This window comes from Sphaeramia orbicularis, chromosome 16 (genome assembly GCF_902148855.1).
Source record: "Sphaeramia orbicularis chromosome 16, fSphaOr1.1, whole genome shotgun sequence".
Classification (NCBI taxonomy): Eukaryota; Metazoa; Chordata; class Actinopteri; order Kurtiformes; family Apogonidae; genus Sphaeramia; species Sphaeramia orbicularis.
Genome location: NC_043972.1, coordinates 37,328,417 through 37,472,595, shown reverse-complemented (window position 1 = coordinate 37,472,595; position 144,179 = coordinate 37,328,417). Strand labels below are relative to the sequence as shown.

General features: G+C 38.8%; 2 protein-coding genes across 3 annotated transcripts; one reads left to right on the top strand and one right to left on the bottom strand.

Annotated features, from left to right (window-relative positions):
* The first annotated feature begins 34,824 nt into the window (after positions 1-34,824).
* LOC115436062 (CXADR-like membrane protein) lies at positions 34,825-39,504 on the top strand. Its single transcript, XM_030158776.1, has 7 exons — positions 34,825-34,942; positions 35,153-35,308; positions 36,781-37,122; positions 38,133-38,235; positions 38,580-38,611; positions 38,712-38,767; positions 38,928-39,504. Exons 2-7 carry the CDS (start codon positions 35,245-35,247, stop codon positions 39,051-39,053), a joined length of 723 nt encoding a protein of 240 aa, XP_030014636.1. The 5' UTR covers positions 34,825-34,942; positions 35,153-35,244; the 3' UTR covers positions 39,054-39,504.
* Positions 39,505-45,402: 5,898 nt separating this feature from the next.
* grik5 (glutamate receptor, ionotropic, kainate 5) lies at positions 45,403-141,357 on the bottom strand. Of its 2 annotated transcripts, none has more exons than XM_030158749.1 (22): positions 140,989-141,357; positions 140,553-140,707; positions 135,090-137,127; positions 87,846-88,007; positions 84,795-84,959; positions 80,131-80,228; positions 79,605-79,770; positions 74,709-74,887; positions 71,417-71,470; positions 70,251-70,409; positions 69,766-69,918; positions 68,050-68,154; positions 63,875-63,982; positions 61,902-62,105; positions 59,273-59,386; positions 58,567-58,676; positions 58,142-58,315; positions 56,386-56,551; positions 55,021-55,246; positions 52,126-52,254; positions 49,668-49,834; positions 45,403-48,391 (listed from the first exon to the last, which is right to left on the bottom strand). In XM_030158749.1, exons 4-22 carry the CDS (start codon positions 87,955-87,957, stop codon positions 47,759-47,761), a joined length of 3,222 nt encoding a protein of 1,073 aa, XP_030014609.1. In that variant the 5' UTR covers positions 87,958-88,007; positions 135,090-137,127; positions 140,553-140,707; positions 140,989-141,357; the 3' UTR covers positions 45,403-47,758. The 2 variants fall into 2 exon arrangements, with proteins under 2 accessions (XP_030014609.1, XP_030014610.1); XM_030158750.1 differs by having other exon boundaries at positions 49,713-49,834.
* Between the last annotated feature and the right edge of the window lie 2,822 nt (positions 141,358-144,179).

The window sequence follows — 144,179 nt, the reverse complement described above, 5'->3', positions numbered from 1 at the left end:
GATAAGCCACGTAGATGATAAACCTGCATGGTGGTTTTCCTTCAATGACAAACCTGATGATTAAAAGAAAATGACTGTACTGTACTTAAAGCTCAGGTATGAGGGGAACAGATTGTGAAATGAAAAGGCAGTGTTTGACTGCTTTTTCATCCACTCCTGTTGTTTGGTCTGTAAATAGTACAGTTTAATGTTTAGGCTGGAAGTTTTTCAGTTTAACACATAAAGATCCAGTGCTACTTTTATGGGAGTTCCCAAATTATTTTTTCTCTCTATTTAATCTTTCATAAATGGTTTATCTCCATTTATTACGATATTCTGCTCTGCATTTTACATTTTTCACTGTAAATCATGTATTTTCTTATATTTAACCCATAAAGACCTAGTGGTACTTTTGTGTCAGTTCCGGACTGAATTTTTCTCTCTATATATAACCTTTCTTAAGAGATTTATCAGTTTATTATGACATTATCCTCTGTATTTTGTGGGGGGGGTTTAGTGAACATCGGGTATTTTCCTGTATTTAATTTGTCATCATGTGGATGTTCATAAAAGCTCAGATGAAAGTTGAGGGTTATTGTATCAAAACAGAGAAAACTGAAGAATAAGTGACTTTTTCAATAAAATCTATCATTAACTGAACATAAACCCGGTGGGTCCATCCACTGTCATTGATCCAACTCCATGGGCTTTACCGGTGAATCAGTGTTGTAGAAGATGACGGGGTTTCCACGTTCACAACAGAGCCTCAGAACGTCCAAATGGGTCATATCTGATGACATTGAAAAGATAACAAAGTGCATTTTACTCCAATTATTTACATGTATAGGATGTTAGTGGATATTAGTGGATCAACATGTATTAAACATTTACATCAGTAGATGCTTTTGTTGCCGGTGGATGTTTGGGTGTTTATGGGTTAAAGTTGATTAAATGCAGTTTGAGAGAAGTAAGATTCATCGTATGTATGAATAGTGATGCAACACAGGTAAGAAATGTACAGACAGAGCTATCATTCAACAGTGCTGGATGAAAGTCTTAGGTCAGGAAGTTATAATGACCACACATACGCAGAATTAAGATAGACCAGGATGGGTGGAAACAGGACAAACCAAAGTGGCATGTATTTAGTGTGATCTGCCTTGTATTTAACTCTTTTGTTCACACAATATGAAGTTTACCGCATTAATCATCTGGTGTTTCACTCCAGGTTTTATTCAGCACTTCAGATATTTGTTTTTGTTTGAGCTACTGGGAACATTTAAATGCTTGGACCTACATCATTTATTTCAGATTTGTGTTTTTGTGTGGTGTGCATATATTTCCTGTGTTTTGTTGGTGTGTCTGACAAAAATAGACTACTTATTACAGTCCTACAAATGTAAGAAAGGTAAATGTGGGCTGAGACTTTTTCATAGTACTGTATAACCACGAATAAATATAAAAACATAAATACAGGAACACAAAAAACATAGAAATACAAACCTAAAACAAACTCAGAGGGGACAAACACAGTTAGTTCTGTTTCCAGCTTCATGTTGTGGAATGATTTGTGGAAGGATGAATGGATTAGCTCAAATTTCAGTTCAACATTTGTTTTTAGCTTACATTCTGAAGTCTACAAGGTCCAAGTGACTCCTGAATGATTTGTGAGTCAAAGAAACATTTACACAGGTTACCAAAATTAATTTCAATTTTAAGTCGTGTTGCCGCAAGTCATGCAAGCAATTAATAATTTACACATGAAAGAAAATAAAATATACAAAGGGCTAAAAATCAGAAACCCTTAAATGACTTTAAAGCACAAAACAATAAATGACAATACGGTGCTAATCCTTTTACCATTGTTAATTAAAAAAGCATTTTCTCTTTTATTTAAATCATAACACAGATCTTAAAGAACAAACAGGAATTTGCTGAAAACCTACAAAATTACAATGAGTGGAGAACCTCATACAAGTACAGCTATAAACTTCAACAGTTCCTCCTACAATAGCCCACCACATATGACACTTATTTATTGCAATGGCATATTATGTTATAAATAAATCATATAAATATTTAATAATTACCTAGAGAACCATGGGAAAATGACAAAGTCTAAATCTCAACCATTAAACATATTGACAAGAAAAGTCACAACACTGTAAGTGAATGAATGGACATAAATATAGACTAAAATTAAGATAATTTATATATTTATTCTGCAGTTGTATTACTCTTTAGTCACGTCTATCTGGTCTCAGCACATGAAACATTTGTGTCATATATAAAGGTTTTTCACACTAAACAATGTGAATCATCTATCTCATCTTGTTTTCCACATCAGATCATCAAACCATCTGGATCAAACATCTAGAACAGTTATAGTCTCTTGTAGTTTTTATGCTTTCCACTTAAATTAAAATTACAAATGAAAATGAAGAATGTTTTGATCTGTTTAATGAAACACAGCAAAGCTTTCAGAATCCCATGGAACCAAAATATCACACATACTAACTTCCCTCTGTCATGTAGTTGTTTGTATTTGGACTGTTTTAAGTGACATTATTAGGAGATTATTAAGACTGTGTGTACAGGTTTTACTTTATGGTGAATTTTTATGACGATTTTGTTGTTGACTGATATGAACATAAAGTACCAAAGTGAGTTTATTGATCTAATTTATAACAACTAATCAGATAACAGCGCCCAACCCTCTTGTGTTCTGTCAGGTATGTCCAGACCACTAAAAGACTCAAGTTATAACAGGTGAAGGAGTGCACGTTCCCCCCTCCTAGTCATACATATTTACAGTACCTGCTCTCAGAAAACATTCCCTACACATCTGCAGGAGAAATGGAAACATCTGTGATCCTCTTCCTCATCCTCACAGCCTCAGGTGAGCTCTTTCCATTTCAGTTTTTTTAAAAAATATATTCGCACTTATGTCTCTTCTGTCAGGTCATGATCATTTAAGTTACTTATATCGATAATTTTACTGGTTTTGTTTTATTAAGTTTAAACCACGATATGAAACCTTTTGTTGCTCATGTGTCCCCTGTCAATGCAGGCAAGAATTATATCAATTTAACTGTTGCAACTGCAAAAGAAAGATTCAAGTTATAATTATTTTGTGAACTGATTACAGCATGATTCTGCCATGACTTGGATAGTGCAAAAAACAATCCTCTCCTTATCTGATTTATTAATGTCAGAAAGTGAAGACACAATTATGTACATATAATTTGTGTGGTATATCATTTTGACAGCAGGAAAAAATTCATAAACTCTTTTCATGTTAGTGTGATGTCTGAGATACACAAGATACAGTAAGCATTTAAAGACTCAACACCTAATCAAGATTTAAGTGTACACATATTAAATGATTTTTATTAACTCTCTGTTTGCACTAAAGAAGCTTAGAATCGTTGTCATAGTTTACCATATTTTATTCCTGTTTATTGATAGTGGTGTCTCATCTGTTATTGATAATATATTTAATCACATTGGCTCTTAATTCTTGTGATGTTCTTACATATTTTGGTATGGATTTGGGGTTGTGCAATAGTTTTATTTATTTATCTATTGGTGCTGTATACTGTTCCATGCTTCAGGATGCCATGTCATAGTATGGTTGGTGTTATTTATTGCTGTCATGTGTCTGCACTGAGATGTCTTTTTGGTTGTGTTTTTTATATGGTGTTGCAGCCCCCTTGCACTATAGCCCACAATGAATTTCCCCCTGGGGACAATATAGTATATTTTATCTTAACTTAGTTTTGGAGGCTGTAATCAGTAGTTTGTTTCAAAGCAGATTAAATCCTTTTAATTAATTCTACTGCCGCAGCTGCACTATACTAAACATGTAACTGTTCTTTTCAGGTTTGTGTCATGGAATAAAAGCTGTGCTACCAGGTGATTACACTGCAGCTGTTGGGGAGACAGTGACTTTCACTACAACAATGTCTCCACCACCAGTACCATTCCTGGCTATCACCTGGATGGGACCTTCTTCAAAAAATATAATAACGTCAGGTACAACGAACGTTTCTGATCCAGAATATACAGACAGGATCACCCTCTACCCATCAACTGGATCTCTGGAGTTAAGGAACTTGGCTCTCAGCGACACTGGAGACTACAGTCTCACCATTATAACACATAACGTAGAAACACATCGTGGAAACTGCAAACTAGTGGTATTGAGTAAGTTAATGCATCATTCTTTCAACAGTTCTTTACTGCTGAATACAAAACATACTGAATATGAATGTTTTAAAACACCAATCTTTTCAAAACAATGTCATTACTGGAGCCCTGAGATGAACTGGTGACATGTCCAGGGTGATGTTATTGATTGTTAATATACTGTTGTTTCCAAATCCAGTAATACATATCAAAGAAAGAGGCTTTTTTATTGTAATATTTGGAATATTTTTTAAGAATGGCCAAATGTTGCAATATCCTCTTAAAATCTGAAAATAACTAAAATATCTTTGATTGGATTTCATCTATGTTTAAAATGTTATTTCTGCATGGGCCCATACATTTCTTTGAGTGATCTACCAGGTGCAGTATTGACAAGGACTTCAGATCTATAGTGAAGCCAGTGCTTGAGTGTCTTAAAGTTGTAATACCACTGACGGCCACTGGGGTTGGCTCAGGCCCTGGCTCCTACAGACACTGAACTTCTTTCAAATAAAAATACCAAGTCATTTTTTTTCCAGTTGCCACTTTGGTCTCATCAGGTTTATTTAGTCCCTGTTGAGCCGCATTATGTAATAAATTCCCATTATGTAATAAAACTTCAAAATGTAATAAGAATGTAACGTCACCTTGTATTAAAGCCGCATTATCTAATAAACAGACATATTTTGAAATAAACTACCTCAATGCATTATGTAGTAAATTTTTTCACATTACATAGTAAGTTATTACAATTTGAGAAATATATTACAAAATTCACTTGACACTTTTTTATTTTCATCTTTAAACTGTGTGGTTAAAGTTCTGAGTACATTACCTGTAGCTCCTGTGACTAATTTCTTCTAAATTGCTCTGAAATTATATTAATTTGGATTGTTGTTACATAACGAACCATGTTATTACATTTTTTTTTAAATAAAAATGTGTCAAAATGCGTTGATGTAGTTTATTACAAAATGCGTCAGTTTATTACATAATGCGGCTTTATTACAAGATGACGTTACATTCTTATTACATTTTGAACTTTTATTACATAATGGGAATTTATTACTTAATGCAGCTCAACAGTCCCTCTAACAACTGATCTGGTGGTCCATCTTTAAATTTCCCCTGTTGATCTGATCTCAGGTTGAATAGGAGGCTCTGACGTCTGTCATGTCAGGTTTTGACTGACTACTCGCTCATATGCTGAGTCAGTTTATTTAATAAAACACTTTTTTACTGACAGACAGCTCCACTTTAATTGTGGTTAATAAGTCTCAATAGGAAGAAAATAAAATGACTTCGTTAAACAGTGTTTGACGAAGTTTACCACACTACCATGTTAGTAAGTTAACATTTAGCTTTAGCTCATCTGTGACCCCTTGTAAATGGGTTAGAGTTGAACCCTCATACTTCTGTAGCTAGGCCAATTTGGTCTAAATTCAATCAGACCTAGTTCCAAAAACCTGATGAATAGTCACTTAATAAATCACAGTCTTTAAAATGGCAGTTCAGAAACCAGTGGGTGACATCATTGTTCACTCTGTCCACTAGAGTCCATGGTCAATATAGAAATTAATTCACTTCATTCTATCATTTTAGTAATTGAAAACAAAATGAAAAAGTATAAAGGAACTGATTTGTGTTTTAGTTTTTCTTCTTTATGACTCCTGATGTATATTTTTTTAATCCCCAGTGTCAGTCTCTAATGTGATAGTAACCACTGCCAGCACAGACTTGGTGGAGTTCAACTCTGTCCGTCTGTCCTGCTCCTCCTCTGGATCCTCCCCATCTTTCCGGTGGTTGAACGGCAGCTCTGAGGTTACAGCCGACAGAGTTCAGATCACAGATGAAGGATCCACTCTCACTATACTCATCGTGACTCGCTATGACCTGGGACCATTCAGGTGTCATGTGTCCAATGCTATCAGTGCTGGCACCAGTCAGCCATTACACTTCTCTGTGAGCTGTGAGTTACAACCCCACACATTCAGCATTTTAACCTAAGCATGTTCACGTAGACCTCTACTTTTACATTGTGTTTTCAAGATTCATTTCAAGATTCAAAGTGTTATTGTCATGTGTACCGTAAAAAAACAGGTTTCCCTGGACAATGAAAATCTTACTTTGCCGTCCACACTGAATGCCACAAGAATTTAAGATAAGCATAAAAGTATAAGTATAAAAATTGAAATATAATAATTTAACTAGGAAATTACAACTAAAACAAAGTGGCATTTAAAAAATGGCATGCAAGAGAAAAAGAGCATAAAAATATAAACTACTATTAGTAAGAGAAAAAAAATTATATTTGCATAAATTTGCAACATCTGGTTAATTGTACACACTGTTGGAGGTTTTTGTTGCTTTACTTTGCTATTATAATAAATATGTAGTATAGTTTAATAATAATAATGCAGGTTTAATTACTGTATTGGTTTGTGTTTGCTCTCCATGTGCCGCACACTGAAGATGGCCCAGAAAATACTCATTTGGTAACATCTCCATCACAAGAGGTCTATACAGAGGGTTCAGACATCAGCCTGTCCTGTTCAGCTGTCTCCAGACCTTCAGCTCGGTTTACATGGATTTTTAATGGAGGAAAGCTGCCTGATACTGGACCAGTGCTCACACTAACTAACATCCGCATCAGTCAGAGTGGACAATACATCTGTGAGGCCTCTAACAACAAAACTCTGAGAAACGATCAGTCTCAACCTTCGTCTGTGACTGTACTAGGTGAGTAATAGCAAAGAGATGAGATAAGATGTTCTTAAAAGTATGCACGTAAAAGCAAACCACCACCATTTCCACAAGATCCACATAACTAAATTAACCACAAGTGATCATTATTTATAGATTTAAGAGTTTTAATCTACTCCATTAGATCTTTAAGGCAAATATTGCAATGTTTTAAAGAAAAGAAATGTCATTTATAGTGGCATATCTTAAGTTTACTTCTGCACATATTTGTTGTGTTCACACGTCTTCAGCCCCAACTTCCACAATAAATATGGAGTTAAAATGTCCAGCTGACCTGTATGAGAGACATACGCTGAGGATATTATGCTTCTTTATTCATTCCTTCACCTATGTAGAGAACTCATTGAAGCCTAGTGCAGATACTTAAGCAGGAAAGTTTTAAAGAGTTGTGTTTGTTCATGCATCAGCATTCTGTGAGGTCTATATATTTTCCTGTGTAGTCGATATTTCATGCTTTATTAGCTCTATTAAGAAATGATCTGAACTTAAATGCTAAAGGGCCTTTCATTAGATAAGCTTTTTTTTTTTTTTTTTAACATATATTTATTGAAATTTTGAATGTTAGAATCCCAGTACATACAGTGCATCCGCAAAGTATTCAGTCACTTTTATCACATTTTTTTATGTTTTTGCCTTACTCTAAAATGGATTAAATTCATTTTTTTCTCATCAATCTACACACAATATCCCATAATGACAATGTGAAAAAAAGTTTTTAGAATTTTTTTGCAAATGTATTAAAAATAAAAAAAAATTGAAATGAGGCTGTAACATAACAAAATGTGGAAAAAGTCAAGGGGATTGAAGACTTTCACTGTAGATACAAAGTGAACATAGACATACAATATGAACTATAGTAACCCCAGTTCCAACCCACCTACCCCGCATTGCATCTATCAAGGTTTAAAAAGAGGAGAAAGTAAAAGCATAAATAAAACAGGTAAGAAGGTAGTTACAGGGTCAAGGGTATGTTTCAGATCAGTATTTTTGAGAAACTTTAAAAAATGGCCCCAAATTTGACGAAATTCACCAGGCTTCTGTTTAAGACTATAAATCCCCTTCTCTAATGCAAGACTTGAAGATAATTCTTTAAGCCAATAACTAATAGGAGGACATGATACATTCTTCCAGTACATTGCAATGAGATGTTTTCAATGGGCAAGGCAAAGATTTATCAATTTGATTTCATGAAATCTTAGGGAGAGATTTTCAAGGTAGAGGCCTAAGATACAGAATTTGGGAGAGATAAGGATGGGTATGGAAATTATTTGGGAAATTATAGACATTATTTCTTTCCATAATTTTTGCATTTTCTCACATTCCCAGATACAATGTATAAGGGTGCCTTTATGAGTCTGACATTTCACACAAGTGTCTGGAATGTCCGGATTAAATTTATTCAGTTTACTGGGGTAATATAGGTCCTCATTATCCAGTTATATTGAATTAATTTAATGGCGGCCGTGGCTCAGGAGGTAGAGCGGGTTCAATAACCAAACAGTTGGCGGTTCGAATCCCACTCTGTCCTAGTCATGTGCTGTTGTGCCCTTGGGCAAGACACTTCACCCTCCTTGCCTCCAGTGCTGCTACTCACACTGGTGTATGAATGCGTATAAATATTTGGTGGTGGTCATTTGGCAGCCACACTTCCGTCAGCCTGCCCCAGGCCAGCTGTGGATACATATGTAGTTTAACACCACTAGAGTGAGAATGTGTGAGTGAACGAATAATGGATCCACTGTACGCGCTTTGAGTATGCGTTCATTCTATATTAATCTAATCCAATTGACAGGCTCTGTAATTAGAAAAGGTTACACAAACTGATATTTGAGTCAACTTTATTGTATATATGCTTTATTAAACATTGGATTTTTAGACCTCATTTTGTTCGTTCCTAATGTGGAAGTAATATGAAACAATATGGTTCCAGATATTCACACTCAGTCAATGTGCATAACAGGTTTTATAAAGATTGATGCATCTGTTTGTGAGTTCACTGATCACACCTGCTGATAGACACATGCAAAAACAATATCCACTTTGTTTTTCTTGCACAGAAGATAATATTCATAGGACTTTGAGCATTCTAAAAAGAGTTTGTTTTTTTTTTCTGCAATTTATATGCTGCATAATATCAGTCATGGTCCTTAAGGAGGGATGAGAATTTTTTGCTGCTTCAGATGAACAAAATCATGATCGGTGTTTTCTCCTCCCACAGCGTCCATCTCAAATGTAAAGCTAAACACCAGTACCACACACATATCTGAGTTCCACAGCTCTGTCCGTCTGTCCTGCTCCTCCTCTGGATCCTCCCCGTCTTTCCGCTGGTTCAACGGCAGCTCTGAGGTTACAGCCAGTGACAGAGTTCAGATCACTGATGGAGGATCCACTATGACTATAATGAATGTCAGCCGTCACGACCAGGGACCGTTCAGGTGTTTTGTGTCCAATCGTGTCAGTAATGAGACCAGCGACCCGGTAAAGCTCTTCATCATCTGTGAGTCACACACATCATCTTAATTCATATCTTATTAAGCTGAAGATATTCACCATGACACTATTCACTGACAAAACTCGGATGCTTTTTGCTGTTATTTTCTTAATAATTACACCACATTAATACATTTCTGAATTTTACTGACTCATACTATAACTGATTTTATTTCTGTTACTCTTCTCTCCACATATGTCCCACAATGCAGTTGGCCCTGAAAATATTGATCTGATTGTATCTCCATCACAACAATTCCATGACGAAGGGGCAGATGTCACCCTTAAGTGTTCAGTAGCTTCCAACCCTGCCTTATTTCAGTGGTTTAAGAATGGTAACCCGCTGACTCATACCGGACCAGAACTCAGACTGACAAACATCCAAATGAGAGACTCTGGAAACTACAGCTGTCAGGTCTTTAACAGTGAAACCGGAAGAAATGAAACCTCCCAGCCTTTAACTATAACTGTACGGAAATGTAAGTTGGAATGAATGACATCTCTTTGGTTTTAGTCAGAAAAGATGAACTTGGTTTTCTACAGGGTGGGGAAGCAAAATTTACAATATTTTGAGGCAGGGATTGAAAGACAGTGTATGACCAATTAATTTATTGAAAGTCATGAGAATTTATTTGCCACAAGAAAATTTACATAATAGAAAATGTTTTTATTCTATGTGTCCTCCTTCTTTCTCAATAACTGCCTTCACACGCTTCCTGAAACTTGTGCAAGTGTTCCTCAAATATTCGGGTGAAAACTTCTCCCATTCTTCTTTAATAGTATCTTCCAGACTTTCTCGTAATAGTTTTGCTCATAGTCATTCTCTTCTTTACATTATAAACAGTCTTCATGGACACTCCAACTATTTTTGAAATCTCCTTTGGTGTGACGAGTGCATTCAGCAAATCACACACTCTTTGATGTTTGCTTTCCTGATTACTCATATGGGCAAAAGTTTCTGAAAAGGTATGGATAATAGTGTTAGGTATGACTATGACATCAATATATGTTTGGTTTCAAAACAATTGACGTAGTGCCTGCTGAGAAAAAACAACTAAATGTTCATTGTAAATTTTGCTTCCCCACCCTGTATTTTACTTAAAGTTACTCCAGAATATGATAAAATAACTTGTGGCAACTGTTTTTTTAAACATCCTAGTCATGGGAAAAATATGTTGTGCATTTCTGCATACAATAAACACATATAATATCAATGATTTTATACAAAAAGTTTCATAGCATCTCAACATATATTTATCCTCTTAAGACTCAGGAAAGTATAAGTTTCTGCTTTTTTGCATGAAAAAAATATGAGTAAAAACAGTGTGATGAAACAATCTTTTTTTTTGGAAATTAATTTGTGAAACTCTTGTCCCCAAAAGAGGACAAAAAACTCATAGCTGGATCTCAGAGAGTTACATCAGTGTAGCATCATTTTAATGGTTCATGGCATTTTTCATATGTTTTTAACAGAATTTATGTTCATATGTATTTTTTTATTTTTATGAGACAGACACATATGGAAAGATATAGACCTTGGTTTGACATAGAAAAAATAGTGAATTAAACAAAAAAATCTTACTATATTTACTACTATTTCAAAGCTGCAGAAACTCAGAAAAAAACTCAAGACTAAAATTTTCCACTTTTCCAAGCCTCCATCGAGACACAGAGTGGAGGAAAAGAATCATGTTCAGTTTGAGTCTGACACAATCTGATCAGTGATTGATATTTACAGCTGTCACTCACATGTGTAACCCTCCTACCTGTGACTATACAGTTGTCCACCTGAATTATAATACACTGATGCAAAAAACACTACTGAGGACTGCAGCTTTGAACCAAACCTTGATCTTGACCAAACCCAAATGTCCTTTGGTTCCAAAGAGTAAAAAACAGGATTTTATTCATCTGCTGTCCAATGCACTTCTTTCAAATTCAGATAAAGTGCAACAGTTGTGCATCCTTCAATGATAAATTATGCTGAGATTACGCCATCTACAGTTTAAAACAACATACAGTCCTGGAAAAAATTATTAGAACCCCCTTGTTTTCTTCAGTTTTTTGTTCATTTTAATGGCTGGTACAACTAAAGGTACATTTGTTTGGAGAAACATAATAATAACAACAAAAATAGCTCATAACAGTTTAATTTCAGAGCTGATATCTAGCCATCTTCCATGGTTTTCTTGATAATAACCAAAATCCCTTCAGTTCTTACATCAATAGCTATGGCATTGTACTGATAAAAACAGTGCTTTTAGCCATTCCATGTTTTCATTTCTGTCTGTTTTAGTCACATGATACATACAGGAGTTAGTACTTGATTGCATAACCATTGTTTTCGATGACTTTTGATGGTCTAATCATGTTTTCCATGACTGTACCATGGCAACAGTTTTTTGGAAACCAAGATGCATTTGAGTGATCACAGTATGAAAAGAAATGAATACATTCTTTAGTCTACTAGTTCTATTTGTGGTACATGTTGAAATGCAGTGCTGAACCTTTTGCTTTACTTGTAGACGTCATATCGCTGCAGGGAAAGAAAGCACTTAATTTCTGCATTTCCACTGATAACCCCAGTGACTTCGAACTCCTCCTGTTTTGTGTTTATCTACCCATAGCAAATATCTCCAATGTGGTGATCACTCCCAACAGCACAGACTTGGTGGAGTTCAACTGCTCGGTCCGTCTGTCCTGCTCCTCCTCTGGTTCATTCCCGTTTTATGTCTGGTTCAACGACAGCTCTGAGGTTGCATCTGGTGACAGAGTTCATCTCACTGATGACAATGCCACTCTCTTTATAATTAGTGTGACCCGCTATGACCAGGGGCCATTCAGGTGTCACGTGTTTAATAACTTCAGTAATTACACCAGCGAGCCTGTGCGCCTCTCCGTCAGCTGTGAGTCACTATCCTGCATGTTCAGTCTTTGATGTCTGACAGAATTTGCATGCAAATGCAAGCCATGAATCATGATTATTACAGCCATTATGGCATGAGTTGTTCTCCCTAAATTGCTTTTTATTGTACTCCTTGCTGTTTAATTTTTGCAGTGTTTGGTTTGTAAGATGTGTTAGCGATAGCTGTACTTAATATAATGATCTAGTTCTGCATTTGAATGGCGTACTTATAATCAGTAATGAGTTTTTCCACGCTGAGCCAGTCTGAATGTAATGTCAAGCTTTTCTTTTTCTCAAGCTTTTACAGATTTTTAATTGGTAACTATGTCATTTATGTATTTTTTTTCCACAGATGGGCCACAAAATATAAATTTGAAGCTATCTCCACCAGGCGGATACTATGAGGAAGGAACAGACATCATTCTGTCCTGCTCAGCTGCATCCAAACCTCCTGCAATGTTTCAATGGTTTCTCAATGAAAAGGCTTTGTCTCATACTGGACCACAGCTCAAACTAATGAACATTCATAGGAATCAAACTGGAAAATACAGCTGTCAGGCTTTTAACAACAAAACTCTGAGATATCAAACATCTCAGCCTTCACTTGTTGCCATACAGTGTAAGATGGAGTAAATGTTTTGATGCCAATGGATCACTTCCATTTTACGTCAGATGACAGTGTGTCTGTTTGTTCACTGACCATTTGACCATTTTCTCCGCCCACAGCACTGGTTTCTGATGTGACTGCGACCTCAAATGTCACACAACTGTATGAATTTGGTGGTTCTGCCAGACTGTCCTGCTCCTCCTCTGGTTCCTCTCTGTCTTTCCTGTGGTTGAATGGCAGCTCTGAGGTTACAGTCAGTGACCGGGTCCAAATCACAAACACAGATGTAGGATCCACTCTCACTATACTCAACGTGACCCGCTATGACCAGGGGCCGTTCAGGTGCAATGTGTCGAATGGTATCAGTGGAGAGATCAGCCAACCCATCAGTCTTTTCATCAAATGTGAGTGTGCACCAAACAGTCTTGGACCACAAACCTTGTCTTGGTTAAGATGAGAACCATTATAGAGCCCATACAAACTGTGTTATTCAACCATAGCTTTAAGGAAAAGGCCTGCATCTGCATTTCCCAAACTTATGGTCTGGATCCATGAGATTGCAGAGCTGTTGATAAAAGTGAATTGATTATCTTAACAAAAATAGAAGTCAATCAAAACAAAATCAACAATGAAGGAAAGGCCTCATTTAAGCCTCAGCCAGTACAAATAAGAAAATGAAAATGATTTAAGAGATGAAACAAACCAAAAATGATTCAATGTACAAAACAAAATGAAACAGACAAAAATGACACGCAAGGCCTAAAAAGATTTAAATTATCCAAGAGATACAATGACTTGAAAGACAAAACAAGACGAAAACAAAGTACAAGGCGGAACAAGACAAAAATGATGCAAGAGACATGACACGCAAAAACAATTAAAAAAAAAAACAAAAAAAAACAAGAGGAAGTGTGAAAGTGCATCATTTCTGCATTTTTATCACTGATAACTCTGTGGCAAAAAATGATGACAAAAATGATGTAAAAGATGCAACAAGATGAAAGCAACCCAAGAAAACACCAAGACAAAAATATGTATTTAATTTAGCAAATTTTGATGGTCAATAAAAATGTAGAAAAAGACATTATAGCAATTCATGATATATTTTTTGAGGTAGAATTTCTGGGATTCAAACTGAAAAAAACTGGGAACCAGTGTCTTAGTTCCTTCCAACCTCAGACTAAATGTAATGTATAAAAGAATAAAGAATGGGCTGGCTATGTTTTAATAGTTTATATTTTACAATTTATTTACAATCAACCTGTTTTAGACTACCATTATAACAGGCCACCTAGGTGTCTTCATGTTTTCTTTGCAATAAAAGTGTCAGAAAATGCATTTTTGCCAATTCTTTGGCACCTTTGTTTTCAGGAAGAACTTAATTTCTATATTTGGCCATTAATTATCATTATTATAAATAATAAATGCTTAAAACAGTGTGTTTTAGTACAAAAGAAAAGACAGACTTGATGTTTTCAGCATAATTATTATCAGAAACAACTGAAAATATCCATAACAAAACTTTTTGAGATTGCAAAAATAAACTTTCAACTATTTTGCATCTGCTCAAACATGCTTTTTGGTCTTGAACATTCAGTGTCCATATTATGGCTTCATCATTTTTGTTATTTTCAGGCATTTTTTTTAACCTGTGTGGAAGTCTCTGACACAGTTCCTTTCTACTTGTGTCAGAGTCCCATACTGCTACCGTAAAGTGTTATATAGTGTCAGAAAGCTCAGGATCTCAGATTTCTGATGCCGTTTTGTGGATAGCGCAAACAGTGCAGGAGTTACAGTAATTTGAACACTGTAAAATGCAACGAGAGAGATTGCTGTTGTTAAAGGGTTAACTGTTGTAACAATTGTGGTTAGTGTTTAGAAAAAAGTCAAATACATACAGTACATTAATTCTCAGGTGCAAAAAACCTGGGATGAATAGAGTCAATTTCACCCTTTATAGGTCACTCATAGAAATACTCAGAAATTCAAAATTTCAACCTTAGTGTGTTATTAGAGGACATAACAAGACTTTATTGCTTTTGTGAAATTTTGTAATTTCTTTTGTTGTCATGTAGAAAATCAAGGTCAATGAAGTTATCGTATTTGGTTCCTCTCCTGTATGTGGCAAAAAAAAAAAAAATCCATGAAGTATGTATAAAAGAAAAACACATGTAATGCAATTGTACTTCATCGAAATTGTAGAAATATCGCTTTTATTTTGCAGAATACTGCAATGGAAACCCAGCTACTGTCACAGTGAATGTGTGTGAAAATTACCAAAAACAGTCACTTGCCCGATAAAGGGTTAATGCAACGATATTTTATTTTTTGACAATGCACCTGTGGTTTTACATTAACATTTAAATGACAGTTTTTTGCTGATGTTACAGTGAAATGCATTAACTACTTACATTCCACACATGTGTTTGTTGTGTCATATTTCAGACGGCCCTGACAACACGGTCATCGTAGGACCTGACTCAGTCCACGTTGGAGATTTCACTATGCTCCACTGCTCTACTGAGTCTGTGCCTTCAGCTAAGTTCAGCTGGCTTTTCAATGGAAACCCGACCGGTGACGAAGGAGCTGTTCATGTCATAGAGACGAGTCAAAGCTCTGACAGTGGGAATTACACCTGCACTGCTGTGAATCTGGTCACAATGCAGCATCAAACCATGAGCCATCAGCTGACTGTTATAGGTTGGTACTGCACACAGCACTGTACACGTGTGAAGCCTATGAAGAGACTGAATAAATAATATATGATTTTCTGGATTTCAGATTTCTCAGACCGTGACTGCTCTGTTGTTGCTTCAAAGGCGATACTTATAACAGCTGTATGTTGCCTTGCTATCGCAATTGTGTGTGGAATAATTGCTTGCTGTTTTGTAAGGATTAAAAGGTGAGCAGGAAACATGGTGTGAGATCTGCTGAAAATTACTCATAGTGGTCATATACGGGAACGCTGCATTAACCCTTTCATGCATAGTGGTCACAATAGTGGACAGTTATTCTACAGCTTTTCTCTTGTATATTCATGGATTTTGCTGTTTTAGTTCCATATCAACCAACACAGTGGACGCTTATGCATCATCCCAGACACTAGTATTTATACCATTACTGTAACTTTCCTGTTCTTTTATCTAAATTAATTGCTAATTGTTATTAGACTGTAATTAACAGAGTTTTTTTTTTTTTTGCATATTATCTGAGTGAGTAATAACTAGTATTATAGTATGTTCAAATGTGAGAAAACATCAGATTAGCAGCAATAACCTCCTGAGACCCAGGAAAGTGAAAATTTTAGCTTTTTTCCATTAAACAATTGTCTCGATTGGAAGCCGCATAATGCAACGGTTTTTTTGTTTGTTTGTTTGTTTGCTTGTTTGTTTGTTTTTTCAGATACATTTTTTTTTTGTTTGTTTGTTTTTTTGTTTATTTTAATGGAATGTCCTTTACAATGGACAGCATTTTTGTAAGTGAAACTGTCACACTTTTGTCCCCTACAGAGGACAAAAATGCATCGCTGGGTCTCAGGAGGTTATAAATGTTTTTTATTTCATATTTTTTTACACAGTATGTCAGTAAATGCATGTTTTTTTGCTTCAAAAATTAAACGCATGGTGTTCAGCTGAGTGGACATTTTTGTAACTTCATGAAAAATAGGTTAATGAAAAAAAAAATCAATCACATTGTTTTTTCTTTTCATGCCTAAAGAGGAATAAAAACACTCAGGAAAAAAACACTTGATTAAGGTCCTGATAATTCATGCATGAAAGGGTTAAAGTATGTGCAAAAGTCTATGGGCCACCTTTAGTTTTGTTGTTTTTGCAGCGTTGTCAGTCTTTTTTCTTCAGATACAACAAGAAAATGAAGGAATATGTGCACAGCCTTAAATGACACACAAAAAAATTGAACTATATGGGTTCCAAAGGTTAAGGTCCCTGTTTAGTGTGACCTCTGACCTCATGAAAAGAAGCAGCACAAGCAATTAGAAACATCGAACACATGTTGAATGAAACCATCAGACAATTAATGAAGAAAAAAACCTCATATTGTTAAAGCACTAAACACTAAATACAGCCACTTTGGTTTATACAGGCTGTTTTACCTTGAAGCTTTTGTTTTTGATGCTGTACATATTTCACATATATCCACATTAGATCTCAATACAGAGACTGAGGAATGCACACGTGTAGACATTAGAACTTTACTAAAGTAACAAACCTAATGTTGGCCTATGACTTTAACACAGTATTGCATACTATAAATATGTCCTACTATAATGATTTAAATGAAACTATTACAGCAGAAAAAATATAAATGACAAGGATGTTTTCGAAATACTGCTGAGTTCAGTTACTGTCTTGGATAAACTCAAGGTGTAATTCGATTCTAGTGAGAAAAGAAATGTACAGACCATTTGATTTATTGCAAAATCTCAAACATTTCTGTGAGTGTCATCAGCAACCAAATATGATATTGTATTTTATCAGATGGTTATAAAATTTGGGTTAAAATGCAAAGGATTCTTTTTTTTTTTTTTAGGTAATTTGGTATACTATTGAAATCACATAAGTAATATCAATACCCTTAATGATTTGTTGAATTCGGCTGTAGAACAGTAAAGTGTGACTCAACTTGCAGACTTGTGAAATCTGATTCAGATATTTGGTCGAACTTTGAGTAACACCCATTTCTAATGATGCCTCTTTTTTTTTTTTTTTTTATTACTCAGAGTCAACAACAATTATCCAGCACACCATAAAGGTTTGTATCAGTCTCACAGAAATATAATGTGTGCATTATTGTGTGATGTAAAACAACCTCAAGAAGCGATGGAGGGTACTAAACTACTGTTTTGACTCTGTAGAAAAGTTAAATGTGAGGGACCATTATTCAGAGAGTTATAAGATGAGGCCATCAGCAGCGACAGTAGCGGCTGACTTGTATGCTGTTCCAATGAAGGTGAGTTTTTTTATTCTGTGGCTGATCTGCATTTCATGACAATTGTGTGTTTTTGCATTTTACATATTCTACAATCATACATTCTAACAGTTTATTCCTTAAATCCTGTTTTTTAATCTAAATACAAGTGTACTCGCTTTAACATAAACTTTATCATTTTCAGAAAAAAAAGAACAGTGAAGACGCCAAGTAAATAAATCTTCCACACGTTTCTGGATCAAGAGTCTCCGGAGACATCTGTGTTATTGTTTTTCTAAATGTAAAATGTATTTATTCATTCAACCTATTCTTTCATTGTGCTGAGTTTTCAGTCGTTTTCATCTGATAAATGTCCAATATTTTTGACCAAAATGAAATAATTCTACACCTGTAAATGTTTTAGTAATTATTATTTGATCCTAAATGAGCATAAGAGAACAGATTGATGATGTATATATGGCAATAGGATGTGTACATGTGTATATTTAATAAACATTTAAATACTACCCACTACAGACCACTTCTGTCTTCTTACATATGTAGATATATTTAGTTTTTGTAGTGACCATAGGACTCAAACATAATATTGATAAACCTGTGCTCTGAGTCTTTTCAACTAGGCCAACCCACCCTCAGTTGAAGACCATTTGTCATTTGTGCACAGTCATTTTTCCACTCGAGTGTTGCAATCCACACCTTATCTGAAGCAACTGTCCCCATCATTATCCCAGTATCGTTTATACAGTTATCTCAAGTGAGAACATGATAAACCGATTGTCTCTTAAAAATGGAATGAATTGCCCTTTAAGTAAAATGTAACTTAACTCATAAAGACCCAAAAAGCCACCGGTGACACAAACCATACTAATCTAAACTGTTTAATACCAATTGATCCACTAATTCTATCAATACGTGTTGATAATTGGTGTAAAATACAGTTTTTCATCTTTTCATGGTCATCAGATATGACCCATTTGGACGTTCAGAGGTTCTGTAGTGAACATGGGAACACTGTCATCTTCTACAAACCTTGATTCACTGGTAAAACCCATGGAGTTGGATCAATGACAGTGGTGGTTGCTTATTATGTGTTCAGTTATTGATATCTTTGCTTCAAAAAGTCAAGTCCACTTCTGTTTTCTCTGTTTTGATATAATAACCTTTGACTTTTCTCTGAGTTTTCATGAGCATCTAAATTAAATATGGGAAATTACATATGAGAAAATACATGATTTACAGTGAAAATGCAAAATATAGAAGATAATATAAAAAGATGTTGATAAATTGCTTATGAAAGTTAAATAGACAGGAAAATAATTTGGGAACTGACACAAAAGTAGAACTGGGTCTTTATGGGTTAAATCACAAAGTCTGACACATACATACTGTCATACATAACTACCTGTCTCATGTCCCAGTATGCATCATATTATTTATGGGGTTTGTGATTTCAGAAATAGAGTTTGATCAATAACAAAGGATGGAGACACTTCATTTATGTTCAATTAATGATATATTTTACTGAAAAAGTAACTTTTTCTTCAGTTTTCTTCGTTTCTGATATATTAACCCTCAACTTTATTTGAGCTTTTATGAACCTCTACATGATCAGTCAATTAAATACGGGAAAATACATGGTTACAAAAAAAAAAGCATGAATACAGAGCATAGTAATATAATAAATGGTGATAAATAACTGAAGAAAGGTTCAAATAAAAGGAAAAAATTATTTGGGAACCGACAGAAAAGTAGCTCTGGGTCTTTATGGGTTAAAATCAGAATGCAAAAGAATGCAATGCAAATCCAATGAATTTATATTTTATTCACAATAGAACACAGAAAACATATCAAATGTTTAAACTGACAAAAATGCAGAATTTTATGAAGAAAAAGTAACAAGCCAGATCCCCCTTTTCTTTAGCCTGGAGGACACACTATGGTTTCCAAAAAGAATTTTAAATCTTAATTTGAGCAGATCCCTTCTCCACATTGCCACAGTCTATTTTAAATAAGCTTTGGCCCAGAGAAGGGTTTCTGGATCATGTTCACATATGGCTTTTTCTTTGCATGATAGGGCTTTAATCTGCCTTTATGGATAGCACAGGGAAGTGTGCTCACAGACAATGACTTCTGGAAGTGCTCATGAGCCCGTGCAGTGATTTCCATTTCAGACTCATGCCTGGTTTTCATCCTGACAGCCTGCACATCATAGGCATCCAGTATTGATTTTCAGCCTCGTCCCTTACACATAGAGATTTGTCCAGAGTCTTTTATGTACTTTGCATGATGGGATAGTTGATGCCACAGTCACACTCTGCATTTCTCTTTTTAAACCCAGCCATGTTTTTGGCCTGTTTATCAGTTCAACTAGTTATTAGTTCTAAGTGTTCTGTTGAATGTGTCACTACCATCAAACTCACAATTACCTTTTTTTTTTTTTCTGCAAAAGGTGCATTTTCTCAGGTTAAACATTTGATATGTTTTCTGTGTTTTCTATGCTCTACTATGAAGCGAATATGGGTTTAAGGCATTTGTATTCTGTTTTCATTTGCATTTTACAACATAGAAAAATAACTTTGTAGTGAACTGGTGTCTAATGGTCAGAAAAATTATCTAAAAACCTAAAAGAAGAAAAATGTCATTTTACAAACTAAACATAATGTGTAACAGTATGTACTATTCACAATACAATACAATGTAAACTCATCTATACTTAAACACCTGATGCTTAATCTTTGTCCAAATGGAAAACCAATAAACCATCCACCGTGTTAATTATTATTATTTTAGACTCCATAATTCACATACTGAGTTCATCATTTATATGTATAATAAATATTTTATGATGTTCATAAATGGACTTCGTTCATTCTTATTGACAACAATATGTTTTGACCATTAAACAGATGTGAAGATGTGCACGGATACAGTTTAGAACATCACAAAGAGAGTCATGGAGACATCTGTGGTCTGATGAGATCTTATCATATTTATTACTATTACACAAGTTAATAATTGATCTGCAAGGTTTGGGCCAAGGACAGGTGATTTCACATTATGTCAGACCAGCTGATCAAAAGGAATTAATCACAAGGTTCTTTGATTATACAGTAAGTTCAACAAAAACAACTGTCAGACAAACAGTTACACTCATACAGATGCAAGAAATATGTAATTACTTGTTGCAATATGATGTAGTAATGCAGCCAACAAAGGAATTAAATAATGCAAAGTTGGAGTTTTGGATTTTGCAGAATGTTTTATTACAGAGGCAGCAGAAGAGGTAATGGGAGACATGAGAGAAAGAGGAAGAAGGGAAGTATTGGAAAACAGAGCTTCACAGTCGATAGTGGTTCTTCAGCTCCACATAAAAAGCTGAATATGGGAGTTGAAGCTATGAAACCAGAGGGAGATGCACAAAATACTGCACAGTTTACTGCATGGAGTCAATAAAATGTACAGGGTAGGGAAGCAAAATTTACAATATTTTGAGGCAGGGATTGAAAGACAGTGTATGACCAATTAGTTTATTGAAAGTCATGAGAATTTATTTGCCACAAGAAAATTGACAAAACAGAAAATGTTTTTATTCTGTGTGTCCTCCTTCTTTCTCAATAACTGCCTTCACACACTTCCTGAAACTTGCGCAAGTGTTCCTCAAATATTCGGGTGACAACTTCTCCCATTCTTCTTTAATAGTATCTTCCAGACTTTCTCGTAATAGTTTTGCTCATAGTCATTCTCTTCTTTACATTAGAAACAGTCTTTATGGACACTCCAACTATTTTTGAAATCTCCTTTGGTGTGACGAGTGCATTCAGCAAATCACACACTCTTTGACGTTTGCTTTCCTGATTACTCATATGGGCAAAAGTTTCTGAAAAGGTATGGATAATAGTGTTAGGTATGATTATGACATCAATATATGTTTGGTTTCAAAACAACTGACATAGTGCCTGCTGAGAAAAAACAACTAAATGTTCATTGTAAATTTTGCTTCCCCACCCTGTACTTCTGCTTCTGTAAACACCAAAAAATTCTGTTCACACCTGAACACACACACATGAAATCCTATGCTTTTGTGGCAGGTCTAACTGGTGTTATCATATGTGTAGAATTATGTAAGCAATAGTATGATTAGACTGATATATGTATGTGGTATCAGTCATTTAGATAAGACTGACTTAATCTCTAACAGATAACACTAGTCAGTAGCTTCACACTAACCTGCCCTTTTATGACATGGATCTGAATGGATGAAGCTTTTTTTTTTTCTGTCCTGTTAGAAAAGTATCATAAAGTTGACCCACAGACTTGAACAGTTTTAATGGATTAATTCCACTATAGAGAACTACCCTTATAAAAGATTTATGAATGTATATAATTAGCTCATTCATTTGGTTGTAAACACTTTTTGAATCATTTATAAGATCTTACAACTCATTACACAAACAGGACCACAGAGACTTGTTTCTTGCCAAATAGTGAGCCCACATGTACATGTACTATTAAGTCTCAGATCTCCTTACTGAGGCTCCTTTGGCTCCACCTCCAGCATTTATACCTGACAGCTTTGTCTAAAATGTATTAATAAATCACTACAAAAGCATACTATAACACACAATTTTAACATAGCATTAAAATAGAGCATATGACCAAATTATTAGATTCCTACATTGAAGCTACCAAATGACATTATGTACTCTACGTGGCTTAGTAACTCACCGATGACAAGTTAAATGTCCTGAATGTTAAAGGGACCAGATAAAGTATGATCAGCTACCAGTAAGGTTCAAGAATTAACCTAAAAAAAAATTCTGCATTTAATTGACTTTGCCAAATAGTGAGCCCAGACTTATTAAGAAATTCTTTAGGTTAGACTCATTATACAACAGTAACTCTGCATAATTTAGTCTCTCTGTGTATTTATGTATGTCACCATTATACATCACTAACCTTTCCATGGTGTACCTTTTCCCATTTTGTATTCTTTTTCCTCTCTCTCCTCTCTCCAAATATCTCTGGTTCTGGACATCTATGTTCCTGATGTGTGGTTCTGATCCAAACTGCTTGGTGTTTGTCTGTGTTGTTGGTTGCTCTTTCTCTGCTTTTTTTCCTCTTACTTTTCCACTCACCTGAACCAGTCAGGGCCGATGGCTGCCTACTTGGAAGAGAGGTGATCGACACGCACATCCAAAAAATGAGAGGTGTGCAGGATCCCAAAAAAATTGATGAAAAAAATTAAAAAAAATTAAAAAATTGTTTTGCCTACCTGGAACCCCGTTTTGCTGGAGGTTGTTCCCCCAGGCTTGATAGGGTTTTTGGGGGGCTTCCTCTCTGTACAGTGCTCACAAAGCCTTGACCAGAATTTGTGAAATGCCTTGAAGTAATCACATATTGTGACGGTGCTGTATTAAAAGAGAAAGGGATTTAACCTGATTCAAATTGAACTGAATATGTAGTTGTCTATGTTTTTTCTTTTTACATATTTTTTTACTGGGTTTATTCAGTTGACCTACATTGTCTTGTAAATCTAAATAATAGAATAAACTGCATACATTAAATATTGTCAGTGTGTTGATAAGACATTAATTCGAAAGCCTGCATTGCTGCATGGTTACAAAATAAATAATATAATATTTCCATTTACGTGTGTGTGTGTGTGTGTGTGTGTGTGTGTGTGTGTGTGTGTGTGTGTGTGTGTCTATGGTAAAGAGAGAAATTTAATCTTTTGTTAGGCATTTTGCAAGGCAAAATATGTAGATGTCACATTTGTCACAGTATTTATTCAGAAAACCCAAGGTTTTTAATCCAGTAATCCAGTGTTAAGCCATGTTAGGTTTATAAGATACAAAATGGAACTGACTTAACACGTAATTCTTTAGTAAATTACACAGACTCGCAGTGTGCTCGTCATCAAAGCTGTATTGTATTGAATAAAGGGGATTGGTTTCAGACAAGTTTCTGTTATCCTGTGACATTATGTTTACATTACTGTATATTTACTGGCTTGGTCAAATGGTAAAGGGTCCAGTCGGAGCTCATAAAACTTTATGGAGCTCTATCACGTCTCCATATTGCAGTAATGTACATGAAACGACGGCACCTGAATTCAATCACACTCTAGATGTTTGTATGATGCTGCAGACAGGAATCATTCTATTTTCTTTTTCTAATAAAACAGTTTTCATTATTTTCATCATTTTTTAACCCCTCAGTTCTCTGAAACTACCAACTCAGGGTCACAAACATACATTATTTTATGCCGTTCTCTATGACTGCAGAACCTCCAAAGGATGTGGTCCTGTCAATCAATGAAGACCTAATGGGCTGTATGAGTTCATTCCCAGTGTCTTGTGAAAGCAGAGGTTGAGTAAATTCACATTTACACCAAATGCCACCAGAAGAAGTCATACGTTACACATGGTGACACATGTCTGACTGACATTTCACCTCCTATCCCTTCAAACACATGTGACACATTGTCATATGTCATAATTGTCATAAGATTTCATCATTTCAGTCTGTTTGATCTCCACATCACAGTTTTTGTCTATATATCAGGCTGTTATTTAATGTGAATGTGATTAATAATGAATACTCAGCTCAGACATGCATACACACTTATGAATGAGTGATGTGCAGACGTTAAAGCCAGCGATCCATTTGTAAAGCCATCTGAGTGATGAGGCTGAAGGTTTCCTCAACAGCTTTGATCCTCCTCCTTAAAGAATGCAACATCGTGTTCCCGCTTCTCAAACAAAACTTTGTGGGAGGCCAAAACCAAAACCATTTACTTAAGAGCTCATAAAACTGATGCAAACACCCCCCTAACCCCACCAACAGCATGACTTCTGCCACATATTAGCTCCTGTTTACCTTTAGGAAAATGAAGTTTCAGGTAAATGCAACTGCTCTTACATCATAGCTTGAAGAACAAAAGCATTTTCTCACATGATAAAATCAGAGTGAACATGCAGGTGCATTCATTCCATACAGCTAAAAGAAGCATGTGTTTACTTCAGTTTGTAATTTATTCTTTTACTCTTTATTTATCCAGGAAGGTCCCACTGAAAAACAAGATCTCTCCAGGATGTACTGATGACTAATTTCACATAGAGACACACAATATACATTAAAAGTAACGTAAAGGATGAATAAAAAAAGAGAGGTGAGGAGATTAAGAAGAACTAGTTATATCCATAATTTCTACATCTATGTAAAACAGCAGCATGAGTCTCTCACACCAGCACATTGTATTTTTACATATATTATTGGTTTATTTTACTTAATTCTCTTTGTTACTTCAGTATCACAAATCCAAAATGCTTGAGAAGAAATAAGTACAATAAAGGTTTTGTTTTTTTGCTTCTCTGCAGGTGACAATCTGTGTATTTTGCTAAAGTGAGGTCAGATATTCTCAAATATAACCTAATTATAAGCTTGCATTTAACAAAAAGAAAAACTACTGATTAGGTATGCACACTTTGCTTGACTATGATTTCTTAAAACTAGAATAACTGTCGAGCCACTGACATACCAAATGGGAAAAACAAAAAGCCAAAAAAGTGCAAACTAGAACTATTACAGTTAATTAAAGATACAATTAATGTTCTGAACATTGTGATTGGTGGTTCACATGTAACAGTACTGAAAAAGTCTCAGGCAGCCTTTAGCTTTATGTTTTTGCAGGGTTGTAATGGGTGTGTGTCTTTATTTCTAACAAGTATGTAGCACACACATACAAAATCGGAACCAAACTTCTGCAGGTACAGTCACTATTTATTCTGACCTCCATTTGGATTCAGTAAATCTTCAGCTGTCTTTGGTCCACTGTCTGGATGTCGTCTTAAATAATCTTGTGTTACATTTCACTCCTTCACATTGTCCCAGAGGCTTTCATGCTCTTTATCCTTTTCTCTGTCCAGATGGTCACATACAGTTTCTATAATGGTAGGATTTTTTTAAAAATGCATTTGTGTTTTTAATACTGTTTACATATTTACTGTATATTCTACTTATACACATATTTCTACAAAGACTGAGACTTGTGTGTGTGTGGTCATAATCTTGCTCAAACAACAAACCTTGTTGTGGCCTCAGGCTTTTGCACAACAGTGTAAGTTAAGGGGAAAAAACTTGTTCCTGTTAGGATGTGATGTACACAGTTTGGCTTTTTATTGCTTAAATCTGTCTTAAATTAACCGGAATATCTTAAATATAATATAACTTAACACAAAGTTGTAAATATTTTCTTAATGTGAGATTATCTTTTTCTTTGTTAGAAAAAAAAAAATTTTTTTTTCATTTCCTTAAATTTGCTTTTTTGCAGTGAAAGTACATTCTTTTGTTTTGTGTAGTCCTATATATCAGTCTCTTAAAATCCATATTTGGTTGAACAAATTAAAAGAATGTATTTAAGCAAATGTTAATATTTTTACAGATTATGTAAAAGATGCCTAACTACCATTTTCCTCATGTGGAGCTGTTAATGTCTGACCAACTTGATGGCTTTGGTTTTACTGGTTTGGTTTATTGGAACAAGTTCCAAAACCAGTGACTGAATCCAGTCCATCAGAGTCCATCAGGACCAGCCTCTGTAACCTCTGACTGCACAGATACCCACAGGCATGTTGGTTTATGGACACAGTGGCATCGTAAACACTGTTTGTGCTTTTCATCACTGAGTTAGGGGATGGAGTTGGTTTTGTGCTGTGGGTGTGGAGGGGAATAAAAGAGCAGGACACTCGGGACTCGACAGGTTTTTGAGTGAGGAGAGAACGAAAACAAAACTGTGTTCTTCAGCATTCAAGATGCTCACAACTGCTGTGCTGTTTGTGTCATTAGGTAGGGTGAATTTCAGCCTCTTGTTATGTGTTCTCGTTATTTTACCTCTTTTCTTGGTGATAGTATGTTTAACCTTCTCTCTGGGTGTCATTAGGAATGTGTGTGGGTGAGGGGATCTTACCCCAGGGACCCCTGAGTGGAGCTGTTGCAGGTGCAGTGAAGTTCACCACCAACCTCCGTCCTGCTCAGAAGCCTTTCCTCTCCGTCAGCTGGAGCTTCAAAGGGACAAACATCCTCACCTCCACCAGCGACAACATCACTACCCCCGGATACGCCAACAGGCTCTCATTAGACCGAGCCACGGGGTCCCTGGAGCTCAGAAACCTGGCTTTGGAAGATAACGGAGAGTACACTGTCATCATCATACCTGACGGAGAGCAGCAGAAGCAGGGGAGGATCACACTGAATGTTTATGGTGGGTCGAAATCACATAAATAAAAGAAATCCTTTAAATTATATAATATAGTCTGCCCCTAAATCATATTATTGATGAAGATTTTAGTGCAAAACCTTCATTTCATCCATCTTTTTTTACCTATTTATAATCATCCTGTCTCTGTCAAATGAAATTATTGGAATCTTAACGCAGTTTTCATTTGTGCACATGAGACTTAAACACAAATAAAACACAGATGTCTTGTAGTGACATATTATATAACAGTGAATCTAGTATGAAAGGTTATTGTTCACTCTCTTTTATCAATCAGGGGAAAAATAAAAACAGGAGAAATATTGAAACTACACAAGGTGCATAAAAGAAAGTTTCACTCAGGCATACAATACTTCCACAGCAGTGAAACAGTAACAATCAGAAACTCATTCCCTTCTGTACATTGGATGAGGATGTTTTGTCAATTTTAAAAAGTGTCTCCCATGGAAAAAAAAAACAAAAAAAAGTCAGGGAAATACTTCAAGGATTGTTTCCTTCCAATTGGATTCCCTTTCTTCTATTTTTTTTTTTTGTATTTTAGAGCAGGTACTATTAACCCATCAAGACCCAGAGCTACTTCTGTGGCAGTTCCCAAATGATTTTTTTTTTCCCTCTATTTCACCTTTCTTATGTGATTTTTCATCATTTATTACAATATTATCCTTTATATTTTAAGTTTTTCAGTGTAAATCATGTATTTTTACCTATATTTAATTTACTGATCATGTAGATGTTCATAAAAGCTCAGAGAGAATTCCAAGGTTATTATATCAAAACAGAAAAAAAAGGAAAACGTGACTTTTTCAACAAAATGTATCGTTAAATGAATATAAACCAAGTTTCTCCATCCACTGTCATTGATCCAACTCCATGGGTTTTACCTCTGAATCAATGTTGTAGAAGACGACGGTGTTTCCATGTTCACTACAGAGCCTCTGAATGTCCAAATGGGTCATATCTGTTGAACATGAAAAGATGACAAACTGCATTTTACACCAATTATTCACATGTATTGATAGGATAAGTGGATCAACAGGTATTAAACATTTTAGATAACTACATGATTTTGGTCGCCAGTGGCTGTTCGGGTCTCTATGGGTTAAGCATGAAGGTATGTTTGTATGTGGACCAGAGTTAATCTCAGAACAGACAAAACAAACACTGACTCCAACATGGGTCTTTTGTTTTTTTTGGGGGGTCACTGAACATCCTACACCGAACCTTTATTAACATACACTTTTGCATCTGCAGTAGTTTAACCAGCTGGAGAAAAAATGAATATGGATGTTCATATAGCTGTGACAACGCAGTGTTTAATGTGTGATGAAATCAGACTGTTCTTACCATGTTCTGACCCTCTTCTTCACTCTTAATTCTTCATCCATGTTTGACAGCACTGATAACCGGAGCCACCATCCACAGCCCTGCAGCCGTCCTCATAGAAGACAGAAGCTCCACTAACCTCTCCTGTGAGGCCTTGGGCTCCATCAGCTCCAGACTGTGGATGAAAGACGGTCATCCCCTGCAGACCACCGACAGAGTCAGCTTCTCCATCAACAACAGAACAATGTTCATAAACCCTGTTGACAGCTCCAACCACGGCACCTACCAGTGTAAAGTCAGTAACCCAGTCAACACCATGACTGCAGCCTATAATCTGACTGTCAACTGTGAGTACTGCTCTCCAAAACCCATTTTGTGGGGAATTTTTCTTTTTTTTTTGTTTTCAAGAGTAGACATCTATATTCTAATGTCTTATTACTGTGTTTGTCTTTTCTGTAGATGGACCACATAACATATCGATTATTGGACCGTCAGTAGCATCACCAGGTCATAGAGTGACACTTCAGTGCACGGCAGAGTCTGTCCCACTCGCAAACTTCAGCTGGATGTTTAATGGCAATGAGACACACGTTAAGACCTCTGTGTACATCATAGAGCGTCTGGATGCAGAAAACACAGGAAATTATACCTGCACTGCCAGAAATATGGTCACAATGCTGCAAAACTCCACAGTCCTGGATCTGCGAGGTGAGGATACATTTAGAAATCAGTGATGTCTGTTTTATTTCATTCACATATCTTTGAAATGACTTTGTAATCATTGTCTTCTTTCTTTTATAAAGCATCCTGCAGTGGTCTCTCCTGGTCATATTTAGTGATAATGATCAATTCATTGACCTTGATAAGGTTAATGTAACTGGGCAAAGTGACAGGTGAGATATGACTTTATTAGAATAATAATTAACTACTGTGCCAAATAGTACACACTTAACCTCCTCTCACATGTTCTCTGTTACTGTCACATTTATTTATAGTGTTCTTTTTTTCTTGTGTTTTCAGATCAGTCCTTGCAAGAGGTATTTTGATTGTATTGGGCAATCTTATCAGTCAAATAAATATCTACCTGCTGTATATATATTTTTGGAGGGTAATCACCTTCTGTATGGCAGTTATGAGGAATATAGATGTATTTTTTCTGTTTCTTAAAAACAAAATCAGTGACATTTGTGTATGTTTGTGTGTTCTATATAAAATGTATAAGCAACTTCCTCTGTAACCATACATATACATATAGATTATACATATACAGCCTCATTATTCTCCCCTATTTTCCAGCAAATTGTTATCTAAATGAAACCATAAATTGTTTTAATTCAATAAAAGTACATCATTACCTCACTCGTTACTGCACCACAATCATTGTGATTCTGAACCTGTCCTACTTTTTATTACCTCCACCTAGGAGGTAATGTGATCACTTTGCTTTGTGTGTTTGTGTGTGTGCGTGTTTGTTTGTTTGTTAGCAGGATAACTCAAAAAGTTATGGATGGATTTTCATGAAATTTTCAGGAAATGTTGATACTGGCACAAGGAAGATATGATTAAATTTTGTTGGTGAGCGGGGGTGGGGGGGCCATGGGGGCCCACTGATCTGCCTTGGCGGAGGTCTGCGCTCTCTGAGTGCTTTTCTTGTTTGTAAATGTTCCCACTGAATATCAGTATAACATGCAGATAATAATCACAGACTATAGATCTCATAAAATGATTACATTCATTACTGTTACTCTTTTATGTATCCTGTCAAGCACATTGTGCCATATAAGTGCTATATAAATAAACCCACCCTTGGAGTTTTAGTTTATTACTCTGTCCACCGAAGGGGATGCAAGGGGTATTGTGTTTGGTTCAGTTTGTTTCTTTGTTTGTTTGTTCTTTGTTTGTTACCACTATAGCAGCAAAACTATTGACTATATTCATAGCAAATTGGGTTTATAGATTGCCAGAGACCCAGAATAGATCCGATTACATTGTGAGAAAAGTAGGTCAAAGTTAACTTTCTTTTTTTTTTTTTTCTCCCATTTACTTATAATGCATGAAATTTCAAATGTCCATAAACAATCAATTCTGTTTCAATTTACTATAAACTTGGCACATATATAGAGATAATTCATATGCTGACATCAGCACATGAATAGACATGATGACATGAGCTGCATCGATGCCAAAATAAGCTACAACATCTGTGAGGGGTGGGGTTTGTTGTGCCTGGCACCACTTTTTTTTTTTTTTTCATTTTATTTTATTTTCAGTCTTGCTCCCACCATAACTGACTGTATAGAGAAATAGTAATGTCCTTCTTGGTGAATACGCGGAGCAGCCAATCAATCTGTAGGCATAAGAATTCAACTGGAAGCTCCACCAGCCTCATTTTCTCCTGCTGTATCTGGTGAGCAGCAGGTCTGCAATCCAAACTCATCATTCAGGATTTGTCTTGTCCAGGATGTTTGGAGAAGCTCATCTCATTTGGCAGTGTTTTACAGTCAGAGTCTGGTGTGACAGCGGTGGTAATCACTTGGGTGATCTTTGGTTTTGTGGTTTGACCTTCAGGTCTCAGCGGCATGAGGCAGAGGATGAAGGATGCTCTGTAACACAATGAGCAGCAGAAATGACCATGACAACACCTGGGTCCATTCATCCCATGAGCTCTACTGTTTACTGTTTTTGCTATAGATCATTGGTGAATAATACATCTCATCCTACTGTGTTGAGCACTGAATGTAGTAGAAAATGTTCCTGTTATTTTAATTAGTTAGAGTTATAGTTTTTTCATCATCTGTCTCACCTCAGGGCATCATTAAGACATTTCCTTATTCACCTCATTAAATAGTTGACAGCAGAAAAACTGTAATTTGTGGTTTGTTTACTGTCAGGGAATTTTTTCATCCTATTTTCTTGTCTCTTTTTTTTACACAAACACCATGTAAGTGACATTTTGACTCTTTTAAAAACACAGACAGGTTGTATAATGAATATTAAAGTATGAAAAACATGTGTTCTTACATTGAGTAAAGGATTCAGCCAAAGTTTCACATTCACCAAGTGTTTCCACAGCAGCAGCAGGACTCATTAGTAATAAAAGTAACAGTCTAAAGTATGCATTGTCAGACATTTAAAGCAGTCTTTGAGCATGTTTTCCATATTAAATGCACCAGTCTCTCTGTTCAGAAAACATTTTGCGTGCATTGATTGGTAGGAGTGTGATTTAAGATGCAGAGCTGTTACCGGAGCTCAGCTGTTATTCCTGTCATACCCTGTGGACCAATCATTGACATGCAAGGAACAAGCTGAGTTCGACCAACTGAAACAGGCAAAGCTTTGCATCTCTGACCTGATTACCCTTTGGAGCACCTGGGGCTAATTTTACCTGGGACTCTGATTGGTGGAGATAATTATACATCGCTTTTCTGAAACACAGCTTCCTTCAGGGGGCTTGACATGGGGTCACTGGTGCGAGGCTCTGAATTAATCTACTGCTTGGGTTGATGCTCTTTTGTTTCTTCACACCAGCATCTCACCTGAGACTGTGAAATCACGTAAGATGCACTTTGGACCGACAGCGAATACAGGCGGGGGGTAAAGTATTCACAGTGTCTTCAATCACACTGTCATTAACGCTCTACATAAATATCTTAGTGAGGCGCTATTACACGACATAAAAGTACAATACCTGCAATAATGTCATGAATCAACACTCTGCAGTCATCATAAATGGTATTGCTACATCTTCTTATCTCATCTTCTTTGATTCCATTGGAAAGAAACAGTGAATAACCTTGGAGAAAGTAATACAGCTGTGGCAACACATAAATGAAGCCAAATAACATTTAGATCATCGTGTGCTAGTTGAACTCCAAAGCAGAAAATGTGCTGAGAGGGCTGTGGAGATCAACTGTGAAGGTCTTTATGGCTCACAACACTTGAAATGAATTCACAAAGATGAAATGATCATTATGTACAGTGAATCAACAGCAATGGATTGTGTCCTATTGATGTATGTGTTAATGACTCACAAACAGAGCTTAAGTTGGTTTACAGTAGTTGTTTATGGGGTGTTTTACAGAACATTTGCTTCATTACTCTATGATGTATCAGATTCACAACATCATATAGTAATGATGAATTTAATGAGGTATATATTGTGTCTAAAACCAGTTTCTTAACTGGTGGGTCGTGATCCCAAAGCGGGTCATTGACTCATTCTAAATGGGTTTCTAAGTATGTGGTTGGTGTGTGGAACTGCTTTTTTTAATGCTTTAAATGAGATTTTTTTGTCAGAGTTTTAGTGTAGTGGCCTTACATGAAACATGTGTAGTAGGAGGACATTCTGTTGCCATGGTAACACTGATATTAGACTTACATCATTATTTTTGGTAAGATGTAGTGTATGTAGTACAAGTATAAATGTGTTATAGATATGAAGTTTTGGGGTTTTTTTTTACTTATTTTGTGTACGAACACAGCTGCTATAGTTGCATTATTCACTTGAGAGTCTAATAGATTAATGTGCTCTGATTGTAGTGGTGAAAATGTGTACATCTTGTTTAATAAAAAGCTTCCAATGACACTGAGCAGGTGTTTATTAGCTGAGTTATGCTTGAAAAACACATTTGCTTGGTTTTAATCCTATTAAAGTGTGACAGAGTTTGATGACTATGGGAAAACGCGAGTTCCAAATGAAGACAAGTAGATAACCACTGCTCTGAAATCACTGAAGATACAAGTTAGAATCTTTTTTTTTATTTTTTATTTTTTTTTAATTAATCATCAACATTTACAACTATTTGCAACTAAATCAATTATGTTTAGCCTAAAATTCTTTAGAATTAAAAAATGCCTGTATTATTTTCAATGGATTTACAAATAAAATCCTTGGTCAAAATGTATATTTTGTCGCGCAAGTTGCAATTGTGTTTTTTATTATCCATACAACAATTTTTAGCTTCCTTCAACACTATTGTTTTTGTACAGTTGTAATGAACATGTCTTTATTTTTTAATGTTACTTCAGTGACACTACAATAAAATACAGTATTAAAACATAAAAGGCAGAGCTAAATGTTTTCTATGGGTAAAGGAATTAGTGTGACATTTGTTTGGATTTAGAAACTACAAGTCTGATGATGGCCTATAGTGCAGGTGTGTCAAACATGTGGCCCAGGGCACAAATGCGGCCCGCCAAAGGTTCTAATCCAGCCCATGGGATGAATTTGTGAAATGCAAAAATTACACTTAAGATATTCACAAAAATTGTAGTTCAGGTTCCACATACAAATCAGTAAAATATTATTATCATAACCTATAAATATTCATAACTCCAAACTTCTTCTTTTTGTAAACGTAAACATTTTCATGTAATTTTCTTGTATTTAAACTAGAAAAACCCCTATCATTTCACAAAAAACGAAAATAACCTAAATAAATATGAACAACCTGAAATGTCTCAAGAGAAGTAAGTGCAATTTTAACAATATTCTGCCTGCTATTAAATGTTTTGTGTATTTGTAGAGCCACTTTGTAAGTTGTAATGAACATGTGTAAATGATAAACTGAAGCATAATATTGTTAAAATTGCACTTTTTTTTTTTTTCTTAAATTTTAGGTTGCTCATGTTATACACATTGTTTTAAAAATAGTTTACAGATGTAAATGCTTTCATCATGTAAGGAAAATTTGGAGTTGACATTATTTATATATAATTATGTTATTATTTTACTGGTCCGGCCAACTTGAGACCAAATTTGGCTGAATTTGGCCCCTGAACTGAAATGTGTTTCACACCCATGGCCTAGTGGATGGTGGATGGTAGACTTTTGCACAATACAGCTACACATACCGTATGCATGCTGCAGTTCGTTAAATACAGTGCAAACCTATAACCATCAAAAGTATCTCCTTCTGTCCTCACAGCTGCTGAAACATTTGACTTTACAGTAGATTTCATGATTTCACCAAGCTGACCCAGACCACAAATCTAAGCAGCTAAACACACACCCACAACCAGGAGGATCACACAAAGATGTCCACAAACCACACTGAGCATCAGAGACGAGCTGTTGACCGACCAGATTTACTGGTAACTGTGATGATCCCCCAGACGACCTGTCAGCAAAGGGATTCGTGTCATTTCCAGACATGAACACTTTGATTCCTAATGATTTCAATAACACTAATCATCAATAATAATTACAGTGATGCAGCTTTTGAAGGATTCCTCATACATTATCATAATTTGCCCACAGGAGGTCACTGTTCTGCTGGTTTACACAGTTTGAAGACAGAGTAGAGCGATTAGTCACAGGAAAGTATTCTCATTAATGACTACTGACTTTTTAATTCCAGACTCTGAGAAGGGGAACCATTGCCCTTTAAGATGTGCTAGAATTTATAACTTAATTTCAGGTCATTTCCAAACATGAAATGCTTCACACATCCTCTAAATTCTGGTGAGTTAAAGAGTATCCTTCCTATTTTGAAATCTTCCAAATACGTAGCTTGAAGTTTCAGGAACAAATATAGAACAACATTGTGTTTTGTCAGACAGAAATGGAGCATCTACCATCAAGGTTGTTCCTCTTTGCAAACACTTGTCTGTAGTGTTTGCATCATGCTGTCATCATATTTTTTTCTTGTTTCCAAACTGCATGTTTCTTCAGTGTTGACTCACTTTGGACTAAAGGTGACTCCCTGGAGGAAACATTAATTTTCACAGACTATTGGTTTTATCCACATCATTGGGTCGTGAACAATGGAAACTGGAGGCACATCAACTTTCATATTGTTGCAATGGATTTACATCACATTACTCTCAGGTAAGACACTTATTTTTAACACTGAACATGTTCGTTACCATAGAAGCACATTTATTGTGTCATTGTATTCCCGCCTCATGTGCCTGGTGTGTTGATGTGTTGATACTGTCTCAATTCTATACTGTCTGTATTTATTTATTGTATATATTTATTAGGTTGTTTTAGAGCAAGGGTTAGGTTTTAGCTTAGGTAGAAATAGGGATTGTCTTCATAATCAATTGTACTGTTTGCTTAATGTCTTGGGCCCCCGTTTATAAGCTATGGATAATTTCTGGGGTTACCCTTTTCACAAAATCATGTCTTGCTTTAAATCAGGGGTCTCAAACATGTGGCCCAGGGGCCAAATGCGGCCCGCCAAAGGTTCAAATGCAGCCCATGGGATGAATTTGTAAAGTGCAGAAATTCCACAGTCAAGGCTGTGGAACTCATTTTAGTTCAGGTTCCACATACAGCCCAATATGATCTACAGTAAAATAATAACAGCATAAAAACCTACAAGAAATAATGACTCCAGATTTTCTCCTTGGTTTGATGTGAAAAAAACATTACACTATGCCTATAAATAATGACAACTTCAAATATTTGTCTTGGTTTTAGTGCAAAAAATAACATTAAATTATGAAAATATTAACATTTACAAACTATCCTGTAACAATAAAACCTGAATAACCTGAACAAATATGAACAACCTGAAATGTCTAAAGAAAATTCAGCACAATTTTAACAATTTTCTGCCTGTTACTAAATGTTTAGTGTCTTTGTAGATCCAATCCATAATGCGTGTGCATAAATGATAAGTTGAGGCATAATATTGTTAAAATTGCACTTATTGTTCTTAAGAAATGTCAGTTTTTTCAGGTTATTCACATCTTTTTTGTTATAAAAGTAAGTATTTTCATCATTTAATGGGGGGGGGGCAAAAATTTTTTAATAAAAAATAAATTTTTGTCAGCTGTAAAACACAGAAAAAAATTTGGAATTGTCATTATGTATAAATTATTATGCTATTATTTTACTGGTCTGGCCCACTGGAGATCAAATCGGTTTTGAAGGTGGCCCCTGAAAGAAAATGAGTTTGAGACCCCTGCTTTAAATTATGAATACAAGTTGCATATGTATTTTAAATAATTTGTAAATAAATGTGAACTGAACTGAAATTTTGTGCACAAAACACAAAAAAGTTAATAAATATAGATGATATGACCTTATATGTATTTATATAGTTCATACTTGAAAGAAAAGACATATTGTTTTAAATTTATGAATAAGTGAATAGTTTTTATAATTACAGTAAAAGACTATTGAAGCATAATTTCATAGCTGCTGATACCATATGTGAACAAAAAAAACAAAACAAAAAAACCCATCAAGTCCCATACAAAACAGAGTTCAGAAAGACACAGCTCATTTCCATTCCTGTCTCTCTGTCTGCCTTCTCTTCGTCCTGCCAACATGTCTTCTTCTGTTGGCAGTTATCAAGGCACAGGAAGTCAAAGTGTGGCCTGAAGTGACTGGATACCTCGGGCACGATGTCACCTTACACTGCGAGTTCATCCAAGGACCACAAGTAGCAAATATTACTCAGGTTCAGTGGGCTCTGCTGCAACCAAACGGAAAGGAAAATGTTATTATTGTGTATAATACGATTTTAGGACCAAGCATCCATAAACCTTATGTGGAGGAGAAGGTAGGGATTGAAGGACTTTCCCTCATCATTAAAGATGTGAATATGACAGATGCAGGTTTGTACCGCTGTAGCATCTCAGCGTTCCCCAGTGGCGCATTTGAAGGAACTACCAAGCTTATTGTTAAAGGTAAGTGAAGTATTTTATAAAGTCTGTTTATAACTGCAACAGTTCTACTATTAACCCTTAAAGACCTAGAAGTGCTTTGTGGCTGCCTCCAAATGATTTTTCCTCTATAGTTAATCTTTCCTAAGTAATTTATCACCACTTGGTATAACATTTTCCTCTGTTTTATTGGGTTTTTTTTTTTTTTTTTGCATTTTTCAGGGAAAATTAGGTATTTTCCTTTATTTAATTTACTGATTATGTAGATGTTCACAAAAGCTCTGAGTAAATTCAAAGGTTATGACTTCAGAACAGAGAAAAACTAAAGAAAAAGTGAATTATCAGAAAAAAATATGTAATTAATTAAACAAAAAAAAAAAAAAAAAAAAACAGCATCTATAACCAATGTCATTTAACAAACTACATGGTTTTTACTAGTAAATCAACACTGTAGAAGATGACTGTGTTTCCATGTTCACGGAGTCTCTGAATGTTCAAATGGGTCATATCTGATTCAACTGAAAAGCTGAGAAACCACAATTTACCTGAATTATTAAAGTGCATTGATAGGATTAGTGTTTTAACAGTTAATAATCATTTTATATCAGTAGATGCTTTTGGTCACCAGTGGCTGTTATGGTCTGTGATGGTTAATGGATCAGTTGTCATCTATTAAATGAATCTCTAATTATTCTGATAATGTAAAAAAAATGATATAAATCGACATTGTCTGATTCCAGCTTCTTAAATTTGAATAATTTCTAGTTTCTTTCCTCCTGTATGACAACTTCATCCAAGAAAATATGACTAAGAAGGACAACATTCAAAATAAGCAAAACACTACAAATCAAAAAAGTATTTTAATAAAAGATGACAGAATTTCTGGATAAAAGACCGAACTGTATACCATCATAAAATAAATGTGACATAAGTCTCTGGAATACTGGAATATGATATATAAAAAACCAGAAAATGGTATTTTACAATAAATCATGTCTACACTTGTTTAACTGTTGTAATGTTTCTTCTCTCAGAACAGATGCCGTTGTCAGTGGGTGTGATTGCTGCTGTAGTGATCATAGTCATGCTGATGTTATTGATCATAGCAGCCACAACTTACCTCATCTTCATCAAACGGTTTGTGTGTCATCATCATCTTAAGGAGCTGTAAAAAGTCATCACTTACCAGTTTGTGATTCAACAGAAAGTTATAATTAAATATTTCATCCTCAATTTATACTATCATTTATGGTAGTACTGCAGATGATAAGCTTTACACAGACAGATAGATAGATAGATAGATAGATAGATAGATAGATAGATAGATAGATAGATAGATAGATAGATAGATAGATAGATAGATAGATAGATAGATAGATAGATAGATAGATAGATAGATAGATAGATAGATAGATAGATAGATAGATAGATAGATTGACAGTTCATGTGAAACTAATGTGAGTATTTCTGATCTGGTGCAGGTGTGATTCGTCAGTTAACCTCATCCACACTGGTAAAAACTAAACTAAGTTCTTTTTTCTTTTTCTGTGACCACTGCATTCATCTCGATCAATAGTTTCAGTTCCTTTGAGTAAAACATGTCTGTCCTTTAGATACAAATGGTCCAGTGACAGATGTGGCCCGACCGTCTGTGATTAAAACAGAACAGGTGAGTCAGCATTAGACATTATCTCTCATTAGAAGACGTTTCAGTCCGGAAATTCTGAAATGATGAAAGAGAACAAGAGAAATAATATTCAATAATGTGATGACAAGACTGAACAAATACTAGATCTGCATCAATAAACTGTCTCTCATTCTTGCTTAAGGATGTGGTCTATTCTGAAGTCACGACTAAACCATCCAGAGGTGAAACTGCTTCATCCAGATACAAACACTCAAAGACTGAAGATATCACATACTCCGAAGTCATATTTTTACGGCAGCAACAGTAAGACAGTGAGGAGATGCATGTTCAAGTGTTGTCATTCCACTTCTGGTATTTGATAAGGACAAAGATAGCTGCTGCAAAGCTGCTGAGGTTAAGTTGGCACCAAAATGTTACCATTTTCTGAACATTTAGTCAGATTCTCTTCACATTTTGACAGTGACAGTAAGCTGTTGGATGAGGTGCTGCACAGTGACAGCCTCCTACAGTGTTTTCTGTCAATAACCCATTCCCAACATGTCATCCAGTAAACATTTAGACCCTGCCAGTGTGGACTGAGGAGTCGAGGTTGCTCATATCATAGCTCAATATGATAACACCCACCTGTAACTGTAAAGTGACCTTACTCTACTGCATTAGTGTAGCCAAGCCATCAGTGTGTCCTTCTGCATGTCATGTGATTACAGTGCAAGCTACGGCAACTTGGATTGTAGCACCAAAAAAAAAAAAAAAAAAAATGTTATTGACCCATAAAGATCCAGTGCTTCTTTTGTGGCACTTCCCAAATGATATTTTTTTTCTCTATTTCTCATTTGTAATTTATTTATTCATTCCAAACTAAACTGGCTGCATCTATCAATGGTCCGCCCTGGATGAGGTCAGTTCTGTCTGAGGTTCAGGGGGCTCAGCGATGGAACAGTTATATTCAAATCACATCTCAGTCATTTTAAGTATAGGCTTAGGACATTTCTGATTAAACAAATTTAAATATTCCTCATACATACACTCTCCCACCCTTACACGCATTTACATATACTCGTTCTTTTATCCTTTGTTTATGTTTTTGTTGTACTTGTTTTATTTTTATTGTCTTTCTTTATGCTAATGTTGTAATGAGGTGAGATTAATTTTATAAGCCCCATGGGGTTTTCTGTTCTCACCAGCACAGCCTGTGTCTTTGCTTGTCCTAATGTTTGATTTGTTGTTGTGTGCAAATAAATAAATAAGTAAATAAATAAATAAATAAAAATAAAATTAAAAAACAAATGACTGGAAAGGAGCATGATGAAGAAAACGTATAATGCCTGTCCCTTTCTTAAAACATCTGCTTACATCAGATAAGTTGCCGTTACACTTATTTAACCTTTCTAAAGTGATTTCTCACCATTTATCATTAAATTATCATCTGTATTTTGCATTTTTAAGTGAAAAATCACATATTTTCTTATTACATTATATTTAACCTTTCTTAAGGGATTTATAAGCATTTATTCTAATATCATCCACTGCAGTTTGCTTTTTAAAGTGAACGTTATGCATTTACCTATATTTAATTCACAGATCATATAGATGTTCATTAAAGTGCAGTGTAAACTTAAGGGTTAATATATCAGAAACAAAGAAAACTGAAGAAAAAGTGACTTTTTCAGTAAAATCTATCATTACTTGAACATAAACCAAGTGTCTCCATCCCTTGTCATTGATCCAACTCCATGGGTTTTACTGGTGACTTAATGTTGTAGAACATGACGGTGTTGCCACATTCACTACGGCAGTGTTTCCTAACCAGTGTGCTGAGGCACATAAGTGTGCCGTGAGAAATCATCAGGTGTGTCGTGGAAGATTATCTAATTTCACCTGATTGGTACTGTAAGAAAGTGGCGTGATATAGGTACGTACGACTGCACGCGCCAGTGATCCACTCTACAACAACAGTTTCCCTTTGCAAAGTGAAAATGAAGGTGAACCAGCCCCAATGCTGTGTGTTCTGTTGATAAACCCACCCACACTAGTGTTACGCAGACCTGCGGATCAGGTTGGGGGGGCATATGCCTCTGTTATATGAATTCCTTCAAGAATGTCAGTTTTGTGTTCAACAGGCCCAGGTTTCACACTGAGGAAGTAAATTGAGACTAGATTTGCATTATATTTCAATAAATATACTTTTTGTGACATTTTTATCAGGTGGTGTGCCTTGTGATTTTTCTAATGTAAAATATGTGCCGTGGCACAAAACGGTTGGGAAACACTGCACTACGGAGCCTCTGAACATCCAAATGGGTCATATCTGATGAACATGAAAAGACGACTAACAGCATTTTACACCAATTATTCACATGTATTGATAGGATTAGAGGATCAACAGGTATTTAACATTTTAGATCAGTAGATGTTTTTGGTCGCTGATGGATGTTTGGGTCTTTATGGGTTAAAGTTTGGAAACCTACATGAGATATTTATATACACCGATCAGTCATAACATTATGACCACTAACGGGTGAAGTGGATCATTTTGTTGGAGTGGTACCTGTCAGTGGGTGGAATATATGAGGAAACAAGTGAATATTTAGCCCTTGAGGTTGATGTGTTGGAAGCAGCAAAATGATCTGAGTGACTTTGAAAAGAACCAAATTGTGATGCTCTAATGACTGGGTCTTGGGACTGGGACTTGGGTGGCCCTGGTCTGCAGCGGCCAACCAAAGGATGGCCAGATCTCGACCCAGTTGAGCATCTGTGGGGGCATCACACCATAATACATAATACTGTGTATGTCCCCCCCTTTTGACAACAAAAACAGCACCAACCCGAGGCATGGACCTTTGAAGGTGGGCTGTGGTGTCTAGCACTGACCCATTAGCAGCAGTTTGGGAGATGCAGTCATTTAGTCATCACAGTTCGGATGTTGTCAAAGTCACTCAAAGGCCTGTTTTCCTGTTTCCAATGCATCAACTTTGACAGCTAAATATCCACTTGCCACCCACTGACATGTGCCAGTGTAATAAAATAATCAACAGTATGACCACTTCATCTGTCTGCGGTCATACTGTTATGGCCGATCTGTGGGAGTGTGACCTTTTTTGGGCTCTTTACAAAGCAACCATTTAAGGGGGAAATGAAATTAAGGAACATAAAAATGCTAAACTATTCTGATTAATCAAATGGGAACAATCATCAAAGGACAGACGTGTAATAATAATGAATTAGTTGAGGAACTTACTGCACTTAACCGCAAAGTCCGCTCCGTTTTTAGTCTTATTCATAACTCGTGTACATTGTGGTGAATTCCACTTAAGTACAGGCACAGGATGAAAACAGCATAACAAAAGCAGATCTGTACAGAGACACAAAAATGACAGCTCCACTTCATTTTTCTTTCTTCCTGTATGTTCTGTTTTTTGTTTATGTGTCAATTTGTTTGGGTCAAATTTCTGTTTTTTGCTATTTTTCTTATATGACAACAAATTACCGCTTAGACCAAAGTATCAGGTGAAATCAGCTGTTTCACAAGAATAGGAAGTGAGAACGAGAGGAAGAGGAAGAGAGAATGGAGGAAGAAGAAGATGAAGATAACAAAGACTATACCAGGCTTAGATTTTCTCTGATGTGTATCCAGGGCAGACATGCGACAATTAATCCTTTAAAATCAATCTCTTACCTTTCATGAGTTTCACTACCATACTCCATTGACTATTCTTTTTCTTTATGTTGCTGTTGTAGCAAAAAAACCCTGCATCAATGTAAAAACATGCCTCTGCAGCCCTGTGTTTTTGTGAAACCTTCCTATTTTTGTGTTCAGTGAAATGTGATTAGATTTACCGTACTGGAACATTGTTTCACAGACGCCTGTGTGAGAAAATTAAGAAAGTATACAAAGCACTGAAGACAGCAGCGTTTTGTATAAAGTACATGAATGCGCTATTGTTGCTTTCAGAGTCATTCAGATGTGGATCATTTTGTTACCTGCTTGAAAAAAGCTTGTTAGGTTTTGATCGAAGAGCTTTCGCTGCGTTGTGTATTATTTGGCTTGTGTGTGGAGTTCTGACACAGACAGATTCTACAAGTGTAAGCAGCTAACAAAAAAAAAAGAACAGGTATATTTCATGCACTTTATGACTGTTTCCTGTTTCTGCCAGTTTATGTTAACTTGTGTGAATCAGCTTTGAATTAAAATCCATTATTCTATCATAACATGCATCTCTGTATGCACTCCAGTGGCACATTTGGATCTTCCGATGTGTCATTTCTGCTTTGGGTTTGTTTTTCATAGCCTCAAAGGTTGTCAGTTCCTGCATGTTCAGTGGATTACAGTCACAGAAAAAATTATTAGACCATCAAAAGTCATCAAAAACAATGGTTATGCAATCAGGTACTAACTCCTGTGTGCATCATGTGACTAAAACAGAAAAGAAAAGAAAACATGGAATGCCTAAAAGCACTGTTTTTGGTAGTACAATGCCACAGATATTGATGGAAGAACTGAAGTGATTTTGGTTATTATCAAGAAAACATGATATCAGCTCTGAAATTAGACTCTTATGAGCTATTTTTGTTATCATTAGATTTGTCCAAACAAATGTACCTTTAGTTGTATCAGGCATTAAAATGAACAAGAAACTGAAGAAAACAAGGATGGTCTAATAATTTTTTCCACTACTGTAAATGCAGAGGTTCAGTTTCTCCTTCTTCCTCTACATTCTCACAGTGTACAAAGGTGTTGCACTGAAACATACTTCATGAGTAGAGGTGACAATGTACGGTTTGCAAAGTTGTTTTGTTTTTCTGCCAGCATTTCCTGTCACAGTAGGTGTGAGACTGAGAATGTAATCTGTTTTTTTGCTTCATGAATATATTATATATTTACTTGTTTTGTTGTTACAGTATATATTTTATACTGAATGTCATTTTTAACTAAACTAACTGCAATCATTGTGGTGCAATTGTGTCCATTTAAAGCAGCACAACAAGCGTGACTGTATATACTATTACCTCATGTCTCCAGTCTTGTTCGCGGCTACATTTGCTCAGTAACAGTTGCTCCTATACTGTCACAACCATTTGCAATCTTTGGTTATAGTGCGGTCACAGCAGGAAATAAGTAAAGATAAGACAAAGAGAAGTGTTTCATGTTATCGCAAACACCAAGAGTACATTTAAAAAGCACAAATGTGTCTCTAAAGGACTGTTTGTGTATTTTTTTTTTTTATTCCAAAAGAAGATTGTGTGTCTATAGGTTTGAACAACAGGGTGGTCTCTCTGAAGAACATCATTGCACCTTTGTCCCCTCACCTCCCATCCTCCCCTTCACCCACAAGCACACTATAGAACCTCTTGCTCTTCAATAGGAATAATAACAATTTAATCATAATATTCATCATCCGTTTTAATAATCCATTTAGCACTAGTATAGAAATATGAAAAAATACCAAAGAAAAGAACATAAAAGTAAACAAAAAGGTTTGTTTTTGTGGAGTGACTGCTCTCGACACCCCATTGGATTTGTTTTGTGACCCTCCCTTCTCGTTCGAGACCCATTCTAGAGATGTTTTGGGTTTTCAGTGTGTAATCTTTTCTCATCTTTCCACATAAATGACGTGCAGCTAATGAATGCTGTCAGCTGATGGTTTAAAGCTGTTAATATCCACATTAATGGCTCTGTGGTGCTTTTACATGTGTGTGTGTTCATATACAGGATGAACGAAAAATAACAAGGAATGCAGATTGTGAAGACAAATTGGGAAATAAACACAACCAGTCCGGTTACCGTATTCTGACATGAAGGGAGTTGGAAATGAAGAAGCGTGTGAGTGTATTTTTTATCTTGAGTGTGACTAATGTGTAGAGAGGTTCGACTCGTGTTGCCTTGTCAGCATTCTGAACACAAAGACAGAAGTAAACAGAGACAGAGACACATCAAATCCTGCTGACAGCAGTCATTTAGCAAACAGTATAACGTGTGCAAACAATGTTATCATTCATTATCTGGGGCACATCAGCATGAACACATCTTTTTCACTGCAAATGGCAGGATTTTGCATCGGACTTCACCACAGCGTTAACCTCGACTCTGCTATTGTTGCCCAAATCGGAGAGAACAATGACTGCTTTTTGAGGGATTTGTAAAGGACTGTAATTTTTGCACGATAACACAGTTCATATAAGTGCTGAATATGCATGAGTGATAAGTTGATAAGGGATAAAGACGTTGCTGCAGTACAACGGCGACTCCTGCTGTTAGGGGAAATGTGAACTGATGAATCTTAAAGGAACTTAGCTTAGGTGATAAGTAAAGGCTACTTTCAGAAAGAAGGATAAAGGTACAGATAGGAGTTAGAAAACTGTTGGGAAAAGGAAAAAAATGTCTTATTGATAAGCCTCGTTTTTAAGAAGGGAGCATAAGCTGCTGAAAAGCTCTACATTAATACAGTATCACCTTCTTGTTACAATAGTCCTCTGGAAAATAGAAAACCCTACTTGACGTGTGGCTGTTGTGTTTTTATTGAACTATTCTTCATCCAGCTGAAACTTTTTACAAAACCTTAAAACTTCTGGGATTCTGTGCTCAAAGACTACTCATCCTGTCTATACATGTAATTGAATTTTGCATAGTTTTTCTACAATCTATTTTTTTCTCTTTGTTTTATGTCTTTACGTCTGGACAGAACTGCAAATGAGCATCAGCCTTCACTGAGTTTAAGGATAGAATAAAATCTGCCCAGAGACTCAAACCAACCAACTATAATTTAACACTGCCCAGGTCGGGAAGTTCATTGTGCAGAGAAAACTGCTGAGCTCAAGTCTTGGATTATTCAACCACACAGACCACAATATTTCTGTAACTCCTCTGAGTGCACTAACTATAACTAAGGGTGTGTGGTGAATTGCTTCCTTTTTCAATAAATAGTTTTTCAGCCCACTGTGATTATTTTTGGGAAGTGACTGGGTATTTGTTTGAAAAAAAAAAAATTAAGTCAATCACCAACAGAAAATCAATCATGAGGACATTAAAGAGGACATCATGCCGCAGTAAACACATCACCTTAGTCGGACATTAGGCATAAACCTCCATTCAAGCACCGATTTCTTTTACTTGTGACCCTAAAACAAGGACTGAATCAAGCACTGACCTCCATGTGGACTAAAAATCACTCATCTGTTCACTATAGCTGATGGTCCAAGATATAGTAACTGGTAGGCCTTAGTACATTCACTGTTTTCCCTTGACTGTAAGTCATAAAGGGGAGGATTTATGGGATAAGGTTGGGGATATTGTCAACAAATCTCAGGAAAAGACTATGTTAGTCCGTCTTAGCATTTTCAGATTACTGCAGTCTGTCTATAGCAGTCAGCTCCTGCTTTTTGTTGTCACACTGATGACATAAATCTGCACTGAATCATTAGATAATTTGGAGATGACAGGCTGAACAACAAACAAATCCACCAGTGCACTCCTTGAAGCACTGTAGTTGAGATCATAAGGCTGTAACATTAACAACATAATTAAGACCAGATTTAAGAGTCAGAGTGAGAAAAAAAAAAGAATCATGTAATTCTTTTCACTCTATTTATCAGCGTATTTTCCTGTGTTCGTCCCCCCTCCTGAATGAGTCCCCAACACCGAGGGGAGTAATTAGGCGATCAAAAGCTTGAGACAGTATTGACAAGGCTGTGTTGAGTCTATCACTCTGGCACGAGGATCTGCTGTGGACGGCCAAGTCTGTCTGTTAAACAGTGAGAAAGGAAGAAGCTGCAGCTATAGCCTGCTGGCGCTTTAACAAGCCCCTAAAAAGATGCCCAGAATTAGCAAAACAGGACAGATCTAATGGAAGTAGTTCAGCGAAGGATTTCTCATTCACATTCAGCACTGTCCTTTTTCAAACTTTGCCGTATTGTAGCTCATCTTTATATGTTCTTCTCTATCTCGCCTCTGTTTCTGGCTCTTCCTCACGCCGTCTCTATCTCTTCTACGCTGTGTGAACAGAGGTGAAAAAGAAGTAAATTCTTGGCAAGTGTTACCCAGGATAACGAGGGACATTAGTTTCACATCTCAAAGCCTCTTGCTCTCTCTCTGTCTTCCCTTTTTGTAGTTGTCTGGTTATCTTATGGTGGTAGAAGGGTGCTGTTGCTGGGTAAATGAATTTCCTTACTACAGGGACTTAGGGACAGACGTATGGGAAGCACAAATCTTTACATCACACTCACACACATTGTTAAAGAAAGGCGGGCCAACGGTATCATCTGCTACTGTTTGCTTAATGCCGTCTTACAGCTGTTTCATCACCAATGCCATCCAAAAAGCAGCTCTGGGAAACAGGGAGGGACACAAAACACTTGAACACAATTAGTCAAGTTTCTTAGTATGTTATAATCCACCATATTGTCACAAATAGTCTGTATTTAACTCTGTAATTCCCACTTAGAACAATGGTAACAAAACGAGAAAGACAACAAAAAATAAAACAACAGGAAATAATTCTCTGGAAGTCTTTTAGTTGCTGTTTTAAATCACATACAGATACAGTATGTCCTCCAACAAGGCTTCATTTTACTAGAGGGATAGTTTGCTTCCAGGGAATGTCTGTGGAAGAAAACCAGGGCCCTCGAATCTATGGGTGAGCTGAGAGGGCAGCGAGGAGGGTAAAGGAAGGAAGGTTGATGAAAGCCATCCTCTGGTCATTTCTACTCAGATCTGTCCACACTGATCTGTTCTCTGGAGCAGATTACAGGAGATTAACTGATGACCATCTCATGACACACATGGGACCAGTTCTATTTATCAGCCTTGAGAACTGGTGCTCAGTTTTACCAGTTTTATCTTCTTTTTAAGGTTTATCATCACCAAAATCTCAAAACCATCTCCCCTCCTCTTCCCTTCTTCTGTTTGTCAACGAATGTCACCTGCAGAAACCAACACTGTTTCTCTAAGCAGCACAAATATCCGTCAGTCACGTCTGTGGCCCCCCTACAGCCCTCACCCACTGACTGCGTCTGGTCTCAGTCCTGGTCCCCCAGTAGGTCTGTGGTGTTGCTGCTCTGTGGAGGTGGGATGGGTCGCGCAGTATGCGGCGGGGGGCTGTGGTGGAGCCGCCTTGGGCTGGGCCCCCCTCCACCTTCACTGTCTGTGTTGGATGAGGATGGGGGAGGTGGGGGGGGCAGCCTGGGCAGGGGTGCCGATGAGGGGGGTATTCTCGTCGAGGTTGATCCTATACTGCTGCCTGACCTCAGGTTCTGAATCCTCCGGCACTCCTGACAGATCCTCACGTGGGTGCAGCTGCGGGCAGGTAGCATCACAGGTGTGGGGGCCGGTGGAGGAGGGGTGGTATTTGCTCCCAGAGGGTCATCTAGGATTCGCTGGGGCCCGGGGCCAAGGTCAGAAGGACCTGTTCCCCCAGCACTGCCACTTCCTCCAGCGCCACCCGTTAGTGGGCCAGCTCCACTGTAGAGTTTGCCATTACTGAGACGCATCTCCCGGACCAGACGCAGGGGCCGAGGGGCCCCGAGAGCGATGCGGGTGGGGTGGCGCAGAGCGGCTGAGCTGCTGAGGGGCCGACGACGACGCAGACGGGAGTTCTTCTTACAGGAGACGGCGTTTCGGAACTCTGTGATCATCTCCTGACAGACAGACACCTAGAGAAAAGAGGGAAGGAAGGAGGACAGAAGGGAATACGAAAGGGAAGGAAAGGAAAAGGGAAGGGAAGAAGGCAAAGGTAGGAAGGGTGCCACAGACAAAGTAGGCAGGCAGCAGAACAAGACAGAGGTAAGGCAGTACATAAATAGGAGAGAGCGGAAGGAAAACAAAATTGGAAGGAAATGCAAAAAAAGAACAAGGCAGGAACAAGTCAGAGGAACAGACACAGTAAAGCATGGAAAAGGAAAAAAGTCGCAGGAGAAGCGGAGGGCACAGATCAACAAATGGAGGGGTGGATTGAGAACAGAAATGGAAAGATGATGGGGGAGGATGTGGAGATGGATAGAGATGGGAGAGTATCCCAGGAGCAGAGAGAGTTATTACAATCCAACCACACAAAACACTGAAATGTTGTTTAGTTAATGGGCACTTCATTATGGCACTATGTACTATGAACGGACAGGCAGGCCTGCAGGTGCACATATACAAAACCACACACACACACATATCACCTCAGCACACATCCAGACACACACCCTGTAATCATTTTAATCATTCCAACAACAGATTACTGTAACTTGAACACATGACAACAAAATGCATCAACATGTGCATTACACGCAAACAACATTCTCATTTAAATCATAATAAAAGTTCATGTGCTCACATAAACAAAAACAGTACTCATTATTGGAGAACAGACACTGATGGCAAAATGACAGGAAGTGTATGTGTGTGTGAGAGAGAGAGAGAGAGAGACAGATAGAGGGACACGCACAGTGAGATGGGTGAGAAGTAATCCAAGAATGGAAACGAAGAATACCAGCGTACATGTGAGGCATGTAAAAGAAGATACATCATGACATTTAATGCCAGGAAAAAGATCACACTACTTCTTTATGCAAGCAAATATTGGCATTTCTCAATATTGCTTATCCGTACCATCAAGTTTAGCTCACAAACACTACACTTAACTGCCATACTGTTAAAACAACAAACACTAAAGGGGCACAATGACTTCAAACAGGCAGAACATGCAAAGTCAAATCCAAGTCTCTCTTTGTTTTTTTATCATTGTTTGACACTTTAGCAGTTCAGTGTCCCATACTTTAACATTCCTCTCATCTCACATGCACATAAAACACAGAAAACCAATACATTTACAATCAAAACGAGTACAAATGGAGGCAGATAAATCTACTCACTCACACACAAACACACACACATACACAACAGCATAATCAAAAGGGTTGGCGGGATGCCATGGGAACCTACTGGGGTGTGTCTGTGGGGTCGGCGAGGGCAGGTATGGGGGCATACCTCATCGGTCTCTGCCGAGCGGCGCGTCGACCACACAAACTCCATAATTGCCACAAACACAGCAATGATGAGGCCACAGATCAGCACCACAAAGATGCCCCCTATGTTCTCCATGCCCAGACCTGAGGGGAAGACGCAAGAGACAAATACAAAGACATCAGCTCTACACTTTGGAATCGATTTACCACTCATAAGAAGTATGCAGCTCTTCAAAAAGTTATAATGTCTCCAGTGGGTTTGTCGGAATTTTGTCAAGTCTGAGAAAATTGTATAATCAACAGATGGATGTGAAGCCTGAGTGCATTTTGAAAGATGTATGTGTGACCTAGTCCGGGAGGGTTTAACAAATGAGTCTATGCTTTTGGGAGCACGATGGAAATCACACAGCAGAAGTGTTTTTGGAGTTTCGAAGTGCATTAAGTAGGATTTATTAGCATCTAGCAGTGAGGGCGGATATTGGAATGAACTGAAAACCCCAAGGTTTATTCTCCTCTTTCAAGAATCGAACACTTCAAAATATCAGCCTTCATTTTTCACCAGTCCACGTTGGGGATATGATGACACAACTGGCTTGTTTTACTCTTTCACACCAGTGTCATTTCTGTGATACTGCCAAGTAGGAGTACAAAGCACTCCTTGGAGATCCAGAATGAAGTGAGTCTTATTTTAACCTCTAGCTCTCTTTGAAAGATTGACAACTGATACTGTCCTCCGTACGACCAGAGAACAAGTCTTCTTTTATCTTTCTTTTTATAGTCTAGGCTCCTCCTAGTGTAATTTACAGGATGTACCGTGCCATTGGGCACCTTCTTTAGTCGTCATTCTCCTCCTTCCCACTATCTGCATCTAACCCTTGTAAAGTCTCCCTCACTACATGAAAGAACGACGTCTGAGCTGCTTCTGCAACATAAAAGGAAAAATATGCTCTTATTATTCTTTTATTTGGGGGATTAAGTCATTTTAATGCAAGGACTCACCTCTCTACATGTACATATTGCACTAAAACAAGTCCACTCTGACTGTCACTGAATCCTGCACTCAATATGGATGTGATTTTTTTACTTGTTATATTTTTAAAAATGTAAACAAACCATACAACCCTGGGAGCTTTTTTTTAACCTATTACAGACTGATAGTGGATGGTGTCACATCTTTCTCCAGCATTGGCACAGTGTAAACAGTTCGGAGACAATGTAAGATGAGACCTCTCTTAAGACAGACATTATCACAGAGTACAAAATGTTTAAAACTTAGATTTCTTTATGGCTAGCTTAATGTTTAAGGCCACAATTATTGATTAGTTACCCCGAGTATGATTATATAATATTCAGTCATTCACATTTATTTAGGTAGATATTTATTACTTTGACATAGCTGTTCATTTTATCAGTGATGTCAGTTTGCAATAAGTGGAAGACAGCTAATTTCAAATGTGAAGGATGTCAGTTCAGTGTCAAAGCAACATGTGGACTGATATAACACTCAATTTCATTTGTTTGTCATTACCAAACATTTTGCAGAGACAGATTTTGTTTTCACAAGTTTTGCTGCTTTTTTAAAAATTTTTAAAATTATTATTATTTTTTTAAGTGCATTGGACATTAATAAAAGTCACAAAACTTTTGGCCACAGCTGTATAGTTATGATTGCTTGATTTGTTTCACTGAAAATTGTAACAGATAGCAAATTCATCTGTCCACAGGCTGTAGAAACAGGGAAGGGACCCAATCCCACTGTAGACATAAACAGCTTATTCTAATATAATGAAAACACAACATTTTTTATGATCTTGTGATAATAAACACAACTATGACAACAACATACCATTTCTGCAATTAGATTCATCTGATCTGTACAGAATGCATTTTCTCCCTCATAAAACATGTATTTTAAGGTTCATTTCAGGCTATTCCTTTTTGACAAAACTCTTTTCTAACTGTCTCTAACTTCTGTGCAATATTAAATCACTGGAGTGTTCTTTCAATTGGATTTAAAATGTAAATGGTCCATGATGAAGTGACTGTTTGAATGCCAAGTCTCTCTGGCCTCTTGAGATACTGTGCACTGATGAAGCTCAACGATGATGAAAAGACTGTTACTGAAACCATTTTTAAAACTGATTTTCATCTGACAGCGGAGACAAAAAGCAGGAATTTTCATTGTCTCTCATTTATACAGGTATAGTTGAATACAAGCACACACAAAACGCTGTACTCTCTCCACTAAAATTCCCATTACATACCACCTGAGACAAACAGAGAGCATTTGGGGAAGTTGATTGTGCTAAGTGCCCTTCACAAGGACATTAAGTTAGGCATTAGCTATTAGCTGGACTATATGAGTGTGAGGAGACTATTACTGGGGACATTAGCGAGAAAGAGGGAGAGGAGACAGACAGCTGCGGTCCACTGACCCTTGGCACGGTGGTCCTCCTCTTTGGGACATTGGCCTCCCTCCCACCATCTCCTCTTCAAGATCTCCAGCCTGTTATTCTCCTGCAGCTGGAGGATTGCCAACGTGATCTCATCTCTGAAAGGAGACCCTGACAGATGATAAAAAAATGAATAAGAGTGAGTGGAAGAGAATAATAAAGACAAAGGGGAAGGCAACAACAAGACATGAGAGGGCTTACTCGAGAAGAGAAGAAAAACACACAAATCTAAAAGTGTACAGAGAAAAAGGGACCAGAGGCACTGACGAAGAATTGCCTTTGCAGTCCTCGAGAGAGCTACGAATGATCTTATTGTGAGAATAAAGAGAGGATTAGTTAAAGATAAAGAGTGAGATTACAGCCAGACAGAGCCAGCGGTACATCTGTTCATCGTCAGACATCATGGACGACTCCTTTTGTCTGGTGGCGAGTTGTACACCATACAAATATAAGAAGGGGTTCATCAGAATGACATATTTCCATACTTATTATCATGTTATTAAGCTTTTTACGTAATCAGCAGACCCTACAATGAGCAGGTTCCACTTTAAATACTGGCATTGGAGTTTTTAACCTTGTTTTTTTAAATATAAATACAGACTCTCAAAACAAACCTCTGTAAAAAGAGGACATCTCAAGAGCCCATTCACCTAGATGACCACCTCTTACCCTAGGGGAGGTGCTATAAATCACTGGCCACCGAGCAAAACCTTGTCGAAAATAGCACATTCCCCACTGCAATGCTGAGCCTCTGAGGGAATTACACAATTTGGAACAGCACTATATGTATTTTGATATGTTTTTAGCTGTTTAAGCCTGAACCTGTTTGTGCTGTTACATTCAAGTGAACACGCATGAGTATTTTTTAAACCTAAATGTCTCTTTTTTCAATCTCATTGTAATTTTGCTCTTGATTCCAAAGCGTGCTTCATTTTCTCTTGCTTTCTTTATTCCTCCACACATTCGGCCAATTAGACATCACTTTCCTCCCCTTTCCTTTTCCTTCCTCCTCTAGTCTCACAGTGTCCTTATGTGTTAACCAAAAAAAGGAGCTTCAGAAGAGGTGGATGTGTGCGGAAAAGCAATTAGCTGCGTGTTCATTACTTCCAGTTGAACTGCTAATCCCTTAGATAAAAAACAAATCAACCACGTATAAGGCATTTTGCAGATCTAATCTCTCCCCAACCTGCACATGTGTCTATTCAGCTTATGTAATTGATCTCATGCAGGTATTTCTGCCTCTCCCACTGTCACTTAATGAGATTTTATTCACTTTTGTAGATGAGGTTTGGAGTTTTAGATGCAAGATAAACATCCTTCAATGTAAAGTAATCTTTGTTCAATCTGCGCCAGGGTGTTTAGACACTGTGTCTCGTATAAGACCAGCCCAGTACATTTCATACCCACTATGTTCCTCAAAGAGGTTACTGGGGCTATAGGTGACCTACTTTAGTCAACTCAACTGTAAATAGCTCTCAGACTAATGAATGTGTCCTTGACTATTTTAGGTTAGAGTCCATTTCCTTTACATAACCTTGAGCTTCAAGATTATGGAAAAAGTCATTTTAAAGCAGCTTTTAGCCGTCTGCATTATACAGGTGAATGCACTGTATTTTATCAACTGAATAAGTCTGTGTGACACCTCTAATCATAACAGGAAGAGACAACATATTTATATTCCCGGCAGCACAGTCTTAACGTTCACATTGAAAATTTTGTGTAACCTTGTGATCATTTTCTTCTACCTCTGCGGCTGCCTGTGGTACAATTTTATGTGCTATAATTTAGATTAATTACCCTCTCCAGTGGTATTACTTTCCACTACTGTGAAAATGAAGGGCTGGTGACCACTGTAACAACCCATACTCCTGTTATAACACAAATTTGCTGATTTTTACAACACAAGTTAAGGCTTTTAAAGACTTAAATGCAAACCTGGAAAAAATAAGAGATCTGTGATCTGAAAGCTTAAATAACACCCCAAAACAGTTGTTTTGTTTGTGTTTTCCCCAGTCATCAGATGCTCTCTAAATTGGTTGAGAAATAATTTAAGTGGGGCTCAGAAACATGCATAATTTAATATGTACTTCTCTTAATTACTACAACATCTTGTTTCTTTTTCCTTACACCACAAGCTGTTGTACAACTCTTCCATAATACAGATGCTGTGTTAATCGGACAAAATAGAAGCCTTTGTTACATCCCTTGTGGCCTCAATGCATGCTTGCCTGAAATTAAAAACTGTCAATACAGTAAAATCTGTCACAATGAATTACAAGATAATATCTCTATCCAATTAACACTGAATACACTTAATCAGACACCTTCAGCTGATGAATTTATATGCTAAAATTTCATTCAGCCAGTTTATAAAATTTGTGTTACCAAGTTCTTTAAATAAAATACAAGTAGCACTTTATAACTTCATAATTACATGACAATAGTTTGGGTAATAGTGTGGTAATACATAATAATGTAGTAATATCATGTAATTGCCAAAGTAAATGCCATGTGATAACACAAGAAATAATCAATGAAAACTGTTGGAAGTAAAAGTGGTGATTATCATATTACAATGCTGAATTTATCCTTCGCTACATTGCAAGCATTCCCTTTTGGTTCAAGGTAATACTGAACAAATGATCCATGGTCAGACATGCTTAGATCTGTTGCCTCAAAAAACTAATGGTAGCTGGTGTGTAATGATCATCAATCATGGGTGCAAACTACAAAATTACCCCTTTATTCTTCACTTCATAGTAATCTTAGACTACTCTAAACAGTAAGAGCCAAGAGCAAAGCAAGACTTCAGTGCACTCAGTACTAAACTCATATACATGCAAACAATATGTATGAAGAATGAAGTAGTGTTATTACCCAGTGGCATGCCAATGCCATAGCCCTTGGTGTCCAACAGGCCTCCTATCTGCGTGAGATTACAGTTGAGGCCACGGTGGTATTCGTTCATAGTGCTCTCCATCAGAAAGGCATACTTGGAGTTGAGCACACGTGCAATGCCCTCCTCTGTGCTTTTCACAAATACACTCGGCTGCTTGGAGTTCATGTAGTTCCACATCCGCTGGTAGGTCTGGTAACGCGAGTTCTGCAGAGCAACAGGAACACAACAATGGGAATGTGCAGCAAAACTGAATTATTAAACATTGACTACTAATGTCTGTCTGTGTGACCTCTGTAGCTTTTACATCTGTCTTTGAAGCTAAAATCAGATACGGGTCGATTAAAAAGAAAGAGGGAGGACAGAGAGAAAGAGAGATGAATCTTCGATAAACAGGGGAGGAGGCGCGTGTAGAACAGAGAAGCCAGCGTGAAAAATGACAAGGAGAGCAAAACATCAATGGCAAATAGAGGAAAATAGCAGAGAGGCAGGGGGGGAGAAGCGAGGTGAATCAAGGGAACAGATTATTTGCTTGTGGCGTAGCTGATGCATCATCTTTAATACAGATGGAGGCAAATCAGCACACAGGAGGTGGTTCAGCAGTTAGTAAAATATATCAAGCTCTGAAACAGGATTAAGTGTTTAGGTGTTCAATTACATGTTGCATCTCTGTGTATTTTGTGTCAAAATGAAAGGCAAAGAGTAGACACTCTGGTATCTGAGTGTAATAATGTGGGTGTGTTTTGTATGTGTGTGTGGATTGGATTAGGCATTGAGTGGGGTAATGTACTGTAGCGCTGAAACGGGCTTATGTAGGCAAACATGGACCAGTCACTCTTATACCCTCAGCATGGACAAACACCAAGAGAATGCAAAACAAACACACTCATGAACTGGCATGTAGCCATTTCCCATGCATGCACACAAGTAAACACAAACAGATGCTTTGATACCCTCACCTACATACGCAGATACCCTGACATGCAAACACACCTACAGACAAAGGCAAAAAGACACAAGCGCTCAAATACAGATGTCGACACAGATGCTGGAAGCCCTTTCATAAGCAAACACAGGCAGTCAGCCACTTAACACAAACATCCATAAAGAAGACAACAGAAGAAGGAGATATAGTGGCAAATATGAGAAGAGCCATTCACTCCAGGCAGTCATGATACAAAAACTAGCACATGCACAGAAACTTGAAAACACGACATGAACCAGTTCGCTGTAACAGTCTAGAATAAGTCAAACCGCCAACACAAACACAATTCAAAGATGTAATCCTGTGCAGGCAAACCACGTGTAGAATGAGTTAAAAACACAAGCACAGAGACAGGTTGTACCATAAAGAAGGTCATGGTGCTTCCTCCATGGATGGTGCCGTACTCGATATTGGTCTGGTCAGCCAAGTCATCCGGAGACTCAATGGGAACCTCCATCCTCTGGACTGTCAGAAAGGCTGCCAAGTTGGCTGTGTAGGAGGAGATGATGATCAGGGTGAACGCCCACCTGTACAAAGGAGATCGAGGGAGGGAGGAGGAAGGGAGAGGAGGTAAGTCAGGTGCTCAGGTTTCCTGTGCTAACAGATTTACATCCATAACAATGTCGTTGAGACATAGTGGTGACCTTTGACGCAAGATTAAAAACTTTCTTCTGAAAGAACATCATGTACCCACTATACTTTTTAATAACCCATATCTTGCTCTACTCAGTGCAATTTGCTCTTCCTGTCTTCCTCTATCCTTTATCTCCTTAGCTCTTAGCCATTATTATTTCTTTCTCAGCACATGTCTTCGTGTCGCCACAGGAACATCATCATGCAAGTATTTCTGTGAACTTGGCTTTTTTGCATTAAATGTTGATGCTTATACACTGCGATGTATAGTATGTGTCGATATAAGCAGATTATTCAGTTTTTCATCTATATGCATGTACTGTGTTTGCCGCTGGCTTGATTCTTCAACAGTGACACTTTCATTTGACTGACAAAATGTAAACAGTGGTGAGTGATGTATCTGAGGTTCTGCATTCAAAACTTAAGTATGTGAGCATTATCAGCAAAATGTACTTAAATTATGAAATGTAAACAGTCCTTGTGCACTAAAGTAATCCTTATCAGTGTTTTACTGTTTCATGTTACTTTAATTTACGTCAGTGTCTCATATTGTATAAGCTCATCATGTTTGTGTTTAGCTAAAAGCTTTTCATAAGCTCATAAAAAACCTGCTTTCAGCTTTGTGACTACATTTTCCAGCAAATCTAAGATGGTTCTATTTATTTTAAGAAGGCGGTGATTTTTCTCAACCCATAAATAAACACCTCATCTTTCAGCTGATCAAACAAAATCAACACATTTTGTAATAAAATACATTTGAGACAAAGATATTCAAAGGGGACAGTGCATTGGTGCAGTGGTTAGTACTGTCGCCTCGCAGCAAGAGGCATGGGTTCCCCTCAGGGTACTTCAGCTTCCTCCCAACATCCAAAGACATGCACCTCAGTAGGTTAAGTAATGTAATGAACCGATGACACATCCAGGGTGTACCCCAAATTTGCCTATTGGTAGCCAGGGTTGTCTCCAACACCCCTGTGACCCTCTCAAGGATTAAGTTCGGAAAATTGACAACATTTCTCTATGTAACGTTTGTGACTTGTGTGAGAAGGCGGGGCTCATGGAATGGGGAAAACGAGCGGCATAGCAAGAAAAAGAAGGTGGTTAAATAGAAGTATAAAACCTTATTTCCTGATTCTGTCACTGTGGTTACATTCTAAAAACACATCCACACCTCCATAAAACTCTAGAGACTATATACAGCTGAAGCATAAGAAACACTGCAAACACAGCAAAACAGGAGGGAAATAGAAAATTCAAGCAGAGGGCAGGGTGTCTGTATGTAAATGTTCCATCGCACACTGACAGTGATTCAGAAGTGATCATTGAGAAGATTACTATAATGTGGATAAAGTTTTTTTTTTAAGGAAAATGGTACATACTTTGGATTTTAATATTGCACATAAAAGTACTTAGTTACATTCCACCAATACATGAAAATTGTAATCGCATCAGTTCATAAAGATTCAGTCCACTTTGTGACTTACCACACCCCGCTAACACATCTGGTTGACAGCGCTCTGGGCATAATCTCTGATCCCTGCTGCATGAAACCTCCAACAGGAAACCACAGGCTGTTTCCCAGGGTGTACTGGTTCTCCAGCATGTCCCTGCGCTCTCGCAGGCATGGGTGAGGGTTGTACCACTCATAGGGGCTCAGCCTGGTGGTGACAACACAAGCATAGTAAAACAACCTTAGGGTCAAACTGAAATACAGTAATGCACTTCTGTCACATCAGTCAAGTCATTGCCAATCAGTCATTTCTTACACGTCAAACTGTCTACAAGGTGGTGGAAGGTAAAAAAAAAAAAAAAAAAATCCTGATATGTGACAGGCGACCTGTGTTGAACAAGATAAATTGTGATAGAGCACAGATGTGAGTCAGTACAATGTGTGATGTAATGTATTGACCTTGCAGCGAGGAAGAGCACACAGCTGACAGCCAGGTAGGCGAGCAGCATGAAAAGCCAGACAGCTGGAGAGAAGGGATCTAGGAAGGAGAAGTAACCCGGCTTCCGGCCCTGGTATGGAGGAAAAGAAGAAGAAACAAGAAGTAGAGAAGAGAAGGGAGGGTAATAAATACAGTGACAGACAGACATGACTGTATGGTGTGGCTTAAAAATGTAGTAGGCCAATCAGCCATGCCAGAGAAGACCCTTTATGCCACAGGAGGGCAGTGTCCTTCACTGTACTCTAATAGTAAGTCTGCAGTGCTTTGATACACTAATGCTACAATCCATAAACGCTCTGTTTCACAATGCCTACTGCTGAAGCATACTTGGCTCAGGCCCAGAACCTCATTAGCAATGTAAAGCTGCCACTGTTACCCAGTTACAGAGCACTGACTTATTGAGCAATTTAAATTACACCTATAAATTTCAGTTTGGACACAGTGGATGCAGCATTCAGTGCACAAATCTACTACACCCTTCAAATATAAAGTCTCATGCAAAATGTAGTCTTCTTCTTTAAGCTTCAGCTAAGAAGTGTAGCCCGTTATCTCTTGTATCGCCCTGTCAGCTTAAAAGCAACACAAACAAAAGAAAGGAAATCCAATACAAGATCTGTAGTGAGTATCACCCAGCAGGAGCCCTACAGCCCCAGATAACACCCTCACCAGCTGAACTCTGTACAAGATGCTGATCCCCAGGGTCATGAACGGCTTAGAAAAGTCGATAACTTTCTCTCTCTCTGATGTGATGGTGAAGCCTGCCACGGCCAGGTCTGCTTTCTGTGGGATTGACGAAGACAGGCGGGTGGATGGATAGAGAATAGTAGGGGTGAGAAAAAGACAGAGGTAGAATATGGAGTTAACATCAAGTGGTCAGGTAACTGTGCAAAAAAACAAAAAAAAAAACAAAAAAAAAACGACACCTGCTACATTGGTAGAGGAGAGCTGTATTTGTGCAAAATGTTGATTTTCTGCATGAATGATGAAAAGTTTGACTATCCACAGATCAAAGAAACATATAGATGTAAACACTGGGCTTTTACTTCTGCACACCTACCTGCTCACACATTATCCACTGTCCAAATGAGGCTAATTGCAAGTAAGCACTTGGTGACTGGTCTTTCCACCTGTATAAAACCTCGCAGGTCTCTGGTCGCTCTGCCTCCCCTCCATCTCTTCCATTAAAAGCTAATTGATGAACATGGGCTGCTAATTAGAGTTGAGTGATCAGGCAACAGGGACGTAGGGGGGAGAGGAGGCATGGAGAGCTGGGGGAGCACCAGTGTGGCAAGCTCCACACAGGGACCACAGTCTGGTAATTGAAGTATACCGTATGGTAATTAAGCAGAGAGGGGCTCTCATTAGCCTGCTTCAACCAGAGTGTCTGTCAGAGGCACACTAGGCCTGGACAGGGAAGAAAGACTGGAGCCTGGCTGGGACAGGAGCGGCTTACACTAAGAAAAGATGGTGCAGACAATTTTAGGCAATGCTACCACTCTCTTTTGGGGAATTATCAAGTCAGCTTTTGTCCTAGATAAGAGTCTTACTCCCCTCCGAGGGCAATTTGAGACATGGGAAGTTACAGCAGAGTTGTGGTTTGGGGCTACAGCATCAATGTGTGTGTGCTTATGTGTCTCCTACAATATGGGGACATACACCTGATTAGACACTCGCATCATGGGGACCCAGCTTACATTGTGGGACCAAAAAACTAGATCCCACAATGGAAAACATTAAATGTGAGCATTAAGGACCTGCTTTGCTTTAAGGTTTTCTTAAAGTTAGGGTCAGGGTATAGTTTGGGTTTAGGGTGTGCCATTGCCACAACATTAATAAAGGTCCTTTTAACCCATAAAGACCCAAACATCCACCAGCGTTCTAAATCATCTACTGATGTAACTGTTTAATACCTGTTGATCCATTAATCCTATCAATCCATGTAAATAATTGGTTTAACAAACAGTTTGCCATCTTTTCATGGTCATCAGATATGATCCATTTGGACGATCAGAGGCTCTGTAGTGAACATGGAAACACCGTCATCTTCTACAACATTGATTCACCAGTAAAACCCATGGAGTTGGATCAATGATAGTGGATGGAGATACTTGGTAATGTTAATGATATATTTTACTGAAAAAGTCACTTTTTCTTCAGTTTTCTCTCTTTTTGATATAGTAACCCTCAACTTTAATCTGAGCTTTTATGAACATCTACATTATCATTGAATTAAATATAGAAAAATACATGATTTACACTGAAAAAACACAAAATACAGAGGATAATATAATAAATGGTGATAAATCACTTAAGAAAAGTCAAATACAGAGAAAAGCAATTTTGGAAGTGCAACAAAAGTAGCACTGGGTCTTCATGGGTTAAAATAAACTGAAGATCTATGTGTGAACGTGAAATTCGTACATTATTATCACATTATCTGTTTATATAGTCACTTGCAGGGGCATAGGGGAAGTTTAGATGTATAATAAAAGCTGGAAACAAAACAATAAAATACTGTTTTCTGATCATTTCTCTGTGGTTCCATTCCAAAACACCAATAATGACACCAACACCTTTGTACAATGATATGAGAAAGTTCTAAGTGACCACACAGAGACGTCTATGAACTCATTTTTGCAGAACTGCAGTAAAGCAAAGAGAGAACACATCCCTTTAACTGGAGTTTCTGTGTTGCTAAAAGTCCTGTGCTCACCCCCTGCATGGTGCAATTATTGGCTGGGGGATACACACACACTCCCTAAATTTCAACATCCAGAAAAAAAACCCAAAAAAAACACAAGATGGAAGCTTCTCTGCAGGCACCACCACAAACCTCTACTGGGTCAGAAGGGATTTTTTTTTTTATCCTATATATTGTTTTTATTATGTTAATTGCTCTTTCTTGTAGAATTTCTCAATACCATAGCATACCTTTAAGAGTTATCTTCAATGGACTGGCACTTGTTTCTGTTATACATGTCCATTATTAATTTTAAATTTTGGGTTACATATGTCTATAATTATACCCTCAAATAAAAAAAGAACCACAACTAGGATACAAGAGTGTGAGTTTGGGGGCTACATAACATAAGATCATTAAGATTTGTATTGTCTCGTAAACACATGCAAACATAATGAGTGTGTCTGTTTAATAAAAGGTTCTATTTGTTGAAGCACTGCTTAGATTCTATTGTACGTGACTATTCTTATGATTCTGGTGAGTGTGTGTGTGTGTGTGTGTGTGTGTGTATGTCTATGTGTGTGAGAGACGCATGGGGAGATGAACAGTACTCACCCTGTTGATGAGCTCTCCAACCATTCCAGTCCAAGAGCCGTTGGGCTCCGGAGCCCCATAGAGCCCATCATCCACCAGCTTGATCTTGAAGGAGAATTTCAAGATGTCTGCCAGCTCCCTCAGCATGTCGACGCAGAAGCCCTCATACTGGTCGTTGCCCTGGAAGTCCTGGTAGTTGTCTTTGCGCATGACATATGGATTCTCCTGAACACAGGGGATTCATGGGGGAGGGTTCAGTCCAAGATTTGATATACAAGCTTTGGAGGAAATTTTAGCTGAAATGCAATGTGTTTGCAGGGACTTCTACTGTAAAAAACAACAGTTATGTCAACTATACTTTTAATATATTAATTATACTCTAATATACATATATATATATATATATATATATATATATATATATATATATATATATATATATATATATAATTATACTACTATTATACTATGGATCGTATACCAAATTAACTATAGTTGAGCTGCTACATGATAGTGGCCATGAAAATAAGCACCACTTTTATTCAGATTAAGACAAATGACTCTTCCAACTGTGTTATGTACCTGTTTGTAAAAAGAGTTGCACTGGAAACCTCTTACCTGGGCACACTGAGTTTTAAAGATAAGCTTGATAAACCACACTGAAAAATAAGATTTTGCATTACTTTATGGTTAAAAGTTAACAGAATTCTTCTCTTTATTGACCAAAAGGGTTTCTTTTGCACCACACAATAGTGATGGACTGTCTGGAATCCATATTAATGTTACTGCAGCTAAAGAGTGGAGGTGTCAAGTTATATCCTATTATGTGTATTTGCAAAGGAGCAAGGCTTTAACAAGGAAACAATGTGCAGATGCATTATGGGAAGTCTTTAAAAGCACTAGGGTAGTTGGAGCAAAATGACTGCAGAGGTAAAGGAGTGTAAGACAGACTGAGAGAGACTGATGATTACAGTCTGGCTGTTAAAATACATAGACACAGAGAAGACACAGACTTGGCTAATACACACAGTTGAGACAGGCTCACATCCAAAGCAAGTACGCCAGTACACTGACCTCAAGGAAAAACTTACAGTATTTTGACATAAAAATGATAGGAAATGTTCCCTCCAGCTTGAGATAAAAGTAGCAAAACAACTGTCTTGGCAGCTTAATAATAATAATAATAATAACATTAATAGTAATAATAATATGCCACAATCAAAAACTATCAGTATTTGTTCTACTTCAGTATCTCTTATTCTGGCTTCACAAAGATTATACTGAAGGTAATCACCCCCAGAGGTTTTCTACTGCAATGAGTTTCAGGAAAAAATATTTGGTAGGGTAGAACAGACCCATGATAAAGCACACAACCTAAAATGTTTTTTCTAATACTGCCCTTTTCACACTCCACAATAGGGCGTTTGAATAACAGTACGGAGGGGCCTTCACACTGGTAGGCTCTCTGCTGAGTGCCCTTCTATTTTTATTGTGTTTTCTAACAAAAATATGACACCCAATACACTCAAGCAACCTCTTCAAAAACCAACATCTGAGCTATTAAAGCTTATCTGACTTTAGAAAGGATTCTCAGTGTGATGTTATGGCATGACATAATGTGGTGAGGGGATCTAATGCATTTGGTGTTGTACACATCTAGGCCAAACCCTAAAAATATAATGAGGTTATTGACTTATTGATCATATGGAAGCTAGAAGGAGAAAGTCTCCACTGTTTTGTGTCAGACGACCAGAAGAGTTTACTGAAATGTCTTTCTATCGATGTCTCAACATCATCAAAAGACCAAGAGTTTGTCAGTGCGAATTTACTGAAAAGTCTGTCTCAGTGCTCTCTCAGTGACAGCAAAACTAGTAGAAGCAGACCATAAAACAGCATGAACAGCCATGATCTGCAACACAGCTACAGCCTGTGAAGCAACAAAACAACTTCTGGGCCACCAGTGTGGTTGGTCCAGAAGGTAACGGTGACCTTACCAAGATGGTGGTGACAATGAGAGTCTTGTTTGCCAATGTCTCTGAGACATTTATATCCAGGCTTGTGGAGTTCATTGCCAGGGTGTTGTTGGAGTACCAGATTCCGATCTAACAGAAAGGAGATGTAAAGAGAAAATCAACAGACAATGTGAGATAAATAATGCGTGTTTAGGTTCTAAATTTTCTACATTTACTATACAATATCTGTACTTATGTCCACCTTGCTGGGCTACTTTTTAGGAAAGCACCTTTACCCTAATGTATAACATTTTTGTGCTTTGTGTTGCTCATACTGTAACATATGCACAATAATTTAATGATCCCCAGTAGTGCTGTATAAGTTGTTTAAGTACTGCTGTGAAAACAAATACTGTTTACAGGCAGAGCAGTGAGCTGGGGCAAGATAAAGAAAATAAGAAAAGCATACGTTTCATTTGAGTGTCTATTTTCCTCTCCAAACACCCTCCTCAAATTGCATAAAAACGGATCACATATTTCCGTTTTATGGAGTAACTAAAGGCACTTAGATACATAAGTGTGTGATTATGACCTAACCAGTGTGCAGGGAAGAAACTGGAGCTTGCAGAGGTATTTCTTTGAGAGATATTACTGCAGATCTTTCAATAGGTCAGAAAAAAAGGTAATGACTCCTCAGACAGAATCACAGCTTTTATATGACACTCTTTATCCTGGCCTGACATTTAAGGGTGGCTCCTTGTCTGTGAACCACCACTGCCTGCGTACAGTGTGGGTGCTCCTGCGCAAAGAGGTGGGCAGGGTAAAAATGTTAATTATCACAACAAACTCCCCCACTGAGTTAAAGTCGAGACTTAAGTGTGGTTATCAGGTGGCATTTACAGTTAACATGGGAGGCAGTTGGCCAAAAGCCCAGCAAGACATTAAGAGATTAAGAGAAGGTGAAGAGAGAGTGTTTCCTCCAGTCAATGAACCGCAGCACAATTCCCTCAATCTGGATCTGCACTGATGTGTGGACTTATGCTTCATTTAATTTTGACTTTGAAATACGGGTTAAATGTAGGATTTTTGCCTTTCCTCACCTTTCTATCGAATGCTCACTGGAGGATAAGCCAAAACCAAAAATTTCTGAAATTTCTCTCTGCTTGAGCCAGGGCTCAAAATTAACTTTTTGACCTAGGAGCACTGTGCTCCTAACCCTAAAAAGTTAGGAGCACAGGCTAAAATCTAGGCGCACCACTATTATATAAAAAATTTGGAGAACAAGCAAAACTCTTGGCCATACCAAGTAATATTCCTATATGTATTTAAGCAATGTTAACAACCTAGAATAAAGTATTTGAATAGAGTATGAAAGAAAAAGCTTACATTGACACAGGTGCAAAACAATTGTCAATGTGTGGTATATACTTTAGTTGGTTCTTGGAGAAGAAAGACGAATCACACCATTATTTGCAACACCCAACTTTTTTATTTCATGGCCTAAAGGCCCTTAGGGGCCGTTTACACGGCGTCGGCTTCAGTCGACTCCGGGAAGATTTCATCGCGGATTAGCCTTCTGTTAACATGGAAACGGTGCCTAGAGTGCCTGAATCCGGGAACTTTTGATACCAGGGTCCAGGGTGGAACGTTATCGATACGCTCCGCATTCCAGCTCCGTGTTAACGCGAGTCGGAGCGTTCCGGGGTAAAATATGTCGTCACCGCATGCGCGCGCAGCCAAGAACCGCCAGTTAACCCACTCCGGGCCAGTTGGTGGCGGTAATGCGCCTCTAAGCTGGTTTGCTAGCCTCTATGACACAATAAAGCTGCAGAAAAAGAAGGAACAACCACAACAACAATGGCCGGTTTCAGAACAACATACGTGCTGCTAACTGTGCTCAGCTCGTCTGTCCAGACAAAGAAGTCCTGCGTCTTTGTACGACCACTCGCCATTGTTGTTTGTAAATAGTGTTGTCCGCCTCCTCCTCTTCTTCTTCTCCTCATTTAAAGGCTGTCTAAACCGGAAATTGTTTGTGCGCAGGCGCCTGTTTTACCACCACTGTTTCACTACAGCTCTACATCGCCAGCTACTGGTCTGGCATGGACACTACAGCGTATTCAGCCGTCCTCGCGGACTCATGTTAACGCAGATCGTTATCATAGCGGCGTCGTCTTAACGCGGAATGATTTTATAACGCAAAGGAGAAATCTTTGCGGAGTGTTGCCGTGTAAACGTACCCTTAGTCACTGTGGTCTACACCACGCCTGAAGTCAGGAGATTGTTTCAAACGTCGGTGGAGTTATTTGATCCCTTTGTTTATGCCGCCTGCGCACGCGAGGGGCGGGGACTAGATTTTCCGCTTCAGTCAGCGGGGCGTGGAGCTTGTTTATTTTCAGCTGACGAGTTACTTCTGCAGCCATGATTCTAGGCGCACGTATTAATTTTCGCTCATTTTTTTTATTGGCGCACCGTGCGATCGTAATCTCAAAAACAGTCGCACTACCGAAATTCTCAGGCGCATGCGACCGTAATTCAGTCGCAGTCACGAGCCCTGTTGAGCTAACAGTCTTTTTCTTCTTTTTCACTTTCAGGTGTTCCTTAAATTTGCCATGGCCTGGACAATCTGGTCAAGGACCAGAGAATAAAAAAGGATTTTACTTTACATTATTCTTACCATTGTACTATATACTTTAGGAAAAATTAGAACACCGTGATGTAAATGAAAGCCAAACTGCTGGTTATCTTTAAATGTGCTCTAATTTGTGACACAATATATATGGAGAAAATGTTATATGATACAGAATATGGAACAGGATCTTGAATCCCAACCCACTTAGCATATGTACATTTCACTGTTATATAATGGTTATGGCCACCTGATAACCGCGATTAGGGTGGCCGTGGCTCAGGAGGTAGAGTGGGCCATCCAGTAACTGAAGGGTTGGCAGTTTGAATCCCACTCTGTCATAGTCATGTGCTGTTGTATCCTTGGGCAAGACACTTCTCCCACCTTGCCTCCAGTGCTGCTACTCACACTGGTGTATGACTGCGTATGAATGTTCGGTGGTGGTTGGAGGAGCCGCTGGCGTGGATTGGCAGCCACGCTTCCGTCAATCTGCCCCAGGGCAGCTGTGGCTACAAATGTACTTTACCACCACCAGAGTGTGAATGAATAATGGATCCATTGTACGTGCTTTGAGCATGCGTTAATAGAAAATCCCTATATAAATCTAATCCGTTATCATTATGTCACAACATATGAGGGCAACAGATTTGTTCAGGTTTGGATTAAATAGACATATCCGATATTATAAAAGGGAAGTGGACTCTGTGTGTCTCAGGCGTCACACAAAGTCCTGAAAGAGCTGACTGCTGCAATTTGGCATACTTGTGTATTTTTGGTCAAGGAAGAGACTAGCGAAAACGGCAAGTTGATGAGACCAATATTTTGGGAGATATTAGTAATTTTGGAATACATTGGCCTCCCAATGGCCAATCATGTTGCTATGCCCAGAATCATAGAATCATCATTGAAGTGGGTTACCTAGCAACAGATAAACAATAGGGCCACGTTGCCATGGTATCAAATTTCATGGGGAGAAACAGACATGCCAGCTGAGAGGTTATTCAATTGAAAATGCCAGTGGAATTTAGCAAGAAAGCAAAGAAGGTATATCAGAGGATCTAGAACCTGTGGTTCCCCACGGGTTAACGCGCTAGTGTCTTTATATGTCTTTACAAGATCACATGTACAGACAAGCAAAAAAGTGAGAAAAACATTGATGAGAAAAAATAAAAAGCTTGTGGGATAAAAAAAGGAATACCAAGACACATTTCACAAGGACTGATAAAAAATATGTTCTGGCTTGACACTACAGGTGTGTAGTATTTAGATCAGTTCACATGTTCGGCTGTTGACGGGCTATAAAAAAGAAGCTAATTTATTCTGGTACCCTTCAGTTTAAATATATGTTAATGCATATTTACAGCTGATTGCAGGTTACAAACACAGTGCTGTCAAGTGAATATGCGTCAAACCAGCTTCATGGACAAAAATTATCTGGCTACTATCAGGGGAGTCTGTGATGAAGCTGCCCTCGGAGTTAAACGCCTCCCTCGGCACAGTGAGATCAGACGGGCTGACCCATGTGGTTACCTAACCTAAAGCCTAAGGGTGATATGACCTGGCTGCCGCGTGATAACAGGTGACTCCTGACCTCTTTGTGGCCTCCTCTGTGTTTCTCCAAGATCCTCAGGGTGTAGTTGGTCCTCTGACCTTTGCTGTTGAACTCTACTCGCCCTGTCAGACCATCGTATTCCACCTGGCAAGCAGATGGAGAGAGTGAGGTAAGAATCAGGGAAAATGAGAACAGAGTGAGGGTGGGGGTGTGAGCAAGGCAGGAAGTGGAAAGGAGTAAGGTATGATACAATGAAAAAGAAATAATCATGTAAAGAAGGTAGAAACTACAAGAATAGATGTTGGAATAAAAGAACAGACTCATCCTGTCTATCATGATTAGTCAAACGTATGTCTGATTAGGAGGACAGAGGGTAAACAGCAAAGAAAAGCATGCAGCAAGAAAATACAGAAGTGTCAGAAGCTGGACCAGATAAGGGTGATCAGCTACGGATCAACTTGGACAAAGTGACTGAGTGAGTGGCTCAGACAGAGCAGCAGAGAGAGTCAACAGCTCCCTAATAAGACCCAAAACTCCATCTCACAGCTCCACAGCTCTGCCGCTCCAAAAAAATACCCAAGAGCTGGCACAGTAAGCAGGTCTATGATGAATGGCACAGTGCTGAAGATGGAGAATACCATGATGTTGACTAACAAAGACAGATGTTGGGCTGCTGGGGCGGAGGCAATGAGAGATGGGGCTCAGGCTGCCTTGACAACAGGTCGCCGATGAGAGAAACGCACAGAGATGGGAGATGACAAAGAATAAGAGACAGAGGTTACAAGCACATGACATGGGGATGATACAGGATGCACTTTGGTCACATTTTAACACTAAAACAACCAGCCAAATAATCAATTACTCAAGAAATAGAATGTAATAATACACTACTAACCCTAATCCTAACCCTACAAATGATTTAGTTTATAATTCATCAAACACAAGATGTAATATTTACTATAGATGGGTCACAGTAAAAATACAAAACTGAATACAGAATAAAGTGTTGCTATTGTATGTTTTTTCAAACCACAGATGTGTATAATCTCAAAGCAATTTCTCATTAGATCAACTACTTTTTGGTTTTCTACAGCGGGCAGGAGATGGTTGTAATAGGTGAATATATCAAATCCAGGATTTTGCCACCAGAGACTGGAGTTCTCATCTGACTTCGAAGGGTTTTTAGGTTTAGACATTAAACACTTTTTGCATGGAGTTGTAAAAAAAACTGTGGTTTGGTTGAAAAATTTATAAAGATGCTTCAGGTTATTGCCTTTCCTTCTCATGTCTTTGAGGACTTTGTCAGTATTAAAGCCCTGGTATCTTTCTCTAACCTTCAGCAAGTGCTGTCAGTGCCTAAACCAAACCATGAAAACTTTAATAATACTATTGTTTCTGAGAGACACAGTTGTTATTCTACTCCACAGTCATTCTATTCCTTCAAAATGCCAAAGGCGTGTGGAGCTGTTAAAACACTACAACACTGATACACACATACCTAGAAATATTCATAGGAAACATATTTTTGGTTCAGAAGCCAATAATACACATCTGTAGCTTGCAAGAATATACACTGGCAGCATTTTATTCCGGTGACTGGGTTGCAAAAACAACTGATGCACTTTTTATGCCTTATTACTCTGAAAAAGAAATTGTCTCTATTCTGGATACAAATACTGATGTATCTAATTACTGCATGTATATGAGCAATGCAACTGATTGCATGAGACGTGCTACACACAGGTAGACATTTACCATGCGCAGGTAGTTCATAAGACTGGTCCCATGTTGCCAGATCTGAGGCGATGTGCAGCTGAGTGGCTTCACTCCGATCTCCTGACTGCGGTTCAATTCCCTCACCGCCCCCACCACCACATGCACCGCGTCAAACATCAGCGCTGACGAGAGCTGTGGAAAGGGAGCAGGGAAACAAAAGAGATATGGAGAGAGGAGAGGCGCGAGTGTAGATGATTGAACAGTTAACAGAGATGGAGGGAGGGAGTCAGAGGGAATAAGAGGGGAAAAGAGAAGAGGTATGAGAAAACCAGTGGGGAGGAAACACAGATGGATACATCAATACCCATTAAATACAAGCAAAAGACTAGCTGAATCTCTTTAACTGCACCATGAATCAGTGTGAGGAATAAAGTGGCTTAATGTAACTTGGCATACAAACAAACCAATAAAAATGACTTCTGAATGTGCATGCACTTGAGTAATCATATGTCCACAGGACTCACCGCAGGGCCTGGGTATGTCAGGTCACATCCCTCCCTCCAAGAAAGGTTGAGGCTCCTGATGAACTCCAAATAGAAGGGATGTGTGGTGTTAAACATGGAGAAGCCCACAATGTTGGACTGCTCATCCACTATATCATCCAGTCTCAATAGAGGGAAGTCCTAGAGATGAAGAGGAGGGAGGAGTATTATTTGCAGAGAGAGATACAGGAAATTCAGGTGAGTGACAGTGTTGACTGTATCAAATTTTACCAAGGCGACATAAATATGTGAAAAGGGGCATTGTGATGAATAAGAAAAGAGAGGCTACACAACATGACAGTCAGTCTTTTTAAGTGTATGTGTGCTTGTGTGTGTGTGTGTGTGTGTGTGTGTGTATGTGTGTGTGTGTGTGTGTGTGTGAGTGGGTGGTTGGGAGGTACTGATTTTCAAACTTATATGTAAAGCACTTTGTGCTACATCCTCAATGTATGAAAAGTGCTATATAAATAAAGATTGATTGATTGATTGATTGATTGATGACACCATCTAATCTCTGACGGAGAAAGAGGAAAATAGATACAGACATCCCGTAAAAGACAAAAAAAAACAGTAATACTGAAAAAAAGAGAGGTTGATGGAAATGACTTCAGTGCCTTGTTTTTAACCGCAGAAACACACACAAGACGTGGCATCTTAAGATGAAGAGCACAGCACGTACAGAGGGCGGAGAGGAGAAAAAATAAAAATCAGGCGCACAGCATAAAGTGACACATTAATTCAAATGGTAGAAAGGGAGGGAGATGTATCAAAGAGGCAGATGAAAACAGCAGAAGCATGGAGAGAGTTGGCGGGTGGCAGAAGAAAAAGGGCACATCACGTCTGTCATCACCTTCACCTCAGTGCCTCAGACCTCTTCTTTATTTTTTTTGCTATCCTTTCCATATATTTCACATTTCCACATCTTTGTACAGTATGTTTGTGTCTCAGATCGTTTCCTTTTCTCTTCCACCTCCTTTTCATCCTTCATTTTTCTCTCTGTCACCTCTCTTTTATCCTTTTATCTAACACTTTCTCCGCCTTAGTGCCTTTCTCGCTCATAAAGGGACAGAAAGAGGAGGAGAGAGGACAAGTAGAAATAGACGAGTAGAGGAGAAAGGCGGCGTAGGGTGGAATTTGTATGCTCTTACCATGGTGGTAAGGATGTACTTGTAAAACGCTGATGTCATCCCCAGCTCTGACGCCTGTAGGAGAGACAAATAACGGACGGAATGAAAGTGAAAAGATGAAAAAGTAAAGTAGAGATAGGTGAGACAAAGGAAGAACAAAAGAGTAGTGGAGAAGATGAAGAGATTGATGGAGGGAGAGAGAGATTGATGGAGAGGGCAAAGGAGCAAAGGTATTGAGAGGCAGTCAGCAAAGGAGAGAAAGCAGGAGAGGAAAAAAACATGGGAGTGGAGAGGGGAGGGAGGTGGAGAAAGCATACGTTAATCACGGTTTTATATCATCAGGCCAACACCAGGACATTTAGCTGAGGGCGGACAGGCGCGCCAATGTGAAAACATCCCATATGCACTCAAACTCTGACTCGGGGGCTACAGACATTACATGTGCCATGAATGAGAACAGGCCTCTGTAACATCTGCACCACATCCAAGCAGAACCATGACTTTCTGTCAAATACTTTGTAAAGCGTGTAAGTGATTCTCCTTTAATGAGGGTTGATGCATAAACTGTCTATGACATAAAGTGTCTATGACAGGCAGTGTCAGTCCGATTCTTATGGACACATTATCAACTTAATGGAACTCAACATTTATTTGGACTCAACTATGAACTGATTACATTTTAATGACTAAAAGACAAAGTCACTGTGGCCTAATGAAACACATACAGTAATTCTTACCCATATCAAGTACTGGGCATCATATGATTTTTTTTTTCCATACAGTCACGGAAAAAATTAGTAGCCCATCAAAAGTCATCAAAAACAGTGGTTATGTAAACAAGTACTAACTCCTGTGTATCATGTGACTAAAACAGACAGAAAAGAAAACATGGAATGCCTAAAAGCACTGTTTTTGGCAGTATAATGCCATAGCTATTGATGTAAGAACTGAAGTGATTTTGGTTATTATCAAGAAAACATGAAAAATGGCTAGATATCAGCTCTTCAATTAAACTCTTATGAGCTATTTTTGTTGTTATCATTAAATTTGTCCAAACAAATGTACCTTTAGTTGTACCAGGCATTAAAACAGGGGTCAGCAACCCTGGCTCATGAGAGCCACTATCCTGCATGTTTTAGATCTATCCCTCTTCCAACACACCTGATTCAAATGATAAGCCTATCCTCAAGCTCTGCAGAAGCCTGATAACGACAGTCAGGTGTGTTGGAAGAGGGAACCATCTAAAACATGCAGGACAGTGGCTCTTGAGGACCAGGGTTGGCCACCCCTGCCTTAAAATGACCAAGAAATTGAAGAAAACATGGGGTGGACTCATAATTTTTTGCACGACTATACAAACTTTAACAATTCAAAATAAAATACATATCTTTTAGATTTTTTTGCTTTAATTTTATTGTTCTACACTCCGAGCAGTCTTGCAAGATTTAAAAAAAAAAATCACTATTTAACATATTAATTAGTCTGTCAAAGCAATACAATTAATAACATTTCTAAAAGCTATTACGATTGAGATTAGTCCTGCAGTATAGGAATAAGGAATTAAACAATACCGGGTATATTTAGTGGCAGGATGTTGATATGGAATTTTTAATGAGCAGATGTTGACTGATAAACACCCAGTAGACTGAAAGTACTGTCTAACAGAGGAGACATTTACTGGAATGAGTTTGTGAGAACAGATTACTCAATACAAGACATTGATCAACCCAGCTCTGACTGCACCTCCCAGTGTACAAAGCTCATATACTATAAATAAATGACAAAACTCATTAGTAGGCAGACAGAAGATGGAGAGTCTCTCCATAGTTGACCAAATAGTTTTAATATATCTATAACATAATAAAACATAGCAAATGATGCATGTATGACACATTCCTAAAGGAAACAGAAGGAGATAGTTTGAGGAAACAGTCATCTGTCACTTTGTTCTGTAGAATTCACAGGTCGAGGAGAGAGCCCAGAGACCTTTGCTCTAACCTCACAACAGCTCAGAATGGTTAAAGCCAAACAGATCGTATCTACGCAGTTCAGTCAGTGCCATAAAGGTATTAAAGTTCAATACCCAGCCTTACACACAACTCAATTCATACAATACTTATGACAAAATGTCATACAAATGTGTAATATGATAAAATGATGAAGTGATGACATTTTATATCCAAAAGGTCAAACGTCATCCTCCCAGTTCTCCAATGTTCTCTTAAATCATGTGTTCAGACCGTTATTCAGCACCATATACTCGTCTGTAAAAATAGTCTCTAGGTGAAGTCATGTCATGAACACGTGCCAATACACAGACAAGTTCCATTTCTCCCAAAAAATAGTCTGGTTCACAGGAAGTCATTTGAAATAAGCCTCCCACTGGGGGGTTATTTAAGTGGACATACTCCTCCCTTCCAGTATCTGCCTGCTAAAGATGAACAAAAAGGACAGACTACTATTCAGTCCAGTCAGGTCTTTGATCATTTCCATGTCTTATGTATCAGCCTCTGAGTTCCTACACCCCCAACCCACCTCTGGGACCACTGAACACATCCCCTTCCAACCCTCTGACACTCTAATGACACTGTGGTGACATCTATTTCCAATCATTTGGATTAAAAATTCCATATCCACCCTTCAATCACCTTTACAAATGTCTGTATAATTTCTTCCATAGACCTGGGGTCGTTTCCTTCTGAGACTCACACTAACCCACCATTAACCTGGTATATTTCAAAATGATAAACAATAAATACAACATCCACTACAAATTACAGACTCTGGATGGGAAAAACAAAGCTAGTGTAGCAACTATACAATAGAAAAGGAAAGTATTTACAAACAATTTATTTTTATATTTACATTATTAAGATGTTTCCTTTTGCTTGCATTTAGTTATCTTAGTGCAACAGCTCGCTTGCACATAGTTGAGCAAAACAAGGTCTCATTGAATATAATCTAGCAGACACCTTGTTAGGCATTGGTCATGGTCTTCTCTCTATGTGATGAAGGCATCAGTCTAAAAACAAACCAAAAAATAAACCCCATATCTTTTATTCATGTCCTCACTGAAGTCTTAAAACATGGATGTAAACTGGTATACAGAGACACACAATTACATGCACAGTAATTCTATTATTTTATTTGTGATGGCCTTTGCTGTTCCGTCATGACTTATCCCAACTAGGAAAGTAGATAAAACAGGCATTGCAGATGGTCCTGAGTGATAGTATTCTGTATTTATGGTTAACTACACATCCTGCTCATACGCTGATGGCTGTGAAACATGTATTGATGTTTTAGGACTGACCTTCTTGAGAATGAGATAGGAGACAGAAGCATTGGCATCAATAATGATGGTGGCCACTTTGTCATCACGGATCTCCTTCAGCAGCGGCGTAGGGTCCAGGTCATCATCCAGCATCCTGATTGACAGGGTCTCCCGGGAGATGAGAAAGCGGCGGACCAGTTCTTCCAGTCTCAACAGGCCTGGAGCAGAGCCAAAGCAGAGCAGAGCCTCATATCACTGTCTGTATCAGTAGATAACACTGTTAGAAAATGTTCACAATGTAAAGCCCTGAAAACCTTTTTTCTTCAATAACTGTATTTATGTCATGTTGCCAAGCATGATCAACAGTTTGGCTAAATGTATAAGGAATGAAAAACACTTTATCTGGAGTATAGAGTTTGTGTCTGCACTTATGTCTTTTTATGGACTTCATCAAGGCTGTTGTCTCTAAATCTCCTGTAGTTGTCTGTTAGCAGGTTAACAACCATACTTGACATATTCTACTTTAATGGACTCTGGAAAGAGGCCAGATTCTGGATTAGATTTTTTGAAACTATTTACAGTTTTATTGAGTTAACAGGAAACACTGTAACACCGCTTCATTAAGTCTCTTCTCACCTCCAGGGTCCAGAAATAGATATCATAAGACATAGTGTAATGACAGAAAACAGGTGAAATATAAAATAAGTAAAAGTCTGATATAGTCAGTCTTGCAGATTCTTGGTTATTCTTCAAAACAAGATCTAAACAAAATCTTGTTTTTAAAAAATCGTCAGTCTTTACATGAGTCCAAAAAGACATAAAAGCATTGTGTTTACAGTGTAATTTCTGGAAACACAGACTCAAAAAATGCTGTCTCAGTCATTGCATTTATTTTCTTTCAAATCTGGAGAATATCTCAGAATATTTCAGGAGGTGGTGATCAAACCCATCACAGAAAATGTTTATACTGACACATCTGAGGTCTGTCCAAAAACAAACATAAAGCAGAGGTCAGGGGATTACCGAACCAAACCCACTACTCAAGGTCTTTGACTTATACTAGGAGTGTACTAGTTCTTATTTTTGTATTACATTTCCAAAATAAATTACCTTTCATCAGCTGAATTCAAAGATGATATTACCTATGTACAATTTTATCTTTATTCTTGAATCTTTTACATATTTTGGACCATAATGTTTAGCCATTTCCTCACTGTAAAGCTTTTTTTTCCAGATCGCTTTGCCATAACATTTTCAGTTTAATGATTCATCAGTTATGAAAAGTTTATTATTTATTACCTTGCCCCCCAAAGGGGAGGCAAGTGGTATTGTTTTTGGTTCAGTTTGTTTGTTTGTTAACACTCTAGCAGCAAACTATTGATTGAATTCATACCAAATTGGGTTTATACATTGCCAGTGACCCAGAAAAGATGTGGTTACATTTTGGGGAAAAATAGTTCAAAGTTCACAATTTTTATGATCTTCTTTTTATTATTTCTCCCATTTACTTATAATGGGCAAAATTTCACGTGTATAAAAACATCAATTTTGTTTCAATTTACTTAAAACTTGGCACATATATAGAGGCAATTGATATGCTGACATCACCTCATGCATAGACATGATGACATCAGCTGGATCAATGCCAAAATAAGCTACAATATGTGCAAGGGGCAGGGTTTGTTGTGCCTGGCACCACTTGTTTTATGTAAAGTTAGTGCCATATTATTATTTTAGTATATTCATGTCCAAGATTTTCTGTTGATTTTCCACTGACTATTTTCTAATTTGTCAATTTTTTTTGCCCCACAAAACTGAACCGACAAGTCTACGTCAATGTAAGTATATTTACACAAAAAAGAAATGAGTCATTTTAATTAAAGACTACAACGCTACACATTTACAAAACTGTTTTCATTTTGCAGAAGGAACCATCAGTGTATGTTACAGCGTAGGTCACATTCATTTACACCCAAACAGATTTCCTCTCAGTTCATTTTTTCCACTTCTCATACAGACACCTTGAGGAAGGAAAGTGTACACATAAAACATGAGTTAGATATACATTCATTAGATGTTTTTTTAGTCCCTAGCTGTACACTAGATAAGCGGTTTCACTGCCATTGCTTTCGAATGCACTGTGAGACAGCAAACACCCGACAAGTGCACGCCACATTCTAAAATTAAAGAGCTGCGATTCAGTGCCAATGAGTCTGATTCACCAGAGCATTTGTACAAATTATCTTTGTCTAACATTACACCATTCCCAAGTATGGTTTACATATTCAACTAAATCATGCCTAAACAGACATAAACAGTGACATTTTCCTTCAGTAGAATAGTAAATGCATGTGTGTCCAACATCTAGTCTTTCAATGATTTCTTTGTTCTTTGTGATTATATGTACTGAGAGTAATATAATGTGTTCAAAGGCTTAAAAAATGTAAAATGAAACTTCAGAAATGTATATTTAAGGATTTCCCAATAATCTAACTGTAAGATGGACAGAGAGCGGAGCAGAGCTGCGTGAGCAGACAGATTGAAATACAGTACTTGAGACAATTTGCCCACTCCAATAGAATTCCTCTTGAAAATGAGTATAACCAATGGCAGTCAAGACTCACTTGACATCGTGCATGGAATAAGGCTTTACTAGAAAGTCTACCCTGCTGCTCCCTAATTGTAATTCCATAGTAAAGCACCCCTAGCTATGTAAATAAGTGTTGGGGGCAGGCATCTGGGGGATGGAGGGGAGGGAGGACAGGAGGAGGTAGTGCACAGAGCCCTTCAGCAGGAGAAAGCCTCTGTAAGCAGTGGGGTAATCACTGAACCAGGCCAAAACTTTAATTAGTTTGAGGAAGGAGGGGAAAAATCAATGCACTTTACAGCTTCCTCTCCTCCCCTGACTCACTCTTCTTCTTCCACGTATTCTCTTTAACACATAAGCCCTAACCTCTCTATCTCCCTCGCCTTAGCCTTGCGCTCTGGTGGTGATGTTACCTCGCTGTCTTTATCCATCTCCTTTTTACCCTGCCGCTGTCTCCTCCTTTTTCTGCTCATCTCTCCCTCTCTCTGTCCTTAACCTCATCCATCTCATGAAAACTGCATAATGGAATTAGCCTCAGATAGCACGTTGTGACCCAGGCATGGCAAGAAAAGGATAAGTCGGAAATGACCCAAAATCTGACTCATTCTCATCTAACAGAATATCTAAAGGCTGCTACTTGCAATTCATAAACAGGGAAAATGAATTAGACAGTTGCCTCAGACATGTTGTTGCAAAAATGACCAGTCTGGAAATATGTTTCTTAATTAGGATGCACACAGAGCGTGTGACTTTGCACACTGCTCGCCTCCACTGACACAAAAGAGAGAAAGTGTACTTCATTTGAACACACCACGCTACACTGGGGTAAACAAGATGAATAAAACAAGTGGACTGGTGGTAAACATTGTCTGATGTTGAACCTCTGCAGCAGCACAGTAGAGCCGCACACACAAAAATCAATCAAGAACCCCCTAAACCCCCTGACACATACAGTACACCCAGGAACTAAGATTATACACTCACACAAACCTGCATGCATAAACCAGCCCTCAAACACACGCACATGTAAGGACAAAGTGAACCAAGTACACATGAAAAAATATCAAGCACACACACATAACGTGCCACACACACACCCACACAGCCGTTCCGAGTGTGGAACAAGCCTGTTGAGTGGCAGTTAGCACCTATTCTGCAGCCATGGCAACCAGCTCCATGGCGATAGATAGCGCAGCCAAGTGGGTCAGAGTCTGTGAGTGCGATAACCTTGTAAAGATCACCTTCAAGCCAAATATATTACACACACACACCCCTCACTCGCTCCACCAGTAAAACTGCATTTTTTGGCCCGGATGGGAAGTATCAGGATATCTGTTGCCTCTAATTTTTATGAGAAAAAGCCTTGTGAAGGACGAGGCTCTTATCTCCCACATTCAACTGATGATCAAAACTGCAAAAGATGTCTGATGCCATTTCAAAGCTCTTCCAGTTCAATGAAAATGACAAGTCCACAAGGAGTTGCGCTTACTTTCAGGAAACAACGGGAAAGCTCGCTAACTGCTGGGAAGATAATGAAAGCATTTCAATGATTTAATCAATTTTTCATAATGTCACAGCTTTTTGTGTGTCAGAATCTACCCTTTTCACACTGCCATGAGAAGTGCTCACACACGTCAGTGGTCTCACTTATTCTTAATATAATCGTGCTTCAGTTCTTGTATATTTCTGTTTGACGAGTGTGTGCAGGCAACACACATAGCCAGTACAGTATTCAATGGAATAATTAGGATTTGACTATTCAGTGTAGTATAGTGTATTTTGTCATTTATTTAGGACTCTGTATGAAGAGTGTAGCCATCATTTGACCAAGCTTTTTAAATCCTTTGAGTCTTGATAGGGGAGTGCATAATAAATCAATAATGCACTCTTTCAAAATGAAAATAAAGAAGGCTAGTGACTAAGCCCTGAATCCCCTGTGAAGTTAAAGCGCTCTGAATGCCTGGCAAGTTAAGCCAAATATCCCCTAAGTTCTTCTACTACAGGAAAGCATTTCAAATACGAATATTTATTAAATTGGTTTGGCCTAACAACTCTCTGAGGTGGATAAGAGACAGTGTGCTAGAGCATGAGTAATAGGATGGCTGCAGCGTGAGCTATGTACTGAACTTTGACAATAGACAGAACTTTATGACCAGACTGTCAAAATGAGTGTCCAACAGCGCAAAATAGTCATATCCGCCCAAGCAGTGTGAGTGTGCCAACACGCCCACAGAGGCATCTGCACATACACATGCACAGTAGGTGTTTGCAAGGACACAACTGATGCATTCTATGTAATCATACATAATGTACTGTCTGAAAATACAACAGGCTGTGTGTGTACTCACACTCAGCCTTGGCACAGACGAGGCTGGCTGATGGGTAACTGAATGAGCGCAAGATCGCTCCTATGGCCAGGCTCAGGTCCTCGTTGCTGGGGTACAGAGTAACAGAGGCAAAGCGCAGGTAGGGCAGGCGGGGAGTTTCCTCCGGACCGATCTTTACATGAGGGATCTGTGGAGTGGGAAAGGAGACAAAGAAGAGGAGAAGGAGAAAGTGGAATGATTACCTCCCTCTCAGATGTACACAACAGGAAAAACTAAATAAGATCCATTAGAGAGGCTACAGTGTGAAAAAAGAGATAAGAAAAATGGCTGAGGCAGAGAACACAGAGACCTGAGGATAAAAGACTACAGGGAAAAAGCAGAAAACACTAGAAGAGAGGATGATGATTAATTATAGGAGAAGAAATTCAACAGGCAAGGAACCACAGATACAAACGGTAATTCAGACAGAGCAGTACATACATGTATGTTTATGTGCAGTCATTTGTACACACTTGTGAGTCTATGTGTTTTCTTTTTACACACTCACCTCCTTCTCTCCACATATATGACTGACAGTAGAGCCAGAGGCGGGGCTGGAGGCGGGACCTATCACAGAAACGACGCCTTTGGGTAGAATCTGACACACTGAAAGGGAAAAAGGGGAATAAACACTGAATGTAGACATGTACACACACACCTTTCCTCTACTTTATGTTGATGCAAGTACAGAGGTGGCATACAGTAGGGGCTGCAGTCTGGGAGAAGTGTCGAAATTTTATAATGCTGCACAACTCACAGGATACATTAAGATTTCACTTAAACCACTGATTCCATTGTAGAGGAGAAATCTGTCTCATTATGAACTGATTTATTTTGCGATAAACACTCCAAGGACTACAGCAGGGCAGCCCACGGGTTGCCTACTGCTATTATTTACTTGTTTAGACAGTCAAGAATATTAATGGATTTTTTTACACATTCTGCTATAATTATATCTCTGGCATCAGAACAATGCCAACAGATTGGTGTTCCCTTCAATTAACACAAGTTTTAAATTCCAGTTTGCATAATAACTCAGTTCTGAAGGAGAACGCCAATGTAGGACGAACAGTTTTACATTTTTGTCTCTTACACCTCATTAACTATTCACAATATTAACATAGTAATTTCATGTATGCAGCATTTCTAAGCTCCCATATGCACTGAAACAATCACTTTTAAAGACTTTAAAGTGATGGAAAATATGTTACTTGTAGCACATGTATGTGTGATTGACAATAAATGGGAAAAGAGCAGCCTTTTTTCCACTGTCTCTCTTATAAAAGACTACATGAGCAGAGTGCAGTTACTGTTACTGATCAATACCCATAGCAGACTCACACATCCACCTGACAAAGACAATTAGAAAACACTAGGAAATGCTTAAAATGTAGCATCTACTTATCAATACTAAGGGGCCAAAGCCTTTAGCATATTAAAAAAAACTTAAAAGATGTTTTTCTACTGTGCTGTGTCTTTCAAGTCAGTTCTTTGTTAATGATCGTGTTTTCTGCCGATCCACGTGTGAAATGATTCTCTCAATCACAGGAGATAAAGGTTTGGTAACTGGACTGCCTTATTTTAATAATCATTAAGCTCCACTTCGGCTTGAATATTTGGACGGGATTTTAATTCATCCCAATTAGTCTTCCTCAGTCCCAGCCACTGTCCTTGTGTGTACGGCTACAGTATGTCTATGTGTGCAACTGTGCATTCATGTCTGTAGTGGGAAATATGCTGTAAATGTGTGTGTGGGCATGATTTGAGTGTGTGTGCACGTGCACAAGCGATCGGGGAGTGCACGCATGCATTGAAACAGCAGTAGCTGTAAGATGATGAGCTCTCTGATCCAGAGACCGAAAAATGCTGCGAGCAAACAAGCCTGTCAGAGTCTCCTGCCCATCGGTCAAGGACAGGCACACACAGACACACAAATCCACAACTCAAACACACACCCATGTACACAACCCTTCTCAAGTGCACATAGACATTTTGCCAGTAGCTTGTGGCAGGGTCAGTGACCTATTAGAATAAGACCAGGGAATCTCTGTTTTCTCAGCGGCTGGATTCAGCAGCACTTTTTCTGTCTTTACAGACTCCTAACATACCGTTTTAACTCTGTCCATCATTACCAGTTTACCAGGGCAGCCTCTGTGCCATGATCCACGTTTTAACTGGCCTGTACTACTGAGCTGTATTAGTATTGATTATTTGTCTTTGACATGGTCTGCGCAGCACACAGTGCCAGCTGTTACTGGAGGGCACCAGTCCACTGTTTTTAATGAGACAGGCTTAGTGGCCCATTAATGGTCTCCAATGACGTGTAAACTAATCAGCACAAGCACTTACTGGTTTCCAGTCACAGTCAAGTGGTGCTGTTTCTTCACTCCTGTCATCTTCAGAGGCTTTTGCTCATAAAGGAACAGCTTTTAAGAAAATGTAATTATCTAAAAAGTGTTTCACAATAACACCACCATAATCAGTAGATTTCACTGAATGAATGTAATTGTAATTAATTACAATTACTGAGCTGAAAATGTTGGTGATTATAAAGGACAATCCTTATGCATTTTATTTTGTTGCTTTGAGTCTGAGTCTTCAGTCTTTCTATGTAGGGCGACCTTCTTTTGGTGTATTTCTGGACAAAATAAAGTGTTTAAGAAAACACTTTAGTGAAACACTATCAAGGATGGGATGATTTCAGAAGCTCTACATCTATACACATGTGCTAAAATCGGATTCTTGTTTTAATTTGCACTACATCTCATTTGACAGCCAATTCAGGGCTCACTGTTATAAGCCTGTGTTGCTCAAACTTTGGGTCAGGATCCATAATAGGCTGTGAAGCTGTTTTTATTACAAAGTTAAATTTAAATCAATAATGTAATACATGCATTAATTTTCCAAATTAATACTGAAGAAAAGTGTTTGGTAGTAGAGTCTATACATGTTAACTTCCACAAAGCCACAAGAGAGGTGTTACATGTAAAAGGCAAAACAAGGTAAAAATTACATTAACAAGATGAAAATAAAAAATAAAATGGGCATGACAAAGATATATAAAGAAAGAGTAAAAACAGTGACAATAAAATAATAGACACAGGACTGAAATAATATAACAAGACGAAAGTGACATAAAATATAAGACAAAAAACAACATGAAAGTCTAAAAAAAATGACATAAAATATTATTTTTGACAGTGGAAGAGTCAATGATAATGCAGATCTATGACCAGTTATGACATATTTTGGAAAGCTTAGCTCATGAGGACACAAAACATTCTTCTTTTGGGTCATGAGCTGAGAAATTTTGGAAACTACTGCCCTAAGCAACCTGAGTCCTGCACTTTTATTTATTTATATTTCTTTTACTTATCATATTGATAATATCTATCTAGCACAGATTGTACAAATTGCTGCTCTGACTGTGCATTGATACTGTTTTAATATGTGTTTTTAAGTGTATATATATTTAGAGCTTTGTGTCTATATATTTTTGTAATATTGATCATTTCTTTCCTGCTACTTTTTCATACACTTGCATGGGGTAACTGTAACGCACAACAATTTCGTCTTGCTATTAACTAAGTATTCTGAATCTGAGTCTTGTATGACTTACTAAATGGGTGTTTCCATGAAACTGGTACCTAAAAACAGGACTTCAAACTAGATGTAAACTTATGAAGCACGTTTGGAAGTTGGGTCTATTTTAAAAATAAATATTTACTGCGATAAAAGAGAAACTATTTTTCAGATAAAACACATTTTTGCAGTATTTTGATATTTTCATATAAAAACCTGCATGTAACAGTAAAAAGGACACAAAAAGTATGTGCTACTATTTTTTGGAATATCTTTTTATTCTCTCACAGGTACATTTTGGGAATCGAACTAATTATGCAAGGCAGGGTGTTTCACAAAAATTACTGCTGATACAAAATCATTCATGATTTATTTGTGGTTAAATGGGCAGGTTCTGTATGTAACGCCAGTAGTCACGATGGGTTACACACAAAACCTGGAATGAGACTGCCTATTCATGAAAAACCTTCATGTCTGGATCAGAAAAACCACTAGGATCATCAAATTTAACATAGCGTCTTTATAGCAGTTTATCTTCACCTTGTGGGCACTTTTAGCAAAGTTGACTTTGGAAGGTTTGACTTGATTTTGTGTTTTGATGTATTGAAAACTTGTTTTCATTTTTATGTATGAAAACTTGTGTCTGTTTGAAACTATTTATTGTACTGCTGCCCGTCTTGGCCAGGACACTCTTGAAAAAGAGATTTTCAGTCTCAATGAGGTTTTCCAGGTTAAATAAAAGTAAATAAATGAGAACATTAATAAATAAATAATAAATAAATAAGACCATTTCAAGCAATGTTTTCTAAATCAAATGCACTGACACCTAGGTAGCTTTTCCTGTCCCAAATTTGGTCCTATTTTTGGCCCCAATATTTTTGTAAAAATTCATTAATTTTGGGACGGCTCAGCTAAAGAGTATAATTTTTTTGGCATTTATCTGAGGTCATCATTAGGTACATCCTGGGGGGAAATATGTTTAAATTTCTCTTTTATTATTGGGTCAAAAAAGCTGGCAAAGTACCAGATACCAAAACAAACCCAGTTTCAAAGAAGCACCCAAATCAAAACTTCAAACTCAAGACAAATTCAAGGGTCTCAAGACCATCAGGCCTACTGGAGGAGTAAAACGGCTTGTTCTATTAAAAGCAAGTCCTTTAATCAGCTATCATCACTAAAACAGTTTGGTATAGTTTGGCTCCAATTCATTAAAATAACCTACTTATCTGTACCTACTACACAGGTCACAAGACAAGGTACCTATATTCAAGGTTGCTGTGACGTTAACACTGCCTGACAAATTTTTAATACGTTTTACCTTCTTTTCCCAAAACATTTGTAGAAACGTAATCAAAGTAAGTAAATGTAAGTTGCATTATGTATTACATTTTTAACAGGGTTATCTGCAGCCTATTCATTTACTAAGTATCTTTTCCTACACTGCTGCAACACATGTATGTTCAATATCACGGTGACATTACCTGCACTAATAAGACACTGAATTTGGATGTTTTTATTGAACTTCACTTTCCTTAACCAGGTGTTAAATAAATTCACAGGCTGTTTTTTGGGTACACAGGCGGCACTCACTGGTGTCAGTAGTGTCATATTGGGAGTCTTTTTGTAGCTCGTAGATGTCCACCTCCACTCGGGCTCGGGCAGGACCCTCCATCACGCTATTGATGTTCTCCCTGGCCAGGGCCAGCGCCAGCCGCTCCCCTCGCCCACACACAGACTGGTCATCCAGGATTGCCGCTGGAGACGGAGAGAGACAGAGGTAGGTGAAGCAGAGGATGGAGATGGGAGGGGGCAGGGTGAGGGACACGAGTATGAAGATGCAGGGCATGCAGAAGGGAAGAACAGGTGAGGAGGAAGCGAAAGGAAAGAGGAGGTGTGGGAGGTGAAAGACTGTTTAACAGTGATTTCTGCACTCATGTGGGTGGAAAGGTGTTTGGGAAGAGGGATCACAAACACTGACTGAGGAAGAAACAAAGTAGTCTGATGTTTTTATGCTGTACCCAGAGAAAAAACACAGGAATTTAGAGTGAAGACTGCAAAAACATTAACAAGAGTGGGTGAAATGTGAGCTACATGTTTCCTTGAGAAGTTACAGTTAATGTTCCTATATACTTAATGGTTATTAATACATTGCTACCTTTTACAGTTACTTTTTACAAAACAGCAGCTTTAGTTATTTTTCAGATTACAGTTTTCAGCACCATAAATCAAAATAAATCAAATCTCCAGATGTGTTCAAATGTACAGAAGAACCAAGTGTTTCCTTTATGGGTGGAGTTAAAATGATCATCCTTAACCCATAAAGACCTAGTGCTTCTTTTGTGGTAGTTCCCAAATTATTTTTTCCTCTATATTTAGCCTTTCTTAAGCGATTTGTTACCATTTATCATAAAATAATCCTCTGTATTTAGCATTTTTCCAGTAAAAATAGGGTATTTTCCAATATTTAATAGTCTGATCATGTAGATGTTCATAAAAGCTCAGATTAAAAGTGACAGTCATTACATCAAAAACTGAGAAAACTGAAAAAAAAAACCGAAACATTTTCATCAAAATATATCATTAAATGAGCATAAAACAAGTGTCTCCATCCACTGTCATCGATCCAACTCCATGGGTTTTACTGGTGAATCAATGTTGTAGAAGATGAGGGTGTTTCCACGGTAACTACGGCACCTCTGAACATCCAAATGGGTCATATCTGATGACTATGAAAAGATGATAAACTTTACACCAATTATTTAAATGTATTGATAGGATTAGTGGACCAACGGTCATTAAACATTTTAGATCAGTAGATGATTTTGGTCGCTGCTCTATGTTTGGGTCTTTATGGGTTAAACTGAAACTCAAAAAACTTGAATTAATTTTGCAAGTGCATCATCACAAAACTGAAAACTACGCTGTTTTTCTGAGTTCATGAAAACTTTGCTTTTGAGAGACACGTGGTTCTCACAGGACAGAAAAACAAACATATGGTGCATTGCTGAGGATTAAACTACCCACAATATTTAACAGAGATCAAGCTTAAACATCAGTAAAATTCAACCTATACATTAATGAAGCATTTACATGAATCCAATGCATCATAGATGATAGTAAAACACTGACAGGAATCATTTAACTGCATGGCTTACCATTTTTATTTTTCAAAGTAAGTACATTTTGTGTATCATACTTCCATCCTTTTACACTGTATCGGTATACTGTATACTGATATGTGCTGATAAATGCTAATAACTGACATAATAAACTGCTGCACAACTGTGGAGCATTTTATCTGCGTCACCACTAAAGTCTTTAAGTTTATAAGATGTTTGTTATTTTGTCTCATCTGTATACTTGAGTCATTTCAATCAGGCCTTTCAGACAAACACTTTATAATGCTAATTTTATTTTTACCACAAAGATACAGAAAAAACTGTAAATTACACTCTATGAGAATGATCTAATGATTCATCTTGGCCCAGATAAATCATCTCAAGACGCTGAATGAGTTCAACAAAGTAAACTCTTCTCAACAGTTAAGTTGTGGGTCAACAAATAATTTTAAACAGTGAACTGAAACTATATTTGGCATCAATCTATCATTAAATAAATGCTTCTCTCTTTGGATGGCGATTTCTAGTCCCAGTTTGTAAAACTAAAGGCTATAAGAACAGCTTTGTTCCAGCTGTAATCACACTGGTAAACAAGCTGTAGAATTTATAAACACAACTGCACAAGTCCCTTTGGAGCATGTATGTTTTAATATTTTTGTTGCTATTTAATTCCAATCTTATTTAACAAGTTTTATCCTCTTAACCTTTATCTTGTATGATATTTTTTGATAGTATTTTTAGTTACTTGTTTTTGGATTGGAGCATTTTACTTTTATTGCCTGTATTTATGTGATTTGTTGATGCTATGATTTGCAAACCTACAGGGTGGGGAAGCAAAATGTACAATATTTTGAGGCAGGGATTGAAAGACAGTGTATGACCAAATAGTTTATTGAAAGTCATGAGAATTTATTTGCCACAAGAAAATTTACATAATAGAAAATGTTTTTATTCTGTGTCCTCCTTCTTTCTCAATAACTGCCTTCACACGCTTCCTGAAACTTGCGTAGGTGTTCCTCAAATATTCGGGTGACAACTTCTCCCATTCCTCTTTAATAGTATCTTCCAGACTTTCTCGTAATAGTTTTGCTCATAGTCATTCTCTTCTTTACATTAGAAACAGTCTTTATGGACACTCCAACTATTTTTGAAATCTCCTTTGGTGTGACGAGTGCATTCAGCAAATCACACACTCTTTGACGTTTGCTTTCCTGATTACTCATATGGGCAAAAGTTTCTGAAAAGGTATGGATAATAGTGTTAGGTATGATTATGACATCAATATATGTTTGGTTTCAAAACAATTGACATAATGCCTGCTGAGAAAAAACAACTAAATGGTCATTGTAAATTTTGCTTCCCCACCCTGTACTTTACCTGAACCTGAACCTAAATGTGTCTTCATTTAGTGTTTTACTGTCCACTGTGGTAAAACGCACTTTGAGACACAAAAGTACGCTGAAAACACACCATCAAAGTGTCAATTCTGACGCTTTAGATGAGGAGATGCCCGAGCACTCACCCATGCGGACTGAGGAGAGCAGAGGGGCCTGACTGAGGGAGCGTGGCGCCATGGTGACTAGCAGGAAGGAGAGGAAGTGTATTGACAGCAGCAGTGCTGGCAGAGCCGGCATCTTCTACTGCTCCTCATGGAGAATGGTCTGCTGGCTGCCTGTACCACCACCTGCAGGAGCAGAGGAGAAGAGGACAAGTTCAATACCACTGCACATACTCATTCTCTTGGCACAAGATGTCCCTCTTTAGATTGTCATTCAGCCGCTTATCTTCAGTTTATTTCCATGTAGCAGGGGAACCTGTAATTTGACAGCACTTGGCGTAACTGTTCATACTGAGCTATGATGTTTACTGTCATATCACACAGTTGGCCAAGTCCCATGCATACAGCCTGCCTGCCTTCAAATAAAATACACTACTCTCTCCTTTATTCATGTCTCCAGTGGAAAGTCTGCCATTTAGAAGTGACAGGATTCAGCCTTGAACAGATCTACAGAGGCAATTCAAAGACCAACACAGCAGCACATTCAGTCAAACACATCTACACTGCACACACACACATGTATAAACAAACACACCGATACACTGCCATATAATGGAAGCAATACACAGAAGTACAAAGAAAACTGCTTCAAAATACCAAATAAATCACATGTTTTTCGTCCACACATCGTACCTCTAACTCTAAACAGACACACAAAGAATCGAGCTCCACTGATGCTAAGCAGCACTCACCACAGTGACAAAGCCTTGCTCTGACTGACAACATGACAAGGCAATGGGAAAGGAAAGAGGGATGAAGGAAGGGATGAGGCAAGAAGAAAGGAGAATTTTGTGACAGACATACAGCAGAGTGGAGAGACGGGTGGAGGTGGGGGGGGGGTTGATGACCTGAGAATGTTTCAATCGACTGGTTCATGAGTCTGAGCTCTAGACAGGTCTGACAGCTAAAGGAGTCAGTTTGTGACTTTCTATTGACCCTAGCTACTCTAAACAGGGAGATGCGAAGGTGATAGAAGACTGACCTTTGACCCTGACAAGTGCATGCAGGGGTTGATATAAGTTGCTGTGGTGTGATTTTGCATTTTCTTGCGCATACATCAAAGAAAGGTATGCGGATCATGAGGACTGTCGGTCACCATGTCGAACCAACGTCCCTCCCAGTTCCTTTTTTTAAGCCTTTTTTCTTTGAGATCTTAATGTTACCTTTTTTCACTCTTCTCACCTTTCTAGCACTTGTTTGTCTTTGAAGTTAAAGCACATCAAGGGAAAAAAATGGACACCCTAAGCTTTGAAACGCTCCTTGTGGCTCATAAACCAGCCCTACTTCCTCTTTTCTTCTTTTTGTCCTTCTCTATTTGCAATTGCGGACCTGTCTTTCTTTTCCTCTGACTTGACGCGCCTCTCATTCCCAGGTTTGTTGTGTCAAAGGGTGGGCAAATGTATATGTGTGTGTGTGTGTGTGTGTGTGTGTGTGTGTGCGTGTGTGTGTACATGCTTGCGCGGATGTGTGTGTGTATATGTGTGTGTGTGTGTGTACATGCTTGCGTGGATGTGTGTGTGTGTGTGTGTGTGTATGTGTGTGTGTGTGTACATGCTTGCGTGGATGTGTGTGTGTGTGTGTGAACATGTCTGTAATACTAACAGCATGCACCACACTGTGCAGATGGTGTTGCTCTCATTATTGGTAATGCAGCTCAAAGCAAACAGAGGCGGGCCATCTGTATGTGCGACACAACATAGAATAACAGGCATGCAGTGGGAGTCATTTTTTTGATTCACTGTTTCCAGTAAATTATAGATGTTCATATTCAGACCACTGCATTGAAACTCGTGCATCAAAAACTAATATATTTATGTCTTGTTGTCATGTTTGTGTGTATGCCACTGGACGGTTGCAGAACAGCTGATTTTTGTGACCACACAGTGGGACCACTACAGCACACTGCTGCCACACAGCTGTGTATTATGTTGCATTGTTGTCCATTTTGCTGGATGTTACTACCGTATTCTGTTTGCTTCCCACATTGCTGGTCTCTTTCTCAATTTACTATCCACCAAAGTGTGTATGTGACGCACGAGCCTGAGGTTGCAAACGTGTGTTTATTCCAGGGCTTGAACAGGCATGCGCTTACCTTGTGTGAGTGTGATGGCGTATTGATCGAGGCCAGCTGAAGTGGCGGGCCCTCAGGTGCAGTCAATCAAAACAATTGGGAGCCTATCATGGGAGTGCAGCATTTCACAGGAGCCATCTGATTGGCTATTACCAAGAAGCAGATTGCCATGATGATGAATAAGATCCTAACTGAGGCTTTGCCTTCATCAATGATGGGATGGAACTGGTGCTATTTCATTGTTATTGAGAGCTATTGACAGCATTAGACAGAGAAGATTACAGCATCTACACTCGAAGGAGAAGGAGCCGAGGAGAGGGAAGGAGGAGATGGAAAACTGTGATAGAAATGAGAAGAATGAGTGCAAAAAAAGCAGCAGAGGGAACGGGCAGGAGACGATGAGGGGATAAAGAACAAAATTGAATACAGTGAGAAAAGAGATTGGAAAGTCTTTCAGCAGAAAGACAGAGCAGAGCTGGATAGAGACAGAAAGATAGAATAGCAGTGTTGGAAAGTAACTAAGTATATTTACTTAAGAGTGATTTGTACTTTCAACATAAAATTCCCATGCTTATCTCTGTATCCACTATTTTCTGCAATGCCTCAGCTCCTTGGATATAACAAAAGCTGGACACAACTGTATGCGCCTACTTCAAAAATCAGTTTTATTCATCTTCATAGGCTACATTCAGAAGTGGAATGTAACAGTACTTTTAATCAAGCACAGCATTTAAGTATAAATTTATGACCCTTGTACCTTACTTAAGTACTAAATTTTTATGCTACATCATACTTCTACTTCACCAACCTTTAGTTTATATGTAAAGCATACGGGCTGTTAACACAACTAACATAAGTTTTTTCTAAAATAGCTGTTTTTTTCAGCTTATGAAATTTAACTTTTTACAGGTACATGAGTCTCACAGGACAGTGATGCCATAAACATGATGGTTTTACATATAGAGTATATAGAGTAGTACAAATGAGCTCAGATTTACACTTGCAGCAGTAAAATGCACCATACAAATCAATGCAGCAGGAATATGAATCTATAAACAATGTATAATAGTGTAGTTAGTTTAGTAACACTCACAAAGACTACTTTTAGTTTTCATCATTTATCTACTTTTTGTGAGAGTATTTTTACTGTTTTATTATTACTTAAGTAAAAAATCTGAATACTTCTTCCACCACTGGTTTTCCTCTATGTCATGATTAGATGGCCTTTTTATTATTTGTAAATAATTTGTGCTTAATGCCTGAGCTGTTCACATTTGACAAATGCTGGTGATTAGCATAATGCAGTTTTATGGAGCTTTGTAGCAACTGGTGACTGTGATAAAAATTATGTCAGTGCTCTAATCCTGTACACTTGACTTGCTTCGGTCAGGCACTGCACCTACATACATCAGGGTCAGGATTAGGATAAACTTTATTGTCCCGCATGGGAAAGTTGTCTTGGACAACAGTGCTACACATTGCTACATTCGCATTCGGACACATACAGTTACACAAAAATTATTAGACCACCCATGTTTTCTTCAATTTCTTGTTTGTTTTAATGCCTGGTACAACTAAAGGTACATTTGTTTGGACAAATATAATGACAACAACAAAAACAGCTCATAAGAGTTTAATTTAAGAGCTGATATCTACCCATTTTCCATGCTTTCTTGATCATAACTAAAATCACTTAAGTTCTTACATCAATAGCTATGGCATTGTACTGCTGTCTGTTTTAGTCACATGATACACACAGGAGTAAGTACTTGATTGCATAACCATTGTTTTTGATGACTTTTGATGGTCTAATAATATTTTCCCCGACTGTAGACTGTGGGGTCAGCATAATCACAATTATGTAATACACCTAATCTAAGTAGTGCACCTTCTTCTCCAAGGTAACATGAATAAAATAAAATACAAAAAAAACTAATTAATTTAAATAGATGAGAACAATTATATTCTGAAAAAGCATTCCTCCATTTCACAGTGCCAAGGATAAAAGAATTCAAGTATGGTAGTTATGAGATCAATATGCAGTCTAATTAATCCATGATAGAAGGAATTTGAACAAAAAAGGGATCAAACAAAAACATTATTAATGAGAACTTTATATTTGTCATTCAATAATAATCACCATCATCATCCTGATAATTGTGATAATCATAGTCATAACAATAATCCAAAGATGGGGACCATTTTACGGCCAAAGACTGTTTTTACTTAATATGTTAGGTATGTTTTGCTGGTATTTATACACTTCTACTTAATTAATGTTTTGAAGGCAGAACTTTACTTGTAGTTGAGTGTTTTCATAATATGGTACTAGAATGTTTACTTAATCTATAAAGACCCAGTGTTACTTTTGTGGTAGTTCCCAAATGATTTTTTTCTCTATATTTAGCCATTCTGAAGTGATTTGTCACCATTTATCATAAAATAATCCTCTGTTTTTAGCATTTTTCCAATAAAAATCGGGTATTTTCCAATATTTAATGGTCTGATCATGTAGATGTTCATAAAAGCTCAGATTAAAAGTGACAGTTATTACATCAAAAACAAAGACAAATGAATAAAAACTTTTTTGGTCAAAACACATCATTAAATGAACATAAAACAAGTGTTTCCATCCACTGTTACTGATGCAACTCCATGGGTTTTACTGGTGAATCAATGTTGTAGAAGATGACGGTGTTTCCACAGTAACTACAAAGCCTCTGAACATCCAAATGGGTCAATTCACACCCATTATTCAAATGTATTGATAGGATTAGTGGATCAACAGTTCTGAAACATTTTAGATCAGTAGATGATTTTGGTCGCTGCTGTATATTTGGGTCTTTATGGGTTAAGGATCTGATTGTTTCTTCTACAACTGGTTATTTGTTATCGTCATTTGTACTTTTTTACCTTGGTGCTTTGCAGAAAAAAGACTTGACATGCAGAACATTCAGTGACTTTATAAAGTATCACATTATTGAAATGAGGTTTACAAGTCTAACTGCAGCAGAAATAAGGATAATTTTACTTAAGCTTGGGATCGCAGTAAATCTATCTGCAGGGGACTGAAAAAGCTAGTATGATGTGACAGAGTGTAGTAGACGGAGTCAGTGAAACACAGCCAGAGAGAAAGAGGGAGCAAACAGTGAGAGCCTATTGCTGTGTTTAATCTGAGAGGACTGCGTGTCTGGCTGCTGTACGGCTTCTGTTGCTGTAGTAGTACATGGCTGAGTCGCTGTAGCAGTCGGGTGTCAGTCTGCAGGGAGCTGGAGCAACGAGAGGGCCAAACGGAGCCAGACTAGTCTGAGCAGGACTGAAAACACTGCTTCGAGCCCCCCTCACTCGCTTTCATTCTACACCCTGCTGTAAGTCACCCCACATGCTGGCACCACAGAGAAATACACAAAAGCAAAAACACATAAATATCCTGACTTGCTGTGTGTGTATGTACTGGAGAGAGTATATAAGATAGAAATAAGGAGAGAGAATAGAGTGAGAGAGGGGACATTCAGCCCAGTTGGAGATTTAGCTGTTTGGTGCATGCATTCATCTTAGTGTGTATATGATGTACATGCATATTTGTGCATTTTTGCTGCTTTGTTTGTGTGCGTGTTGGAGTCTTGCCGGCTTGCTTATAGTGTCTGCAGTGCCTATTATGAAAGAGAAAACCGTAAAATCAGAGATCTTAATTATCTCGAGGGAGCATGAGAGAAAGCAGGGGGGCCGTGGTAGGCAAAGGAGGGATGGAGGGAAACAAGGGAGGGCCAGAGTGTGATGGAAGGAGGTAGATGAGGGAGGGGGTTGAGGAGTGGGGGGAGAGGAAATCAGAAAATGAGGGAATGCTATCTCGCCTCGTACCCCCAGGCAGATGAGGCAAGGATGAACGGAGACTAAGGCACAGGATGAGCGATAGCAGGGGCGAGCGAAAGAAGAGAGGGATGCAGAGAAAGAGAGGAGGAAGTCAGATGGAGAAAAGCAGCTTGGAGGGGGTGCAGAGAGGAGAGGGGTGTTGGTGGGGGGCCTGGCGAATCATTTGTTTTTCCCCTTCTGCCTTATTGTATGACACAAGAAAATCTGACAGTTATCATAATGGAAGGATGAATCATTCCCGTAATTGAATTTGCAAGTGGAACGGCTTCAGTGGCTATGGATGTAAGAAGACTGTACCGCCAGCCATTATGAGGCAGAAACATTATTTTGCCTTTTCTTCTCATAATTAATAGTCATTGTTGACTGGAGAGGGCCTGCTGGAGACAGCTGGGCTGCTGTCCTTGAATAAGCATGGTCAGACTATTTAACCCCAAGACAGTTTGGATAAGTGTGCATGTATCGAAGTAATTCAACTACAAGGAGTGTCAGTGGGAGTGGGAAAAGACAAAAGGACCTCTTGCTTTCCCTTCTTAGCTTTTTGTCGGATTAAGCAATTGATTCTTTGTGTCTGCATCTAATATCAAAGCACCAGCACATGTTTCAAGTCACATTGACTCAGCAGTTTCACTTTGCACCCATTCTCTTGTTCTGGCTCTACATGTACCTCTTTAGTCGCTCTGCCTTTTCTTTTCTCTTACCTTCGTCCTCCTCTCCATTACATCTGTACCATCCAGTCCTTTCGTCTCACTATATTCTTTTTCCTCACCTTATTGCAATTCTGTGTTACAGGCTTTTCACCGTTTGTTTTTCAAGCATTACAAACATCAAGGTGAGGTTTATACTGAACAAATATGATTTATTCATATGTTGCTGCTCTACAAGGAACTTGGTACATATATTTTAAATTACATTTTGTGATTGAGAACACAATGTTCACGTTAGGTAAAAGGTTACATTAATATAGCCATATGGAATATGAAAAAGCAAACGCTGCATATCTTAAAATTACTTTAAATGCAAACTAAACTGTATAATAAAGCAGAGCCAAAAACATTAATATCTGCAGTAAATAATACACTCCAGTATGGTACAGAGTACAAGTCCAGGATTTGTTCTTGCTTTGTATGAAGTAAAACGAATGACACCGTATGTAACACATTCACAGTGGCATTATTTATACTATGCAAGGATTATATAATGTCGCAATAAATGTCACAACATTTATTTCTGTCCAGGGTTATATAAATGTTTAGTCTGGATCTGATCAGACCTCTGTGGTAAGTCAGCTCAGCCCAAAAATAATGAGGTTCAGGTCTGGACTCTGTCCAATCCATGTGTGAAAATGACATCTCATGCTCCTGAACCACTCTTTCACCATATGATGAATCTTGGCATTGGTATCCTGGAAAAAAATCCACTGATGTTGAAACCTGTTCGTTCAGTATATCCAGTCAGCTGACTTCAACCCCCGATCATAACACTGACCCCACAGGCTTGTACTGTAGGCACTAGGCATGATGGATAATCATTTCATCCACCTCTTTTTTCCACTGAAACAGTCAAATCTTTATGCTCTCTATCAAATGGATGTTTCAGTGTATCCAGTCATTTCTCCTTTTCCACTATGTTCATTTTTCTATTATTACTATCTGTGCTTTGCTTTTGCTGTTTTTGTATCTTGAAAATTGTGTGTTTTTCTATTTAAATGTGTGGTTCTTTTTAAAAGTCTGCTTCACTATTGATCCTGTGGATCCTTCATGTTACATGTTGAATGACAATGAAGAATCTTGAATGTGTGATTGAGTTATACAGTGATAGGGTAGAAGAACTTGCTGCAGCTGAAACATTTCAATTACTGTATTTTCTGATGGAAAGATCCAAACTATTTGTTTAGTTAAAAACAGGTGACAATATCAGAAACTACAACCTTTTAATCTGGTGACTGGGTTGCAAATGATTAGATGATTAAATAAAAACAAAATGCATAAAATTAACTCTTTCCACCTTCATTTTGTATACGCTCAGAAAAACAAACAGTATGAGTATTGGTGTCACCTTTGACCGCTGAAAGTTCAAGGAACATTATATAGAGACAATGACATGTTTCAGACTAATCAATCAATTGGGAAAGCATTTCAGTAATCGATGAATTTAAAAAAATCAATAAGTGCATCAATTTTAATTAGTTTAACAATGAACAGGAATGCCATATGTGGCCTGATCTGAAACATGTTGACTATTTGTTACTCACACTTCCTATATGTTTTCACTTTGTTCGTTCTCAGCAGTATTACAAACACTTTGATCTCTCATTCTCTCTCTCTCTCTCTCTCTCTCCCTCCATCCTCACCTCCCTCCACCACCATCCCCATCTCCCTCCCACCCCAGTATTTCTTCTCACTCAGCCTCCATCTACTTCCATCTCTCTTCTTCGGGAACACTCTATACCCCTGTCTCTTTACTGACCTCTCTCCTATCTTAGCTCACACAGGTCTCTTCAATCTCAGCGGTGCACTTTCTCTCTTACAGCCCACCACCTCACCCTCCTCTCCCTCTTTCTCTCTGTTCATTGGACATGGATAAATTCTTCCCAGTGTTCTCCTTGACAAAGAGGCCCTCAGTCAGTGACACCGCCTGCTTGGGGAACCACCAAGCTCCTGTGACAATGTCACATCCGAGTATGTCACATGCAAATACACAAGCATGCACTGGCTGCACACACATACACCAACTCTCTAGGAAGGTTCAAGGAGCCGCATGTGTGTGCCCGCTTATGCGTAAGCGTGTTGTCTCTTTGTTTTTTCTACATCTGCATCCCAATGCATGACTGCGTGTTATTTGTTTGAGCGTGCCAGCAGTGATTTTGCATCTCCGTCCTTCCTGCATGCATATGTACCACCCACTGTTCAGATCAGTGCAGGGGGGTGAAGCTCAGTGCACTGTTTTCCCCAGGAGCTGCTTCACAAAGATGTGCTGTTCACTGTCACTACTGTAGCTGTCGACGCAGGTCCCACTTGTTGCAGCTGTGGCTTATGTAAGCAAAGCAGTTTAATCACAATTAGGAAGCTCTCCTTGAACTCACTCGCCCTCTGGCATGTTTGGAGAGCTAAAATTTGCATTCAGAACAAAGCCTTTAAATATAAAAGTGACATTACACACACAGCGCAGCAAAGAGAACAATAGCAGAGTGAAAATAGACTGCTGTCAATTTTAATTAGTTGTAGCCATGAGCTCAACGTCACAGTTGATGTGAGATGTTTTCACTTAGACATGCCGGAGACTTGCTCAGTTTTTTATAACAGTGTAGGTAAATACATTATTACAAACATTGTTATCTTATAATAATCATAATCTATGGGGTTCATTTTCCATTTTGAATTGAAATAGTTGCAGTTTTCTTGCTCTTTTTTAGAGTTGTCTTTTTCCAACTCCAGCTTCTACTGCACAGCCAGCCATCCGAGGAGGAGGGATGTCTTTTTGAATTGCCTCTCCTGGGGTTTCTTTTAGTTTTTTTCCCCTTTTATTTGCTAAAGGGTTTGTGTGTGTCTGTGTGTGTCAGTTTGTGAATATTATTTTCCTTTTCTTCTTAGAGAGTCTGGGTTCAGTCAGGAGCCAAGTCTGGTAAACCAATTGAGACATAATACATCATACTGGACTATGCAAATATATTTGGACTGATTTGAGTTAAAGTAGTGGAATGACATTAGGGCCTCATAGTAAGACAGGATAGTTTTGTGTAATTCAGTTTAACATAGAATATTTAAAGGTTGAACAAAAAGACACTACCCCCCCCCCCCCCCCCCATAAAAAAAAACAAAACATAAAACTTTTCTCTAGACATGAAAAGTCAAAACATCTTTTGGGAGTTATTATGGTCTCATTCACTTTATTTAGACCCTCTAAGTGGTCCTCATATAACTTAATGCTCTGTTAACAAGATTTAAGGGCATGAGTTGCACTCTCTGAGCTTCAGTTTTTCTGTTTAAAATGTACTTTTTTTCATAACTGACAGCTCTTGTGGAGTTGTTAGCAATAAATTACAAAAACAAGACCATCAAATGTTTTTTAGACAAATGTTTCATGAAGTTTACCATTTAAGCATGCCATTACATTAGTGTGTTAGCATGAGCTCACCTGTCACTGCTGACTCCTCTGACTCCGCCCTGTTTGTCCAAATAGGGTCACTTCTTGCAATTAAAAATGGTGACAGCTAAAATGGAAACTCGAGACTTGAAAAACCAATAGATGATGTCATAGTTCCTATGTCCAGTTCAGGGGCATTTGCTGGCATTCTACATTATTTCTAAGCTAAAGGTAGCAAGTGTTGCAGAATGTTACCACGACAGAGAAGCAGAAGAGACAGTCTCAAAAGACTCTATAGCAAGGTGTTTTGTAGAAAAAAATTATTCTTTATATAGAATCATAGAAAGCAGTGTACAGGCTGTTATGGATACCTCTAAGCAACTGGGTTTAGCATACAAAGGTCACAAACCAGTGGCTCACAGCATAAAACAGACTCCAACATAAACTTCACAAAAGCACATGTTTGATACTGATTGGGAATTGAGTCTCTAAATTACAACCAGCAGTAACAGAGTTTTGCATCATCATGAAAACACTTATCAGGGCACACTGGCTTCACAGTAAATAGATGTTTGTGAATTACTCAAAGACATCCAACTTTAAAGGAACTGGATATTTACAGTACACTTGAATCACAGAACGGAAACAAGACTGATATATGCTGCGTGGCAGACAAGGGTAGATCATTTGCCTTTGCACTGCCACAGCTCTGTGATGAACCGATGAACCGACTCCACACAGTTCTCCCACTTAGACGCCCACACACACATACACATCAGACACACACGATTGTACACAAACATATCTAACATATTCACCATCATGCACACATGCACACACAGGTAGTGGATTAAATGACTCAGATGGCATTTGCTCTCTCTCTCTCTCTCTCTCTCTCTCTCTCTCTCATTTTTTAGGTTTTGCTGCCGTGGCAACAGAGTCGAGGATGAGAGAAGGAGGGAGTGGGGAGGCATGTGAGGGAGACGGTAAGAGGAGACTGGAGAGGGAGCCGGTGATGGAACAGGTAAATGAGAGATTGGGGAGTCAGAGCGCACTGGTCATGTGAGGCGGGGCTTTGTCACTGCTGCTGCTGCTGCAGTGTGTGTTTCGGAGTGTTTTTTGTGATTGACTGTGCTGTAGTCATGAAAGACAGAAGCAGAAAGAATGTGTTTCTGCTATGTGACTGGAAGCAAGTGTGCAAGCTGTGCCTGACTCCAGCGTGTGTACTCTATGACTAGGGCATGTTGTGTGTCCACTCAAATCGTTGTGTAATTCTGTCACCCACGACTACATCTAAAATTGGTCATCTGAGATCAGGACGAGGCATCACACTATCAGCACTGATAGAGAGCGACTGGGAGGAGATCAGAAAAGCTGAAATAGAGGAGGAGGGAAAAAGCATGAAAATAAGGGGCAACTGAGTGCTATGAAAGCACTTTGTGATTCAAGTTTACATGTGGGGCTTCTGGTTTGTGTTTTCGTCTGTACTAATTTGCTGTGCAGAAAGCAGCATGCTCAAATTTGGTTTGTTTTCAGCTGCCCCGGGCAAGAGACAAATTCTCTCTGACTGCACTTCTCAGACTCTGTTCAACATCTGAAAAGGATTCAGTTGCAAGTATGCAAAGCAACAAAGACCAGAATATGTAGGGCAAAGCACTGTTCTCATTCGGAGAGTAATGATCATGCACTCTTAAAATGTCAAGTATAAATGTGAATGCCAGGGTTAAAATCCTATTAAAGAAACAAACATGTTGGTTCAGAGCAGCAGTATGCAAGAAAGTGCTTTATATTTGAATCATATAAATCAAGCATGCATATATATATATATATATATATATATATATATATATATATATATATATATATGTGTGTGTGTGTGTGTGTGTGTGTGTGTGTGTATGTATAGAGAAAGAGAGAGAGAGAGCGAAAGAGATATGAAGTTCATTCTTTTATTGTAGCAGGTAGAATAGTAAGGACCTTAGAATGCAAAAGGACCAGTAATGTGATCACTGACATGAGCATTAAGGGTGTGTTTTATTAACAAAAACATTTTCTAAGTATCTGAAATCTTGTGGCTGAATCACTGTATTCTTATCTGATTCACTTGTTTAATCTACTGGCGTAGAACATTTGTAAACTAAGAACTGCAGGCATTAGTCAGTGAGTTTAAAAATTATTTAATCAAAACAAATGTAGTAATTATCTTGTTTACTTCATTTTTCTTGGTATGACATTTTCCCTGGTTATGTTCAAGATTGTGCCCTGGGATAAAAGCATGAAAAATGTTTTACTTTTGATGCTACTGCTGCAGCTAAAATAGCTGAGATCTTTGCATTAGTGCCAGATGGTGAATATAAGCCATGAATAATGCCATGCTACTTGAGACTGTGCCAATCTGTGTTGACTCAGAGAAAATCTGAAGTCTGCGTCTTAATAGATAATACTGGGTTTGGCCTTCATGTTACAATAGTGGGAAAACTCATACTGTCACTAAAAACAATTTCTAAATATGGCATCTACAACTGAAGAAAAATTGCTCAAAATAATAATAAATACAAAAACTGAACTACATTTTTTACCCTGAATGAGAGGGTGTAGCAAAGGACAAGGATGATGGTGAACAGTGACAGTCCTGTCGGCTGTATTGGATTACATAATTGATCAAATTATTTATGAGCAATTTCTTTAAAACAGAAAAAAAAAAACAGCCATCCATTTCAAGAAGGTCACAGAAGCGATAGGATAATACAATGAAGCCCTGAGGACTTTTTTTTCATTGTGTTTCATGTTCAAAACAACATGGTTATGAATATAGCCCATGACCTTGGTCTATGTCATTCCCTCTCTCCCATGCAGTCTTTCATCTTACACTGTGCATTATCTAACACACTACATATGCCAGGAAAATCATTTTTAATTACGTCTGTCTTTGCCAGATTGCAGAGTTTCTCAGATGTATTGAAAATGGCACAGTGCTGCAAGTGGCTACAAACAAAAAATAATGTGATCTGAGAATTCTGTTTCTGATAAGCCATAAATTACACTTATAATCAAATGATTTCATCAGCTTTTATTTCATGAGCCTACAAACCATAAATATATTAATATCTGTAGTTTTATACTGATCAAGAAAACTGCTTGAATTTGATCATATTTTATCATACTAAAACAAAAACACTACATGTGTCCGATTATGCTGTGAATATATGATTAGAGATACATTTGTTAGAAGGAATGTTATGTAATTTGTCCAATTTATGCAGTACTGATTGATCTAGGCCTGACTGAGCTATTCAGCTATTGATGTACATATTAATCAGATCAAATTAATCTTATAACTGCAGTGCTGAAGGTCAGAATTTGTCGAGTTTCATCCTCCTAAAAATTATTTCACAGTTTGCCTGAATATGTTGCATGTCTCCTCAAGATGTTGTATAATTCTGTCACCCATGACTGAGCCCAAAATTGGTCATCTGTGCTCAAGACGAGGCATCACAATATTAGGTCTGATAGGGACTGACTGGAGAGGAGAAAAAGAGGGACAGGAGGATTCAGCAAAATATAAAAATATGGAGTGACTGGGCACTTTCAAAACATTGTTGTGCATCAGTTTTGCATAAAAAGCTTTTTATTTGTGTATCCATCTGTGCTAAACGCACTGCCAACAACAGCATTTTCAAATTGTTTTCAGATGCCCCAGGCAAGAGACATTTTCTCCTTTTCTGTACCTCTTGGACACAGCTGAAAAACAAAAAAGGACATCAGGCACGAAGCAAAACATGTTGAGGAATCACACTCTAGTTGTCATCATTTAATGCAAATAGAAAAGGAAGAATTCAAAAGAATGCTAAGTTGCACAGTTTTGATAGGAGATATGTTTAGCCTCAAAAAGTAATTACTGAAACTGCAATTAGAATCAAATGTATTGTGCTGTGACCAAAATTAATTGCAAATGGATGCAGTTTGTTCTTACACCAAAAAAGGATTTTATTACATTGTTTTGTCGAGTGTAAATCCGCATCAGTGAATCATCAGTACTGCTTGGATTGTATTTTTATTAATGGGCCATTAACACCAACATGTAATTCATCTTAAAATGAGGATGAAGGGATTCAATTCAAGGTCAGACAGAGCAATGGAGGCCAGAGGTTTGAAACATAACATCAACTCAGATGATCAAAAACACTGTGTCAGACAAGCGATGAATAATTTCTCACCATTTGGGCCTTGATTCTATTTTTAAGTCAATATTTAATGTCCCTACTAGCATGACAGATTGGCTGTTCATCCAACGCAAAGTGTGTTTGAGCTGCCTCACTACAGAACAGCCATCAAAATATTAAAAATAAGGGAATGTAGAAAAAGAAGCACACATTCAGACTGTGTATGAGTCTGTTTGAGTGTTTTTGTGTGTAACCACAACCAGAAAGCAACCATCACAAGGTCAATTAAGTGCTTGCGTTTGCCATTCAGCAGTCAAACCGTCCTGCACCACATTCTGTGCAGCTTCCTCATGCTAAATTGTTCCATTTTTCCATCCGCAGGCTCTATGCTAAAGGTTGGTAGCATATGCTAAAAGCAATTTCTGTTGGAATATTTATGCAACAGCACCACATTTAATGTGGGATTAGCATTTTGTTTGCTTCATTGTTCTTTAAATCAGTACCAAGCACTGATGAATAAATGCATAATACATTTAGTTAGCCCATGGTACATTAGACTCAGAAGTCGCACAACTTACTACAGAATTATGAATACCCACATTCATTTTTATATGGTTTACAACTGGCATCTCAAATTAGAATCACTCATTCAACTTACTTGATCTGGGTCATATTTGACTAAATTATTTGTGAGAAGTATTTGTTTATTCAATCTCCTACTTATTTTAATTACTTCATGTAGTGTGCTATCACCTTTATGTAAGATGTACTACATATCGGGATGTAAACTGAATAACATAAATATAAATTATATGGTTCACAGTAAGTGTATTCAGAAGGTGTTATTTTATTTGTATGTAGGCTGCATACTGTATATGCAGCAAATAATGCCAGCAGGAATGATGATATGACACACGGCACTATGAGTCCCATAATTAGGTTGTTGGCATGCAGCAGATTTGCCGGGATTAGGTTCATGTATGTACAGTATTTGCAATGCTATTCAGGATGAACTCAAATGTCAAATGTGTTTTGTATTATATCAGCACTATGAAAAAAATGCTATTCTACTGTCAAATGAGCTGCTGCATAAAGCTCTGCATTCATTATGACAATGTCCACAAATGGCCTGAGAGAAGAGAAACCAGCCCTCTGTTTCCATAACAATCCATAAAATAGTGGACACCAAAAGCAACAAAATGCTGTTATGGCAGATGGAAAAACGATAGGTTTAACCGAATTGCCCATATTAGCATTTTAACTGCAGAGTATGTCTTACAGTGAGTCGTTGTCCACGCAGCAGTGGTGATTATTGAGGAGCATTGCTCAGGATTTGGCAACAATAAAGCACAGTGTGTTTTTCAAAACAGCAATTTTTTGATACCCTGTGCATTGAAGATAAATGTAAAGCAATATAATATGACAGCAGGGGAGACTGGTGACTGCCGTTCCTGAATTTACTCGTCCGTTTTATTGCCAGTTTTTCCACATCTCGCGTCTGGTCAAAAACTAGTTCCCCGAGGAAGAAATAGGGTGTGATTTGAAAGTTGCCCTATATTTGGCACAGTTGATTTCAAATGCAGCCTGTCAACTTGCGCTGTGTGCTGCAGCACCTCTCACTCTGTGTGCCTGCCTTCCTGCACGGCGGCCGTCCGCTTGGTCAGGTGAGTTATTACCAGAACTGTTCCTTAAACACCCCCCACACACATACACACATGCATGCACGCACACCAAGTCATCTATTACTGTGCCTGTCAGCCAAGCATGCAATCAATACTCCCCCTCCGACAGTATGCATACATGTGATGGAAGGCAAACTGGGAGGAGAGGAGGAGGACATAAAGGGTAAAGAAGGGGATGCTGAAGAGGGTGACGAGGGATGCAAGGGGCAGGATAAGCTGGGGAGGAGGGGAAAAGTGTCAGTGATGGGGAAGGGGTGTGGGAGGCTCGGGGGCAGAGGGTGAAGAAGGGGGAAAACAGAGAGATGACAAGAAAAATGTCCAGAGAGCAGAGACAAACAACAAGAGAGCAGTAATATATAACAAAACACAGAGGTAGAGTGAGTGTGGGAGTAGGAGATGGAGGACAGAGATGAGGAGTGGCAGAGGCAGAGAAGAGATGGAAAATAAAGGGAAAAAAAAGAGAAAATGTGTGTGTGAGAGAGAGAGAAAAATGGAGAGAGGTTGTGGGTGGAAGAGGAGAATGCTATATATAATGGCAGAGGTGCAGGAATAGATCAGCGATTGTGTTTTGTGATTACCTAACACTCACATCTGCAAACAGTAGCATCCACCAGCTGACTTCAAAGACCACACACAAATACACACAAATACCCTCTACACACATTCATTGACACACACTACACTCTGCAAAACAACGCTGGCACGCGCGGCCCGCAAACCTCATCTTCATGCTAAACTGAACTAACTCTCCACTAAAGGGCTTCTGTCGTCTGGCCTGGATTGATAACGCAAGCAAACACTACCCACTCACAAACACACACTTGGACACAAACACACTCTTGCTCTGCTACGAACACATCTCATATACATAAAAAGATTCATAATCGCACATAAACACACGGACTTGGCTGTATTGTAAACACTCCACCCAAGTAGCTGTGCTCCTATCTTGCCACACATATAGTCATACATAACACTCACATTGGGATATGCATTGTTTGCTCTACAAAAATCTGAATTTTTCTCCTATTTATGCAGCAGAAGAGGGGTACCACGAAAGGTTAAAGCTGATGGTTAGAACTGATTATTCTGGTTTCTTGCCAAAATATACTCTTCTACTTTTCACTGAAAAATACCTGCAGATATTTTAACCTCAATTTGACATGAAGATATTTCTTTAAACTGAATAATGCTGCAACTACAGTACTATTATGCACATTGAAAAACATATTGTGGTGGTAAACTTTGTGCATTTATTTTTCAAGTAAAATGGCACCTCAAGTTTAATTGTATGCAGTGCAATACACAAACACAACCTATGTAGGTGGTTAAAAAGGTAGACTACTCCAATAATTTGGCCTCTATAATCAAATCAATGTAGAGCACAACACACCTAATATTACAACTACATATTCAGGAATGATTCCTGTTATTGTTCGTCTTCAAATCAAAAGATAATATGGATGCTATTACGTGGTAAATGAGACTTATCTTTGGATTGGCATACAAATGAGTAAACAGTTTCAGGGATGTATTAGTTTTAAAACCACTGAAAAACATTCAACCCTGATACTAAGCAGAGATGGGAAGTAGAAAATACCGTAGCAGTGATAAGCAGTATTGAAACCCCTAACCCCTGTCATGGAGACCTAGTCAACTCAGTTGGACTAGACCATGGACTGTACATCAATAGTGGATAAAGGGACTGTGACATAACCCATTGGCTTCTTACCTCCTGCTTTAAATCTAGTAGTTAGCAATGTTGGCCCCTTGGAGCCAGAAGTGACCATATTTGGACAAAAGGTGCAGAACTATGGGAACCAAGGTGAGCTAGCTTACTGAATAAGTCAATTAACAGTCATTTTAAAGTCTTCTTAGTGGAATCTATTAAAAATAATGACAGTCCAGTTGTCTGTCAGAAACTCAGAAAGTCTGACATTGCAGAGAAGAGAGCTGTCATACAGACCTGTCAATCAAAGCCCAACCACCAGATCACTTAGTAGAACGTCCAAATAAAACAGATGAGATCAGAATGAGTCCTGGGGAAAAAATCTGACTTCTTTTAAGAGCTTTTCTGTATTGGCTTTTGAGCCAAGGTCCTTGCCCCTTGGAATACCCTTCTCAGAAGGACTCCTCACACTTCACTTTTATTGCTGTAAAGAAGTTGAATCAGTATTTCGTATTCACACAAATATCTGTATGTCTGCTGGAGAAAAAAAAAAAAGTATGTACTTTTGCCACAGCAAGAGCTGAGGGATGGACATTTGTGTCTCCCAAACAACTTCCTAAAGCCTAAGGAAGGGCTGCTCCCAGCTGGCCAAGTGTTCAGCTCAATACTGCTCTTGCTTTGATTCCTGGCAATGGGGAAATTAAACAGTCTTTCCCATGCATCTGCTTGCTTCTGTGAATATGAGCTTATACCGTATGTCTATGTTTGTGCTTGTGTGACAGTGTCTATAACATTTTGTGTATGTGCTGTGGAAACATCTGCATGGCATAGCCTCATTTGTTTGCTCTCAGTCTGAGGCTGTGAAAAGAAAAGTCGGAGGGCTCAGAGGGAATGCTATAGCCAGGGCGCAGGAGGAGTTTCTTTCCACTCTACTTAGACATAAAAATTTCTAACAAAGCCAGCTATCACTTTGTGTGTTCTTATCAAGCTGTGGAGTCCAAGAATATCTGAGTGGGGAGATAGGTATGGAGGTGCTCCAGTTTCACTCCTGCATAGAGCGGGTGGTGTGCTGCACACAGCCAAGGTGATCCCTGCCAGCCATTTTGCCCTGCATTTAGTATTCATTTTCCAGGCGATCAAACCCACTGCCAGGAGGTGGAGAGTGTGTGAGAGAGTATTAACATGCTCACACAAGCTGAGTGTGTGTATGTGTGTGTGTGTGTGTGTGTGTGCGTGCGTGTGTGTGTGTGTGTGTCAATGTGCATGTGCATTAACAAACACATTTACACATAGATGCGGGTGTGCTTAGCACCCTCACAGTAATAAACATCACAAAAGTGTCTGTGCACACTAATGAATTCTCAAACACATGCACATAGTGTAGCAGGACTGATTGGGAACAGGGATGAAGCCAGAATAGGCCAGGGGCCAGCAGACCCAGCTCCCTGTACACTGCCAGAGGACTAAACCTGGATGTGCACAGCTTCCTGCTGGGGAAGGATAAGGCAGAAAGGGGGAACACAGGAAGTAATGAGAAGGGCAAGAACAAAGGAAGCAGTAAAAAAAAGGGTGAAGCAGGGAGAAGGAGGATGAGCGGAAGAAGTGGGTTTGGGGAGAAAAGACAAAACAGCGCACTAACAGGATGAGCAAGAGAGAGGAGGGGGAAAAGTGATAAGGGGCAGAGTGAGCAAAAAGACAAACAAAAAGGAGGGTGAAAATGTTGTGCTGGTAGTGGAGGAGGAGAAAACATACGAAATGGGGATAGACGACAAGAGGAAAGGCGCCGAGCAGCAGCGCCCTGGCAGCATGCGGTGGAGACAGGCAAGATGGCTGCAGGGGACACAGCACCCGGCCAAATTTGGTCATCAGGACCCAGCTCTGTCCTACTTTCTTTAATGGGCTACACCAGAGCTTGGATGATGCAGGAAGAACCATATATGGTCAGCGGGCAACAGCAGCGACTTCTGTCTCTTTGATGTGTCGTGCTGGAATGAGTGATGCAGGACTTGGGCCTAATATACAAACAAAGCCCCACAGCATGTGTAGACACACATGCACTCATCAGTCCCTTTCCTTTGCAGAGAGCTGGTTGACACACCGACCTCATATAAAAGCCAGAGATGAGGGACACTTTCACAGCGTGTAAGAGCAACTGAGCACAAGTACAAGTTGTAAACACCTTGTACTTGTGCATCTATGCTTTTGAAGATAACAGACGATAGCAGAGAAGAAGTAGACATAACCACTGTGACTTTATCCATTAGTTAGTGGACTACCATATTGAAGCTTTGAGTATTTTGGCTGTCACAGGCTTGTCTCTAAGAGCTAGAAGTACCCAGATCTGGACAAGAGGATGGAGCTGGAGAAGCACAGTGGGTGACGATACTGCTGAATTCATAGAAAACCCTGACCTACAACACTTCTAAGAAATGTGTTAGAGTGATTTCCGCTGCTTGCTAAATGTTAACACATTCAGTTATGTTTGATAACAGCACACTAATTAGCATGCTAGCTGGCCTAATTAGCAAGCTAGCTGACAGACCACATAATGCAACATTAGCTACTACAGCTTAACAGTCTGAAACTTGGAGTTAAGTAACTCCAAACTTCACAACACATCAGAATCCTTGATGGTTCCGTTAGTAAAACTTTTTAATCATAACTACTAGAGCTGTCTGTCTTGGTGAAAATATCCTTTTCATGCAATAAACAGAAGCTCTGAAAGTTCAGTTCAGACTCAGAAAGCAGCTGGTTGTCAATCATACCTGTCAGTCAAAGCCTACACGGCAGATATCAAATTAGCCATTTTACAGACCAGAAAATGTTATTGCCCCAGTAATTATTTAGAAAAGGACTAGCACCAGTACACTTATTAAAGACACAAAATAAAAGAAGTAATCTATTAATGTAGCATTTCTAGAGAGGGATTACTGTTGCCATCAGTGGTATTACACTACTACTATTATACTTCTGCTCTGGTTTCATTTCAAGCCATAGCTCATGGTTGTTGCCCCTGTGGACACTGGAGCTTCTCAGGGCACATAAGTGTATGGGTATGTGCCTAGTTCCTTATATATGTGTGTGTGTCAGCTCTACACCTAGGGCTCCATAGAGCTCTGTGAACACCATCAATCTGTGAAGGCCACCCTCAGGCTTCACTTCAGGCCACTGTGTAATAGACCGAAGACATTCACCATAGATGCACCATGTGTCCAGGTCAGCAACCTGCAGCTGAAACATCTGTGCACAGGCCTGACAACAGGAAGGGACAAACATAGATCAAGTGAGGGCACTGCTGCAAGTAGATTACCTCTTGCTTTGCATCATTTCCAGATTGTGAGCAGCTAAAAATGAAGGAAATGGCCTAACATAAAAGCAATAGTGTATCTATGTTGTAAATAGTGTTCTTCTTTTGACTTATTCCAAGTCCTAATTAGAGTCTTTGTCCGCTGTGTTTTCTTGGCAACGTTATCTACTCCAGAATGTGGGGACAAACAGACAAACACTAAACACAAAGGCGTTGCCAAGGCCAGCAGATAAAGCATGCCAACAGTAAAGCACTGCCACTGATTCATCTCATCTATTTCAGTTGTCCTACGCAGGTCTTGTTGCTATGTGAGTTGCTATGATTGACCAGCAGGTCTGACATTCATACACACAGCAAATTGCATTCCTGACTAAATCAAACAATATATGAGAAGCAATGCTTTAAATTTTTTTCTCTTTCATTATGACTTCTGTGTTATGAAATGCAGCAATGATCACACACCTGCAAATTAAAATGCCCATGGAGTGTATAATAAAACCAGTCATGCAGCGAGAAATGCCCTGGTGTGATAGCTAAAATGTGACAAAGTGAAGTCCCCTTTAACTGTTCCACATATGGACACATGGAGGGAGGTGTCACTTTTGCCATCACTGGAGCGAATAAGTTTTAAAAGATCCTGTCAAAAGGCCCTGCAGGCTTTAACACACACACAACAGCTGACAAACTACATACAAGCTGTTACAGAAGCCTCGAAGCATATGAATCCAGAGAAAAGTGACTACATTATTAACACTCAAAAGAGAGAACATACATTTTGTGGAGAGACTCAGACATTCACCCACACTGTATCTGACAGCACATTACAAACACTGGTACAACAAAGAGATGTTCAGTTTAGTATGTGTGTGATAGTCCACACAGAGATTATCATCATAAAAATATGCCCAACATCTCTCCAGTTTGTAAAGTTTTTCATCCACCTAGAAAACACTATTTTTAACAACAACTCTGGGAATTGTTTAAGCGTTCAAATGTCACTTGCGTTCTTCTGGAAGGCACCATCTTCTTCATCAGCTGCTCATCTGCTGTGCATTTGAAACAGGCCCCAGAGTGGGGCTTAGTTCCTGTTCTTCCTGACAGCTACATTTGCAATGAGGCCTGTTGGCATTACAGTATTGGTTAACATTCAGCTACAATACTGCTTAACAACTCCGCTGTGGCTGCTAAGCCCCGTATTAAAGCATAGATAGCACGCCAAAATAGTTCTCTGCATGCTATGTTAGACAGGCATGCTTTCATTCAGAGTCCCGCTGAGCAGGAAAAATTACAGACTCCCAGTAAACAAAATGCACCAACTTCCACGAAGCAATTACATGTCCAGTGTATCCTGGCAACCACTTTTTAATTCAGGAGGAGGAAAACTGTTAACAATCCATCAATGGTTAGGTGTGGCAGGAAACTGGATAAGCAAAAGAGACAGAAACAAGAAATGTGTCAATGTTAAGTGAGAATATGTCAGCTTCAGTTGGATTTAAGTGCTATGGTAAAGAGTATGCCTCAGGACAAAAGGGGCTAGCGAGAGGGGAAATGGAATAGTGCAGATGGAAGTCAGCCCTCTACTCCTGTCAGGTGATCTAACACACACTCAGTTTCTGACTGTTTTATTAGGACTTTGCATAACATGGGTACTCACCACTGGCCAGTGGGAGGACTGACAGCACATAAAGGATGCACATGGGTGTGTGTTTGTGTGCAGTATTTGTCTACGCTTGCAGAATACCTAATAAAGACTGCATTAAATATGCAGCTCTCTTTCTGTGTGTGTTTTTGTGCACATTTAAATATGCGTGTGTTTGTGAAGGTGTGTCTGCATCTGTCAGTGCTCTGAATGCAGCCAGCAGTGCGCTGATGGCTGAGCTGCATGGATGACACCTCCTGTTGACAGTGGGCTTGGAGCGAGGGTGCTAGTCATAACATAACAGCAGGAAGGTGGGAGGACATCACCTCCAAGCACACACACATACACACAGTAACACACTATGACACAGTGTTAAAGTCATATCAAGGTCCTTATTTAGATTGGCTATCATCTCTGACCTCTCTCTCCATCCTCATTAGTCGGACTAGACAGCCTCTGCAGGCCTGAAGCTGCCGCAGGCCCACACACAAGATGTCACATTGCTTCATCAGTGCTACAGTAACTAATGCACACAGCCTGTAGGTTTCATCCTGCTCATGGATATCTTGTTGTGCCCTAAGTGACCGTTTGATTGACATTCAGTCCTGTTCTGCTAATCTGGAACAAAGCTCCATTTAAGCATAATCTCAAAAAATTAATTTCTCCATCTTTTAGTATTTTTCGCAGTTGAGATGAAGCATGTTATTGGATCTTATCAAAGAACTGAAAAGGAGCAATAATCACTGTATAACACAGTGGAAGGTTTAGGGAATGGAAGACTTCAATTGTCGTTTGAAGAACAGTTAGAGGTGCAGAATGACTGGAGAGGAAGGCATAACATGAAGCCTGGCAATGCTCCAGTGCTGACACAAGAGGCAGAAACGGGTTCAAATCAGGACTGCGTCACATTTCTCTCACTTCACATTTTAGTTTCAATGTACTGTCCTATAAAAAAACTAATAAAATGCCAAAGTGAAGTCTACTACCCACTTCTTTAAAATGTCAGATGTCAAAATGTCAAATGCCCCTTGAGTATGACCTTAAAAATCAAAATGCAGGTTGAAACTAGCATTATCTAAAGACGTCCTCTGCCTTTATCTGGGGACCATCCAGACCGTCTAGCCTTTAATTTTTAATGTTAGCATGCATGACAGAAAAAAATGGTCCAATTCACAGACCTATACCTTGGTGGGTTTTTACCTGTAGGATGAAACCTTTCGTTATCTTTGTCTTTCTTTCCTTTGTTCCTAATTCTACTTCTCTGTCTCTTTTTTTCTACTCCTCCCTCTTTCTCTGCATGTCTCAAGTCAATTCGGCTCAGTTCAAAGGGTCTTTATTAGCGTGACCAGCCCTGTGGCGGTGTGCCAGCTCACTGAGAGGGAACGCTATGATAGAGCATCAGCCAACCACAGGAATCTTCACACCACTACGTAAACACACTCATCAGGTGAAGGACAATGAACGTAGAAATGTGTCTGTGTGTGTCTGTGTCTGCGCATTTGATCCTGTCTCATAATCCATGCTTATGTATATTTAGCAGATCAAATTATTTTATTAAGCATACATAAAAGGTAAATATGCAAAGGTTCCCACCCACACATGTCTAGCATTGCTCTGATTGGCACATGTATTGTGTGTTCTTCGCATTAGTCATGTCTGTAAGAAGGACATATCTAATGCATGCCAAGCAGCTTCTCCTAGAGTCAGGCTCAGAGAGAGAAACAGAACGTAGTGATTGGCTAGACTTATTGACTGCAGAAAAACTAAAGGATTATCATCTGTGACATAAAGAATAGGTGTCTGTTGAGGTTTAAACACTGAAGCCGGATACATTGCTTGCTGCCATCTCATATCAAAGCCAAAAATTCTCTATTTTGGCAATGGCTTCAAGCCTGCGCTAAGACGACTTAAGTAGGCATCAGTCATACTGTGAAATTAAAGACTTTCTTGGAGTACATGTATATGCAGAGATGAATGAACAGGAAGAATTTAAATCCCTAGTGATTTTAAAATCTAACTACAATCTAACTACTTTTTCATGCATGAAAAGTTGAAGTGACCTCTACAAGTTCAAAGGTATAGTTCTCCTAAAAGGTGCAAGTTGTACTTGTCAGTACCTCAAGCTGTGACACAACAGGACCGGCACTCATGAAAAAGTATGGTGTCAACACAAGCTGGCAAGGAAAGCAGGTATTTAGACCGGGTATCGTTACTCTTCAGCCGAACAGACATTTCTAAAACTACCTTTCCCTCTGTTCTGTATGTGTTATGCATTTCATTCTCCTTTGATATTAGTTTTGGCTTCTTACAGTATAACTTCATTTGCAAATTTAACAGTCTTGTCAGAATCGTTCCTCCACTAAGAATGGAAACAGATACAAATTTAATGATATCAATGCCATTATCAATTCAGGTTTTCTGTTTGATTCTTCAGTGATTTCAATGAAATCAGATCCTGCTTTATTATTTATTGTTCATTCTTTTAGTTATGTATTATATTGATGTGGATGTTCAGTTCAACAGTTATCTAGTTCATGAAGTCAAGAACAACTCATTTTCAACCATGTCTAACTGTTGTCAGAGGAGCAGTGATGTTTTTTTTTTTTCCTGTTAGAAACTATAGTCAATATAGAAGCCTGAAAATTCCAACATTTGTTGACCACTGTCTTATCCTCTGTGCAATATCCTCTCTTTCTACAAATGTCAGAAAAAATGTGCCAGTATCAATAAAAGGAACAGAGAGACACTTGGAGACATGGGGTTTTGATTTGTTGTTGGTTCTGGACTGGAAACACTTCCTGATTTTTACCATCAACCTTTGAAAAATGCTGGTCATCAAACCCTATCAAAGATAAAAATGTAATCAAATATCATATATATAGGTTTACATAGGTTTCTGTTTATTTAGTAATGTGCACTACAAGTATCACAGTGATACATTTAGCTATTCATTTATGTTTTTATTTACTTCTGCAACCACTGAATTCTCCTTAAACTTTGATTTTATACTATGCGTTTCTCTACACTTCATTTTCACATGTCAATGTGTACTCTCTATTATCTAAGGCACCTCTGCATTGACTCTAGCAGCGCCTGGTACTCGGTCTGTAGTTAAGGCTCTTTAATTAAGGTCATCAAGAACAAATTGAGACAGATTGACAGATTGGTTCTTCCTCAGTGTCTTTATGTTGGATAGTATGGCTCCTTTTATTACTGTGGCCTGAGTAATGAGCACATACCATCCTCATAACAGACTAATGAGCACAACCAAGGGTGAATTCAGGTACACACTCATAACACATACGCACACCTCTGTCAAACATGCCACAAAAACACGTGTGCATACACACACCCAGGTGGTCTTGTATCATTGACGTTTCAAGCCAGCTTCCCTATTAGAAAACCAATCATGTTGTGCACCTGGTCCTATCAGCAGTCAAAATTTGAAGCAACACAAGAAATCTGACTTGTTTCGTTGCAATCTGCCCATTTCTTGTCTTGCAAATGTTCCATTTGTCATACAGAGAAAACTATGAATACTGCTGGAAAATCTGAGAAATTGGATAGCATTTAATAAATTGTTTGTATATTGGAATAAATGTTTTTTGTCAGGAAGGTGCATTTGTATGTGTGTGCTATAGAAAATAAATGGCAGCTGAATAGAGCAGAGGGAGAGGGAGCAGAGTATAAATATCAGGGCAGACTCACTTTAAACTTATAAGTGATAATAAAGGGTAGAGTGAAAAAAGGTCAAAATTGTCAACACCTGCTTTGTGCTATCTTTCTATAACAACACAGAAGATAAAGACAGTATGGCAAATAAAGGAAGTCAATTCAATAGCATGAGCACCTTTACAAATCCAACTAGCCCTGCAAGTAGCCCTGCACTTAAAACGATCTATAAACAAATACTTTAGAAATCAAGAGTAGTATTACCTTAAAATAAAGGCACTTATAATGGAACTGTAGAGGAAAATACGTCACTGTAGTTGGCATGTAATGACACATGCACACCAACACCTCCATTTAAGGCAGAAAGAATTACCATTTTAGACCATTGAAGTTTGTGACCTTCCTAAAAATCCTGAAAAAACCTGAAAAATGTACACCCTGTTGATGTAATAGGATGACCTTTCCACTAACCAGACTGGCAGACAAAGTTTTATAATTTTCTCCAGTTTTACTTTGTGACGATTCAGCAACATTAAAATGTTACTCAGTGGCAGTGCAGGAATTAGTCTTCCCCGAAGTGGGATGAGATCTGTGTACTGTCCCATATACGCAACAGTCTATCATCTGCAATATTTATATTACATGTATTATACTATTTAAATAAAGACTTCTAAAAATCAATACAATGACTAGACTATTAACACTAACACTGCATATGAAAGTACAGTTTATTTCACAAGACATATTCACTGATATTATGTTTGCAATGCACCATAAATAATTATAAGTGACAGTATTACTGTCATTACATGATTTGTGATAAATTAAAAACCCAACCTTGCCATTGTCACCAAATTAGTCATCTCCACACTGTCTTTAACTAGGACTGAAAAAAAGGGCCTAATTAAAAACACAGAATTCAACCAAAAGATGAAAAAAACTAAGTCTGGAGACAGGTCTGACTGACTGAATCAGTTTTATGTTTGTGATCTTTAGACTGGTCATCACTGTCTTGGGTGGTGCCAGGCCAAGAATGAAATGGTGTAGCCTTTGCAAAGAGTGTTGAAAAAAAAATCTTGCAAAATAACAAAAAATAAATCAGGTGTGCTCTAAAGGAGCAATATATAAGTTAAAAAAAATAACCGACAAAGCATTATCTGAGCGCTTAGTGCAGTGTTTTTCAACCTTGGGGTGGGGACCCCGCGTGGGGTCACCTGGAATTCAAATGGGGTTGCCTGAAATTTCTAGTAATTGATAAAAATAAAAAAATATTTAAAAAAAAAAACCTTACTAATAAAAACTATATGGTGATTTGGGAGAGACTTACAATCCATAAAAGACATGACAAACTCTGAAGCTGAAACTGAAGCACTGTGGTACTGTTTATCTGTCAAATGTTCATTGTGGCCAGTTTAAGATGCTGCAGTTCTTTCAAAATTTATAGTTTGAGTTATTGTTTGTTCAGTATTAATTTGCAGCCTTATAAATACAAGCTGGACTGACTGTACATATCCTGACCAAGGAAAATTCTCACTTTGTGCAGTAATCTACACCTGGCTTTTCCTCTTTTCTGCCTCTGTCCATAATAATATACATTATATAGCCTAAATGTTGCCTAAAATTAACGTTTATTTGCAACATAGTAAACTATTACATGATCAACATCAAATTAATTTTAGTAAAAAAATGTCTCCGTTTTGAACGTCTGGGGTTACCAGAAATTTGTGATGTTACTGTAATTCCCGGTCTATAAGCCGCTACTTTTTTCACATGCTGTGAACCCACAGCTCAAAAATGATGCAGCAAATTTATGTTTTCCGGGCTAACGATCGATCCAGCTGTCAAAGAAGAAAATAGAGCTGCTGCACGTAAGTTTGGCATCAATGAATCGATGGTGAGATGTTGGAGACAGGGTGGGTGCGGCTTATAGTCAGGTGCAGCCAATAGTCCAGAAAGTACAGTAAAATGGGGTCACGAGCCAAAAAAGGTTGGGAACCACTGGCTTAGTGTGACTACATGTGTCCACTAAGGGGACTACTGAGTTACTATGCTGGTCTCGCATGGTGTTGAAAACTAACACCACGACCAAGTTGAGGATGAGAACCCTCAAGAAACAACTTACAGTCACAGAAAATGACAAAATGGTCAAAAAATTAATTAATTAATTAATTGATTAATTAATTAGAAACATTGCTGTTGTTTTCACCACTGGTCACAAGTCTCAAGTAAAAGACTTACGTTTTATGCTGAAATGCTTCTTCTACACTTGTGACTGGTGGTTTGATTATGAATCTTCAAAATGACGATAAAAAGTTATGTTATTACCACCGCCAAGGAGGTTATGTTTTTGCCAGGGTTTGTTTGTTTGTTTGTTTGTTTGTTTGTTTGTTTGTCTGTCCGTTAGTGTGCAACATAACTCAAAAAGTTATGGACAGATTTGGATGAAATTTTCAGGGTTTGTTGGAAATGGGATAAGGAAGAAATGATTAAATTTTGGTGGTGATTGGGGGTGGGGGGGCCCACGGGGGGGCCACTGATCAGCCTTGGCGGAGGTCTGCGCTCTCCGAGTGCTTCTAGCTTTATTTGCTGCTGATTGTTGTGACAGTTCTGACCTTGTTTAGATGATTCCAAACAGATTTTTAGGGTAGATTTTGACAATACAAACTGTATAGAAAACTGAGGTGATGTGCGGTTTTAAAAACACAGCTAACCTCACAGAGCTGTAATGTAAACTATCAGCTGATACAGCATGTGCTGTTTTGACCAAGGGGAGAAAACCTGATATTAGCAAAATACAGATGTGTGTTCGACTGTTTTCATTGAGTGACAGTCTGTGGAGATGTAGTGGTAACTCACTGGTAGGTTTGGTAGCCTTAAGTGCTTTCTGGTGTGTGATTTACCACTGCGTAGGAATAGCAAAACAACATATAAAATCTTTAATGCAAAATCAAATCAAAGTTTTTGTCAATACTTGCTATTTTCAGTTTGTACCTGATAACTTGAAAATTACTGTTTCACACCACGAGGTAGACTTGAATGGTAACATTCAGATAACAGAGGGAGATGGAACTAATAGCAGGTTTATTATAATAGACAAGTCCCTGGGAGTCAGACCATCACCCAATTGATGCAGTTTTCCGAGGGTAGCTACTGAGTCTTCATCTGATGTTCACATGATGCATGGGAATTAATTTAAGCATGATTTTTCTAATTAACTGAATTTCTATTGTGTTGTGTTTATTACTCCTGATCATATCGCAATGACAAGGAAAATGCAATTATCAGTTGGTGCTATTCTGTATTTGCTGAAAATACACACACTGTTTGGGTGTGTATGAACACACCACATATTCAATACAAGCTTAGAGTTAGTAACATACTGTGACCCAGCTTTGGCCTCATTTTACTGCTGGACACACAGCTTAAAAAGTCAAAAGTAAATACTATATGTGACATGTAATCAAGAGTGGCCTTGTCCCTGGTGACTCTGCAATGGGTAACTAGAGCCCTCTAATTATCTTAGGCTGTAAATGTTGCATAATTCATAGTGAGCTGATGATTACACCAGGCTAACACATGCAGGACTAAATACTGGCGATAACGGACGACACGTGGCTGTCTCTGTCTGCAGCCGTGCACCACACCTCACCTTTCACCTGTCTCTCAACATGCCATCATCATCACTTCCACGCAGACACTGAAGCACCTAATGGATCATCCACCATAATCACTTTCACACCAACAGAGAGGATATGGAGGGAGAGAAGCGGAGAGAAACAGTGGCAGAGTGATTAGCTTGATATCACACAAAATAAGGGTGTGATAGAGGCAGGAGCAGGCAAGCGCAAGAGAAAAATGAAGAACAGGTGAGAGGCAGGGAATGAGAACAAAGCTAATAAGACAGTGAGATAGAGTCGGGCCCAGACAGAAGCATAGGAATGAGACAGAAAAAAAAAGTGATGGGCAGTCGACGCTAAAATAGAGATGGGACACGGAGATAGTGAAGGCCGACAATGAAAATCAACACCATTTCATTTTTATTTAAAAGAGAGAGAGGAGAAACAGAAAGAAGAATTCCTTCATGGCCAAGGAAAAGAACATGCCTGGAGGATACCACTATATTTATACTCTACTATGCCATTATTTATTTCTTTCCCTCCCTCTCCCCTGCTCCCTTGCTCCTTTGACGGGCCTGATTTTTAATAACATGCATATCTTTGTTCTTCGTCTTGATTAAGGGATGGAGATTCTGCCTCAGGGGCCAGTGAGGACCACACTCCAGCTGGATGGAGGACAAATCCCCCTCCTTCCGTTCCCCTTCCCTCATCAACCCCTCCATCCTTTTCCCAGTCCTCCTCAACATGCCTAAACCCCCACCCCCGTCGCCAAACCTGAGCATCTTTATCCCGTCGTCATCGCCTTTCTTGGTCTTGACTTCTCTCCCATCCCTCATCCTGTGAAGCCTCCTTCTTCCCCTCCCTTATTCCCAAGACCCCCATCCCCTTCAGTCCCCCATGCCACCCCTTATCTATGCTGCATCTCATCAGCCATCAGCCATCTACCCCCACCATTTACATAGAAGAGCCTCTATTCCATACCTGTTTATTAATTTTGCAAGAATTCATCATTACCTGATTATTCAGGACAAAGACTGCAAAACTCAGCAGAAAATAATGCTACAGTTTTAATAATTACGTTCATGTACTGATTTATATCACAATATGTATCAGAAATCACCGTCTAATAGGTGTTCATAGCAATAGGCTGTAATTATGCAAAATGTTCCCACATGTAAAACAAAGCACTGGGTAATTTTGTATTTTACTTTTAGGCACCACTTATTAAAGAACATTATAACATTAAAGCTGGAGTAGCTGAAATCAAAGGGGAAAAAAAGATAGTTAGAGATAGAAAATACACACCTTCCCTCTGTTGCTCTCTCCTCTCACTCAAAATCTTAAGATTAAATATATATGATGATGAGGTTGTTTCATGCTGTTATGAAAAATGAAATCACTTTTCCAAGATTCTGTGTTGAGACACAGTGTAGAGCAATAAAATAGCATCCGGGTTATGTCTGACTGAATCTAATCAGTGATTGGTAATTACAGCTGTCAATCATGTACAGTATCTACCCCTCCTACCTGTCTGAAACCGTCTGTGGTTAGACCAAACCCAAGCGTTATAGGATTGATTTTCTACACCCTGAAAACACAGGCAAAGAGTAGATGCAGAAGTCTTGTGTCCTCCCAGACCACTTGAATTGCAATACACTAAAAGGTAATTATGATATTGACACAGTTCACTATTGAGCACTGCAGCATTAAGCATCTAAGTTGAAAAAACAGAAAATCTCTGCTTAGATTTCTTTACCAGTCTGAGAGGAATGATACCAAATTACCCCAAACAGGCTGTTTTTCAAGGTGATCATCACCAATTATTAGCATATTTTGAGTAATGTGTTGGCTCTATCAATCTATCTTTTAATCTTGAGCTATTTTCTAAATATTGTAATAATCTTAATAATATATGTCCAGAATTGTGTGTTTTAGACAAATAACAGTATATGGGAAAAATCCTAAGCATACCCCAACCTGGGAAAAACCCTGCAATATAATCACATTCTCATATATTCATTAATACTTCAGCGGTCTATACTTTTTTGCTGTCTTCAGGAAAAACATTCCATAACAACTTCTCAGCATATTGTCATTTAGGTGGTCTGAGAGGAAACTTAGACTTCTGCACCTCTTCTTAACTCTGTTAACAGGCAGTAAAAAAGGATCTTCTGCCACAGAGTAGATTTTTGGATTTAATGGCTAACTACTGGTGCTTTCACTAAGGAATGCCCTGCATAAAGCGTGTTTAACAGATTTAATTATCATGATCATTTTAAGAGTTCATTAGATGTGACTCGTCATATAAGTAACATGGCAGCTCCTCTATCACTTTTCACAACGGCATGAAATCATGTCAGGTCATCTATCTGCATATTAGGTGTCTGGATTTGGACAGAGAGGAGAGAGCTAGAGAAGCAAAATGTGTATTTTCAGTTTCTGCTTTAAAATGTGATAAACAATAATAAAATCCTACCTGTTTATTATACAGTACCTTCTGTAGAAGTATTATAATGATCTGTCAAAAACTGTTTGTGTGCACTTAGTCATTTTGCAGGCATAGATGTCACTTTTTAAAAGAGTTTGATAAATAATTTAAGAATAAAAGATCCCCCCCCCCCCCCCCCCCCCACATACACCACCTTTCCTTCTCATCTCCTCCTCCCTCTTCCTACTCCTCCAACTCATCTTGCTGGTAACAGCCCAATCCTCTAGCCTCGCTGACATATTAACATGACAGCCGTCAGCACCTCTGTGCAGCATGGCCTTTGCGCTCTGAGTCTGTAAGAATGCGTGGATGGGTGTGTATCTGTCAGAATGTGTCACAGCACGTGTGGTTCAGTCAAGTGTGTGTGAGTCGTGAACGGGAGCGCACAACACATGCATGAATATTTATTCATACTGTGTATTGTAGGTATAAGGCAGTAACAAAAAAGAAATTTTAATGCACAATCAAATACAAATTACCACGATGAGCAATCTGATTGTCCTCTGTTCATTTTTCGCTCTTAGCAAAGAATAAGCCTAATAATTGTTTATTCATACACATATAGTACAGCTAATGAAAACAAAGAGCCCTTTATTGGCATTGCACAATAGAACACACGAAAAAAATTGCATTCCTTTTAGGCTTTGTACAAATATGATGTAATGTGATATACCTGTAAAATACAACAATATACAAAGAAATTACTGAAAATGATATGTACTGATAGAGGTTAAGCATCTTGAACCAATGGGGATGCAACAGGATGATGCCACTAATCATCAAATCTCAAACCAGCTGTTCTTAGGAAATGATTATCACAATTAGCCTATACAAAAATAACTGCAACCAGCTCCAATAATTGTGATAAGGTGATAAGATAAGGTGATACAGTGCAATATTTTTGGATTCTCTTCCTCATAGTACATTGTGCTAATCATCACATCATTTTGTTCAATACTATATTTCATACTTTTCAGAGCTAAATCTTCATTGAAAAGCATCTGATCATCTTTAATAACTGTAGAAGCAGCATCAGCCAGCAACATTAAAATGCTGGTTGCATGTCAATAACATGTTAAAAAGATTATAAAATGTGCAAAATAAGTGCATTTTATTTCTTTGCTGGTAATACATCTGTGCTTTAAACACTGGATTTTCTCACATTTCTCTAGAAATAAGCCAAGACCATATTGACTTTTACTGGATGAAGAAAGAGCATTATGAATGAGGTCTGTTCACCAAACAGACATGGTGAGATCTGATGATAAAACAGAGTGCAAAAGACACGTCATTGTTGAACGTAGTTTTGCTGTAAAGCTGTTTTGAATTCCACTTGCTTCTATTCATATTATAGTATAACAGCAGCTTGGCCTAAACTACATCCTGCTCTGAACAGACTTTTGCATCTGTCAGTCACTCACTTGAACATTTATCAAAGTCACCCGCTGCACACTTGTTACTTTATTTATTATTATTATCATTATTATTATTATTGCAATTCTTTTTTAATCATCTATCTGGTTTCTATTATATTTGATGCATTTTGTCTTGTGCTGCTGTACATTTGAATTTTCCTCTTGGGAGATCAATAACATATCTTATCTTACTTTATCTTATATTAGTCAAGCTACACTGACAGATGCCTAAAAGCCTCTTGAAACTAGAACAAAAAAAACAATTTTCCACATCCAACAAAACAGGAGATAAAAGAGGAGGTTTTAATAGATCCTTGACTAAAATTCTGAATGCAGGCATTTTGTTTGTAATCTTTTATCTCTATTTTTACATTGCTACTTTGTTCAAGTGGAGCATCCAAGTACTTCCCTGACCACCGCTCGCTGCCATGTATTACATTGGCAAGCGTCACCACAGCAACCAAATCCAGACAGGCCTCCGTCTGATGCCGACGTTTATTGGTCCAATAAAGCTTAAACAACGCACCATTGGCTGCAATCAGCTGCTGTAACTAAATATGAGTGTGTGAGCATGGGTGTGTGTGTATCAACATATTTGTCTTCTGTGAATGAGAATAGAAGATAGAGTACGTATGTCTCTGTGTCATATCACATTTAACGCATCGCTTAATTCGCCACCTATTGCTGCAAATTCCTTACTACCACCATGCTCCGTGCCTCGGTCTATTTCCCACTATCACTTCTTTCATTTTTTGCCTTTTTGCGCTATCTTTCCCACTGTGACGCACTAACCCCTTCCCTCCCTTAAGCCTGTAATACATGCATGCTCACACACATACACACAAACGGACTGCAGATGTGCTGACACAAGGATATTCTATCTTCCGCATGAGCCTTATCCTCTAAGCTTCAGGTCAGGATAGTGCACACACCATCCACACACCAGTAACAGCTTAACGACCAGATTCCAGTGTTTCTAATCGACAAAAACACAAACACGCACACATACACCAACACATGTGCTGCATTTATTTATTGTTATCCTTTACCTTCTCTGAAAAAACGCGGTTTCCCAGTAGAACTCTTGCTAATAGTCATCTTTCCTTCCCTCGTTCCCTCCTGGAACAAAGGTGAAGGGCACAGAAAAGAGCAGATGAGGCAAAGAGAGGGAGACTCTAATGGTGATGTTTTTCAATTGGGTTGATTTATGGCTGGCTGTTACCATTATTTTACCATTTACTCCAGCAGAGCAGGAGGAACCAGGCTGGACAGCTCGAGCCAGGGGGGGGTTGGATCTGAGAGAAGGCAACACCAGAGCAACAGGAAACATGGAGTAGGTAGGTCACAATGAAGAAGTACGCAGCTATGGTTTTAGAAAGAAGACAAACAAGAGGAAGAAAGATAGGAGAATGAAGGAATAGTGGGAGAAAGATAAAACAGAGAGCAGAGGGAGCTTAATGAATGTAAAGGCTATAACAATGAGGTGAGGTAAATTGTCCATTAACTCAAGAGTTTCTCATGCGTGTGTGTTGTCTCACCATAACATTCCAATTTAGCATGTTACACTCCAATGCTTCCAGGCCTGAGAAATGCAAAATGTCTTTAGGATGCTGGACAGAACACATGTGGCTGAATTAGACTGGAGTGAGACAGAGGAGAGCGATTGAGGTGGACAGATAAGAGGCGAAAGGGAACCGTGACAAAGAGGGGGGAAAGTATTAGTGAGAAGACGAAGTAAGACAGAGCCAGCAAGATGGAGGAAATGTAGTGGTGAAGGAGAGATAAGGGGCGAGATACGACAGCCAGAGAGGAAATATTGAAAGTTGAGAAAAGAGAGCAAGAGAGGAAGAATGGATAATTCAGCTGGAGAGGAGGAAATTCACAGTGGGAGGGAGATAGCATCAGTTCTTCAGATACGGGGGGAGATAGCCACTGCAGAGGGACAGGATCGAGATTTCAATACAAACCCAAAAGGAACAGAGAGCACTGCATTATCTCACAACAAGAAACACCATTATTACTTTCAACAGCCCCTGAGAGAGTGCGAGAAAAAACAAAGAGTGAGCGCGGGCAGTCATGACGCTCTGTAAACGGCACAACAATTCAGCGGCAGATAGAGGCGAACTGGATGGGAGGTTAATCCATTTTAATTGGTCTGTGCAATCACAGCATGTGATGAGGAAGATAATGATGGGAGGGACAAAATGACTTCTTCTTCTTATGTAGCCTAACTGGCTAAATTGAGTCTGTCACATCAGTGTTATTAACGTGATTGTACAATGGATATCAAATGTCAACACAACAATTAATTTTTAATTCAATTCAACGTCGAACGAGCGTGCAGCAATAGATTAAGGCACCTCATCCTAAAGAATATTTGCACACATCATTGCTGGACCCCAGTGATAGCAGGCATTTGGCAGCGTTTCCATACCGCAAACCAAACACGAAGGGACACCTGTCATTAGCACTTATAATGAGTCAATTTGGTGACTAAGTAGCTTGTAGAGCCAGGCCAGGAATAGTCACACACTCTGCTTTAGTACCTTGGCCGCTAACGTGACATGAAGGACTGACCGGGGTCTTGGTCGAGGGACAAAAGTTGTCTTGTCCGAGCAGTTTTGACAGGTGTCATGTCAAATGATGAGACACATCAAGAATATATCAACAGTTTAAAGGTCCTTCTAATTCATGAGCTCAGCCAAAAAACACAAAGATGAGTATTTGTTTAGTGCTTTTGATTTTGTATCTAGTGCTAATAAATGTGAATATGTGCTGCTTGTGTGCATGTGGTATTTTGTTTATTTGTTTGCATGTTGCTAGTGTGAGTAGGAAAAGAAGACAGACACACACTGCATAAAAAGGATTAGCTCACTATTATAGAGGAGCTGTCAGATGCCTATAAGACCAAAACACATTTCCCCTCCCGTCTCCTTTTAACCAGTGTTGCTTAATCTCCACCCCGATCCGCCTCAAAAAGACTTAAGGGCTGTTACCGATTTCTCTAATGCTTTTAGATGAACCCTACGCTGACATGTATTCAGTTAGCTAGGAAAAAAAAAAACTTTAAAATGCACAGCCTGAAACACTGATTGAGAGGCTTTGAAAACTATATATTTCACCCCGGGTAATTTGGGGGAAGGGTCGGTTATGGGGAGGGTTATTCATAACCAGCAGCCTGCCATACTGGAGGCTATCAAACTCCAGTGAGTGTGTGAGCAGTTCACCAGGCAGGGTTTCTAATCACACCACTGCCACTCAGGGCTGCATGGGCTTATAAGGTGCTGGTTCATATTCTCAGCCTTGGGGGAACACTGGGTTAATATTCCAAGTGCCTATGGATGAGTTATGATTTGGAGTAGAAGTGCTGGGAGAGTTATGTAATTTGCGTTATCGTTATCAGCACTAACAGACATTATCATCGATGTGTTTCCGGCAACTGAAAAATGTGAACCTATCTCTAAAGCGAACTGCAGAGATTATTATAATGGTTTTCTTAATAAATGTGCTGACAAAACAGTATAATTAGGTAGGTGACAGCATAATTGGTAGGTAATTTTGAAATACTGCACCATGAATAGATAACAGACTCAAGTAGGATGGGAGATGTTTTCATGTACACATCGGGTTCAAGAATTTTTCCTTTTAATTAGTGCCTCCATTCTTATGTATCTGCGCATTCACAGTTAGATGAACATGAGGGTTAAGATGATAAATACTACAAGATGAACTTGCGGGGCTTTTTTCTTCATTGGAATGAGTGATCATGGAGCAGTTCTTTTATCAACATGGCCTCTTGGTCTCTAATGAGCCTCACACCTTCAGCCTTGCTTTGCTCAAAAGCAAACACGGCTCATGTTTATTCATGATATGCCAATATGAGCCACTTCAAAAGATTGTCCGGTTGGCACATTCAGGAGAGTTGCTCTCGTCCTCTCTCTCCAACTCCATCTTCCTTCGCTCCCTCTGAGTTACAGTAGCTCTCCTTTGGCCCAGCCTGCTGCACCTGTCTCCCTGCCAGGACTGGAGCTTTATTTACCGTAAAGCTTTCGCACAGATAAACACACAGCAACTCGGCAGCTGTCGCGCATGCACACTTGCATACACGCACGCAGACATATGCAAACACACTTGTGCACTCCAACGTTCACAGATTTTGGCTTCGGATCAGAGCAAAACAAAACACGGCTGTTCTGGGTTCACCTGTTTGTTTGATTCTTGTCTTTTCTTTTTGTCAATTGTTGCTCATTTTTCTTCCTCCTCATTCTTGACTGCTTTCACACATCCTCCATATTCTTTTTTTTTTTTTCTCATCTATATGTTCCCGTGAGAAAACAGTGGCCGGAGATTGAGGAGGTGGTCAGAGACAGTGGAGGCAGAGGAAGATATGGATGAAGTTAGTCCAATCTTCCCCTTGGTCTCCCCCCTACTGACGGTTAATCGATGTGTTTGGGTTTCCCCCTGTGGCTGTGGCCCAGGCAGCTTGAAAGGTTGAGTCCTGCAGAGCTTCCCTTCTTCCTCTATGAGGGCACAGAGAAACCAGTCACCCTAAGCCTGGCAGATTAGCAAGACAGTGGAAGACTTCACACCTTTCTGCTGAGCTATCCCTTCCTATCCATCCCCTCAACAGCCCCACCACCACCCTGTGCCTCCAACGTCCCCGCTTTGGAGAATCCTGGGAGCGTATTGTTGTACACACACACGCTTCCCTTTATTAGCATACTTCTGTATTTGGGTTTTCTTTTAAAATGGATAATTGTATAACAGTGTTTTAATATCAAAGCCATTGTGGGAGAATAAATCAGGTTGGTGTTGTAATGGTTTGCTCTCTTTGAAAGCTACCTTATGTCTTTTCTGCTTCACAGCAACATTGAGTGAGATTGATTCAAAGAGGCAACAGAGATGATGACCCACAGGTAGGCATTTAGATGAATTATGCTCACATGCGCACATGCCCGCTCACAAAATCAGACATATTACAATAAGCCAAATAGTACATTGATCCCTGCAGTAGCCTGGTCCAACAGCTCTGATTGCAAAATGAAAACAAAGGCTGCATGTTTAGCGCTGACACACACCATCAGTCACATATAGCCTGCGGTCACAATGATTACCTGCTGTATGTAAATCCATTGAGCAATAAGGCAGGTTATCCCCTTATGAGACACTGTTGTTATTATTAGAGACAGGCTATCACCAGCAAGTGCCACCAGCCAACTGCTGGCGACTGATTACGTCCCATCGAGACTAGATGGTGAAATTGGAAAATGCTGATATCCAGTGGTGAGGTTATGTGGATCTTCAGGCAGTAAATATGATGACTCTGTTTTGTCCTAACATGCTGGAGTGGGCAAACACCTGACACTGTCAGTAAACAATTAATATTCACTGGGGAAACATCATGTAATTGCTAAACAGCTACCTGGAATACGCAGGCTTTCCACCATGCAAACAAATTACAAGCCTCGAATTATTTATAACTGTACCGTTAAATACCATTAAATAAAATTAAAGTCATTATGGCACCTGCATGTAATGCCTACAGTCTATTCCTAATCCCTAATTTACTCACTAATACCTAATGCTTAAGCGCTTGAATCTCATAGCGTTCGAGTAAGATGCACAGCATGTTGTGTCCCAACATATCCTGCAGATTTATTTATTTTAGATCGGTTTTTACTAGTGCTGACCTGCGAACAGCAGCGTTGAGGCTGACTGCAGGTGCTAATAGGCTGGTATCGGCTGTGTGGATCTGTGGAGAGTGTGTTCTCTCAGCCTGCTTTATTTCGGATCAAAGGCTGTCTCGTGAGCAGACTGAAATCCTCTGTGTCTCTCAGCGTGACCACGGCTTCACTTGTGTGAAATACATTGATTCAAGCATCTACCGCACACAAGTTACTTCAAACAAATTGAGAAGAACTGTGCTCACACGCAAAAATACAACTAGCCTCTTAAATTCCCTGTGTTTACAAGCAGGTGATCATGCACAGAACCATTCCTTCATTTGGAACTTAGACGTACGCAGAGCACTTGGAGATATCAAGAGAAACACCAGATATTTTACTTGAGCTTTAGACTTTGATTCCCAAGGAACCGAATTGCTCAGAAGGACTAGAAATAAACACAAGTCAAACAAGTCTGCAGATTACATCAAGTACCACTGAACCAGACACTAAAATGATTTCATTTTAACTAAACCTCTTGAATGTGCTGCTGTTGTTTAGTTAAAGTGAAGTAGAAATATACCACCCTCAAGAATATGTCAAAGCATTCAGAGTTAGTTTGCTTTAGCAAAGCATTCTTACTTTTTGTCACACACACCTCCATACAAACCTAATTACACTCAACAAATTCTTCCTTGGGTGTCTGAATTTACATTATTTACGGACTATAATTTCCCATCTGAATTAATCTGAAAGTTAAACCTTAAGAAGGCAATGATGCACATAATATTCCACTACTTTCTGGTATGCAGTGGTAGCAGAAGGTACAGGATTGTCTCAGCAGCTGAGTTTGAATCTTGAAAAAAAAAAAAAAAAAAATGCTGCCATATTTATCACACTTTTCACGTTAGTCAAAATTTAGAGGCTGTAAAAGCAGTAGTTTCATTAAACTTCACTGCTATTTCTTTCTTATTTCTTTTCGGTTATAATAACATGATATGAGACCATCAGAGTATTATGTTTCATTAAGTCAATTAAATATTCAGCAGTTTGAAATCAAGCAGTAGTCCATAATAAACTGCAGTTTCACTGTTTGTAGTGAGGCGGCTGAGCTGGAACTGAGTGGGATGTTCATATTTCTGATGGAGGAGCTGATTACAGATGCTTGACTCCAACTCCGAATCCCAAAAACAAACAAGACAGAGATTAAAACATGGAAATAGTGATGAAATTTGGCCTTAGCCTATTTGAAGAATATCTAGAAACAAAAGCATAAACATCGTTGATTTGATACAAAAACCTGGTGGTTGATGCTAAATGATTCTGAAAAACAGGCAGAGATGCCACAAGGCAACAACTCAATGAATGTCGATTATCCGACTTATCTGACAAACCTTCGTAACAAAGCAATTTGTATGAGTAATTAATTATTTTTTTACAAGGAAGCTCAAAGGGTCATTTTGATGATTACATCCTGCAATCATGATAATTAAAAAAAAAAAAAAAAAACTGTGAATGCACTGTTGACTTGGAAATGAACAGTTTGAACAGTTTTTGTGAGGACAAAATGCTTTGTCAGTCATGTGACTGAAATTTAACGTTCATTATACAGAATGGTGTTTAATAAAAGGCTGTCCTTTCTGTTAACACAGCCTTCATGTTTAACGACTTCTTCTGCTTTGATAATCATAGAAATCATTAATAAAGGAACATTTGTGCTAAATTTTAATCATCACAAAAGCAGCTTGAGAATAGAAAGTTATTTGTTTGTAATGTAGGAACTTACATTTGATTATGAGCATATGTGGGCTTTTGGTGCACAGCAGCATGTCTGTTTATCAGGAGTTCATTTGTCCAATACTTAAAATCAAATATGTGATAATTCTTTTAAACCAGGTCTGCTTGGAGTCGTGCAGAGACGAACCGAGCTGAGTCCAACGCATATTAATGATCAGCCTCAGAGAAAGGTGATACCTGCAGATATCATGATGAGCACCATTATTACACTGTCAGGCAAAGTGCCGCTCAGCATGTGCAGCAGTGAAACATTAAAATGTAAAATAGACTCACTAGACCAAGGATGACAATTCTGTTACCTGGTGACGTTTCAGCAGTTTTTTTACACCGAAGCAGTTGTATAGAATTGTACAAGGGCAAATATACAGCACGGTGCTGTAAGTCAAGCTATAATGAGGTTATCTAAATATGAGCAAAGCGTTTTGTAAATAGCATTATGAAAACGCTCCCTCAAACAATAAACATATAATTCGAAAAACATAATGAACTGTAATCAACTGAACAACTGTTCGACTGTGACCACAACACTGCAATATTGCAGTGACAGAAATGATGATGAAATCTGTGATCAGAACAGTCACTCTCTCAACACCCTCACTATCTCCTCTCACAATGAAATAACAGTAAAATTAAAACAGAGTTCCTTATTTTTCAGCGTGACCCCTCAGGCCCCCTCAGGGTTTCACAGACAGGTTTGATCAGTGATTGCAGTGTGACGTCCCCTGCTGAGACTCTATTTTCCTGCTACAGGCTTTGTCTGCTTTGTAACTGATTAGATTAAAAGGTGTGCTCTTTCACTTGCAATTTTTTGTTGTTTTGATCTTCTGATACACAGGCCATTTGACAGATAAATATGATTGCTACCCATGAGAGCATCACACATTTGGAGGTTGGCGTTCTGTTAACAGTGTAGTAAATAAAAAATCACCTTTACTTTATTGCCATAAAAATATTTTCTTGTATTTGTACTCTGAGTGCCCTGTTCAAACGCACTAATTTCTGCCACCATGGGTTTCTCAATCAAAATAATAGCAAAAGACATAATAGTGTGTGGTGTAAAGCAGTGTGGGATAAGAGCAGTTTTCATCTCCTCTGCCAATGAAAATCTGTCTGACGTGACTAAAGCAGAAATCATGTTTACAGAAGAGGTAATGTAATGTAATTTGAGTCACATTAAGTGAAGTGAAGTGTAGTCACATTATGTAATTTCCCTCTAATGAAATAGCTTCAAGTAACGTTAAATGTTAACATTAGTAATAGGAGATGTAATGCCATTGACAGGCAAGCAAACAAAACAGGCTGTTACTTTGAATAAAACTACAGCAGTTTTCTCTGAATTTTAACATTGTTGGAAACATTTGATATAATGTAAGTTCACAAGTTAAGAAAAAAAATTAGTATAGTCCTAGTCAATTAGATGTTTCAGTACAGAAATGTGTTACATTATAGTTTTCAAGGCTTTTCTATTCTTCTGTTTGAGGATGAACTGACGATGAACGAACAGCTGAAGAAACTTAAAACATAATGAGCATGATGACATAAGTTCACCCTCTAGTAAGAATCAAGAAATTGACAGAGATTTAATGAGCAGTCATGCCACCATGAAAACAACACGCAACACTTCCCAGAATGCCTTTCGTCAGCCCTGCTATATTCTCTCAGGGACAGGTCCCGAAATGACCTCAAATGAAGCTTATCGGCCTTTGTCACTTCTACATTCACACCAGGCAGTGGCAGTGGGGCAGTGAGGCTTTATAGCTGTGACTTTCTGAACCCGTGCCAGTTGGATGATTAGGACAGACCAGGTCAGGACTAATCACCTGAGCCTCAGACCGTATTACAATTACACTGATCGAATACTGACCTTTTCTACTGATGCTAATGCAGGAGTGTGTCACTGCAGCCTGAAATGTTGTCCTGGGTATCGCTACTGATGCACTAAATAACTGGAAATACACAAAGAGCTTACAGTAAAAGTACACATATACAAATGATCACACTTCCACCAGGTTCACACACATTATACACATTGCTTTTATCTTCTCGCAATCCAATCTTAATGACTCCATTAACTGAGAGGCCATTAGCAGCATTCACTTTATGGCCAGCCAAACAGCCCAGCCGGGAGCGCATTATGGAAAGGGCATGTGTGTCCTAATGTCCATTTCTTGTCACCATCCTCCTCACACACACACACACACACACACACACACTCACTCACTCAATCTTTTCCCCTGAAGGCCAGCTAGCCTGAAGCAAGCAGGAGTGGACAAACGACTAAGCAAACAGGGCCATTTTTTGTGCTCCATTAGGCAATAAGGAGCAAAGGTTTAGTGCAGGCTGCAGTGCCTTGTGCTGGTGGACGAGCAGCTGAGGACTGAAGTCAGGGGAAGCTGAAGTGCTGCTCGGTGTAAGAAGAGATCTCGAATCCCAAATTAGCGTGGCTTGCTTTGGTGCAGGAGCATCTGAAACACTTCAGAGAAGAACTGCCATACAAGAGACATCACGGGCCCCAGCAGCCAATCACAGCACTGTGTTGATAAGAAAACGGCAGATTTACAGTACCTAGCAGTCTAACAGTTATCTAATCTAATCCTGTTTTTAGAAGAAGTAGCGTTTTCTGCCAAAGAGGAGTTCAAGATATAACAGCTGCGTACTACCTTTTAGGAAAGAACAGCTGTTTCCACCAAAGAGGTGCAAAATTAATAACGATACAAAAACATCATGGATAACACTGTTAAGAACAAAACTGAAATAAGCAAAGGGAAAAAAGAGCCAGCAATTAGAAAACAGAAGCCCAAGGGGAGATGGGATCACTGATCTGAAAGGACCTAACTGGTATAAACAGGGTCAATAGGAAGCTCCAATACTTAATGTGAAAGACTATCTCATGAACCGTAAGCATTTCAGCCACAACTCAGACCAAGTCAAGTGAAATGAATGGAGCGTACTGTACTGACACAGTTTACTGCTGTGGTGAAATGCTTTTTAAAAGGGAAGAGCAAACGACACTTCATCCCCAGATTGCTTTCCTGTTTCTGCTCACTGAGCAGAGAGTATGTGTTTCAATATGGACACTTTTTGACTGGTTTCAAAGAGCGAGTCAGAGTTATTCTGTTGCCATGGGGCTCAGCTGTGTAAGGCCAGGGGTCAAAGTTCATGTGGTGTCACTGAGGCAAAAACATTCCATGACATAAACATGAAATCACCAGCAAATGACAAAATGTGCTGCATGGAAACAGAAAACGAATGGTTGCCAACTTCCAGTGGTTTAGGGCTGTTTTAAGCCGCATGTTTGTGCTCTGTGTCATATTTCATTGATTTCGCTTTGTACCCTCACTATGGGTTGTTATTTATTATTCTTATACTACTCAAGCACACACTAAATGTGTTTTTTCTATTTCCTACTCCAAGCTAATCTTTTGCACTGCAGGCAAATGGTTGCTCCTGCTGAGAGGAGAGTGAAGATACTTCATATTTCATAGGAGGGGGTTCGAGTTGAGCCCAACCCTCATATTAGCTCACACTTCCCAGAGTAGTGAGTTTTAGATGGTTGTACTTTACCTCCACTGAGCAGGACCGGACAGCGGCTTCTGCTGCCTGCTTGTTTTTCCCCCTCTCCCGGGGGGTGGGAGACCATTTATCAGCTACCAGAAGAACATGTATCGATGTGCAGCATAGCCTGGGAATTCAGCTTTTATTACACTTTAAACTGCAAGGTCAACTTGGCAGGAATCCGTGTCAAAACTGTCAAGAGCGAAAACATGAAACAAATAGCCCACGCGTAGGAAGCGGTGTAAAACATCAAGATAAGGGGCAGACGTCTCACCGTCAGAGCTTTAGTTTATGTCTACACGTGTGAGAAAATATAGCATACTAAGTGTTTTTGATGTTTGTTTTCTTCCTTTTTTAGACATGACCATTGTACATTAAAACTGAATTAAAGATCAGAACAGTAAAAATGTATGTAGGAAATAAGTGCTGTTACAGTTCACACAGTTAACTTTAAACCATTCTGAGCAAAAATACATTGGTTCAGAACTGGAAGACTAGGCCTCAAGTTCAGACTGTGACCACATCAGTGAACATGGCATATTCCACAGACTGAAAAGAGACAACGGTGAAATCACTTGGAAAAAACACAGAGCCTGGTGCCCATTTGGTCAACTGGAAAAACTATGAGAAAGAACAAACCAAATGTCAAATAACAGGTAGGAAAGATTCAAAGATTCAAAGATGCATCATGTTGGGCATCATAAAGGAATCACAGAGTCCAGTAAAAATTCACAGTTCTCCTTGTAATGTACTACAAAAGGATTTATGTTTGGCCTTTATCGGGTTCATTGGTCACACAGTTACTTTGTACTGCAAAGATGTATTATAGACTGTTGTGGTCCGATATAGTCTACTAGTACTTTCTAAATAAAACTTCAGATTTGTCTGGCTGCTCGAATTATATCTCTGTTCACTCAAACACAACAATAAATAAACTCATGCTAAGGACATAAAAGAAGCTGTTATGCTCAGCTGCTCTTTACTTTGAGCGATGGCCTCTATTGATGATGAATCTTGGGATCCTCTCAAATCTGGCAGAAACATCAGTTTCAAGAACCATAGCTGCTTTAGTAGAAAAGTTCTGTCATCACAACATCCATACAGGATCCTTTTATAAAGTCACGCCAACACTTTACACTTTTTCTCATCAGCAGTCAGAGAGGCCGTGCTCTGAGGCATGAGCTCTTGACTGTGTAATGTAGTCAGTACAGTCATGGCTTTGATGCCATCATATGCCACTCCTCCTCCTCCTCTCTTCTCTGGGTTTTCTGACAGTGACAAAGGGGATCGGCAGCAGTGTGTTATCAGTGTGCAGCTGCAGTAATCGTATTATTTAGTAATCTTAATTCTGAGAGGCTGACCAACAGTGTGAACAAAGCAGGGCCTTGCTAAGCCCATCAGAGTGCTCCCATGAAGCAGAGGTCTTTTCCTGCTCCACGGCCCCTCTAGACCCACACACTCCCGTTTTCCTCTCCGTTTCTCACCCTCCCTCCCGTCTGCATCCTCATCTCTGTTGCTTTCTGTCTCATAGCGCCCATGTCTCCTCTCTCATCCCTCTCCATTGTTGTTCTTCTATCTTCAGAATGTTTTTCACTCACTTTCCATCTCTCCCTCTCTTTCTCTCTTTTGCTTTTTTCCCCTCCTCTTTTTCCACCCTCCCAATCTTTCTGTCTCTGCAACGCTCTGAGCTGGGAGTTTGTGTAATGGCGTTATTCACAGTTCATTGGACTGTTTGAAGGGACTATCTTGATTGAGCGTCTCCCGGTGCAGGGCCTGGTGACTGTGGGAGTGTATAAAGATGTGGATGTGTCCACGGAGATAGATGGGCTCAGTAATATGCAGGACATTGCAGAGGCTGGGTCTGTATAGGGTTTCATCCAAGGCAACACACACACAGATAAAAAAATAAAAAGGAGGCTGGAATGATGATATGCAGCCGGAGTGTAATGCTCAGGGCATTAGACGTGAAATGGAGGCAACAAAGAACTAGTCAGAGAATCAGAGTCATTCTCATTAGCTGGTTCACCCTCTTCAGTTTTAGCCCCCCATCCTGTTTCCATCTCACCCTAATGAATACAACTACACTGACAGAACCAAAAAAACTGCTCTGAGAAGCAAAAATACTCACCACTAATTAGTTCAAATTAACCTCAGGACCAATATGTAGGCGTGCACAAACACACATCTACACACACACTCTCAGAGAAAGGCACCTCCTTCGCTGCTTTCAGACACCACTCTGATGCTGTTGTAAGCTTGGCTGTAAGATCAAAATCTCTTTCTTTGGCAGACACACACATACACACACAAATTGCCTGGAGCAGAGGAAGCACAGGAAAGCAAATCCGCTGTGAAGACACCATAAAACCAACACTGCAGAGAGACAGACCACGTCTGTTTTTTGCATACAGGAGCTGAATGCATGCTAATGACATGTGGTGTACATGTGAACACACACACACACACACACACACAAACACACACACAGGAAGAGAGAGAGAGAGTCCTACTTACAGAATGAATCAGACGGTATCAGAAGCGCTGTGCCATATTATCGCTGTAGTAGTGAGTCAACAGAGGCACTGAGATCTAAGACCACAGGATTTTAGCACTTCAGCCAAGTGAGAGGCCGCTGGGGGTGTCAGAGGGGTTCACACACAGTCACTGGGGGTGAGGACATATAGAGGGAATTGGGAGGATTCCTCAGGTTTATACTCTGATGAAGAAAATAATCCCTTTAGAACAAGAAAAGTCAACAACTGATGAAAGGAGAGGCTCAGTTCTGTGTGCAAAGAAAATGAGGGATTGATTGGGCTGGTGTTTTTTCTTCTTTCAATCTTTTACTTACAGAAAAAAAAAAAACACAAAAAATAGAGCCCAGCTTGACAAACAAGAAAAGGAACAGGTGAAAAATTAGTCAATCAAACTGGGTCTCTACCTTTCCTTTTTATGCTGTCTCTTTTCTGCTTTTGTCTCTCTGCCCACCTCTTGTTTTCCTCAGGACTGCGGAGGGCCTACGAGCGAAAGAATGGCAGCATCAGAAAACCAATCACCTCGCCAGACGACGAGAGAACATAAAGGAATAAATGACAAGCAGATGAAGGGGAGGATTTCCGACACCTGCTCTCTCCCTCTGTTTCTCTGCCTGTCGCCCCTCTCTCTCTCTCTCTTTCCCCAACCTGTATTTCCTCTCTAGTAACAGCCCCCTCCCTCCCCACCTGTTTTTAGTGCATGGGCTTTGCTTCTGTGTACACTAAGGTGGATGCAAATGGAGTGAGATTCTCCACAAGCCACAAACACGGGGATGCTCCTCTTCTTCCTTTCTGACTCTGCTTTCCTTCCTTCTCCCTCTGTCTTTTCCTCACACAGTGCATAGAATGACAATGAATCGGACGCTGTCTACTGTGCCGGCTCTGAATGTCTGCCTGGCTCTCTGCCTGACACTTGGAACGGCTGTTTACCTGTCTTCCTGTCGGCCTGTCGGCCTGTCTTCCTGTCTGTCTTACCAGCCTCTGAGCTTGTCTGTCATTCGCTATAGCTTGTCTGTTTACCAGGCCATCTTTCAATCTGTTTTCCTGGCAAACACTGAGACACAGACCATGCAGGTGCAGGGGGACATAACCCTAGTCTCCTGCTCAAGTGCCCCCCCTGGTGTAAATCCTGACCCCTCCCCTGAACATTGTGCTAACTAGCCACCAACACCTCTCAGACGAATTTTTTTAAAAAAAGACTCGGAGAGGATTTCAAATGGAGTTAATTCCGTTTTTTCTTTTTTTCCCCTCTGAAACTCACTGTCTCCCTCTTCCTCACACTCCGTCTACCTGTTTCCTACTATTTTCCGCTCGTCTTTTCTCCTTTTTCCTCAACGCCTGTCTCCTCGCTCGTTATCTATTCTGGACAGTCTGTCCCTCCTCTCTCTCCGTCACTGAGGGAGGATGAAGAAGAATGGTGCTGCTTCATAATGTATCTCTGCAACGTGTGAGGAGATGGCGGAAAAGAAAGTGGGAGGAAAAATGGATAAAAGGTACTTTTTTCTAATTGCTCCTTTAACACAAAAATAATATCAGCCCTCCTTCCTGACAACAAATCAAAACAGAGAGCCTCTCAAGGGGGGATTTTCAATTACTCGCTTTTGCCCACAAGCCAATCTGGAGAAGTGGCCCAGCTCGAAGGTGTTCACAAAAGTGCCATAATCTCGATAGAATATCCGTCCGATAAATCCGGACATGTCCAAAAGCTCCATACCATTGCTCAAGCATCACTGCGGCCTATTTCATTTGTGATAAACGTCTAAGTCCGGTCGTACGCTCAACAGGTTGACTGGTTCGCTGTTAAGATGAATCCTCTGAGGCTTCTGATTTTCTCGACTTCCTGTTAGAAAGCTTCAGGATTTGCAGTCTGGCTCGTCAGGCCTCAACTGCACGGCTTCAGCAGCACTCCTAGCTGACGGATGAGGACGGTAGAGGCAGTTAAGTGTGGAAAGGTAGTCGCTGGAGGCTGCGTATTGGCGTCCATGTTGCCCATTTGGTGTTCATCTCTGCGAGGCTCTAATCTGGAGGGAGAGGAAGAAAACAAGCAAAGTAGAGAGGAGAGAGAGTGAGAGTGCATGAAAGGTTAGCATGCTGACATTTGTGTCACTCCCCTTTATCACGTACGTCATTCTCCGCCTCGTCACACTCCACCCTGCCTGTCGTCCTGCTGTCTATTCCGTCCTTGTCACTCTTCTTCCGACTTTGCTGCTTGTTTGCTCCTTCCACCTCTCCACTCACTATATGATTTGATCCCTTCACTGTCTCCCAACGAGCTCATCTTGAAACACTCTCTGCCATCACGTCTCTCTTCTGTTCTCTCTATCCAATTTTATAACTACACCTTTCTTGCCTTCATCCAATCAGTTCTCCTGTCTTTTTTCTTCAATTCTAACTTAGCTGTCCATCACTTTCAAAGGCGAGTCACATTTGTGGGAGCGGGCTGAAGGACAGAGTAGACCTGAGTGGTGAATGTGTCTGAGCCAGATGGACAAGTGAAATCCAGGCTCATAACGTTGGCCTGGAGAAAATAGCTGAACTTAACTGGTGCATCAGGCATTACTTTGGTACCATTCACAATACAGAGAGGTAACTGATCATTTTAAGAAGGTATTTTTTAAATTAACTTATAATTGTAGTCTCTCATTTTTCATTTGTTTGCATTAAATTGCTTTAGCACAGAGCTTATTGCTATAGTTTAGATTTGTAAACAGTAGAGGTGGAATCTTAAAATGTGCTTTTATTCATATGTAACATTAAAAATTAAACCAACCTAAGGAGAAAAGAAGCAAAGTCTCATTTCCATTCTGCCAAAATCACTTCACACAAACAAATTTTAAATTAACACTGAGACAAAGCAAACCTAATTGCTGATAGATTCTTCAGTAGTCTTTTTCAGCGTAGCAGTGCATAACTAAAACAATTAGTGAAACAATCAAGGAGTTCATCAAAAGATAATCACCAACCATTTTGATAATTCAGTCATCCTCATTTTTCAGACAAAAAAAAGCCAAATTTCTCCATATTTCTGCTTCCCCCAGTGTGACTTGTTTGGAAATTTTATAACTTTGTAAACCAAATTTCCCTTAGTTTTAGACTGTTCATCAAACAAAAAGCACTCTCAAGACATCTCTTCTGCCAACATAAACAACACACAACACACAGTTCCATTCAGTTTTTTGGCATTTTATTACTTAACCTACAAAACATTTAATCGTGAGGACGATCATGAGAATCAGGGGGATTTATCATTGATGGAAATAATCATCAGTTGCAGGGTTTCTGTATGAAATGATGCATCTCTTTGCATTATGACATAACATATTTTTATAAGCTAAAGATGTCCAAGGCAGATTAGTTTGAATGTAAGTGACAGATGGTAAAATGAATGTTGATTTGTGCTGTTCATGACTAATATTTTGCTAAAAGAGAGGAAGGAGACAGTACAAGTGAAGAACAAAAGCAGCAGTCTAATTTTTAGAATGTTGTGCTGTGTTGCTGTAACTTTATTTCAGCTTCATAATACATAGCTGAGACAATTAACAAATACATGCGTAGCTGATCAAAACATAATCACTAATTGTTGATACTTAAGTCGCCATCATTTTTGAAGCAAAAAAATATTTCATATTCTAGCTTCTCAAAAGTGATAATTTGTTGCTCTCTTTTATAGCTTTATGAACCAAATTTTCTGGTGTTTTAGGCTGTTCATCAAATAAAATACCCCTCTGAAGACTCCCCTTCTGACGTACAAAAGCATCTCATGTAATTTCCTGGCTTTTTCAAACTCAAACAGGAAATCTCTTGATCATAAGAATGTAATGGGTAGATTTGTGATAGGTGAAAATAATTATCAGTAGTAGCCTTGAGATGATGTATTCCTTTATAATGTGCCAACACGAATGAATTTATTTATTTATTTATTTATTTTTACAAACAATATTCTCAGCAGACAGGTACATATGTAAATGACAGATGGCAAGTCAAATGTTGGACTATGCCGACAGTCTCGGACGCCTACTGAGGTTCTTTTTTCATTCTCTACTAAATTATTGCTCCTTTTGTCAAGTAGATTACTAAAATCTAAAAATAGCTGCAGGTTGTCAAATCTCAGCTGCCCAACAGGTAGTCTCCTCTCTGTTACTATGCAACAGTTTGTACCTGTTGAATATATGAAACTCATTGTTGAACAGGAATCTCTGAACAATTAACGAACACCTTCAATTTTCATAAGAGTTTAAAGCATTAAGCTAGAGGTAGACAACAAGTCTGAAAAGCTGTGGAGTGACACTGTCTTTTCTCACATAAGAGGAGGAACAAAATCATTAAATAGGTTTGGTGACGACTTGCTTTTTGTGAGATGATAGTCCATTTAAAATGAAACATTGGAGCCTATTCAGTGGAGCAGCTCCAATCAATACCACTATGTGAATAGACGTGACCCCCCAGTGACACCCATATCCTCTTAGGACCATTTAGGATGAGGCCATGTGTGGATGTGTTGGCTCAGTGCTTGGTGTCAGTGTCAGTGTGTCTGTGTGCACAGCGTTCGTTAGCACCATTAGCATTGTTATTGTGTTGCAGGTGTGAAAAGATGTAGGTGGGTGAGAATTGGTGTGCAGAAGGTATGTCAGCAGTGCAGAGATGGAGGTAAGTGGAAAAGGAGTGAAAGTGTGTCTGCGTGTCCCTGCGCACCTGCATGTACATATTATGTGTCACAGCTGTCATGCCTGAAGCAATTAAACACATAGATCTACTTCATAACCTTCTGTTCCACCAATGCTTCATGTCACACCTCTGCCCTCTCTGCATTGTGTCACAGGCGCACATGCAACGCAGTCCAAATGATTGACAGGCACAGAAATAGCAATACACACAGACACACACAAATATATATCCACAGCATCTCCATTCATTGTCTGTTTCAGGACTCAAACATCTTCAGTGTGTCTGAATTCACGCAGAATGTGGAGACAAGCTGGAGGACACCAAGAAGAGGGATGGAGGCAAAGACAGGGGGAGGGGTGTCACAGTCAAAAAAGAAAGAGACAGAGAACAGCAAATTGGGAGAGAGAGCAAGAGAAGCAACAAATTAAAGTGAGCCATTCAGATTTCTTAAAGATCCATCAAACTAGACAGGCCTGTTTATGTCTTGATGGAGGTAGGGAGACGAGGAGTGATGGATTCTGGTTTAAAAGAGGATGGAAAGAAGGATGGGGGGAACAGGTGGGGGAGTGGTGGAGAGGTGGGCTGGACAGGGTGAGTGGGTGAGGTAGAAGCAGCCAAAGACGATAGGAAATGAAGGGAAAACCCAGCAGAGGTGAAAATGCTGTGAACGTAGCTGCAGACTGAAGACGAAAAGCCAGTCAGAGAGGTTGAAAAATCAAGAAAAGGAGAGTAAAAAGAGAATGAGGAGGGGGTGGGGGGAATGAAAAGGACGGACACTCACCCATTTCAGTGGGCTCTCCACAGGCAAGTACAATCCCTGCTCTGTGATCCCATCCTGGGGAAAGGCGCAGCGAGATCCTGGAGCTCCCTCCACTGAATACCAATGGGGCTGCTATTATCAGCTCAAACACACACTCTCACATACACACACCGGCACTGTGGAGGAAAAGGCGCAAACACATAGAGTCAAGTCTGGGGTAGTTGTTTAAATTAGAAAGAAAAAGGTGTTCAGTGATGCAAACAGCATATCACAACAGAAGAGAAGAGGCATTGCAGCACAACTGCATTTGCATTCCCTTCTTCCTCTCTTATTTTCTCCCTTTTCTCTTTCTTCATGAAAAAAGCATCAGAGGCAGAGCACAAGCCAGAGGCATCAGTCCACACAAACACACAGCCACACTTATACACTGACATTTGCAGCCTATACAAATACTTACAGAGCATATTCAATCCCAGCCAGTCCCACAGTCCACTCTGTTCTGGCTCACAGCTCCACAGCTTCCAAGGGTGTTAGGAGAAAAATGAGTTGTCCGCTATTTTCCTTTCAGTCCCTGTGGGTTCCTCACAGCAGTATCTGATGCAGAGATAAAAGGATATGAAAGCAGACTCTTTGTCCTCCTTTATTTTCTCCTCGTATTCAGAGTAAATCCAGTTTTTTCTGTATCCATTTGTTGATTCAAGTCCAATCCATCAGCCTGCCGGTGGACTTGTGCTGTGATTCGGCGACACGCGACGGCAAAACTGCATTCACTTAGTCACCCTCCCTTCTGCCTCTCTCCTCTCTGTCTCTCCCCTTGCTCAATAGTATACCCGTACCTCCTTGGCTTTCTCCAATCTAATCAGCTCTCCTTCTCTCTCTCTCTCTCTCTCTCTCTCTCTCTCTCTCTCTCTCTCCCTGCACCCTCCCACTCTCTCCCCTCCCTCCCTTCTCTTTCCCAACACCCACTCTATTACACTCTCTCTCTCTCTCTCTCTCTCTCTCTCTCTCTCTCTCTTCTCTCTCTCTCTCCCTCCTAGGTATTTTTCTCAAAGATGAATATCAACTCACCCCCCATTCTCTCCCTTCTCCCTGTCAGTCTCTGAGATAAGCATGTGAAATAAGAGGAAAGGCAACAAAAAACTGACCATGAAGAAAAAAGCCCACTATCTGAGACAGCCACGCTTGTGAATGCACCCAAACACTAAGAGAAAGAAGGGGAGTAATCATACAGATGTGTACCAACCAGAGCCGGGGTAAACTACCCTGACAGAGTTTGACATGGCTACATGCTCAGGGTGACAAACATTATCACACCATCACATGACTCTGCTCCAGCCCTATGACACACATCACAGGCTGACAAACGTACAAACACACGCATATCAAAACAGACATGCAGACACACAACTGGGCATACAAACTGAGCCACATGTTGACTCTATGTTACTCACCACACAAAAACAAGTGTGGGAAGCAGAGGTAAACACATACATGGGCATAAATCCTGTTAGAGCATGAGGTTACATCAAACATATATGCAGGAATAGTGTACACATACTCCCACTTTTATTTGATTTATTTATTTATTTTTGGGAAATCATCCCTCCTCCTCTCATCAGGGTACTGTGACACTTCCTGTGGGACTCCCTTGAATGGAGCTGACACCCTTCTCACTATTTATAATGTTCACTCCAATAAGCCACAAGCCCACTGCAAGCAAGCGGACAGCAGTCTCCAGAGAAAGCAACTCACAACACATGATGTCACATCTTCTCTCATGCTATCTGGGTCTCATCCACACTAACGAGACTTGGACCCTGGCCTTCTGATGACTTTGTTATTCTCTGGTGCTCTGGTCACAGAGACTGGCCTGTTTGGATATAGATCTTTTTTGGTACCCTTGCAGCCCTAATGCTCAAGCAGCCTTTCACACACTCCAAGACTATTAAACTCACCACAGCGTGTTGAATCATTGATTTTGTCACTCTGCATGAGGTGGCTCTGTAATTGCTAGTGACAATACAATGTTGTGTTACAGTGATATTTGTAAATCACGTTTTAAAGGCTTCAAACCGTTAGGTCACCGTGTAGCTAATTATTCCACTTTGCTAACATTTTGTTAAGATAGTGGGTGAAATCTAGGGTTTTATTACGGAGAGGTAGCATAATATTCACAACATTGCATTTAATAGCACATAAAGACGTGTAAATAACACTCGTTGTGTCACAGTTACCTTAGTATGAGTCATTTATGTTGATAAGGGGTCATCTCGGAGTCCGCCATTTTGCGCCGCCATGTTTTTACATTAGCTCAGAATGGACTTCCTATTTGTCTTCTTCTGTTCCTTTCTATTTTACAGCAGTTGGCATCTTTTTATGTAATCTATAATGGAAGTGTAACTTTACATTACTGCTACCAAATTTATTTGGATGTGGACCAGAGTTATTATCTCAAAGGGGAACACTGCAGTCTGCAACATGGCCACTAGAGGCTGCTAAATGTCACTTACTGAACTTGCATTTATTTTATAATCTTTTCCATATGAGTGTTTCTATAAAACTGGGTTCATTTTGGTACCTGGCACTTGGCCAGCTTTTTAGACCCAATAATAAAAGATAAATTTAGACATATTTCCTCCCAAGATGTACCTAATGATGACCTCAGATAAATGCAAAAAAAAAAAAAAAAAAAAAAAATCATACTCTGAGCCATTCCAAAATGAATGGATTTTTAATAAAATATTGGAGCCACAAATAGGACCAAAACTGGGACATGAAGAGCTACCTAGGTGTCAGTGCATTTGATCTGGAATGCATGGCTTGAAATGGTCATATATAGCGCTATAAATAAAGACATTGTGTCAAACTTGATGATCCTAGTGGCTTTTCTAATCCAGAAATGTGGGTTTTTTCATCAATCAGCAGTCTCATTCCAGGTTTCGCAGGTACCCATTGTGTTCACCCATGTTACATGTGGAACCTGCCCAGTTAAACACATATAAATCATGAATGATTTTGCAACAGCGATTGTGAAACACTCTGCCTTGCATAATTAGTTTGATTCCCAGATGTACCTGAGATAATAAAAAGATACTAAAAAAAATAGTAGCACGTAATTTTTGCGTCCTTTTTACTGTGTTACATGCAGATTTTTGTATAAAAAAAAATCATATAAAAACATATAAAAATGTGTTTTATCTGAAAAAAGTTTCTCTTTTATCTCAGTAAATATTATTTTTAAAATAGACCCAAAGTGCTTCCAAACTTGCTTCATAACATTAGTATACATCTGGTTTGAATTTTTTTGCCCCTCTGTCCTCTTTTTAGGGACCAGTTTCTTTTTAGATATGTTTATTAAATTTCAAAATATAGAATGCACACAGGTACTCAAACACATAAAAAAAAAAAAAAAAAAAAAAATCAAGCAAAACCCACTTAACCCTCCTAACCCCCTGGCTGTCACCAGATCTATATGCATATACAATATGGCACTGTAGATATAAATAAAATTACATTTCAGAGTATTATATACATACATACATCTTAAATTGTTAAGGGCCTTATGCATGCGTCATAGGATTGTGAAAAAAGGTTAAAATGATTTTTCAGGGACCAGTTTCATAGAAGCACCCATATGTATATATCAAA

Bases quoted from the DNA above. Each gene is read 5' to 3' on its own strand.
- grik5 (XM_030158749.1), bottom strand. From the start codon at position 87,957: ATGCCGGCTCTGCCAGCACTGCTGCTGTCAATACACTTCCTCTCCTTC. The intron at 63,983-68,049 runs GTCAGGAGTCAC...CCTTTCTGTTAG, and splicing joins ACAGAGGAGGCCACAAAGAG to ATCGGAATCTGGTACTCCAA. The intron at 58,316-58,566 runs GTCAATACATTA...TGTCACCACCAG, and splicing joins GTGCTCTTCCTCGCTGCAAG to GCTGAGCCCCTATGAGTGGT.
- LOC115436062 (XM_030158776.1), top strand. From the start codon at position 35,245: ATGGAAACTGGAGGCACATCAACTTTCATATTGTTGCAATGGATTTAC. The intron at 35,309-36,780 runs GTAAGACACTTA...TTCTGTTGGCAG, and splicing joins TTACATCACATTACTCTCAG to TTATCAAGGCACAGGAAGTC. The intron at 37,123-38,132 runs GTAAGTGAAGTA...TTCTTCTCTCAG, and splicing joins TACCAAGCTTATTGTTAAAG to AACAGATGCCGTTGTCAGTG.